Consider the following 121,896-nt stretch of genomic DNA (forward strand, 5'->3'; position numbering starts at 1 on the left):
CATCTCATCCACCCATCAGCTAGCAACACCCAGACCCCTAGAGAACTGCTCACCATATTCGGCCCGTCGAGCTGAGCCAGCCTCTCCCGCCCGGTCCAAAGAACTCACGACAACGGAGTTCGGTTATCTGCTCCGCCCTACCCGACCGCAGGCCCGAGCTGGACAACTACTTAACGTTAATCCTCAATTTAGCCTTGCGGTTCGGCAACAACGGGTTCTATAGCTACCACGTCCTGTTTGCTTCCGAGGCCGCCGGACGTGCAACAGTACAACCAGGGCACACATTGGGAACCCTCGACCCAGAATTATATTGTCGAGTTTTTGCATCCCGCTTCCCTTAACTCCTCATGCTTCCTCTCTACAACTCAGAAGTCCCACCTCCCACCACAGCCCGCCCCGCCCCCTACCTCAAACCAGCCTCCCGCCGATACAGACCGGAGAGGAAGACCCATCCTCTACCAGGGCGGAAAGACGGTCTGCAACAATTTCAACGACCTGGGATCAGCTGTCGATTCCTCCACACCTGCTCCTTCTGCGGCCGGGCCCACACAAAATCAACCTGCCCCCATAACCCTCTAAAACACAAGCTCTGTAAGTACCTCGGGACACCGATTAACATCCCGTCCTAGCCTCCGCACTGGAGGGACACCCAGACCCCCAGTTCACGAGTTATCTTTTACAAGGTCTCACTCACGGTTTCCACCCAGGCGTATCTGCAGTACCACAGTCTTCCTTTACGTGCAAAAACCTGCAGTCAGCCACCGAGCCCGACATAGTTGCCAAACTCTTAGCCCAGGAAGTTAAAAACTCATTCATGATCGGCCCACTCACCAGCCCACCTTTCCCCATAGTTAGAATAAGCCCCATCGGAATAGCTACCAGGAAATATTCGGGCAAAAAGAGGCTAATTATAGACCTCTCAGCACCTCGCGGCTCCTCAACCCCAAGCATCAACAGCCTCATCCCCAGCGCAGACTACTCCATGCAGTACACAACAATTGGCCATGCCACGTCCCTCATCCGCCTCGCAGGCCGAGCCTGGCTGTCCAAAGCTGACATCACCAGCGCTTTTAAAATAATGCCCATCCACCCGGATTACTGGCACCTCTTGGCGTCTCCTGGAGCAGCACTACTTTGCCGACGCCTGACCTTCGGTGCAAAAGCAGCCCCAAAATCTTTGACTGCTTATCCGAGGCACTCTGTTGGGTCCTAGCGAATGTCCATAAACTATCCACCTCTTGGACGACTTCCTCACCGTCACACCACCTTCCTCCCCGGCTACGGCCTCCATGCCCTGACCTCCTTGTTCCAGGAACTCGGCGCCCCTTTCTGCAGAAAACCGCAGGTCCCAGCACGTCACTGGAATTCTCGGCATCACCCTCGACTCGGTCCTATTCCTCTACCCCTCGAGAAAATCAACCGCATTTCTAATTATCTCCAATTTCCTCCTGACATGGCGCCAACTCCTCTCACTGTTACGCCACCATAATTATGCCATTCGCATCATTCCCCAAGGTTGTTCCTTCTTGTCCCACCTTCTCTCAGTCGCCGCTCTGAAAACCTCCAGACACACGTCACGCTCGACAACGCATGCCAAACAGAGCTAAAATTATGGCACCAGTTCCTCTCCTCTTGGAATGGAATCTCCTTCTTCTATGATGACCACATTACAAAACCGGAAGACATCCAGCTCTACACAGACGCAGCACCCTCAATAGGCTTGGCGCTCTTCGCAACAAATGGTTTTCAGCCGATTGGCGGTGGAATTGCGTCCTCGTCCTGACTCCTCCGCGATCTCAGAATTATATCCCATCGCGCAGCCATTCTTTGGGGGCATGAATGGTCCAAAAAGACCATCGCTTATAAACCGACAACAGCGCAGTAATCGACATAATCAACAAAGGACGGTCGCGCTGCCTAGCCATTATGCAGGTCATGCGCAGACTAACCCTAGTTTCAGCGCCGCCTCAGTTTATCATCTGAGCCGCCCACATCCCAGTTCGCAAAAACATCATCGCCGATTCACTCTCCCGTTTCTCATTTCAGAAATTCAAACGATTAGCACCAGCCTCGGAACCCCAGCTGACTCCGGTCCCACCGTTTTCAGCCACCATCTTCTTCTGACCCCACAACTACAACACCTGATCTCCGCCTCCCAAGATGCCATCATCACTAGCGTGAACACTGTCTTCTCACAGGATGGCACAGCTTTAAAGCTTTTCACGCCTTTGCCGGCTTGCCATTCCCATCACTCGGCGTCCTCACCCTCACAAACTTTCGCATACGCCCACTCCCGCACCATCAGGTCAGCGACCATAAAAGTCTACCTAAGCGGAATCAATTTCCTCACCAAACTGTCCACAGGGGCGCCTGTCCGCCACAAACCACTCGCACATAGCCATGCTCCTTAAAGGCCTCGCAACACCGAACCTATCTCTGCGCCTAAACGCCTGCCCTCACTCCAGACCTCCTCACTCGCTGCATCCAGACACTCCGTTCAGGCTACCTGTCTCCATTCACGGACAAAACGCTAGAATCCATGTTCCTGCTAGCGTTTTTGATTTCTTCGTTGCTCTTTACCACTCCGACCTCGGTCCACCACCCGCGCCACCATTTCCATCCATCCTCCCGACACCATCACATATCTCCTCAAACGCAGCAAGACTAACCAGCACGGTCCACCTCAGCGCGTCTACCTCTTCCGCCAAGAATCGTTCCTGAGTCAAATGCAGCGTGCAGGCCATCTGCGACTACCTAAACTCAAGATCAACGAGCCCAACCCAAGACCCCTGTTTATCACCGAGACAGGGAAGGGGCCCACGGTCCTGGTTCCTCCACCACTTCGTCCTAGCCAGATCCGGCATACCCCCGCGTATACTCGTGCCACTCTTTCCGCATCGGCGCCGCCTCCGCTGCCGCAGCGGAATACCCGACCACGTCATAAAGATGGTGGTCCTCCTCCGCATATCTCTCCTACATTCGCTCCAACCTGAACGCCATCAGGAACGCTCACCGGTGCTTGTCTACCTGAAGCTACCTTTTGGGATTCAGCCTTCGGCTTCAAGAGGAGACAACCCCACCCACGAGTCTCCACTCCGCAGCTACCGGGACACCGGCAACCCGCCGTCTCACCCCGCCGACCTTCTCTCTCTCACACCCACCTAACCCCTCTACCTCCCTTACCTCTTACCCCTCGACCGTCATCCCGTTCCACTCGACCCCATCCCTACATCCCTCATCTCTACATCCCTTTTTCCTTTTTCTCTCTTTCGCAATAAACCGATCAAACTCATATCGCTATCAGCGTGGTCATTGTTAGTGAACTCCAAATTGTGCAAGAACTATTTCGGGAAGAAGCAGGCAGCTGGTATGCTGTCTGTAATGGAGTGGCCAGCACAGTCACCAGATCTCAACCCCATTGAGCTGTTGTGGGAGCAGCTTGACCGTATGGTCTGCAAGAAGTGCCCATCAAGCCAATCCAACTTGTGGCAGGTGCTTCAGGAAGCGTGGGGTGAAATTTCAACAGATTACCTCAACAAATTAACAGCTAGAATGCCAAAGGTCTGCAATGCTGTAATTGCTGCAAAAGGAGCATTCTTTGACGAAAGCAAAGTTTGAAGAAAAAAATTAATACTTCAAATACAAATCATTATTTCTAACCTTGTCAATGTCTTGACTATATTTTCTATACATTTTGCAACTCATTTGATAAATAAAAGTGTGAATTTTCATGGAAAACACGAAATTGTCTGGGTGATCCCAAACTTTTGAACGGTAGTGTATATATATAAACACCCAATCTCACAGGAATGCATCCAGTAGAAAACTATAATTGAGGTCCTTCCTTCTCTCCCTGGTCAGTGTGGGACTCATAAACACGACAGCAGCCCGCAGTCAGCACATGTTGTTTTCTGCTATTAGACGATGCTGTAAAAGGGCGAATAAAATGGGGGATGAAAGTTTAATAATTAATTTCCCCCAAAAGAGGTCTTTGTAATGTACTTCTGAGGCAGAGCTTTAGATTTCAAGCTGTATCCAGTGGAAGTGAAACACCGAGATCTGGTGCATTAACGAAAAATAACATTTATTACAATGATTTAAACACAGTGGGGATGAAAGCAAACAATACTGCTGACTTATGCTTATGTCACCAGTCAAAGTTATTAATGGGAGTTATATGACACTCGGCAGAACTGTGTTTGTGTGTGTGTGTGTGTGTCCCACCTAATGAGGTCCGAACAATTTGAGAGTTTTGCAGCAGCTGTCACACACCGTGGCGTATCCCCAATGGCATGTTCCAGCATCCATCTCCTCTAAACCAAGCCCAACTGTATTCTGTCGGCTGAGTTTTGTTCAAAGGGCAGATAAAAGAGGAAGATAAAGAGGAGGAGGAGGAGGAGGAGGAGGAGGAGGAGGGTTGCTGTGGCTCGGAGCTACAGCTCTGTATTGGCTGTTTGAATGAGAGGGGTTGGGTCTTTCTCCATCTCTCTCACCACCTCCACCGAGAGCCAGAGAGTGAGCAGCACTCGAAGGCAGCTCACACACACACACACACACACACACACACACACACACAGACACACACACACACACACGCAGCATGTCAGGACATGGGACGGACCGGGACTCGAGGTGCACACACATACCTTCCAGGACAGTGAGGAACCAGCAGGATGAAGACGGCGGCAGAGAGTGAAGACATCAGACAGGCTGAGGGGTTGGTGATGAAGACGGAGAGACAGACGAAGATGTGTGACTGAGCTGCAGTGTCCCCACCTGTCAAAGAAGTTTGAAGGAGTGCTGCTCTCATGGCGGGACCGGCCGCACAGGAGCCCTTGAAGGTGATGTTTACTGTCCTCAAGTACACTCTGCATCTATTTGACATGCAGCACGTCACATGGTATTACTGTCTGTCGGGGGGATTTTAGTGCATGTTTTCCATAACATTCATCATTCATTGATAGATTTGGATGAAGCGCTGAATTCATTCTGTGTTTTTCAATTACCCAGTAAAACACATACGCGTAAAATAAAAACAGTTTAGGGCAGTTTCATTAACAATTCATTTTTAAATTGTTTATTTTAATATAATCAATTTAGTAGTCTGTAAAAAGTAAGGTGATCGATTTGTCACAATCTAACAAAGCCCAAGAGGCCGTAGTTAAATTCCTCATAGAAATTCGATTTGCAATTATATAAACCAGAGAAAAGAAGAAAAAAGCAGCGAGAAGCTGGAAACCGCTACGTTTTGCCATGTTGCTTCGTAATTATTATGGATGAGTATATTGATTATCTAAATCATTGCAAATTCATCTTCGCTTAATTCAGTCTATGAAATGTCAGAAAATAGGGCACAAAATAAACAAGTTCCCAGTGCATAAGGGGAGGTCTTACAATTGCTTGTTTTGTCCAACAATCGTATACAAAACTAAATTAATTAAATGTGCACTGATATAAAATGAAAAAGAAGTGAATCGCTACATTTGAGACTCTGGAAGCAGCTAATATTTGGCATTTTTTGCTTTTTAAATGAAAATAATCAATGTACTTACAACAAAATAACTTTCTATCATCCAAATAATTGAAAGAGGTATTCATCGTGTCAACTCTAAACCCAGTGATGTATTATTTTGACTGTTCTTCGTGTGTTGTGTTTAAAAAAAGGGGGTATTGTATCTCACTGCACTCAACTAAGTTGGCTGACCTGTATGTTTTCCTTCCGTATCATGAGTTTGTATTTCCATGTACACATGCACAAGTCAAGCGTGGTCCTTGACTCTGCTAAATGTGATGAAGAGCTCGGTGGTCTCAGTGGACAGCAGGTGGGGTGTGAGGTGTATCCGGCCTGCACCAGTCTTTCAGCCTCATTGCTTTGCGGCAGACTGTGTTGGGAAATCAAGTTGACACAACACCCTCCGACCCCCCATCTTCTTTTCTCCCTGACGTGATGCTGTGGTTTTTATTTATTCATGAAAAAACATACAAATTGTTAGCTGGGTGTCATATTTTAGAAACTACTGCTTATGCTGCCAAACTAATGAGTGGTATACAATTCATTCGATTGATTGAACGCGCCCGAAGAGAAAATGTAATGTGACGTGATGAACAAAACCGATGCAGGCATTCGACAAGGCATTTGAAACGGTGAAAAGCTGTTGGAAGCAAAACAGAAGTGCCGAACTGCACTTTTAAAACAGTGGGAATGCAGACTCCTCGGGCAAAAGGGCTGCTGCTTCATAACCACTGACCCCAACTGGCTGTCACTCAACCCTTATTACAACCAGTACTGTCACACTAATATAGACTTTAATATTGCTGGTCGAAAAATAAGACACTGAGCGTACCCATGACGGCCCAGAGGTCATAAAATCCCCTCCAGCTGGGGATTGGCTTCAACAACCAAGCAGACAGTATACAGAAAAGCATAAAGCAACGTCTGCAGTAGGCTATTCCTTATAGTTGGGCTTCAGTGCGTATCTATTAGCCTTTGCACTTCACTTGTCCTCTTCCTCCCGGTGGAATAAAGTAGGATTTTGTGAAGCTAAGGATGTTTAGCTCCACAGCTTCGAATGTCTCGGCTGCCAAGTTGTCAAATCAAGAGTTTCTACCGTCGGGAGAAAACGGATAGTTGTTGTCGTACCAATCGTAAATCCAAACCTCTAATCAATGATATTGAATGACAACATTAACATTTATTGGCTGATCCTTTCCCAAAAGCTAACTGTCGTTACCCGGCAGTTACAATATCGGAAGTGTTCTGCAGTGCTGCAAATCATCCTGTTGTCGGTGTGTCAAACTTCTCTTCCAGACCCAGCAGAAGTGCATCACCATCTTTGCCCTCATCTGCTGCTTCGCCGTGCTGGTGGTGCTAATCTTCTCGTCGGTGGACATTTGGGGGGACGAGGAGGATAGCATTACAGAGGAGAACTGTAGCAGAGACTGCAGGTAAGTTGCTGTGCAAGTGTGACGTGAAAGAAAAAAAAGGTTGCGAAACATCTATGAACTATAACACTGATTCATTATTAAAGTATCTAGAACTCATTATCTACTACATTATACTGAACTCGGAGTAATTTATGAACAACTTTGATTCATAAATTATCAGGTTGTTTCTCATCTCCTTGGTATAACATCTTAGGATTGTGTGTAGGCTACCTCATTGTACCAAGGTGTTGTTACCTAAAGCATATAAAGCCATATTTTTACACAATGTATTCATTTGTCAAAACCTACATTTCCCAAAATACAATTTAAAAATCTAAAATTTGGTCGGAGGTTCTCATGTGTTATGCTAGTAGCAGCTTTTGAGGCCTTAAGATGAGAGGAGTGGGCTACAGAGGTCTACCCTGTCTAACTCCACACCCCCAGATTGAGTTTATTGTACAACTTGTAGTCCTTCAGCTTGACACTGACTCAAGTGACATCACGTATGAGCGAATATATCAAATGTCATGCAGTACCCTCTGGATACATACTACTTTTGGATCACATGTAGTCGTCCTCCGAAAGATTTGTAAGCAGACTTTGACTTTGTAAAATGGTTGAGTTCCAATTAAAGACTCAAGAAGTGTGTTAATTTCAGCATCGTGCTTGTGGAGAATATTCCGGATGACCTCATTCTTCCCCTGGAGGGTGGACCCCACCTCGCTCTCTCTGTTGGCTTTCATACATTGTTGGACGAGGCAAAGCACTCGGTCGAGGTGGTGTCACCTGTCTGGGCCTTAAACCCCTGGGACCTTGAAACAACGCCAAGCGCTGCCAAACAGGTACAAAGTCATGGCACACAGTCTAAATATGCCCCGCTGCATTCATGCAGAGCATGAACCACCTGGGTGTTGTTGTAACGGGTAAGGCAATTATTTTCCAGTAGCTATCAATGAGGTTATTAGTCCTTCCGAGATCTAAGTATCGACCCTTTTCTAGGCACTGCTCAACAATAGTAATACAGAACATCCCCCTCCTCCTCCTCAGGGTCAGCTGTTGTTCCAGAGACTGCTCGGCCTGAAATCTCGTGGGGTAAAGCTGAAGATTGCCAGCAGTCTGATTAACTCTGCCGAACTGAAGACCTTGGCAGCCCATAGTGAGTGGCTGTCATATTTTCATTTTACAAAAAACTATTTGATATGCCACAGTAACCCTGCGGAATGAAGATGTATAGCTTCTGACAACTCACCTGAGAACCTTTTTCTTTAAGAAAAAGAACATTTATAGTCAGATGTAGGCTCATTAACACACCTGAGCCACATCCAGCACCTCCACAGCGAGGGTCATACAACCTTCAACAACGAAGGTCAAAAATACATGAATGTGTTGATGTACCTGGCTGATTTCAGACAATCCAAGTCCAACTGGCACATTTCCACCGTTCTCTCCACCTCATTTTTTCTCTACGACTATCTCCGTCTCACGTTGTCCAGATGCAGAGGTCCATTTTGTTAATATGACAGCGTTCACCAGAGGAGGACTACATTCCTCATTCTGGATCGTGGATCGGAGACACATTTACATCGGCAGCGCTGACATGGACTGGAGGTCACTCTCCAAGGTAACAACACGAGTAAAGTCAGACCCGAGGATAAATGAGCTGCTGCAGTTTTCCGTGCTCTCGGAACTGCAGTTCTTTTCTGGCCTCGAAATGGCAAGAGCTAATTTTGGGTCTCTCAGAAATACATGCTGAACAAACTTAATTAAATGATAACATTTGCACTCCTCAGGGACTTAAAACATAGTCGGGATTAGTTCCACTCTCCAACCTGTACTTTTATTAATGCAATTACTCCAGCCTCTTAATGGGCGTCGGGGATAATTCAAGATTGATGTCCGAGGCGGGCTAGAAAAACAAATAGCGTTTCACTTTGCATTTAGTATGTAATTCACTATAATACAATAGAGGAGGAGGAACCAAGGAGCATTAGAATTCTACTACTTAAAGCGATTACCTGGCACTTTTCATTCTCCGGCGTTGGCTTGAGGTAGAACTACAGTTCGGTGTAATTAACTGAGGAGCCAGAGGGAAGGAAGAGACATATATAAATTATGACATACACACACACACCTACAAAGGATACAATGGAATGTAAGAAGAGAGACAAAAATACATGTACTATACATTGTAGTAGAATAGATTGATGGCGCTGTGCGCTCCCTTCTGGGTCACTCACCAGGAAAGAATAAACACAAAAAATTAGGAGAGATTATATATGTACAACTCTAGTTAGCTGTGTGTAGCCATGTTTTGGTACAGATTGAAAAACATTGATTGAATAGATTGCAATTAAAGTGTGTACATACAACCACTCTGCCCAGAGGAAGAATCCTATCGGTTTTCGTGACCCCCTAACCTTTCAGGTTTCTGGTTTTGAGTCAAATATCTCGACAACCATTAGATGGATTCTCATAAAATGTTGAACACACAATAATGTCTTAATTAACTTCACCTCTCCTTTTCTCCTTGCAAATAACGCCCAGCTAGAATGTATAATATTTACCATGTTCACCATATATGATAAATATCATACCTGGAAAAATTTTAGCGTGTTAGCATCATCATTGTGAGTATGTTGGTGTGCTTATGTTAGCATTCAGCAGCACTGTGTTGAGCCAAAAAACGTTGATTCTACTATTTTAACAGAATAAATTATACTATTAGATACCAGAGTGTTGCTATTATCACTCTAAAATCAGTATCACTTTGCCTTTTATCCTAACTCTTATTCCGTTGTCACGTTACGTTAGCATACGTCTATCCAATGAACACACATACACATAGACTGCAACTTTTTTCTGCTGCATCATCTTTGTCCGTGTGCTTCTTCCTGACACCCCACAGAGGAAAGAACTCGGGGTGGTGGTGTACAACTGCAGCTGTCTGGCTCTGGACCTCCACCGGGTCTTTTCATTTTACTGGCAGCTCCACGAGAGGGACTACATCCCCTCCATCTGGTCCAAGAGAGTCACGGCGCTGTATGGGAGGCACGACGCCTTGGAGCTGCAACTCAACGCCTCAGAGGCCGCTGCCTATGTGTCTGTGAGGAACCACTTAATGTCGTGCATCCCCATTTACTGCATGTTAACGCAGGAAGTGATTCATAAACCACATGGTTGTGTCTGTAAGAGATTATTGAATCGTTTCATATTCCTCTTTCGAGGCCCCAATTTCCTGGTTCTGGACTAGATGGTGAATGCCGTTATAAAAATTTCACAACCAACTAATAACAGACTCATGCAGCGGGGTGATTAATCATGTTAATATCACGCGGAGGAGCATCTTGAGTCTGAATATCCCAGTACCTCAGACTAATTTGACAATAATGAATCTTGTTGCCCTCAAAGCGACAAGACGCCTCTCAGTGGCATTTAAGACATTTATCATCCGAGAGGAACTAATGGAGCCGTGCTGTCAGAAGCTGCTGGCAACTCCAACATGCTCTTGTTTCATTACATTTCATTTAGCGACTTAAATGTTACATTCGTACACCGTAGACGCAGCTACAGAAAACAATTCAGGGTTAAGTGTCTTGCTCAAGGACACATCGACTAGGGCGGGGATTGAACCGCCAATCCCTTGATTGGAAGATAGACTGCTAACCATTGAACCAGAGTATTGCGCCTGTGTGCCTTATTGTTGTTGTTGTTGTTGTTGTTGTTTTTCTTGCCCTTTACTTAAATCCGTGGGACATTTTGGAAAATGATTTCCCTTAATTGCGTTGACATTTTGTGTAACACTGCTCAGTGGGGTATACATTAATTTGTTGAATTGGGACAAACTTAATATCAAAAGTCATCCTAGTCATTATTGTCCACCCCCAAGGGGGAAATGTTTTTATCCACTGTACTCATCAGAGCGCTGTAGAAACAACAGCAGCAAACAGTCTCGAGGAAGTTCTTTGGTTTTCATCATTTTTATGACATTGTGGGTCCAAACCTGTCTGAGTGATGACGTACGCTGTCCGCAGACCTCTCCCGAACTCTTCTGCGCTAAAGATCGCACCAGAGATGTAGACGCCATCGCCGAAGTCATCCAGAGTGCAAAGACATTCGTCTTCATCTCCGTGACGGACTACCTCCCTCTGTTGATCAGGAGTTACAGAGGAACGTCGGTCACGAGGTATATTAGAGCTATTTCTAGGAGCTTTGAAAAATCGAGGCATTGTTTCATGTGACAGATATACGTTATGTATAAACTGTGGTGTCTTGAGAGGTCGGGATCGGATTGTGAGGCGTGGGTGAACAAATCCAACCCTGTATCACAAAAAATACGTTCCCCCAGACCTAAAATACAATTTGCAGTTACGTTTGACTGAAACGTATTTCTCTCCAGATTACGTTTGTATTTGACGTATTATAATTACAAATACGTCTCTGATCAACGTATCTTTGCCGTTTGTTATCTCTCTTTTCTACAATGCTGTTATGAATTGGAAAAAGCGTCCTCTAGTCTTATTTATTATTATTGTATACACTACCGTTCAAAAGTTTGGGATCACTTAGAAATGTCCTTATTTTTCAAAGAAAAGCATTGTTTTTTTCAATGAAGATAACATTAAATCAATCAGAAATACACTCTATACATTGTTAATGTGGTAAATGACTATTCTAGGTGGAAACGTCTGGTTTCTAATGAAATATCTCCATAGGTGTATAGAGGCCCATTTCCATCAACTATCACTCCAGTGTTCTAATGGTACATTGTGTTTGCTAATCGCCTTAGAAGACTAATGGATGATTAGAAAACCCTTGAAAACCCTTGTGCAATTATGTTAGCACAGCTGAAAACTGTTTTGCTGATGAGAGAAGCTATAAAACTAGCCTTCCTTTGAGCTAGTTGATTATCTGGAGCATCATATATGTGGTTTCGATAAGACTCTCAAAATGGCCATAAAAAAAGAACTTTCATGTGAAACTCGCCAGTCTATTCTTGTTCTTAGAAATGAAGGCTATTCCATGCGAGAAATTGCAAAGAAACTGAAAATTTCCTACAGCGGTGTGTACTCCTCCCTTCAGAGAACAGCACAAACGGGCTCTAACCAGAGCAGAAAGAGAAGTGGGAGGCCCCGGTGCACAACTCAGCAAGAAGACAAGTACATTAGAGTCTCTAGTTTGAGAAATAGACGCCTCACAGGTCCTCAACTGGCAGCTTCTTTAAATGGTACCCGCAAAACGCCAGTGTCAACGTCGACAGTGAAGAGGCGACTCCGGGATGCTGGCCTTCTAGGCAGAGTGGCAAAGAAAAAGCCATATCTGAGACTGGCCAATAAAAAGAAAAGATTGGTATGGGCAAAAGAACACAGGCATTGGACAGAGGAAGATTGGAAAAGGTGTTATGGACAGATGAATCCAAGTTTGAGGTGTTTGGATCACACAGAAGAACATTTGTGAGACGCAGAACAGGTGAAAAGATGTTGGAAGAGTGCCTGACACCATCTGTCAAGCATGGTGGAGGTCATGTGATGGTCTGGGGCTGCTTTGGTGCTGGTAAAGTGGGAGATTTGTACCAGGTAAAAGGGATTTTAAATAAGGAAGGCTATCACTCCATTTTGCAACGCCATGCCATACCCTGTGGGAAGCGCTTGATTGGAGCCAATTTCCTCCTCCAACAGGACAATGACCCAAAGCACACCTCCACATTGTGCAAGAACTATTTAGGGAAGAAGCAGGCAGCTGGTATGCTGTCTGTAATGGAGTGGCCAGCACAGTCACCAGATCTCAACCCCATTGAGCTGTTGTGGGAGCAGCTTGACCGTATGGTCCGCAAGAAGTGCCCATCAAGCCAATCCAACTTGTGGCAGGTGCTTCAGGAAGCGTGGGGTGACATTTCAACAGATTACCTCAACAAATTAACAGCTAGAATGCCAAAGGTCTGCAATGCTGTAATTGCTGCAAAAGGAGCATTCTTTGACGAAAGCAAAGTTTGAAGAAAAAAATTAATACTTAACTCAGAGCTATCGGTCCAAAACTCTAGGGCAGGGCTATTCAACTTCAGTAGCAAGTGGGCCGAATAAGAAAATCACGGGGGGTGTGAGGGCCGCACAGAATATTGATCAAATCAGCACCCGATGCTCACCTGTGCGAGAAGGATTGTTGACGGGGGGGGGGGGGGGTGCTCGTGAGAGTCGCGCGCGAGCCGAGAAGGATTGTTAACGGGGGGGGGGGGGGGGGTGCTAGTGAGAGTCGCGCGGGCCAGAGTTAAACTCAAGCGGGCCGCTAGTTGAATAGGCCTGCTCTAGGGTATTCATATTCAGATGCCCCTCTTTGAATCTGAAAAGATTCCAGATCTTTAAGTTGATTGAAAGTATGAAAAATTAACTAAAAGACTGGTTTTAAGGATCGTACAAGGGTTATTGGCACGGTGACAATTTTCTCTTGTGAAAGTTTTGGAGGGGATTTCCCCCCATGACCTCAAAGTCTTATATTTAGGTAAATATAATATATTAAATATAAAGCAGTAGGGTTATATCTGAGAGACAATTGGGAGGTCAAGGGTCAGTTTGCAGAGTATGCGTGTGTGTGCATGTGTATATGTGTGTGTGTGTGTGTGTGTGTGTGTGTGTGTGTGTGTGTGTGTGCGTGTGTGTCATTCTGCCTGTGTTTGTATGTATGTGAGTGTCTGTGTGAGTGTGTCTGAGTGTGTGTCTGTGTGTGAGAGTGTCTGTCTGTGTGTGTGTGCGTGTGTAAGAGTGTGCGTATGAGAGTGTGTGTCTGTGTGTGAGTATGTGTGTGTCTCTGCCTGTGTGTGTGTACGTATGTGAGTGTCTATGTGTTTCTGTCAGTGTGTGTGTGTGTGTGTGTGAAACGATGTATTAGTTTGCATGCATATCAGTGGAAGTTGAAGGGTAAATCATGTTTTATTAACAATTCCCAAATTATTTCCCAGATTTTTCCGGGTACCTGCTCTTTTTGTTTGATGAGAAGTAAACACGCCTGTAAATAACCCCATGAAGGGTTTATTGTTTTGAGTTGTTTGACTGTTTAGCATTTTCCTTATTGATTTTGATGTATGCCTTTTATATTGTATTGTTTGAATAAATATAGACGTTTTATACTACTTCCGCTTAACAGACAAATTGGACTTTTATTTTGAAAGGTTAAAAGGAAGTGCACTTTGTTTTAGGTTAAAATGAGAACTTTATGGTATAGATTACGGACAGATGCGCATTTTATAACAAGTTTAATAGTTGATTTGACCCGTATGGGACTAACTCTGTTAAGGTGGTGATAATGTACGAGTTTTAATTAATGTATTGTCACCTAAAGAAAGAAAATAAAGGAGCGTCACCATCAGTAAGTCTTCACGCCAATGCATATGATCCATTACAACGCTTATTGCTGTCATAATATGCAGGCGAAACAACATATAACATAATAATAAATAAGACTAGAGGACGCTTTTTCCAATTCCTAACAGCATTGTAGAAAAGAGAGACAACAAACGGCAAAGATACGTTGATCAGAGACGTATTTGTAATTGTAATACGTCAAATACAAACATAATCTGGAGAGAAATACGTTTGTCAAACGGAACTGCAAATTGCATTTTAGTTTAGGGGGAACGTAATTTTTTTGATACAGGGTTGAACAAATCAGGACGACAAGCAGTGGTTTCCAACTCAAAATGTAGTGTTTAGAAAAAGATGAACTTAACTCCGGCAGGAAAGCCGCGACACAAAACAAACATAAGTATTCTTCAGTTTTCTTCTACATTGTCTTCGACATCACATAAAACACTCTTTTTCATCTCCTTTGTTCTCCCTCATGCTCCTTCAGGGTAATCAGCTAAATCTCTTTCAGCTGGGCAGCAGCCTTGGCGCCGCCTGCCCTGCTGACTATGGGAATTGGAGTTCATTACCCAGCGGCCATGATGGGTTGTAGTCTCTGCTACAACCACTTGGAGGGGATGTGTCTCCCATTGATGACGCTTCCTCTCATGACATCACAAAACTGTATTTTTGTGGGTCTTGGGATGCAAAATTGAAAATTGTCATCATTCAGTATCTTAAGCTTGAGAAACAAACCACGTGTATCATTGGCCTTTAGATTGTGAATCAGTGTCTAATTCGATAGGTACTGGTCACCCATTGACGAGATGATCAGAGAGGCCGTGGTGCTTAAAGGAGTCAGAGTTCGCCTGCTGATCAGCTTCTGGAAGAAGACTCACCCGCTCACCTTCAACTTTGTCGCCTCCCTCAAGTCGCTCTGCATGCAGCTGCACAACTGTTCGCTGGAGGTGGTGCGTGACATAGTTCCTTCGAATGTCTTTCATGAAGACTGTCGTTTTAGTATCTGGACCTTGTCTTGATTCTTTATGCTCTTGTGTCACATTTAGAATAGTGTAGTATATCTTAGCACACTAGTTGCGATTAATACTTTTTTTTTGCAGAAGTGTTTTCATCACAAGGAGCAAGAGGATGATATTCAACATGGACTCAACCACAACAAATACATGGTGACCGACAATGCCTTCTATATCGGTAGGCAAGGTGCAATATGTTTGCAATCAATTTATTTGGCATTTAAATTATTTTCCTGTGGATTTTATGTGCATCTATATTGTTGGAGCTATTTATTTGATATTAGTTTATGTATTTTCATTTTTTTTATTTTACAAATTAACAAGATAGGATTTTAAGGATACAATACAGAGGGAAAGAAGAAAGAAAAGGGTGAAGAACAACAAAAAACAGACCTAAAAATAATTAGAAAAACCACACCATATTCAGTTATTTTATTGACAATTAGTTTAGTTTAATCATTCAGGTTGTTTGCTTATTTAAGATAGATGTTTTGATATTTTAGAATAGCTTTTTATTGTGATAGTTTTTAGTTAAGTTCAATTTGATTTATGTTTGTTTTGGATTTATTGGACAAATGGCCACTACATACATGTTTTTAAGATATTTAAAGTGCTATTTTACCAGCATTCTCTTTCTGTACTTATAAGATTGCATCAAACCAGAAAGTTATTGGATTTTCTTTTCATAATGGAAAAAGCACAGTAGTGTTATTGTGTGAGATAATACGCAGACACAATATCTACGGTTTGCTGTTTCCTCCTCAGGTAACCATGACTGGGTCGGCAGTGACTTTGCCATCAACACTGGCGTCGGGCTGGTGGTGAAGATGAAAAATAGTCTTCAAGACCGAGGAGTCCTGGAACACTTCAAGGCTGCTTTTGAGAGGGACTGGAGGTCACGCTACGCCAAGAGTCTTCAAGGACACAAAGATTCACAGGGAAAACACAGAAACATGCATCGAGGGGAAATTAATTTGCAGACCAAGGAGGAAAATGACCTTTTATCTTTATAAGCACAGAGTGTCTTTCTATATCCTTAGATTTTACAACACATATATGAGAATGTGACGTATACTGCTATACTTGACATTATTTTTCTGCCATTTTTAATATATTCAGTTGCAAACAACAAAGAATGTTTAAGGTAATAATTTGAGTCACTACAATTAAAAGTTACAGTCATAGTATCTTAACTTCTTCATAAAATGTTGACTGTTATACGAGCATGTTTATGCTGCATGAATATTGAAAACAATATTCAAATTCAATCTATATACTGTACAATCACAGGCAATATGCTGATTATAAAATCAATATGCTATATCCGTAGACATATCCCATCAAAGGCACCAAAACATATCAGAAAAAAATCATATTTATTTGTATTTTACAATTTGTATTATTGTTATTTTTGCATAGCATTTATGACTTTAATGCTATAAATGAATAGCACACAAGCTGAAGTTTCACTGATGCGACGACTGTTTACCATCACATTGAAAATGATATATATATATTATAAAATGTACCATTTTCCTAATTGTTCTTGTGTTTATTTTTCCCATCACAACCAGGTCAGGTACTTCTTAACAGATAATAATAAAACTTTCATTGAAGTGTTTTATGTTTTAGAGAATGTAATCAGCATCGACTTATAAAGTGCTGCCCAACTATTATTCATATTTTCCACTCAAAAGTCACAAACAAACTGCAGTTATATTCCAGTGTGCCTCTTGCAAATGGAGAATGAAGTGTATATATGAAACACATAATCAGTTATATAATTATTATATTATATATAATTTTATAATAAATGCATGTATGCAGGCAATCATTTCTACAGTAATGAGGTCAGTGTATATTATATAATCTCAAATTGCACCCATCACACACTTTGTATATTGCATTGTTACAAAACTAGAGTAATGTGTTGGGGAAACAGAGCATTTAATAAGCCCAGTGATGAACTCGGTGCGACTGCATGGACCCACTGTGGCCGCTAGGGGGCAGAAAAACACTAAAACAAGATGACTGACTAAATACTTTACCCTTCATGGCGTGTTGACCTTCACAGAATTACCATCAGTCAAAGTTCAGTATTGTAATCTTCACATTACATGGAATAATAAGAGTTAATGTTCTGTCAAATAGCAGTGCGAACTATGTCAATACAAGTAAACAATATCCTGTTTATCTGTCTGTTGACTGAGGGAAAACATCAGGCTTTTTAATGCATTTAGAAAATTGGAATAACTTGTGTCGAGGACATTTTTAAAATGTTGCCTTACGGGTATGAAACCCTTTGTTTTTGCAAAAAGGACAGCTATTTTTTAATAACATTTAAATAACACATTTAACTTTATATTGTTGTCGTTTTTTGTCGTTTTGTTTAACTGACACTGTTTCTGTTTTTTTAAATATTAAAACCAGCCATCTGTATGATGCAATGCGGTTCAACAACACCACAAATTACATCCGAACACACCACTAAACATTTTAAAGGTATGGCTGTATTGCTGGACTGATGTATTAGAACATTAACACTTGTATATATTACTATTTAGCTCAAGGAATTCTGTTAAAAAAGAAAAAAGAAATTAAAGTTTATTCTTTCTTTCCTTTTTTTTACATTATTGTAAAAAAAAACACAAAAAACAGTTCCTCGATGGGAGATTTAAAGTTGTTCCAGTTTTAAACACAAGGTGGCGCCGCAGCTGCTTCAGTTTAGCCTGATGAGTTTTGGGAGTTCTGTATTCAGGTGAAGAACTTCTGTTTCGGATAAAGTACCCTCTGTTCATGGTTTATTATTGTTATTGTGCCGAAGAAAATCATGAATTAACTTCAATTACGAAACTTTGATTACGTTTATTATTCATAGTTGTTTGAAATATATCTATATACATTTAAAACTTGGTAATTAAATACTTGTTTAAAAAAAATCATCTTCTGAAGTTTTAGTAAAAGCTGGTAGGCTATAGGAACAACTAAACATCATCTCAGCTGCTTTAGTGGTCGCGTGAAAGAGGCTGATAACGGGACGGGGGGGAGGGGGGGGGGGGGTTGCCATGTTGACAGATTATCTGCAAAGATATTTCCGATATCTCTAATAGCTCTAGTGGCGATGTCTCGACTGCAGCTTTTGAAATGTGGGCATTTGCATCTCTTTTAGTTGTCAGCGTGGAGAAAAAAATAATAATAATAGTTTGAATCATGAAATAGTTTGCTGAACTCTTTCTGTGTGACGCGCAGGGGAAGCTGGGAGGAAGAGGAGGGGTGAGAGGAGGAGAGGAGGGGGGGGGGGGGTGTTAACGGCAGATGCCTTTGCAGCAGAGGACCAAGGAGGATGTTACCGAGCGCATGCGGCGGCGGTGGTGGTGATGTTGCGGGACGGAATGCGGATGGGATATTTGAACACCGTTAAACTGCTGGAGAAAAAACCCGCAGTGCCGAGAGGAGGACATTCCCGACTGACGTCAGTTTCAAAAGGAGGTGGACCGGAACCCATGTTGGATGAAGAACATGTAACCTCGGCGCTGGCCTGCCGCCCTGATTGACAGTTCGGGATGCTCGGTTGACATTGATCACCTGATCACCCCCCACCCCACCCCCCACCCGCACGAGCCCGGTCGCGATGGAAAGTGGAGTTGTTCTGCCCTGTGTTGAGTTCATGCTCAGCCCGCTGGTCACGTGGGTAAGTATTACAGAATTGGCTCTGCTTGTACTGCCATAACTCTGTGATGTCAACCTGTCATCCCTCTCTTTGGCTGGTTCAGGTGAGGACATTCGTGCCACACGATGGGGGCATGCACCTCGACCTCTCCGTCTTACTGGATGGAGTCTTTCTGAACGATATCATGACACAGATGTAAGTCACGCCACATCTTTCGTTGTTGAACATGCACATGTTTAATTTGTCACGCAGGTGTCCAGATGGTTATTTAGATTAGGAGCCTGTCTTTTGAAGCTGTTGACTGTCATGGGCTTAAATGATGATGATAAAGTATATTGTTCAAATACTAGAAATCATCCTGGTTTAGCCGTATTAAGTCTTTCTTTTTTCAGAATTAGGTATAGCATCTCCCCTTGTCCCATCTATAGTAGCTACTGGTACAGTATCAAGCCTCTGCTGACGTCCAGCCACCAACAGTACTGGCTTTGTCACTCTGCAGTAATAAAAGGGTCTCTTTGTAGTCTGCAGCGGTCTTTAAATGCAACTTCCTCATTATTTTACAGGTTATGTTTCTCAAAAGAATGTAAGAATTCGCATAAAAGTTACAGACACCTATGAAATAGACACAAAAAAAGGACCAGATTTGGCAAAACATGAGGAAATACATAGATTGTCTACCCTATTTAAGAGATTATGATGCCGGTGCCTTATGTTCTGAGGGATTTAACCTCCTCTTAACTGATGGTCCTCTGGCAGTTTAGATGACCCTTCAGACATTGATGGTTCAACTAAAATTAAGTTGCAAAGATAAGGTTAAAAAACCTGATGAGCCAATGCACTTGTGGATAATGCTGTCCAGCCACCCTGAGTCTCCAGTGTGCATTCATCCCACTCATCTCCCAGGGTCACAATAACCAGCTCTGAATGCAAAAAACTATGCTGCATCGATGGGGAGGGTAGGAGGCGGGGTAATCTCCTGGATTGGGAGACCCTGTGGGATTAGGAACCTTGTTGCTGGTGTTCCGTGGGACTGGGACACAGATGGGAAGGGAAGGGAGGAGTCACAGAAACGGGGGGAAAACAGCACAGAGATGATGAAAGGCATAATAAAAAACACGTGATGTACTGGGCAGCGAGGCAGCACCCCTATGTCATCTATGATGTCTTTCTATTTGTCAGTCTGTCTCAGAATCAGAATCAGAATCAGAATCAGAAACAGGTTTATTGCCAAAGAATGTTTTCACAAACAAACGAGGAACTTTTTTTGGCGGAAGGTGCAAGAATCGCGCACCAAGACACCGAGGCGCCGTCCGCGGCGCCATCTAGGAAAGGGTGGATGAAAGATGACAGCATAACATGAGGGAAGAGGCGAGAAAAAGAAAAAGCCACCCCCCGACTATGCCCCTAGAGGGGTACAGTGTGGGAGCAGGAGAAACAAAAAACACCATTGCACATAAGCACATACATCTTAGACATGACTTGCAACGAGTAGGAAGGGGGGGAGGGGAGGTAATCCAAAAACTGGGCGATAGCCCCGCCATTGGGGGCAGAAGGTAACCAGCACCGACAAGCAGCCAGCCCGGTCCTTCGCCGCCCATTGTTGTGTAATACACATTGCAGTCCATCTCTTTGCGGGTAACAAGGTGAGGTATATCCTCTTAAACTGACAGCATTTCTTGTTTAAATATTTTTTTATTGATTTTGCAAACAAGTCCAGGAATGAAGAGTAATCCCAATACAAATATTTCAAATTCAATGAAAGACCACGGTCACAGTAACTTAAAGTACATTTAAATATAGTAGGAATTAAGACGTGAAAACATGCAATGACAGCATTTTAGGTTTAATGCATGGCAGTTCAACCCCGGGCTACATCAGGCCCGATCCGACGGCCCAAGAATCCAGCTGGAGCGTTTCCTTTGGGTGTAAAATCGGATGCCAGCCCATTTGGCTCAAGCGGTCCGGTTCCTTGGCTGAAAGGAACGACGTCACTGTTGCTAAAGTTAGGAATGAATAGAGACCTCACACATGTTTTCATGGCGATTCCTGAGCCAAGACTTTTACCAGCTTCCTCTGCCTCCATTCCACTGACAACTGTGAGTTTTTTGTTGTTCTTGCAAATAGCACAAATATCCAAAATAAAATGCCTTTGTCTTATGTCGTGCCTTCAGAAATCCCTCGGCTACACCTCCGGGGGCAAAGAAAGCGAGCAAGAACCCAAGTCAGAGGATCCAGAACCTGAATGTACTCGTCCAACAAATAAAGATGTATTATCTGGTGAGTGTTGGGACGTTCCCTCCCATCGTTTCTCATCCATATTTTATATAATGTATCCAAACAGGCCGCTAAGCTTTCCCTGTCTCTCTCTCTCTCTCTCTCGACATGGGATTATAATATCTGAACATCGGATTTTTCCAACTCAACGTCTCAATTTTCTATCGTCCTCATTTCACTGAGGATGGGACGCTTCAGATTAGCGCCGCAAAAGAATAACGAATATAGTCGTAGTGGCCATTTGTCCAAGTAACTCAAATAAAACTATACATCAAATTGCCACGTTGTAAATCAAATTGCCATTTTGTCTACTAACAGATAGTAACAGTGCACATGTTTTACAATAACTTTCCACTAACATATTTTAGGCCGGTCCGAAAAGGGACATTCAGGAAAAAAACTATAATTTCAACTGATAAAGGCGTAATAAAAATACATCACTGGAAAAATTCGATTACATCTAAGAATGACGTTATTCTAGTTACATTACATCCAAAGCAACTGACAATCATGTTACATTAACAAACCGTAGACACAGCTGCAGGGAGCAATTCCGGGTTAAGTGTCTTGCTCAAGGACACATCGACTAGGGCGGGGATTGAACTGCCAACCTGCTGATTGAAAGACGGACCTGGTCACCACTGACACACAGTCAATTACAATAACCCCCTAGTCACATGTGACTTTCCTCGCATATTGCATAATCAATTAATAGTTTCCTTTACGGTGTCATTTTTCCTCATTAGGAGTTAATAACAGACACTACTACACTGCTCTCACATCAGATACTGTGCACACGTGCATCAATGCAAGCCACTTGTCGGCTGATGCGAGGCCGTACCAAACAACTAGCCAATCAGAGCGCTCCTCCGTCTGTTGGCTGTGTTTCTAAACATGTATTCAAGCAGCTGCTATGTGCTGCACATACATATACGTCCCCGTCCATTCAAGTGCGTTGTCTAGGCCGCAACAAGTCTTGTATTTTGAGTTTGTCCTGAAATGTGCTCATCTTCCTGTTTTTCCCTCGAGCCTCATCCCTCGCTTTTTCTCTTTTTTCCCCAGGATAATCTGAGGCAATTAATTATGATTCCTTTGCCAAATGTGTTGCTGCTTGGCAGGACTCCGTACAGCGGTATGCTCTTTTATTTCTCACTATATGCTCTTTTGTTTCCGTGGTTTGAAGCCTGATTAGTATGTTTGCTCAGACTTAATAAGCACTGCATCGTTTTCCAATCACTCACCTAAAATAAGGACATAATGTAGATCAGTGCTAATTTGGCCAAACTAAAACTCATGAGAGAAAAAAAAGTCTATTTGACAAAAGAATACATCCGTAGAGCTTGAGAAAAACAATTTTACAGTTCCATCCAATTAAACTAAAGTGACCTACTGACAATAATGTCATTGTTAAATACATTTAGACATTTTAAACAATGCAAAATGTGTAATAATCTTTGTTTGTAACGATACAGTTTCTGATAAAGTTTGAATTAAATGTCATTCTATGAGTCTGATAAGCTCACTGCTTAGCGATGGTTAGGCGTTGACCCAAATTCACCAGCCAGCAGTTTATTCCACTTTAATCAATACCAGCAACACTCAGTACTTCAATCTAATAAGTCATATTTCAGATAATAAGCTTTTCTTCTTCTTAACAGAACAAAGTCTGGAGGAAATGAAGAAGCTTTTGCTTCTTCTGTTGGGCTGTGCAGTTCAGGTAAAACCCGACTATCTGGTCATTTCCTGGAACAGACAGACTGCATGAGACGTGGAGATCTAAGAGTGTTTCCTTTTTTTATTTTCAGTGTGAGAAAAGGGAGGAGTACATCGAGAGGATCCAGACACTTGACTTTGACACGAAAGCCGCCATCGCCGCACATATTCAGGAGGTATACGACTTTTTGATGAGATAACGACGCTATATTGTTCAGGAAATCAGTGTTTTTGTAGTAGCAAAGATATGATTGTTAGTTGCATAAATTATGACAAATACGGTCTATATAAAATTGTCAGAATTCGAAAAATGATTTATTCGGAAGTGAAAGACAAAACTGCTGATGTCACTTTTTTTTTTTACTGCATTTGGAGGAGCCTGGTTCCAATGTGAATTATTTCTTATAATATAACTGTCTTTCCATGTCGACCAGGTGACCCACAGTCAGGAGAACGTGCTGGATCTGCAGTGGTTGGAGTCCAGCGAAGTGCACGCGGAGGAGCTGGAGGTCGTGGCGAGGAACATGGCCGCGCACCTCCGACATGTGCTGGACCAGAGGGACACTCATCAAGAGGTATATATATATGTATATATATATATATACATATACAGGACTGTCTCAGAAAATTAGAATATTGTGATAAAGTTCTTTATTTTCTGTAATGCAATTAAAAAAACAAAAATGTCATGCATTCTGGATTCATTACAAATCAACTGAAATATTGCAAGCCTTTTATTCTTTTAATATTGCTGATTATGGCTTACAGCTTAAGAAAACTCAAATATCCTATCTCTAAATATTAGAATATCATGAAAAAGTATACTAGTAGGGTATTAAACAAATCACTTGAATTCTAATTAACTCAAACACCTGCAAGGGTTTCCTGAGCCTTGAAAACACTCAGCTTGGTTCAGTAAACTAAATCACAAGTATGGGAAGACTGCTGATCTGACTGCTGTCAGAGGACCATCATTGACACCCTCCATCAGGAGGTAAGACACAAAGAAGTTTCTCAAAGAGCAAGCTGTTCACAGAGTGCAGTTTCAAAGCACATCCACAAAAGTCTGTTGGAAGGGAAATGTGGCAGGAAACGCTGCACAACCAAGAGATGACCAGCCTTAACAGCATTGTGAAGAAGAGTCGCTTCCAGAATTTGGGGAGCTTCAAAGACAGTGGACTGAAGCTGGAGTCCAGGTATCAAAGCCACTGTTCACAGCAAATGGGCTACAATAGCCGATTCCCATGGTCAAGCCACTTCTGAACTCAAGACAACGGAAGAAGCGTCTGACTTGGGCTATGGAAAAGAAGCACTGGACAGTTGCAGAGTGGTCCAAAGTCCTCTTTTCAGACGAAAGCAAGTGTTGTATTTCATTTGGAAGTCAAGGCGCCAGAGTCTGGAGAAAGGCTGGAGGCGCAAAATCCAAGTTGCTTGAAATCCAGTGTGAAGTTCCCACAGTCAGTGATGGTTTGGGAGCCATGTCAGCTGCTGGTGTTGGTCCACTGTGTTTCATCAAGTCCAGAGTAAATGCAGCTGTGTACCAAGAGATTTTAGAGCACTACATGCTTCCGTCTGCTGAAAAGCTCTATGGAGATGAGGATTTCATTTTCCAGCATGATCTGGCACCTGCCCACAGTGCCAAAACCACCAGTAACTGGTGTACTGACCATGGCATTACTGTCCTCGATTGGCCTGCCAATTCCCTGACCTGAACCCCATAGAGAATTTGTGGTATTATGAAGAAGCTGAAAGACACCAGACCCAACAATGCAAATGAGCTAAAGGCCGCTATTGAAGCATCCTGGGCATCCATAAACCCTCAGCAATGCCACAGGCTGATTGCCTCCATGCCACGCTGCATTGATGCAGTAATCCGTGCAAAAGGATTCCCAACCAAGTACTGAGTGCATTAATGGACATTTCCAAATGTTTGATTTTGTTTTGCTGTTATAAATCTTTTTTTTTACTTGGTCTGAGGAAATATTCTAATTTTATGAGATAGGATTTTAGAGTTTTCTTAAGCTGTAAGCCATAATCAGCAATATTAAAAGAATAAAAGGCTTGCAATATTTCAGTTGATTTGTAATGAATCCAGAATGCATGACATTTTTGTTTTTTTAATTGCATTACAGAAAATAAATTACTTTATCACAATATTCTAATTTTCTGAGACAGTCCTGTATATATACATATACGTTTATATATAAATGTATATATTTAAATATATGTATTTATATATACATATATACGTATATATATATATATACGTATATATACATATATATATAAATATATAAACGGATATATATACATATATATATATAAATATGTATATACATTTATATATATAGGTATATACAGGACTGTCTCAGAAAATTAGAATATTGTGATAAAGTTCTTTATTTTCTGTACACCATTACATCTATTGCAAGTCAAGTGTCCTTGAGGGCACTGAACCCCAGTTGCTTCTCCTCAGCTTTCTTCCTTTTTTCTGCTCCTAAAATATTTGAGAGGGTTAATGCAGAGAACTAATTTCCTTTGGGGGTAATAAAAGTATATGTGTCATATAACTTGTAAACAAATAAATTTAAATCAAAATAGAATAAATAAACTGAATTGAATGAATTTAATGAATCCAGAGAATGCATGACATTTTGTTTTTTTTCCAATTGCAGAAAAATAAAGAACTTCATCACAATATTCTAATTTTCTGAGACAGTCCTGTATATGAATGTATATATTTAAATATATGTATTTATATATAATATATATATATATATAGGCGCTTCACGGCCCACTGCTCCTTGTAACTAAGGATGGAGTTCGTCTGAACTAATTATATTCCCCTTTAATATTATTAATATTTAATATATAAACGGATATATATATATATAAATATGTATATATATACATTTATATATATAGGTATATATACATATATATATATATATACATATATATAAATATATATATATATGGTTCAGTTCTTCTCTGAGTGCACAGACTTTAACAGGTACATTCTGAAATAAGTCAAATATTGCAGGGTTTGTATGGTCATGAAAAACCTGGAAAAGTCATGGCATTTTAAATCAGAAAGGTTTTGTAAAAGTCAGCAAAATGTGTTAAATTCACATATTTATTTACGCTGAGTTTAAAATAATTCATGTTATTAAAATAAAGACGATCAAAATATCATATGTGAATGCTTCTTAACTGAAAGGTGTGGTGGCCATAGCAACAGCAGCTCAGGGATAATCCACTATCATGTATCACCGAGAGTTCACAAAATGTTTGGTCGTGGAAATTTGGTTTTAAAGTCATGGAAAAGTTCTGGAAATCCATTGGTCAACATGTGCATGAACCCTGATATTAATCTGTGTCCTGTCCTTTCTGCAGACCATTGCAGAGCTGATGCAGGAGAAGGAAGGAGGGGTCAGCCTGCTCAATAGCCCCTCCAGCCCGCAGTCTGGCTGCTACTCTCCCAGCATGCAGCAGCAGACAGGTGCTCAACAACACCTGGCCGTGGAGCTGGCTGACTCTAAGGCCAAGATCAGACGACTGAGACAAGAACTGTGAGTACCAAACACTTCAAACTTCATTCACTAAAATCTCAAACACAAAAATGCTGTCGTTAAACAAGAAAGCCAATAGCAAAAAAAAGTGGGGAAAAAACAAAATATGAAAAATCATCGTGCAGCAAACACAAGGAAAACAGCTCCTCCCATGAGTTTCACGTCAGGATGGATGTCCCCGGGGGAACTGCCAATAGAGAGTGAATGTGAGAGGCAGAGAGAACAGATACTACAGGATGAGAGACGCCTCCGGGAGGTTGGCCCACATTACAGGTTCCATGGCTGTGCACCACCACTGACCCACATGGGCTCAGCATTTCAGCGAATACTGCATGTGCTTACACACACACACACACACACACACACGCTAGCCCTGATCTCAGGCCCATCGTTGCTCTCCTTCCCATTGACTCGGCTGTATTGTCCTCTCTCGTCGAGGCTCGGGTGGACTTCCTGCTGCCTTTGAGCAAACACAATATCACTTAAAGCGTTGTGTTGGCGATGGCCTGAGACGGTTCTTTCACGTACATAATAATATATATATCTGAAGCTGCATCGGTTTCTCTACAACGTGTGAGAAATACAAAATGTTGACGGGGCTTAAGAAGCTTCATGTTAAAGCTTTATTTTGTTGAGTGTGGTTTACAAGCCAGTAGCAGCAAACAACAGAGATAGACAGTTAGACGATACAAATACTTGAGGATAAAAAATGTAAAGAGACAAATACACAAGAGGAATTTAAAAAAAATTGTAAACGTTAAAAAGTAATATAAATGGGTTGTTTATCTGTTTGTATATGTCAACAAAAAGATGAAAAACAATGGAAATATCAGTTAAAGAACTTGTTTAATGTTTTATGTACCTGTCAATTTTTCCAAAGAAAAAAATACATGAAAAAAAAAGAAGTTAAATAGGATAGATGTGTGTGTTTTCATAGTGTAATTGTGTAAAGTTTCAAGTGTCTCAGTAATATTGTTACATTTTAGCAACTTTATATGGCAGGAAGTAGTTCGCTCTAACCTTTTTCCGCACTGCCCATCTGACCCCACCAGAGAGGAGAAGAGTGAGCAGATGCTGGACTGCAGACACGAGCTGGAGAACATGGAGGCGGAGCTTAAGAGGATCCAGCAGGAGGTTTGTGGTTAGAATAATAGACTGCAGCTCCTTCTGACGGTGGCTCACAGTAACCTCCTGGCCACCGAGGATTATACAGATTATTGCACACCGTACTTCGCTGCAGAGCGGTGCTTAATGACAGCAAATTTAAACCTCTGAACTCAGAGATACAAACAAAGCTTATATGGATTTGTCTGAACGAGCAGATTTCATTTGTATTGTCTGTTTTGACCGTGTGCAGCATGGTTCATGTATGTTTCCAACATGTTGATGTTTGCAGCTATTTTAGTCTTAGTATTTTCATGAACATGCTAGTTTTAGTCTCATTTTAGTTATTTTATCCTTCAAATGTTTTAGTTTTGTTCTATAGCTTTAGTCAACATCCACTCAAAATGTTTTTTATTGCTTAAAAAAAGCGATTTCTTTGAGTTTTTGATTTAGTTCCATCCAAGTTAGCATGGTTCATATGTATCAAACATGTTGATATTTGCAGCTATTTTAGTCTCAGTATTTTGATGTAAATGCTTATTACAGGGCTCGTACGGTCATGGAAAACCTGGAAAAGTCATGGAATTTAAAAATGATTATTTCCAGGAAGAAAAAAATGAAATCACAAAAATTTTGGAAAAGTCATGGAATTTAAAAATGGTTATTTCCAGAACTGGAAAAAGTCTTTTAAAAAAATGAAATCCCAAAAGTTTTGGAAAAGTCATGGACATTTTTTATATTCATATGTTCATTTACACCGTTTGATTAAAAGAATAAACATTTAGAAAAATATTTATTCTTTTAATCAAACTATTGTTTGTCTGTCATTTAAGGTGTTCTCATGCATACACCGAGATTTCACACCATGTTTGGTCATGGAAATTTGTTTTAAAGTCATGGAAAGTTCCTGGAAAAATCCTAGAAATCCATTGGTCAACATGTGTATGAACCCTGTTTTCAGTTTGAGTCTCATTTTAGTTATCTTTATCCTTCATATGTTTTAGTTTTGGTCTATATAGCTTTAGTCAACATCCACTCAAAAATGTGTTTGTCGCTTAAAAAAAGCGATTTCTTTGAGATTTTTATTTATTTCCAGCCATGTGTCAAATGTCCCTTTCACATTAAACATTTCAGTGAATCTAGTCCAGCCAAAACAACAAATGTGTCATTTTTTGTTAAAATAATTTCACATAACATTTTATTGTGACATTATCTGATGAAAAGCAGACTGAATTGAATACTGCTTCGTCGGTATGGCCATTTCAACCAATAATACTATTAAAACCAATAGTAATAAACTGACAACGACTTGTGCTGAGAGACACATGAAGACTTACAAATGAGAAAGAAGGATGCAGAGCGTCATAACCTTTCGCTATAACCCATGCTTCTGTCTGAACCATCACCAGAACTCCCAGCTGCTCGTAGACGCCCGCGCAGCTCGCGCCTACCGGGACGAGCTGGACGCCCTGAGAGAGAGAGCCGTGAAGGCGGACAAGCTGGAGAGTGAAGTGGGACGCTACAGGGAAAAACTGCACAAGATGGACGTCTACAAGGCCAAAGTGGAGGTTGTGATAGTCTTATAAAATGCTTTACCAGTTCATTTGTGATACTATATATTGTTTAGGGCTGTCAGCGTTAACGCGTTAATCTATGCGATTAATTTGTCCGCGTTAACGCACTAAAATATTTTAACGCAATTAACGCAAATTTTTTTTTTTTTTTTTTTTTTAAACCGCGGCAGTACGGTTTGACACTGTTTCCGTTTTTAAAACAATTATTTCTCCGCGAAAATAAGGAGCAGAAATCAGTTTAACTCGTGGATGAATCAGTCGGGTTTCCTCCTGCTCCTCCTTCCTCCCGTCTCCCCCTCTGATACACAGAGGAACAGAGGGCGACGTGTCGGGGGACACGGCGCGGAAAGAACTCGTCACACGAAACCTTCAACGTGATTTGTCAATCCGTTTGTCTGTCAACATTTTGCGAAAAAAACAACCAATGAACACTCAGTAAATCACAAAGGACCTCCCACCTCACAGGTTAGGCTCATTTAGCAGCCTGTCAGTCAGAGAACCAGAGAACACGGCGCGAGGACAATGAGCCTCATTTCAGAGCTGAGATTGTTCTGGAATGTTTGATGTATAACACGTGGGGGTGTGTCACATGCAAAAGACTTTAAACGAATTTAATTTATTTTGTAAAATGTATCAAATGCCCCCAGCCTCCAGAGGGTTAACGTGACATATGTGAATGTCAGTCAGTTACCAAGGCCACTGGTTCTGCTGCTGTTCAATGTTAAAGATGACAGGACCAATGGGGTCTCAATATACTTCTTTTTTTTACTAATCTGATGTTTCACTGAAGAAACAATTTATCATCCACGATATTAAATACCTCGCTGGCACTGTATATGTAGGAGCCTCTTTGAAAACACAGCTCTGTGTGAAGTTTTGTCTTTAAAAAGAAGGAAAACACTTTTAAGCGATTAATCGCGATTAATTAATCGCAATTTCAAAATGTGCGATTAATTAGTTAATTTTTTTGAATCGATTGACAGCCCTAATATTTTTTTATATGCTTGCACCCTCAGGGAATCACTGAATCCTGCAGCGATAAAATATTCATTCATCTTTTGGTGTGCTTCAGGAGCTAAAGGAGGACAACAGGGTTCTACAGGAGACTAAAGATGTGCTGGAGGATCAGTTGGCAGGCGGGAGGGCGCGCTCCGATAAAATCCACCAGCTGGAGAAGCACAGTCTGCTGCTGAAGGCCCGGGTCCATGACCTGGAGCAGGTCAGACCAGTGATGGTGGCAGTATTATTCAAAACCATCTAGAAATCAACATTGGATAACCCAAAAGTCCTCTTTTAGATCGTCCAATCAGTTCTCACGCTGCTGCTGATGCTTTGTCTCCCCACTTCAGGAGAGGGAGGCAGATCAGAGGCGCACCGAGGAGCTGCAGGAGGAGAACCTGGCTCTGTGTTTGGCTCAGAGGAGGAGCATGGAGGAGTCCCAGCACCTGGGCTGGGAGTTAGAGCAGCTCACCAAGACCACCGAGAAGTCTCAGGGTAAGAGCTGCTGATCCAGTAAGATGACGTAATGGGATGACTGCGTGTCCATCTTTCAATCCAGACCCGATCTGTCAATCAGGGGGTTGGCGGTTCAATCCCCGCCCTAGTCGATGTGTCCTTGAGCAAGACACTTAACCTTGAATTGTTCCCTGTAGCTTTGTCTACGGTGTATGAATGTAACATGATTCTAAGTCGCTTTGGAAAAAAGCGTCAGCTAACTGAAATGTAATGTAATAGGGAAATTAATAGAGGGTTTTGATTGGAATAGTAGGGAAGGGTAAGTAAGGAAATGCATATGTGAAATATGTATGTATATTCATCCATGTAAACATGCATCCATGAGCGCTTTATTAGAACTTCTTATCTCAGGGACATTTTTTTATTTTTTATTTCAGGGTCAGAAAAACCATATGGATGCATATTTGATGTTTCTACAAGCAGTTTGTATAGTGGATTATAAACCCATTGTTTCACCAAACAACATTTGTTATTCTTGGGAGTTTTTCCTGATCCGATGTGAGGTCCTGAGAGAGGGATGTCGTATGTGTACAGATTGTAAAGCCCTCCGAGACAAATTCGTAATTTGTGATATTGGGCTGAATTGAATTGAGTTGATTTACAGATTAATGACGCCTGTTCACAACTCTTTCATTCCATCTGTCTCAAGTCCACATCTCCTAATTTCCTAATTGGCCGCCATGTGTTTGTGTAAAGGCCAGCAGACTCTGAGCGAGGAGGTTAGCGAGAGGACCTGCAGTCGGATGCTGAAGCTGGAAAAGGAGAACCAGAGTCTCTTAAGGACCATCGAGGAACTGAGAGCCGTCTCGATGAACAAAAACACGCAGCCCAAACATGTCTGCCAGGTGGTCTGCAGCACCAACAATGGTACCTCATCCACAGATGAACCCGCGGGATTGCAAACTGATGTATTCCCACACTGTGCAGAGACACAGCAGATGCAGAACGGACATTCGAACTGTGATCAGCTATTCCATGCAGCAGATCTGGAGCGAGTCCAGAGTGAGATCCTCCTCACGGATAATCCAGACCTTCTTGTTCAGGAGAAAGGTCAGCTGGAGGATGCACACCAAGGAGACCATTTCAAAGAAATGGTGTCTGATCTGGAGGTCTTAGAAAACCATCACAATAGGCTCCATTGTGTTGTTGGCTCACGCGATCACTCCCCTGCCTCGAAGGGCAGTAGTCCCTGCCATGACAGCATCTTAACAGGTCTGCCAACGCGTTCCTCCTGTGCCAAAAAGCACACACAACGACTGGAGGCCAAGTGCAGGGCACTGGACACGGTAAACCAGCATCTACAGACTTCCCTCGATAACACAGGTAGGTTCTGTTGATCCAAAAAACACAAATCTACGTAAAAAAGATTCAGTCACGAAAGCGTACGACCCTCCCTCCATCTCTTTAGACAGGAACGGGTTCATATTTTCAGGGGTTCCGGTATAGCCAGCAGACATCTGGATAACAGAAGCCAAGGCTTCGTCTTCTGCACGCCTATTGGCAACTTGAGACGCGACGTGGACTTGTGAGAGATGTTATTGGCTAATCGCTGTAGACAGTGGCACAGTGGAAGATCAGGTTGTCATCAAATCAGAGAATTGAGGGTTTGATCCCCAGCTCCGCTAGTCCATGTTCCAGTTGTGATAGGCTGGGAATGAATGAATAGTATGTAATGTAAACCGCTTTGAGTGGTCTTAGGACTAGAAAAGTGCAACACAAATAATTGCATTTCTACTTCCTGTCAGCGACTTCCTAAACAAACATTGCAATAGGAGCTACAAAGGGGGCAAATTTGTACTAAAGGTCGATTTACATATATCTGCATATGAATATAAAGCTAAGGTAGTTAGGTAGCTAGCTAGCTAGGTAGGTATGCACGTAGGTAGGTAGGTTGGTAGGTTGGTAGGTAGGCAGGTAGACAGGTAGCTAGCTAGCGAGCCAGTTAGGTAGGTAAGTCGGTCGGTCGGTAGAAAGGTAGTTAGGTAGGACAGAAGGAAGAAAGGTAGGAAGGAAACAAGGAAGGTAGGAAGTTTACTTGTCGCTGGGTTGGGCTACAACAAAAACAGTAAAACGACTCAGCCTCCCTCCATCTCTTTAGACAGGAAGGTTCAGCGCCTGGAGGCAGAGGTTCAGGAGCTGGAGGCAGAAAACCAAAGTCTGCAGGCCACTTTAGAGCAACTTCAGATTTCTGCACGGCGACAGGAGCAACTGGAAACGGATAAGCAAAGCCTGGAGCAGGAAACCACAGTCCTGGAGAGGGAGAAGCGGCAGCTAGAGAAAGAGAATCGACGGCTCCGCCAGAAGGTAGGCAGGCTTGTGTTTTTGAAAGGGTGTCAGTTGCTTACCCAAGGTAGGGTCATGTTTGAAAGACTTTTCTACCTTTCTCTGTTTAGGCTGAAATCCAGGAAGCCAATTTAGACAGCAGCAGTGTTTTTATGGCCAGCCTGGAAAGGGAGATGCGTTTCCTCGTCAAGGAGGTGGAAGGGTTAAGGGAGACTGCTGAGAGGGTCAACGGCCTGGAGAGAGACAACAGAGAACTGACCAAGCAGGCTGCTATTGATCAGAAGACCCTGGCCATGCTCAGAGAGGTGAGGGGAGGAGCTCTGGGCTGTCTAGTTCATGCTGACAGAGTAAATAATCTACCCAGACAAACCCTGAAGTTTCACTGAAAATATGTGCATGTGTTTCACAGATTTACAGGATCCACAATTCTCCAAAAGTCCAACTACAAACAATTATTTAAAAAATGTATAGTTAAAAATACTGTAATATATATATATATATATATATATAATTTTATTTTGCATTCGTTATAGTAATGTAGCCATTATTCTATTGTATGTCCTTATATGAAGGACTGAACCCATTCCCCAGATCAAGTGCAGTGGTCTGCTGGTTCAATTACAATTAATTGATCAGGGCTTTAGATTTACATTAAATAGTAGAGAAATAATTCCTTAAAAAATAAGTATTTAGTTATGTGGATTGGAAATGAAGCAATTTTTTATCACAAATTAAACTTTTTTCACTTAATCTTGATTGTCGTTTCGATTTAAACTTCACTTACATTCTTCCTACCACTAGAACTAATCCCAATGATTTACAAACATACTTTAAAAAGTATTTAATGTGTAAAAAAAAGTGTTGTGAAATCCACATCTACTGTCCATCTTTAGGAGCTGGTGAGCGAGAAGCTGAAGACGCAGCAGAGATACAACGAACTGGAGACGCTGGCCCACGAGTTGGAGATGAGGGTTCTGAACCAGGAGAGTGCCGAGCAGGCTGAACAGGAAACACTAGACAACAGGTGCTTGGAGTTACCACCCAGAACCTTTTGAAGTGAACAAATTTCCCCTGGGGGATTAATAAAGTATATATCTATCTATCTATCTATATGATAAGAAATAAGGAGAGTTATATTGCCATAGTTGGGACTAAATTTCTTCGCTTCTCTTTGCAGCAGGTTCAAGATGCTGGAGTCCGAATTAGAGTCGTCTCTGAAAAGATCTCTTCAGATTAAAGAGGACAAGATGGCAGCTTTAGAGGCCCGTCTACAGGAATCCTCCAGCCTGAACCAGCAGCTGCGCCAAGAGCTCAAGACCGTGAGTCGTGTTATACGATTTCCATTTTTTGGAGGCTTGTTTGTGCCACATGTTGGGGGGGAAAAACTCCCTCCGAAGGATTACATTGTATTTTTGCGACACAGATTAATTTGACCTTTGACCCCACAGGTGAAGCTGAGCTATGAGGCCTTGCAACAGAGGCAGGAGGAAGAGTGGACGGCGTTGAGTTCCACTCCTCCCAGGGACACCGGCCGGGCAATGAGCGAATGGCTGCGTGAAAGCCAGGAGGCCACCAAGGAACTGCTGAAGCTCAAAGACCGCCTCATTGAAGTGGAGAGGAATGTAAGGGCTTACATTATCTATACCAGAGGTACTCAACAGGCGGCCCGCGATTGTGGCCCCCGACATGCCTGTTTTTTAATTTTTTATTTAATACATTTTTATTAATCCCCAAGGGGAAATTAGTTCTCTGCATTTAACCCATCCTTAGTTATTAAGGAGCAGTGGGCTGCGGTGAAGCGCCCGGGAAGCAACTGGGGGTTCAGTGCCTTGCTCAAGGACACTTCGACTTGCAACTAATGGGGAGAGCGGGGATCGAACCGACAACCTAGCACTGAGCTACAGCCGCCCCAAAATAAATGCATAATAATTATATTTAGCCAACCAAAATCGTGTGAAAATTATTGTAGTGCGCCTTTAATTTAAGTTCCCGCCTTTTTATCGCGCCAGCTCATCTGTTAAAATATTTTGCACCTTAATTAATGATGGCGACAAAGAAAAGGAAAGTGGATGACGAAAACAGGGTTTTCAACTCTGCATGGAAAAGTGAATTTGCTTTTGCGGAGATACACGGGAAACCAATGTGTCTCCTCTGTCAAAAAACAATCTCTGTCTCAAAGCGAGCGAATTTACAACGCCATCACGAACAGCTTCACCCGGAGTTTAAAGATGCCTATCCACCTGGCAGCGACCTGAGGAGAAACAAAATACAAACGTTGCTCAGTGGGTTTCAAGCCCAGCAATCCATGTTCCGCAGCGACAACGTTACAGAGGCCTCGCTCAACATCGCCTGGAATATTGCGAAAGCCAAGAAGCCAGCTACAGAGGGAGAATTTCTTAAAAATACATTTGCGGACTGTGCGGAATCACTGTTTTCAGAATTTAACAACAAGGACGACATCATCAGACAAATCTCAAAGCTGCAGTTGTCTGATTCTACCGTGACCAGGAGAGTGGAAGTCATTTCAGACGATCTTTTATCAAAGTTGCTAAAAGACATTGAAAGTGCCGAGTACTTTAGTCTAGCATTCGATGAATCCACCGACCGCACAGACATCGCGCAGCTTATAGTCTGGGTGCGCTTTCTCAAAGGGGACACATTTGCCGAGGAAATGCTGGCTTTGCTACCGCTAACAGGGCAAATACGGGGAGAGGATATGTATTCTGCAATGATGAGCTTTTTTCACGGACCAGGCAAAAACATCAACTTAAAAAAGCTGGTTTCTCTGACTACTGATGGGGCTCCTTCCATGGTAGGAAAGGAGAAAGGATTAATTGCTTTGCTCAGAAAAGATCCTGAAACGCCGGACTTCTTCTCATATCACTGCATTTTGCATCAAGAGCAATTGTGCAGCAAGCTGAGAGGTGGAGAGCTCAAAGTGACAATGGACTTTGTGACACGAACAGTCCATTTTATTCTTGCACACGCATTGAAACACAGACAGTTCCGTTCCTCGGTCCAAGAGTTTGAAAGTGCATACACTGACTTGGCGATGCATGCGGAGGTCAGGTGGCTTAGTCGCGGAAAGGTCCTCGATCGCTTCATGGAGCTGCTACCAGCTGTGCGCATATTTTTGGAAGAGAGGGGCCGACGTGATTTACTGGCACCCCTGGAAGATGACACATTCATGCACAACACCGCTTTTCTGACTGATATAATGCGTCACTTGAATTCACTCAATCTTAAGCTTCAAGGAAAACAAAAGGTTCTGCCGATGATGATGAATGATGTGGCTGCATTTGAAACCAAACTGAGCCTGTTTGCGCAGCAGCTTGAGGTAGGAAATTTCACACACTTTCCTGTTCTACAGGCCCAAGTGTCACAACCAGGTTCATTTTCACCCACATCTTACTGCGCCTACCTCATGGAATTGAAAGAGGAGTTTTCCTCCCGGTTCGCGGACGTTAAATCCTTGGAACCCGTGCTGGCATTCACAGAGAATCCCTTTGCTTGTGACGTACAGGCTACTTCAGTCTCAGTCACATCTGGGCAATTTGGAGTCGAAAGGGCTGCGTTTGAGGAACAACTCATAGAGCTGCAGCACAACAACATCCTCAAAGAAAGACACAAGGAGGAGAGTATTGACACATTCTGGATATCCTGTGTTCTGAGGAACACATACCCTGCATTAATCCTGTGTGCTCAGAAAATCCTGACCTGCTTTGGATCTACTTATGTGTGAAAGCTCCTTCTCTGCCATGGGAATAATAAAATCAAAGCAGCGTTCCCGTCTAACTGACAGACATTTGGCAGACTATCTCAGAGCAGCTACAACTGAGCAACAACCGGATCTGAAAGGACTTGTGAAAAGAATGCACACTCAGAGCTCTCACTAGGAATAAGTAAACAGTTGTTTGTTATATTGTTATTGTTATTAATATTTGTGAAATGCAGACTCAGAGCTCTCAATAGGAAAAGTAGCAATTGCAAACTTTATCAATGTCATCAATGCAAAGCTATTCACTCCAGTGTTAATAAAACATCAGCTTGACCAACACTTGTCATCCTTGGAAAAGCAGTCGCTACACTACATTTGTTACCGAAATTGAGAATATTTGTTAAATATTCCATGATGCTTTGGAATGCATTAAAAATGACTAGCAAGACAGCATATTAAACAGCAGTAGTAAATACAGTGAATAAAATGGTACAAATATATGTTAATAATAATGTGTGGCCCTTTGCACCTGTTGTGGTTTAAATGTGGCCCTCTTGGCCTTCGAAGTTGAGTACCCCTGATCTATACGCTGAACAATTTATAAAATAATACTATTGGTTATCATGGAAAAACCTGGAAAAGTCATGGACATTTGAAATGGTTATTCCCAGGCCTGGAAAAGTCCTGGAGGGAGAAAAAAAATCGGCAACGTTTTTGAAAAGTCATGTAAATGTGTTATATTCATATGTGCATTTACGCTGAGTTTTAAATAATGAATCTGCTTTTAAAAGAATGACGCTCAATATACAGGACGCCATACGCTCTTTTATACTCGCACATTTTCCGCGCTGCAAGTGAACGCACCTTAACTGAAAAGACATACCGGTAAATGTTTATTCTTGTAATCAAACTATTGTCTCTCATTCATTTGTGTCATTTAAGGTGATATACTGTATGCTTTTGGAATTCTCATTGTTAGTTTAAATACGACATTTTCTCAATTTTTCATGTACGAGATTTCTCAAAACGTTTGATCATGGAGATTTTTATTTATTTTATTTAAATCCATTAATCAACATGTGTATGAACCCTGTAAACCACACAAGTGCATACTTTTGATGTTCATGTTCGCTTTCACTAGACCAAACGATGTGCTGAAGGCATGTCACATTTGACAATAACCTCCTCTCTCCTCTCTAGAACGCGACCCTTGAGGCCGAGCGCCAGGCGATGCAGGCCCAGCTGAGGCAGCTGGGGAGTCAGTCTGCCAGCCAGCAGGCTCAGATCCTCGCCCTGCAGCGGCAGGCTGCCTCGCTGCAGGAGAACAACACCGCCCTGCAGACACACAACGCCAACCTGCAGGTTATACAACAATTATCTGTGGATACACATAACGGCCACATATACACTACCGCTTAAAACTTTTGGGTCACCTAGAAATTACCTTATTTTTTAAAGTAAAGTACTTTCAATGAAGATAACATTAAATTAATCAGAAATACAGTCTATACATTGTTAATGTGGTAAATGACTATTCTAGGTGGAAATGTCTGGTTTTTAATGAAATATCTACATAGGTGTGTGGAGGCCCGTCTCCAGTGTTCTTATGGTACATTGTGTTATCGCCTTAGAAGACTAACGGAGGGTTATAAAACCCTTGAAAACCCTTTTTAAATTAGCACAGCTGAAAACAGTTATGCTGGTTAGAGAAGCTGTAAAACTAGCCTTCCTTTGAGCTTGACGTTTGAAGAACAAAATTAATATTTCAAATAAAAATCATTATTTCTAACCTTGTCAATGTCTTGACTATATTTTCTATTCATTTTGCAAATCACTTGATAAATAAAAGTGTGAGTTTCCATGTAAAACACAAAATTGTCTGGTGACCCTAAACTTTTGAACGGTAGTGTAAGGATATCCACGCCTCTGCAACAGTCCGCAAAAAGCATGGAATGTGACATTAACTCCTCATCCCATCTTCTTCTTTTTTATTTCCAGGTGGAAAAATCCACTCTGAACTCTCAGAGCGCTTCCCTCATGGCCCAGATGGCCCAGAATGCTGGCAGCAGCAGTCGGGGAGAGCGGACAACGACAGAGCGAAGAGCTGCGAAGAGCTGCGGGGGGTTCAGGAGCAGCTGCTAAGAGACCACGAGCGTCTGGCAGCGCTGCACGAACGCCAAGCCATGGAGGACGAGGCCCTGATGGGCAAGCACGGCTGTTTGAAGAAAGCCCATCGCACGCTGGAGTTGGAGTATCGCACGCTGCAGGACAGGTCAGGGGGGAAAGGCACCGTCATCATGCCATGTAATACAAGAGCCCTGCCTATTCTTGCAGGGTTCGTACGGTCATGGAAAACCTGGAAAAGTCATGGAATTTATAAATGTTTACTTCCCGGTCTGGAAAAGTCCTGGGGGGGGAAAAATCCTCAAAGTTTTGGAAAAGTCAGCATTTTATATTCATATGTGCATTTAAGCTTAGTTTTAAATAATTAATGTGCTATTAAAATACATTTTTCGTAATTTTTCGCACTGCAAGTGAACGCACCTTAACTGAAAAGACGTGGATGTTTTTTTCTTTTCATCAAACTATTGTCTCCTATTCATTTGTGTCATTTCAGGTATACATTTTCTCACTTTTTCATGTATACATCAAGATTTCACTAAATGTTTGCTCATGGAAATGTGGTTTAAAGTCCTGGAAATCCATTGGTCAAAGTGTATGAACCCTGTCTTGTATGTGTGTGTTCATGCATGTCCATATGTGTGTGTATTGGTGGTGCCTTCAGGTACAATAGCCTGTTGCAGCAGCGGACCAAGCTAGAGGACCTGGAGAAAGCTCTGAAGGAGGAGCAAGTAAGGATGTCTCTGGAGAAAGAGCAACACAGGACCACGGCTGCAGAGTGTTGCAGACTCCGGGACGAGAAGGACTGGTGAGGAGGCGATTACACGCATACGTCAGGGTTCGTACGGTCATGGAAAACCTGGAAAAATCATGGAATTTTAAAAATTGCTATTTCTAGGCCTGGAAAAGTCCTGAAAAAAAATTCAAAAAGTTTTGGAAAAGTCATGTAAATGTGTTATATTCATATGTAAATGTAAACGGTATATACTGTATGCTTTGGAATGCTCATTGTTAGTTTAAGTACTTCCTTTTTTTACTTTTTCATGTATACACCGAGATTTCACAAAATCTTTCGTCATGGAAATCCTTTGGTCAACATGTGTATGAACCCTGGTACACACACCCACAAGAACACACACTGATGCACATCCAGATGAATGAATGGATGAGGGCTTACACAAGGAGCTATACCACTGTACATCTTCTTCTTTCTTAAGGCTAAACCAGACATACCGTCATCTTCTCAATGACAACGAGTTGCTGATGGCGGATCACAAGCAGCTCAAGAGCCAGCTGAACGAGGCCAAGCTGGAGCAGACCTGGCTGGAGGCTGACTTCTCCAAACTCAAGAAGGAGTTTCAGCAGCTGGACATCACCTCGACAAAGCTCACCAACCAGTGTGAGGTATTGACGTAGCATTGCTTATTAAACTAGAACGGGCACTCGGTAGAGCGCATACCTTCGCATATCACAAGATTGGGCATTGAATTATGAACATGTTGGCATTAGTTGCATGCCAATTGGATAGAAATTGACCGTGCTATGGTAAAAAGAAGATTTTGACCTTTTCATGACCTTGACCTTTGACCCGATCGATCCCAAAATCGAATCAAATGGTCCCCGGATAATAACCAATCATCCCACCAAATTGAATGCGATTCAATAAGATTTTGACCTTTTCATGACCTTGACCCTGACCTTTGACCCGATCGATCCCAAAATCTGATCAAATGGTCCCCGGATAATAACCAATCATCCCACTAAATTTCATGCGATTCGGTTTAATACTTTTTGAATTATGCGAGTAACACGCATACAAATAAATAAATACACGGCGATCAAAACATAACCTTCCGCATTTTCAATGCGAAGGTAATAATATAACTATACCTTGTAATTACCTCTCAACCTCAGCACACTCCGGACCAACGCTCTTGATCGTCAGGGCTTCGTAAGGCTCAACAGACCGTGTGTGTTTTACATTGTTTTCGTACATATGCACGTATGGCTGCCGGTCTGTGTGTCGTGCAGCTGCTGAGCCAGTTGAAGGGGAACCTGGAGGAGGAGAGTCGTCACCTGCTCAGCCAGATCGAGACCCTGATGCTGCAGAACCGAACCCTGCTGGAGCAGACCATGGAGAGCAAGGACCTGTTTCACGTGGAAGAGCGGCAGTACATGTGAGCGAATGGGGATACCGTGATGAGATAATGTAGCTTCACAGTAATAAATGATAAACTAGCTTTATATGTGCCTTTTATTCCTATTCAGTGACAAGCTTAATGATTTGAGGAGACAGAAAGAGAAGCTGGAGGAAAAAATAATGGACCAGTATAAGTTTTATGAGCCGTCGCCTCCACGTAGGTAAGTTGCCGGCAACAGTGATAATACATTGAGCTCCATAGTTTTGTGTTTTTCCATGTGATGATTGTTTTGTTTCTTTATGTCTTTGACAAATAAAGGAAACTAAATGTGTAGCTGCTAAAGAGCTAGTTGCTAACTTTTCCTGTCTTTTGATTGGCCCTGGGCAAATACAGTAGTGTGGCTTTATCGTAGCTTTCACAGAAAACAGTTGCAGCACAAAACGCTGCAGAGTGAATTAAAACAGTGAAAACTAGAATGGGCACTCGGTAGAGCGCATACCTTTGCATATCACAAGATTGGGCCTTGAATTATAGATAGATAGATAGATAGATATATACTTTATTAATCCCCAAGGGGAAATTTGTCGAGTCAGTAGCAGCAACACACAAGAATAAAAAAACAAAACACAAATAGGTTTAGGTGATCTGGATCTGGCAAGACTGTTTGTTGTAGAGCTCATAGCCAGCAGGAATGTTCTCTTGTATCTGTATCTCCTTGCGGACGTGAGGAGAGGAGAGAAAGGAGAATCCCTGTAGGAGAGGCAGTGAGAGTGGTGGTCCGGTCCTGGACATGGACACCAGTCTTCACAACGACTTCCCTCACACCTCCTCTCCACCAGTCTCCCCAGCGCAGAGTGGATGATGGAGCCTGCCAGTTTAGCAAGCAGACGGTTGGTGGCGTCACTGGCCCGGCTGCTCCCCCCAGCAGAGAATGGCAAGTGCAGCACCACAACCACACTGACTGGTAGAATAATCCAGCACCTGCTGCACACGCTGAAAGGATCGAAGCTTCTCAGGAAAGACTCATCTCATCCCCCTTCTGTACACAGCGTTGATGTTGGCCTTCTGCGAATCGGGATGTCGATGGCGTACAGGTACTCCTCCACAGTCCACCACCATCCGTCCACCCCAGGACACTCAGAGGTGTAGGATGTCTCTCCTGATCTCCACCACCATCTCTGGTCTTGGCACAGGCCATTCGGTGTGCCATATGGTTCTATTCGCCCACTTCCTCACCACTCTCACCTCTCCTCCAGCCTCCCCCCCCCGCTCCACCACACCTGCAGAATCATCAGAGTACTTCTGCGAGAGAATTGACTTGCCACTGCTCTGGTGTCACTGTAAGGGTGAGGGAGACAGAACAAAGTGAAGAGTGACAGATTGTGGTCTGATTCACAACATCACACGGCACCAGGACCACCACCACCATTCGCACACACTGAGTTCTGGTGGCTGGTCAGTGAGGATGGCAGTCATCCAGAGAAGATGGTGGACGCCTCGAGACACTGCAGTTACCAGCTCAGCAGCAGCTCAAGGTGGAAGTGGAAGTACATAGATAGATAGATATATACTTTATTAAATCCCAAGGGGGGTTTTTTGTCAGTAGCAGCAACACAACACACAAGAATAAAAAACAAAAATAAGAAATATATAAGGATTTGGGTGATCTGGCAAGGAGCGTAGAGCCTCATTGCCGGCAGGAATCAGTGACAGGAATGTTCTCCTGTATCCTGTGGAGAGGCAGCGGAGGGAGGAGGCTGTTGGGAGTCTCACTCTGAGGAGAGGGGAGGTGGTGGAGGGTGGTCGGTCATGACAATCACCACCCAGCTTCTCCCTTCTACTCCTCTCCTCCTCCTCATGTGGGTTAGCAGCCAGCCTGATGGAGCCAGCCTTCTAACCAGCCTTCCCTTTGGTGGCTGGTGTCACGGGCTGGTGTGCCGAGCTCCAGCACAGGCCACAACAGACACACTGACCAGCAGCACACTGGACCAAACCGACTGAATCTTGCACTCCTTGCTGCAGCTACTGGGCCTTTCTTCGAAGCTTTCTCAGCGTTGGGGCTTGTGGCTACACAGCGTTTCGGCGTTTCCAGTTCAATTTTGTGTCGATGGGCATGCCCCACTACTCCTCACCACTCCTCCATGTCCACGCCAGAGATCCACTCTCAGGTGGAAGAGCACGCCTTCCTCCTCTTGTCTTAAGCATGTCTCATCTCTGGTGGTTGGCAGCCATCCACGGTTCTCATCATCCACTCTTGTCAAGTCACTCCCCTCTCCCACCATCTCCTGTACTCCTCCTCCCCTACCATCCGACCAGCATTTGCAGAGATCATACTTCTGTAGTACTGCAAGTGGCATGACTGTGTTGTACTGAAGTCACTGGTGTACAGGGTGAGGGAGGAGGAGACACTGACCACCCCCCCAGGCTCCAACATCACATTCGACCGTTCTCCCAGCACCCGGCGTGAGGACCTGACAAGGTCTGCCTGTGAGGTAGTGCAGAGTCCAGGAGATAGTGGGCCAGCGGCCACACCGGCCACCCTGCAGCTGGCAGTGGCTGGATGGTGTGGATGGGATGGTGAAGTCAAATGCACCTCGAAGACTTAAGTTGACATTGGCATTAGTTGCATGCCAATTGGACAAAATGTATCATGCTATGGTAAAAAAGTTTGACCTTTCCATGACCTTGACCTTGACCTTTGACCCGATTGATCCCAAAATCTAATCAAATGGTCCCCGGATAATAACCAATCATCCCACCAAATTTCATGCGATTCGGTTCAATACTTTTTGACCTGTTCATGACCTTTGACCTTTGACCCGATCGATCCCAAAATCTAATCAACTGGTCCCCGGATAATAAACAATCATCCCACCAAATTTCATGCGATTCGGTTCAATACTTTTTGAGTTATGTGAAAGATTTTGACCTGTTCATGACCTTTGACCTTTGACCCGATCGATCCCAAAATCTCATCAATTGGTCCCCGGATAATAAACAATCATCCCACCAAATTTCATGCGATTCGGTTCAATACTTTTTGAGTTTTGCGAATAACACGCATACAAATAAATAAATAAATACACGGCGATCAAAACATAACCTTCCGGCATTTTCAATGCGAAGGTAATAATGAGCTGCAAGATGCTTAAATTCTCTGTAAAGTTTGTCAGAATATTAATAACAGCAGCATCAAGTATGCAATTTTTTCAAATCTGTATATCAATTCCTAATTTAGTTCACCTTTGCGTGATTGATTTCTTCTTGTAAATCTGCCCGTCCACAGGCGTGGGAACTGGATCACTCTGAAACTGAAGAAGTTGATTAAATCCAACAGCCGTGAGCACGGACCGCCCCCCGACCGCCCGCCGACGCCCACGCACGGCGCCGGCGCCGAGCCGCGCCTCTCCTGCGCCGACAACCGCTCCTTCGTCAGCTCGGATGGCTCTGGAGGCTCCGCCTCCACCTTGGCAGGTGATGCCGTCTCACCCCAACGTAGCAGCAGTGAGTGCACGACCTTTCTTGAATTCACCACGTTATTTCCCATCGGCTCGGCAAGGACCATCAAAGTTCCAAAGTCCCGCCTTCACTGCTTCGGCCATGAAAGTGAGATCAGAGGCAGGGCACCGGAGGTCACTCAGGAGCGTCTTCATGTGGCAGCAGAGGACAGAGCCGATAGCCACGGCAGTTACATATACATGAAGTATTTGTAGAACAGAAAAGATCCCAAAATCTGATAAAACTTCCTCCTACACCAAAACAAATTATTTAAATATATGGATTTTATAGGGAAAAGTGTGTAATGAATACATAAAGAATGCAAAGTGTTTAAAGATAAGCGTGTGTGTGTGTGTCCCCAATATGTCTTCTCCATGTCTTAATGTGTTTCTCCACTCCTGTCTTGTCTTCCCTTCTTCCCTCTCTCCTCCTCCCTGCCGTCCCTTTTTCTCTGCTTGCATCTATTCCTTTGTCTACCTCCCATGTGTCCGCACTTTGCTGTTAAATAGCCACCAAAATGTTTCCCCGTATAAGGAACAGGCTGAAGGACAGAGACAAAGTCAAGTCCCTCTTCCGGCGTTCCACGTGTAAGAAAGTCACCGTGACTGTAGCCTTTCATTTAGCTCACTCGATAACACTACCTGTATCCAGGCTGTATCCTTTTCTCTCTTACGTAACCTCCGAGTGAGTAGGAGTCATCATTTTCAGTAAAGATATTTCCATTTTTCCAAGCATTTGCACTCATATGTTAGTAATGTGTCCATCCATCCATGCCAACCTTTATTTCAAGTAATGAAACTACATTCTTTAAGCATTCGCAGCCGTCATGTTAGCAGCGCTGCTATATTTGAAGACAATCTGAGGATGATTTACCAGAGGTCAAATAAATGGTGCATTGCAGGCGGACACTGGTGCTGCATGAGCTGTGCCCAATATCAGGAGCTGGGATTAACCATATGAGACCACATGTCTAGATGGCTGTGTGTGGTCCGTGGAGAAAGCAGCGAAATCCCTCCCTCGTGTTTTCCACTTGCATCGAACAGAAATACATCCTAATCTCCATCAACCCGTTCACATCCCCCCTCACCCACTTTCCACTTCTTCCACTCCTCGGTCCGACAACGCAGCCTCGGACAGCTCGGCGTACCCCTCCGCCCCGTTCAAGGAGGAGCGGCGGGCAGACGGCTCCGCACAGCTGGAAGCGTTAGAGGCGGATGTTGAGGAGGACGGGAAGAACACATTGTCCTCATCCCGTTCCACATCCATGTTATCCATCCTCCACCTTAATCTTCCCACCACTCCACCATCTGGCCACGTCGGCATCACTACCACTGACACCGCCGACACTGATCCAGATGTTTCTGAGCTCTGGGTGACAGGTAGAGAGAGGTCTTCACGAGCCACCGTTTTTGTTTGATGTCATCATCCTTATAGTTAGACGCTAGAATAAAGTGTAGAGGAAAGGAGAGGAAAGTCAGTGCTCTTTTTTTGCTTTTTTTTCCCCCGAAATGAAAGTGCAGAAATGTGTCGCTTCACGTATAACCGTGCAGTGATTTCTCATGTTATGCCCCACAGACAAGAATTCAAACGACTGTGCCGTGCCGTCTGGATTTGAGGACAGCGACGCGCTCCAGAATCATGGTAAAGCCCATTTGGATATACATGTTGAGAGGATTCATCAAGCATACAGATGTATTACCAGCTCTGGAATTAGAGCAACTCCATCAAATTGCAATCATGACCTTGTTTCATATTAATCTCTATCCCGGTGACATGAGAGTGCATCAACTCTTATAGAAAGACTTGACTCTGCTGCCCCCTGCTGGTCATTAAGAATATGTCGATACAGCTGACTCATTTTCACGATAGAAGTGAACATGTGTGTCCATATTGTAGCTCTCTAAATAATAATTATATATATATATATATATATATTTAGATAATTTTAAAAAATTAAAATATTTTTTAAATGCTGTATTTCCATGTATATATAATAAAATACATGGAAATACGGCATAACAAACAAAATATTACAATATAAATAAATATAATATATATATATTCTTTATTATATAAATATGTATATATATATATATAATTATTTAAAGAGATACAATATGGACACATGTTCACTTCTATCGTGAAAATGAGTCAGCTGTATCGACATATTCTTAATGACCAGCAGGGGGCAGCAGAGTCAAGTCTTTCTATAAGAGTTGATGCACTCTCATGTCATTTATATAAAAGTGAGATATTCTGGTACATGAGAACTCAAATGGCACAGATGCATGATTCCAAAGATATAATCATAATAATAAGTGTTTTTTACGCTTCCGTCAGTCTGCCCCAGGGCAGCTGTGGCTACTGATGTAGCTTACCACCACCCCGGTATGACTGTGTGTGTGTATGACTACTAGACTCTGGACTGTAAAGCGACTTCGGGTGTCTTGAGAAGCGCTATATAAAATAAATGATTATTATTATTATTATCTTCATTAAATCAAACCAGTAACATATAGGCTGATATTTACACATCTGGAGTATTCTCACAGGTGTTGCATATTATAACACTAAAATTACTCAAATAGCCCTTGTGGTAGAGGAGATACATCCTTTTTTAGTTTGGGTATGTTTTTTTGAGCAGAGCTCCCCCCCCCCCAAAAAAAGGCCGGGGTTTAAGAAGTTAAAAAAAAAAAAAAAAACATAATTTTGTCTTTCTTTTTTCCAGGGCTGAATGGCGTCCAGAGTCGAGCCCAAAGCGAGAGCAGCGGTGAGTTCAGCATGAGCCTGGAAAACGAGCCGTGGTCCAACGGCAGCAGCCCGGTGCAGCATCCCCCATCACGCCGCTCCTCCTCCTCCTTCCAGCCCCCCTGCGACACCTCCACACCCCAACACACGCTGAAGCACCACCGGGAAAAAGCTTCCACTCTGCCCGCCGCCAACAGCCTGCAGCATCCGGTTGTCCAGTCTCTACCCAAGCAGAGACCCCCAGTGCTCTCTCACGACTTCTGGCTCGCGAGGGGCACGAAGAGCATCCGCAGGGGGTCCAGAGGGAAAGTGGCTCGTCGCTTGTCGGATGGAGCGGGCGCATTAAAAATGAACCCCGGGGTCAACGGGGTGACCTCTAAAGCTGAAACTAGCCGGGCCTTAGTGTGTTCGCCCATCGCAGTGCTGTACGTTCAGGGTCAGTCGTCCTCGATGTCCGGCTGCCTCAACTGCTTCTCCACCCCTCTGGGGAAACAGGGCCGACGGAAAGGGCCCGGGTCGCCCACGAGTCTCCCCCGGGCCAGCAGTGTCATTTCCACTGCAGAGGGGTCGTCCCGACGCGCCAGTGTAATCGGGGAGTGCAGGGTGCCGGTCAAGACCGACTCGCTCTCGGTTCAGGTCTCCGATACGGATCCGTCGAGTCAGCCTGAGCCCGAGACGATCGACAGTGAGCCCGAGCCTCCTGTCAAACCTCCCAGAGACCCAGCAGCTGTTGTTGTTGCTCCCACAGACGACCCCATCAGGTCTCCAGTGGAGGAGTCACTTTTTTTTGACTCCTCTTTCACTTTCAACTCTGTCTTCTCCAACACCATTTTCAGTGATTCTGCGGTCACGACCGTGGCCAGTATGGATGCCCTTGAAAACAACCAGAGCGTCCTCGGTCTGAATCCATCTCTGGTGCACGATGGTCCACTCGAGAGTGAGGAGGTCACTCCTGACACGCCACAAACACTCACCGTGGTTAATGAGCAGAGTCAGAACGCAGAACATGCACCTGGGTTGATGGAGGAGAAGGACAAGACGCTCGCCATGCAATGAAAGCAGCTGCCCACGTCATTGAATATTGTCTAATTTAATAAAGTTGGTAGATGCAACAAGGCCATCACATCAAAAGAGACTGTAATATAATATGTTTGCATTTTATTCCACTAAATACCTGCAGTATACCATGATCCTAAAAAGTGTTTTAAGTTCCTTTTGGTTCAGATTGTTTTCCCCATTGTTTCTCAGCATATTCAGATATCTGAGGAATAGTTGTATTAACTTTCCATTGTGATTGTCTCTTTCATATAACTTTGCCCTCATTTGTCCATTTTACATAGATTGGTGTTAGGCCTGTTTAATTGACCACATTGTCTCTTGTTCTGTGACATTTGTGTTTGCCAAAATATGTTGTTAATTCCTGCTGTTGCTGTTGTATTTATTTCCTGTACCTCAGACATTTTTTTTTTAATGATTGTTACATGTTGATCGCTTAGTCTGTGAGATTTAAATGTGAGCCTTAGGGAAGTGTGAAACTGTAAATCTTGTAAATTAGAATGTGTACCTGAATGCTATTTTACCTGAAATAAAGAGACCCATAAAAGATGTACTTCAGTTTGTGCACATTTAAGACATCCACAATAATTAGCCTATATTAAAATAGACAAGCACGTTAGGCTTATTAGTAGCCGAACCTATTTCAAAAATATATATACTTAAATGTATTTAAAATAGACTGGAACTTTTAACAGTGCAAATATACTCTCAAAGAAATGTACTTTCTGCAAATATATAAAAAGTCTACTAAAGTCACGCTTTCACCTATTTTAAAAATGCTACTTTAATCCCACTTTAAAATATTTTTAATATACTTAGCATATTTATTTATTTTATTTATTTTATTTATGTTATTTATGTTATTTATTCATTTATTTATTTTATTTATTTTATTTATTTTATTTATTTTATTTATTTTATTTATTTTATTTATTTTATTTATTTTATTTATTTTATTTATTTTATTTATTTTATTTTATTTATTTTATTTATTTAATGTATTTTATTTATTTTATTCATTTATTTATGTTATTTATTTACTTATTTATTTATTTATCTATTTATTTAGTTATTCATTTAGTTATTTATAGCAATGTTTAAAAACGTAAACACTAGACTACGTAAGGGGAAACAAACAATGACGAGTACATTCTACTTATTTATTGTGTATTTACGTAACGTTATATTGATCTTAACCCAAACAGCGCACCGGAGGAGACCGTGTGCCCGTCCAACGTTCCCATTGGCTGTCATTCCGGTGACGCGGCGCAATGCGGAAGTGGACCATTTTCCAGCCGAAAACAAAAACATTGGTGGGTGGCGTTTGAGTTATTCAATCTGGACCGCCGTTAGCCCAGAGATACTGGAGTTGTTCCACAAACTCTACCGCCTAGCTCGACAGTCGTCCCCGGTTGTTGGAACCATGCTGAACGCCGCCGCCGCGGAGAGGAACAAGGAACCCATCCTCGCGGTGCTCCGGGAGAGCGTGAACACCGGGAGATCCCTGCAGGCTCTGGAGATCTCCTCCGGTACCGGGCAGCACGTCACGCACTTCGCTCAGGCCCTGCGCAACATTGTGTGGCAGCCCTCAGAGTTTGACCGACAGTCTCTTGCCAGGTAAACACAGTGTGTGTGTGTGTGTGTGTGTGTGTGTGTGTGTGTGTGTGTGTGTGTGTGTGTGTGTGTGTGTGTGTGTGTGTGTGTGTGTGTGTGTGTGTGTGTGTGTGTGTGTGTGTGTGTGTGTGTGTGTGCGTGTATTAGTAACAATGCACATTGTAGCTGTCTGTAAACAATGAATAAACTCTGTTCATAACGGTATTGGTTAGTTTCTGCGGAGCAAACTTGCATCACGGCTCTGATCATTGATCTCTGTAGTTAATGTCGTACTACTGATGCATAACTGGTGTTTGTATTTCCACTAATGTCTCGTGTTGCTCTTCTCAGCATCGAGGCGTACAGAGCCCACTACCAGCAGCACAACGTGAGGCCCGCCATCCACCTGGACGCCTCCCTGCCCTATGAGTACTGGGGGGGCATTCAGCCCGAGAGCCTCGATCTGCTCGTCAACATCAATATGATCCACATTTCTCCAATGGCGTGCACTGAGGTAGGACTATTTTTGCATTGTTCTTATATGTTGTTCTCTATATCTGCCCCCTCCCTCTGGAACTCTCTCCCCAAATTCATCCGAGAGTCTGCACCGATCTTTACATTGTGAAAAGCCGCCTGTTCAGAACTGCTTTTAATGTGACTGTGTGATCTATATGTTCTTATTTTTTTCACTTGTTTTATTGAAATGTTTTTAATTTTTTTATTGCATAGACTTTAGGATGTTTTCATGATGTAATGTAGAGTGTCTTTGAGTACCTTGAAAAGTGCTATATAAATGTAATTTATTATTATTATTATTATTAACATGTAATTGGTTTCATCAAACCCAATTGGGTTAGATAAAACCAATACCATGTTAATAATAATAATAATAATAATAATAAAGGATCTTGCCCAAAACTAGATTACTGGCAACACGGGAAACTTTTCTGGGGACCCCTGAAGGCCCCAGATTATATGTGTGGTCATATGTGGCGATAAATTGCACATTTGTTTTTGTCATTCTGTATGGACCACAAAAGCACAATATATACTGAAACTTTAAAACATAACCTGCATTATTTCCTAACGTTGAGGCTCTGTGTAGCAGTGGAGCCTCGTAGATGGAATCAGTTTTAAGGCCTTCGTTATTTGCGAGTAGTTCAAATCGTGCAATTAGCACATTTATATTTTAAGGATGTAATAAATCAACGCACCACAAAACTAGTTGCGTGTATTATTATTATATATATATATATATAATAATATAATATTAGGGAGCTAACATTAAGCAGTATATATATATACTGCTTAATGTTAGCTCCCTAATTTTGCCCTCCTCGTGGGTCAAGCCCTGATCCTACACAAACATGGTTGTGGTTTAAATCTCTACCAGGGAACCACTGTGGCAGTTAAAGGTAAACCATAAAATGGTATTTCTGTAGCGAAGGCAGAAGTCATCACACTTTCTCAGTCATATCCATTACAGAGAAAGATCTTAATCTTAAATTTGACCCTGTTAAGCTGCAGCAGCAAAACCTTGAATAATTGATTGCGTGTTTTACTGCTTATGAATTCAACTTGTAATTTGCAAGTGCACAAATAAACAGCACGTGTCTTCTTTAAAAAATGAGATATTCTGGCCAGTGTTTTGCAGTGATCTATTGGTCCCGGTGTTCATTTTCCATAAAGCTGAAATACTCCCAGTATATATAGGAGCCTTTGGACTCATAACTACTCAGATATTATATAGCGATGCCTTTTTACAGGCCTCCGGTCTTTCAGTCTATAAAAGAGACCCGGAACAAAAAGGGCTCGAGTCGTAATCCCTCCTCTTATCCCCCACCGCCATGTCATGTGATGCTTATGTTTCTTCTTCTAGGGTTTATTCAAAGGGGCGGGGACCGTGCTGAAGGCACAAGGCCTTCTATTGACATATGGGGTGAGTAGCAAAAAAAGCATGTTGTTATAAACATGCACTCGCCACACGCATGATATGTTATTATCAAACGTAAACATATGTAAATAAATGTTACATAACATCCTTTTGTTGTTGTGCTTAGCCCTATGCGATGAACGGTCAGATCACCCCTCAAAGTAATGTCGACTTTGACTACAGCCTGCGGCAGAGGTAAAGTGTTTTCTAGTCTTTGTGTTGCTCACGGACGTTAATTCTTTTATGTGGAGATGTGAAAGGAATTGAGTGGTTTTCTTGTCATAAAGACGGGCGGCCTTGGATTTCACTTTGACATGCAGTAGCAACAGCATTGTGTAGATAATCATGGAAGTTTAGGTGTTTGTGTCATCACTAAAATCAATAACACTAATGTGATTGTGGGATATACACCATAAGTTTATCTTTTTCTTTTTATCCTGCAGGAACTCCAAGTGGGGACTCAGGGATATCGCCCTCCTCAGTTCCACAGCACAAAGTTATGGATTATTCCTGGAGAAAATGGCAAGTAAACGCCTCATGTAATCGTCCAGTTCAATGTGTTCCCCTTAAAATGTTAAAAGGTAAACAATGCAGTCTGTACAGTGTTTTCTTTTATATTTTGTATGTTTTCTTTGTTATTATAGTGTTATTTCTAAACTGTTGACTAGGAGAGCCCTGCACTAGATGTCCAATGTTTATTGTTTTATGTACACTACCGTTCAAAAGTTTGGGGTCATCCAGACAATTTCGTGTCTTCCATGAAAACTCACTTTTATTTATCAAATGAATTGAAAATTGAATAGAAAATATAGTCAAGACATTGACAAGGTTAGAAATAATGATTAATATATCAGATGTAACTGATGTGGAACGGGCATGGAAGAAGTCGGCTCAGATGGTGGATTTTCCCAGCACTTAGTTATTCTGCAGAAGACAACAGAACACACACATTTGACTTCTGATCTGTCTCTGCACTTCCACTTCCCTCAGCAATAAAAAATCATTGTCCATGGAAGACAGGACCACATTAAATCTAAATAATAACAATTCTCATCAAAAACCATGACATGTAACATACAAGGGGAAAACAGAGACCCCTAATGGACAAAATAAATAACTACATGAGCTAGAGTCATTTCAGCAGAAACAGCGAAAATTCTAACTGAACAAAAGGGAAACACATACCTGCAGAAGACAACAGAACACACACATTTGCCTTCTGATCTGTCTCTGCACTTCCACTTCCTAGACACGCAAAACAACACAATTTACACAAGGAAAATATACGTCGGGGCGACCGGATGTAGCTAAACAAACGGTGCCAAAGTGGCTCAATGAGACCGCCACCAAACGTATATTTTGACGGTCTAAATGACACGACAGCTGGACGCCGGGATCGTATTAGCATTCCATTACTGTATGTAACATAAACGGTTAATTTTTATTAAAGAATATAGCCAAAATAGTGCGAAATCGTTTTTCACTGAACTCACCCTCGGCAATATAAAGCCATTGTGATGGAAAGACGGACTCAGGAGCAGGAAGTGCAACAGATGGAAAGCAATTTCCGCAGGAAACAGATTTTTAAAAATAACGCTAAATAAAAATAGCTCATTAAAATAAAATTCACAAACACTCAATAATATCGTAGAACAACAAACAAAAATAAAATACATTGAAAACAAGAAATGACAGAGTGCATTTCTAACTGTTTGACAGAGTAGACCCACTATATGTAAAGAAAAGTAGCCTCCTCTCTTTATAGTCAAACTTCTCAAGAACTGGTTAAAGTCAATCATGTCTTTAACCAGCCTGTTTCCATTATTCTGGAGGGAATGTGTCTGTTTTTCAGAACTTCTTCGTTGTGTTTTCGATGCCAGTTCGGTCTGCAAACAGGGTTAGCTTCATGCTGTTAGCGAGTTAGCTTCAGGCTGTTAGCGAGTTAGCTCCATGCTCTTAGCTAGATAACTGCGGCAAGATTCGTGCTTTACACTTGTCTGAAGCTCTGTAGATCCCTCACCCCGTTGTAGTCCAGAGAGTTTCAGTCCCAGGACTTTGGAATAACAGACAGGGGAAACAAAAAACGAATTACTCATGGAGCATCCAGCTAACCAGCTCCGGTTAGCATATCGGCTTAAGGAGAATCTCCAGGTGTACGTCCTCCCGCGGTCAGCGCTTTGCTGCAGAATTTTTAAATCCGGATGTTCGGGTCCCAACTCTTTCAGCCTCTTCTTGTCAATATCTGACCGTCGATTGAAAGGTGTTTGGTGTAGAGATACCACAGAGTTTTCAGTCGCCGACGCCATGCTAACAACAAGCTTCTGCTAGCTATGTTGCTCGCGTACCTCCGTGGAGCTCTGGGCAGCAGGGTTGCCAGGTCTGTGTGATAAAACCAGCCCAATATCAGAACTCAAAATATGCCCGTGCCAAACCATATACACTGCTTTTAAAGTCCAACAGCATTGCTATCATTGCCAAATGTATTGTAATATCTACAAAGTAACAACATATGTTTAGTATGCCAGCATTAAAAGCAGTTTTCCCTAAACAGTTATTTCACCTAGGTCCTAAAAGTAGCCCGATTCCGCAGGAAAACCGCGGACCTGGCAACACTGCTCTCTGGGCTGAGGGAACATACGGGTCTCTGATCTGCCGAATAGTCCAATCACGTGGCCATGGCGCACATTTTTGCGACCCAAGATTCACGTTTCATCCGCCAATGTGAAGCCGGTCATTGCCGAAACGACTGAAATGTTGTATCGATGCCGTACACACACGTTAGACCAGCGCCTCGAAAAAGGGGAGGGGCTTCTCTCCGTGATAATGGCAATATATTATATTTTTTCACATTAACTTAAGTGGTTGTTGACAGGCTGACGGTCTCCCACACACATTTAGCGCGTCAACACGGTATATTTACTATTTAAATGATTTGGCATATAATGTTTTTTGACAGGATTTTTTTTTTTTTTTTTTTTTTCATCTCAATGTTAAGAGTGGCGGCGCCCTAGCGCCCCCTATGGACGAACCGCCACTGATGTGTGTGTGTGTTTAGGTATATATATGTATATGTGTGTGTATGTGTATATGTATCTACATGTGTATATGTGTATGTGTATGTATCTATATATATATATATGTATATATACATATATATATATATATGTATATCGTTCTCTGAAATAAGTTTTTTTCGTGAAATCATAGGTTAGGGCACTTATAAGCTCGATAGCTTCAGCCTTGACCCTTTCGGTCAGCCACGTTCTTCTTTTGTTGAATTTTGATTTTTGTATATTTTGCTGATCGAAATAAATAAATAAATATACACTTTTATTAATCCCCAAGGGGAAATTAGTTCTCTGCATTTAACCCATCCTTAGTTATTAAGGAGCAGTGGGCTGCAGTGATGCACCCGGGAAGCAACTGGGGGTTCAGTGCCTTGCTCAAGGACACTTCGACTTGCAAAATAAACCAAACTAAACTAAATGTGTCTGGACTGTTGGTCTAGACCACAGGTGTCAAACACAAGGCCCACGGGCCAAATGTGGCCCGCCACGTCATTTTATGTGGCTCCCGACGGCTTGAAAGAGACATGATCGCCTTTTCTTAAAGAAATTGAAGAAAAATATCCTGTACTTTTATTTTGAAGGTTTCAAATCAAATGGATTTATGTTATAATATTAGAGACATCTTCTTACGTACCATAGTTCTACACTCAAATAAACAATAATCAAATGCAAAGAGATTTATTTAACAATATGCTCGGGAGTAGTTTATACATTTATGTTTCAGTTACACTGGCCCTTTAAGAGGCGGCCATGATGCTGATGAGGCCCACGGTGGACAGGAGTTTGACACCCCTGGTCTAGACACAAATGGCAAATAAAAAAATGAAAACCTTGAAAGTCGATGTTAATGTCGGCCTCTCGATGTATTATTTCAAATCTTTTCTCTTCTAGGTGGACATGCCTGCGAACAACAAGTGTCTCCTGTTCAGGAAGGAGAGTTTGGTGTGAAGCATCCCGTGGTTCCTTCAGGACGGTCACGGCGCCTTAACTTACACTTGAAGCTCAGATACATTGCCACATTTTACAGACGTTTTTATGAATTGTTTTTTCCCCCGTATTCTGAAACACATTGACAGAGATGAAGTTGTTGTTGATCCAAACTGAAATACCGTAACCCATCATGTATTCTTCTGTATTGCACACGAGTAAAAAAAGACTCACTGATATGTTGTCTTCGTGCTATATTTGCCTCGACGCAGCCAACTATACTCTTTTATTTATTTTCTTCCTCATTCAGTTTGCATTCAAACTAAAGTTAGAAGAAGTGCTTTGCAAAGGGAGATATTTAAGAAGCAATGTGCTGCACATTAGATCTTTAAATCATACAAAACAACATGTAAACAAAAGTAAACCTCTATAAAACACCTATGTAAATGACTAGTATAAAGAGCCCAATATAAAATAAACATAATACAATAGAACAGAAAGAAACACAATATAGAGGTTATGGAGGTGTCTATTCCTTTGGTGGCACAAACTAGGCATTTTGTGTGGCTACTATCTTATTATTATTATTATTACTGAATAATAAGCATACTGAATACATGTCAAAAGAAAGAATATCTAAACGTAAACATATATATATATATACACATATGTAGACATATATATATATAGATAAATATATCTATATATATATAACATTTCAGCATTGATACTAATGGACTCACACCTGGAATGTCGTACAATGATAATGAATATAAATTGTACACGCATATTGTATCATATAAGGGTTTTTAAGGTCATGGAAAACCTGGAAAAGTCTTGGAATTTAAAAAAGTGGTTATTTCCAGGCCTGGAAAAGTAATCCCAAAAAGTAATCCCAAAAGTTTTGGAAAAGTCCTGGAAATATGTTATATTCATATGTTCATTTTACACATAATGGTTTTTTCATGAAAATTTGGTTTAAAGTCCTGGAAAAGTCCTGGAAATCCATTGGTCATCAACACGTGTATGAGCCCTGTCATATCTTCATTAACATATAACATTTGTGTCAGTTCATTTAAAGAGTTATTAAATATCAGCTTGCCGTTCTAGCGGTCATCTTCGGTGCTAACGGTAGAGGTGACCGCAGACCCCACGTGTGCTGACCGGTCCGAGTCTACAACGCCTCGCAGGTCTTTTTATTCACGACCTCTCGTAGCTTCTTGAGTCTGCGTTCAGTTATGGCTCTGACGTAGCCGTCTGATTGGATGATGGCAACGCCATCCTGCACTACACCCATAACCAGCAACGGGTTCTCCTCCATGGTGATGTTGGGGCACGGGCAGCTCCAGTCTATCTTGGCGATAGTCACCTCCAGGTGTTTGGTATTGAAGAGAGTCAACCCCATCTTTTCATCTCTCAGGACCTCTTCCAGGCTGAAGCGTGCTAACCCCGAGTCCAGATCCTCCACCAGCTCCGTCAGCCGCCCCACAATAGCAAAATCACTCCGGCATAAGCTTGGCACCATCTTCCCCTTCACCCGACAGGTCTTACACGGTTTCCTTTTGGGCTGCGGGCAGTTGGCTTCGCACTCCTTCTTGGTGCCGAAGCTGTTGGCGTTCCCATGGCAGCCACCGTAGACGTAGGCCTGGCACTGTTTCAAGAGGGAATTCCAGGCCCAACGAGGCTCCCAGGATTTGCACGGGCCCTGGACGGCAGGCAGGGAGCAGACGCCCATCCCTTCTCTCTGACAGGAGGCCTTGCACTCCTCGTACGTCTCAAACCGGTTGCGGCTGTCGTCGCATCCGCCGTTGCCGAAGGCCAAGCAGGAGCCCAGCTTGCCGTCGTAGTACCAGTCCACGTGGCGCTCGCCGCTGCACGCTCTCAGGTCCACTTCGTGCAGGCAGTCCGCCGGCGAGAACGGCCTTCCCATGGGCATCTCGGGATCTTCGGAGAAATCGTCGTTGGCCCGCCGAACGACCGACAGCGGGTACTCGGCGCGAAGGACGCCCGCGGAATTCCGCGCGACGCACGTGTAGATGCCCGTATCCCACACCTGGGCGTTGTAGATGACCAGCTGACCGATGTTGGTGATGACCACGTTGCCGTACATCTGGTCGGGCCTCATGACCAGGCGCTCGCGCCGCTCGCTCTGTTTCTCCCACGTCACTACGGGTCTGGGCGCTCCGATGACGTCGCAGTGGAAGCTGACCGTGCCGCCGACGTACACGGACTGGTGGTGAGGGTTGGAGAACAGCGTGGGGGGCCGGGGGGCCTCGTGGGAGGATGTCGGAGTGGGTTTGGTCGTCGTGTCCTGAGGCAGCGGGCTGGTGCGGGGCCCGGCGAGGTAAAAGCGGCAGGCGACCACGGTTAAGGTCACCCCGCGGACGCAGGCCTCGGCGTCCATGTAGCAGCGGTTGAAGTAGGTGAGGCCGTCCGAGGCGCAGGTGAAGTTGGGCTCTTTCTCGCAGCGGTCCCGGCACTTGCAGATGGGCTGTCCGTCCCAGATGTCGCAGGTGGCTCCCTGCTGGGTGCAGAGGAAGCCCTCGCAGGTGGCGTTGGAGGCGGGGCCATCGGTTCCTTCTCCTCCACCCTGCCCATCTGGCTGGGCTGGGGTGCCGTCAGAGAAACGTGCAGCCACACAGCTGTTGAGACCACACACGTTGGTGCAGCATTTCTCAAAGTCAGCACAGTCCTGCACACACACACACACAGAGAGACACACACACACACACACACACACACACACACACACACACACACACACACACACACACACACACACACACACACACACACACACACACACACACACACACACACACACACACACACACACACACACACACAGAAACAGCATTCGTGAAAGCAGATTTAAATGAACAAAACGGCAAATTAACTGATGATTATGAGTGAACCGATCATGCATAAATAACCACCACCTCGTCCACGTTGCATTCTCTCTCGCAGGTGCTCTGCGCGTCAACCCAGAGATTAGAATTCAGCTTGTTGGGACAAAATCCTTCGTGTTCAGCTGCGGATCCGGTCACACTTGCGCACGAAGAAAGTTCAGGTAACGTGCAAAGCAGGAGCGTCAACAAACACGCACGTATCCAGCCTGTTAGTAGTTTATTTGGCGCATTACTCCAACGCGTATCCTTCAGGCATGCATCCTCCAAAAGTTGGACAGGGATTTTATACATTATTGCTTTTTTGCATGAGTCGCCAAACGGGTAAATCCATTCCTCCTTGAGGTGTTCAAACGTGAAACACGTCTGTTGTTGTCGATGTGCAAACGCGGTGGTCCGTTTTTCACGTAAACATCGCGGCAATTAGTTTGCGGTGCGCAGAGTGGAGAGTTGTAGTATTTCCAAAGATCAAGACGCATGGAGGACATCTACTGAACAACAAGAAATATCCACATGGAAAACGCGTGTAGAAAGCAGTTTTTTGGGGGGGGTTGCATGAAAAATGAGTCTTGATAACCCAAAACTCGTGCAACAATGCGCATTCAGGGTCGATTTCTCCCGTAACCGCAACAAAATATATAAGCGAACCAAACTGCACAAGGAGAGAGAAAGACGCAACAATCAGCCTTTCAGAGTGTGAATGGAGGTGGAAAGGGCAGCCCCCTCTGACCGCCCCCATGGTCCCTCCAGTGTCTGAATTCTGAAACTCTTATGAAGCAGCGCCATGCGCTCAGCAACTGGACAAACATTGTTAAAACATCAAAGAAGGAGAGAAGGAAGGGGGAAAAAGGTGCATGGGCCGTGGTGGCAAGCTGTCCCAACAACAACCCGCGCGCACGCCAAAGAAAAAGAAAAAAAACATGTCGTTTGCGTCCTTTCTTGTCTAGACGTCGTCGGTCAATTTAGCGCCGGCGCATTCATTCACACGCAGCTCAGAGATGCCGCGGTCAGGTGGGAAGGCGTTAAAGCGCGTCACGTGTTCAATATAGTGACCACCTCCCCCCCCCCCCCCCTGTTATGCCTTCCGAGGCGATGAGAAGCAGCAGCCCGCATCTTTTCATTCAGTGACCCCGTGACCTTTCGGGGTGACTTTTGACCGCCGCTGTATTCATGCGCTGCAGTTTATCCAAAAAATTGACCAATACCGAGAGAGCGGCTAATCAATTCAGCTCACAGCACCCCCCACCACGGATTTATTGCACTTGAGCACCGGCGGGGACACACTGGACAAAGGGTACCTAAAAAAAAAAATCCCACAATGATAAATGAAAAAATAATTTCAGCAACAGCATATATATATATACACACATATATATATACGCACATATATTTGTATATATATATACACACACAAATATGTATATACATACATACAAACATATATACACACAAGTTTATGAAAAACACCAAGCAAAGTTGTAGCTTTACCCTTTATTTGGTTGGGTGTCAGTGACAATTATAAATTGAACATGTATCCAAACAGTTAGAAACACAGCTCAACAATAATTATCAAACGTTTACATATATAGTGCTTTAAAAATGTTCTTTCTCAGTACTGGTGTCAGTACACATCAAACTGGTGGAAAACGTGCCCTCGGTGACCCTATATGACACGCATATAGACATGTAACTGGGAATGTTGAGGTGGAAATACAGCACGTTAATCAGAGGTGGAAAGAAAATGGAGGATTTATATTACATTTAAAATATTTAGGTAAATTATTAAAAGGAGACAATATTATTTTAAAATCCAATACTTCCGACACCCTTTCAGAAGTCTTCAAGTTCATCTGACGTTACATTGTTCTCGACCATTCGACCCCAAAGCACACAAATGGAACACAGGGTTAGAAAATAAGACGCATATTAAAAATATCACATGTACTCTGCAACCTTCCACCTCCGATTCTTACAGTTCCACATTATGGCCACGGCAAAATAGCAGATTAATCTAGTTTTACATTCATAAATACGTTGGGTACAAATAAAAAAGTTTCCAAAAAGCAATCAAATACAAAATATTCCTCACCAATGTTTTTGACCGAGATCCGACTCGCAGCAACTTTTGAAGGCGTAATGCACATCGTGTGAGTTTCTAGAAGCTGCCCCCCCCCCCCCAGCACTCAGCTCAATTGTGCTGGAGTTTCCCATATCAAGTAGTGTGAGGCAAAGAATGGTTTTAAAAAGGTGTTTTAATTTGTCTAAAATCCAGTCCGTCTGGAAAACTAGCCCTGCAATTCTCATGATATTCAATTTAAGTTTTTTTTTTGTTTTAAAGTAACCAATCCGAGTTTTAAATAAGCAGCTGAGCACCGTTGACGTTGCAACCGGAATTTTCCAAGGCAGCCAAGAGCGTAAGACACACATACGTCGTACACCAAAGCAGATCTCCCCAAAAACAAAGCAAGCATACAAACAAAAGCTCCTTTCTTAGATCAACCACCAACGACGAGCACACGCCGCTTATTCACAACTTTAAATACAATAAACAATCCTTTTCCAAAGTGAAAGCTGGCCAATGTGCCGCGTTTGTAGTGTTAACATATGAGCGACAATCCTCGATCGGTCCACGGAGAAAAAAAAGGCGCTCCAGCGTTTCCCAAAAGGTCAACGCGAGTTCACAGATGAATCCGTATCTGGCGAAGACTGCCGGTGGCTCGCCGTGACCTTCTCTGGCCCTTTTGTGACCTCTTGGAGCAGCGACGCGTTCGACGCCGGCCCCTACGGCGGCAACCGTCGGTCCTCTCGCCGTCGCTACGAGATCTTACAGTTCCCCTTGGACGACGAAGACGAGTTCTTCGAAGGAGTCTGCGGAGGCCTGAAGGACTTGGAGCGTTTCAGACTGTTGGCTTTGCTTTCGGGGCCGCTGCAGCCGCCGCCGCCGCCCACCGCCGCCGCGCTGTTGGCCACTGAGTAGGAGCGTCCGTGCATCATGACCGCGTTCATGCCGTTGGCCATGGAGAAGGACTTGAGGTGCGACTTGATGGCCACGGGGAGGGGCAACTTGTCAATGAGGTGCACTGGAGTGCAGGAGACGATGGAGCGGCAGCACAGATCTTGGAGGCTGAAGACTGAGGCACAAGAACAGATGACAGGGTTCTTACACATTTTGACCAATGGATTTCCAGGACTTTTCCAGGACTTTAAACCAAATTTCCATGACCAAACTGAAATCTCGGTATAAACATGAAAACTGTAGAAAATGTTGCGTATTGAGAGCTATCGCCGGCTCATATTTTGAGCGTCTTTCTTTAAAAAATATTAATTTCAAACTCGGTGTAAATGAACATGTGATGATAACATATTTCCATGACTTTTCCAAAACTTTTCTGATTTAAGTTTTTTCCATGACTTTTCCAGGCCTGGAAATGACCATTTTAAAATTCCATGACTTTTCCAGGTTTTCCATGACCGTACGACCCCTGAAATGAAATATGAATGTGGATGTCGTGTCAAGATACCACAGAAAGGTTAAACTGCAGGCGTGAGACATCCACAATGCTATTTGAACATGCCAAAAACATGTATGTGAAACCCCGTGTCTCCAGTGAGCTCTGATACTTGCACCAGACGGCTGTTTTTCAGTTTTTCTGTATACAATAAACAGAGAATGTCCCTAAACCATAAATCATAAATAACTAAAATCCTACTTGCTGAAAACAAACAGTTTCATGACAACTACTGACGCTTTATTCTGAAAGTCTTTCAATGCCATTTGATGTCTTGGATTTCTACAACAGATGATGATAATTCAATCAGCGGCAGTTCGCTCCACAGCTGACGACGAGCGGCAGAAGTAAAGTGTTATATGAAGCAATCGTTAAACGTTTAAAGAGTTCTCTCACATTTCATTTATGTTCACCATCTGTTCACTATCTGCCCATCAGGTTTTTATTTTTATAGGTGATAACTTGTGTGGGAAGTGGCATATGCCTCATTGTTGTACTTGCGTAACAGTAAAATAAAAAAATTAAAATTAAGACCATTAGTCACTAATACGTAACAGACCATGCATTAAATTAACTGCTTTAACAAAGAAATAGTACCAATAAAAAATGTAGACAGTTGCTTTGAGTTTGACAAATGCAACTCTGAAATATTGTTTAATAGTTTGTTAAAATATAAATATAAAAATAAATAAATATAAAATTTGTTAAAATATTGTTTAATTAGTATTTAGTTTTGTGTTTTATAATTATTTTTATTAATGCTCTGATGTGCACCGCTGCTGTGATTTTTGAAATTTCCCCACTGTGGGACGAATAAAGGTATATATCATATCATAATAGTGCTACTATACCCACTCCACTGGGGTGATGGGAGGTAACTATTTCAAAAATATAAACAAAACAAAATTAAACTTTCTGCAAGATTTTCGAGAACCCTTTTTCTACCACGGACAAAATAATATATACGTTCCCAATCTGCCGGAAAACGGACGCAAAAAAAACCGTAGCAACGCTCACCTCTGTTGGGCCTCCAGAATTTCTCCATCCCGTGCCTCATCAACACGATGCGGGAGAGTTCTGTGAACGACTCGATGACGTTGAAGTTGCACAGCGGACTGACCTCGAAGAAAGTCATTCTGTTCTTTTCGGCGTACGCCCTCGCCTGCTCCGTTGGCACCAGCCGCTTGAAAGCCAGGTGAAGACGATTCCCCACCAGAATCCTGGGTACGCCCGGGGCGTGCTGATGGAAAACAAACGTGGGAATGAAAATTGCTTTTCGGGTGAAGTCAATTCTGTATGCGGGATTTCTTGACTAATATGTATTGATTTCTCTCAGGGATGAAAGGATAGAGCATTTCCACGCCCCCTCCTATATCTCTATAAGCAAGAAAATGTGCCGACGGGAGTTACCTCGTCAATTTCCCGCATCCAGCGGTCGATGCCATCAAACGACCAGCCGTTAGTTATGTCATACACAAGCAGGATGCCCTGTGGAATAAAAGCCGCACATTGTTGACACGGTTCTTACACATTTTGACCAATGGATTTCCAGGACTTTAAACCAAATTTCCACGGCCAAACTGAAATCTCGGTATGAACAAGAACAATTTAGAAAATGTTGTGCGTTTTGCGCGTCTTTCTTTAAAAAGACATATTAATTACTTCAAACTCGCCGTAAATGAACATGTGAATATAACAAAATTTCCATGACTTTTCCAAATACTTTTATGATTTAAGTTTTTTCCATGACTTTTCCAGGCCTGGAAATGACCATTTTAAAATTCCATGACCGTACGGACCATGTGTTGATACACATACAGAGTGGCATGAAATGGGGGGAAAAACACATAAATTGCTGTGTAGTTGTCACCTGTGCTCCGCGAGAGTAAGACCGGAAGATGGTGCAGAATCTGCCCTGCCCCGATGTGTCCCTGTGGAAGAAACCGACCAGCATGTACGGTGAGTTCCCCTCCTACGCTGTGGCTTTCACCATTACGTCACTTTTAACTTGATACTTCTTTGTGAAAACACCCACCATAACTCCAGTTTCACTCTTTTCCCGTCCAGCAGAATTGTGGTGGTCTTGTAATCGATCCCTGAGATAACACACAAAGTTAGTTAACGTTTGATCTCTCCACATACTAGCATCTTTCTTGTTCTTGTACATATTACCACCTCCTGTTTAGTTTTAACTTTTATATTGTTTCTTTCTTATTACCTTCGCATTGAAAATGCGGAAGGTTATGTTTTGATCGCCGTGTATTTATTTATTTATTTGTATGCGTGTTACTCGCATAACTCAAAAAGTATTAAACCGAATCGCATGAAATTTGGTGGGATGATTGGTTATTATCCGGGGACCATTTGATTAGATTGTGGGATCGATCGGGTCAAAGGTCAAGGTCATGAAAAGGTCAAAATCTTCTTTTTACCATAGCGCGGTCAATTTTTATCCAATTGGCATGCAACTAATGCCAAAATGTTCATAATTCAATGCCCAATCTTGTGATATGCGAAGGTATGCGCTCTACCGAGTGCCCGTTCTAGTTATAGTGTTGTTTCTAAACTGTTGACTCGGAGAGCCCTGCACTAGATTTCCAATGAGTCTGGACTGTTGGCACAAATGGCAAATAAAACCGTATATCTTAAATCTCCAGGCTTTTTAAATTAAATTCTGGACAAAAGCAGAGACAGTTTACTCACCGCTGCTGTAGGGATAGGGAGACTCTACGGATCCGTCTTGCAAACTGTCCAAGATTTCTCGTTTTCCAACGTCGCTGTCTCCCACCAAAAGAAATTTCAGCAGATAATCGTAGCTCTTGACTGGACTGCTCTGTGTGCCCGTCATCCCACGCATCTGATCCGGTTCACAGAGATCTGTGTGAGCTCGACAGACGTCCACTATTCGGGGGGTAAAGGGACAACACAGCCAAAAAAAGGTCCTCGAGACTGGTAGCTCGAGCTAGGCGTCCGCCGTTGACGTTGACGAGAGCTAAGCAGCTAACTACCCGGGACCGATGATTTAACTTCGTCAACTCTGTTGCTGGTGAAGTCAGAGAACATACATCCTAGTTAGTCAGGATTATATCATATAAACTTGTCAATGTGCGTCACTCGGACTGGATGCTCAGCCCAGACGCGACACGCTGTTTACATTAATAACCAAAACAACCATAGCTAGCCGTTAGCTGGCTCGTTAGCTAGCACAAACGAGTAACAACAGATTCTAGAGTAAACCGAGAATACGAAGTAAAAACAAGTCGGGGACGTCAAGTCACACTTTAAACTACAATATAGCAAATTAACTACGGTTGTGTTCACTTTGTTTACGAAGAAGAAAAGCCAAGGAGGGATACTGAGCTTACGAGCACAACGTCGAGAGCCAAGTGGACTGCGTTGGCATTTCCTGGTTTGACGTCATCAGCTACGTCATATCCGGGTAGGATTTATCAAATAACCCAAACAGGGTATTTACATTTTTTTACAATTTTTGTTTTAATGATCTCTTGATTTTGGATCACATTGAAACTCTTAACCTTTTTGATGTTTAGTTGTAATAGTTTAAATAAGCCTTCAGTTTTATTGGGTAGTAGCTGGAGTTAAAATGAATATGATGCATGCTGGGATGTATTTTTCTGTAGTTTTGTTCTGCTTATCAATTCAGAGGTGAAGCGAGGTAAGGCCCGTTTATGCATACAATTAATACATACAAATAATAGCACGAGTAAATATAGTTACTAACTTTTAAAAAAGTGGTATATGTAAACTCAGTATTTATTAAATGTGCTTTAAAAACATTCTTTCAATGCTAATTTAGAGCATACATTTTTAAATATACCAAAATGTTGAAAACAAAGTATAAATAAGTACATTTAAGCAATTACACCGTAATGATGAGCAAGTACAACAAGTATATTCTCAGGAATGCATCACTTGTATATTTAAACTGCTAATAGTTCAGGTAGAGGGATCAATTATTTAACTGCTTTTTTATGGTTATGTTTTATTTCAACAGCTTCTAGCATATGATCTCCACCGATTTCACAACGTTGACCCTCGGAAGAAATTCTTGGCTGCTGACACTTTCAGTTTAGAGGAACCCTCCGCATGGGAGGGCATAAATACTTCCTGGAGTACTGTACACAGGATTACTCAAATAAATGTGAATACAAATAAATACATTCCTTTTTTTATTTATTCTGAAGTTTCTACTGCAAATATTCACAAGTAAAGGCATTATTCACTTTGTTCCTACCAGTGACGAGATAACAAAATATAATTAAACATTAACACTTAAGGCTGTACTGATTTGAACGAATGGAGCTGTTAATCTAGATAATCATGTATCAGCATGTGTGCGTTTCTTAGCATTTCCTGGAAATGCATCACAGCATTTTTGTACATACAGTTGTGGACCACAAGGGGATGGAAGAGATTCACGGTCTTTGCACAAGTATATTCAGCAGGAAGTTCAATAACACTCTGTCTTAAAGGGTTCCCAATAAGAACATGGTGCAGTAATCTTTTCTTGAGGCTTCTCTCCACGAAGGCCAGTAAGTCTCGTAGCCTGCTCGCCACGAGGTGTGGTTTCCAATGCGATGGATCTTTGGTCAGAAGCAGATGCATTAGTGCAGCTTTGAAGTGAAAATCCTTGAGAGCGCTGCTTCCCGACAACGCCGTCTGTCTCTTGTGAAGGAAAAGTACAATTTCAAGAGTTTGTCTGTGGCACGAGTTTACAGGCAGACGGTTAGCGATGCGCTCCAACAAACTATCTTCATAGTAGGTCATGGAGAGTGTCCAGGAGGTATCCAGGTTGTTTGGGGAGCAATGATTAATGAAGAAATAAAGGGCCTCAGTGTTGCCTTTAACCACGGGATTCACACTGAAGCTAATCTTCTTCCCCGATCGGAATCGAACCGTCAGAGCACCCGGGGCGCTAACGTAGCGAATGTTGAGCTCAAACTCGTACTTGTGCGAAATCTGTTCCCACGCTTGTTTGACCGTGCTCTGAAACCATTTGGTCACCATCGATTTTGAAAGGAAGGGGGAGTTCCTGGTGCAAAGAAGGACGTCGCGGACATCGGTCGTTTTCTTCTCGACGCTCTCAGTCTCGCTATGCAGCAAACACACCATGTCGTCCGAATTACGAGACTGGCAGTGGCAGCCATTTTGGATTTTCTCATTTTCCACCAGTTTGATTTGACCGCAGACTTGCATATCTGGCAGCAGGTCACTCGCCGGACCGTTCCACAGCTGACACTGGAAGCTATATGGATAAGGTGGGGTAAACGGGACGATGATATCGCACACATCCACTATCTGAAAGTCCTCGATTACCATACCTCCATTGCTATCACAGACGGTCCTCATGGCTGCGAACAGATCCTTCGTGAACCCCTCCAAGAACTCCTTCCACTTCTTATCGGATGAGACGTCTACACATTTAGAATGAAATCGCCGCAGAGTGTCGTTGTCTGGTAGCGGCACTTCAGCCGTGGTGCAGGTCACCGGGAAGGCCGCCGCGGTATCTTCTCGTTTGGTTCCGGATTGTTTCCCGAGGTATTTCCTAAAGAAGCGGACGATCGAAATGACGGAGAGAGCGTTCCACATGTACCAGAGGTAATCGCCTTCCCGGTCAGGGACGTCCTGTGAAGTTTCATCTTCTGAGGTCATGTGATGGTGTGACTGAGGCGATTCTCGTTCTTCGGGGCTGAACACCTCCTTCTCCTCAGACTTTTCTCGCGGCCCTTGTGGTCTGATTGGGTCTGTGCACGAGCCGTCAGTCTGGATGTCTCCTCCCTCGTGGAGCTCTACGTCTCCATTTGGCTCACGGTCGATTCGTAAAGCCTTCAGATCAGTCTCAGGTTCACTTTTGGAGTTTTGAGGCCAACTTGAATCTGAATCTTCTATCAAACGTCCTTTTTCTAAAGAGTGGCGATCAACAGCTTCCTTCTCTAAATCTTGATGGATGACCGTCACGCCTTTTAAGACGGACACTGTGTCTTTTTTAGGAACATGTTCAGCACACTGAATGCTTCTTATCACATCACGAGGCCCTCTTTTGTCAGTGTGTGTCATTTCCTCCATTTTGTGGTCCAGCCTCTCTTCGTACTTTTTGATGCCCTCTGCGATGACCTCGTCCCATTCCTCAACCCCGGGCTCGTCCCTCGGACACGTGAGGAGGCCCACGGCTACCACGAGCACTCGCAGCAGAGTGTCTTGCATCATCAAAACCGTCTGTGAATAAGTCAGACAGCATAAAGAATCGTCAAATATTTGGAAAAATGCACGTTCTTCAAAATATATAAGAAAAGGGAGAAAGAAAATAATTAATAGATAGAATAGAAGTCCTTGCAAATATGTGAAATATATGAGAAACGATCCTGCAGGCAAATCTTCATAGTGATGCGAAGCAAGAAGGAACAAAGCTACTTCCTCGATGGCCTGGAAGCATCCTCTTCACTCGTAATCTGCGATCACATCGTATATCAAACACCGTTTATTACCGCACTTCACATTTAAGGAGAAGGTCGAGAATACGCACCGAAAAGAAGTGATTAATTATATCGGCTTTGCGATGTTCCGGTGATGCGTGGATTGGTACGAAGGAGGAAGCAAAGACTAACTTCGAAGATCTCTTCCTATTTTGGACATCGCTGTAGGTGTTCTTCGTGACTTGTTTCCTGCCCGTCTGCTGTGACATCTTCCTGTGCAACAAACAGAAGATAACAGACGGACTTCCTGCATACGTTGAACTGCATGTTCAGAATAGTAGGAAGTAAACCATTTACTCCTACTGAATGACTCAAGAGTTTACAAATGCTCTCTTCTTTTCTCATGAGGACCAACCATGAGGCTCTCACTATTGTTAAAATAAAAAAACAATGTGTGGGGAATGGTTTGCCTTTATGAATAGTAGAGTAAGCCCTTTGCTTTTATCCTATTGTGGGCCTCTATAACTGGTTTGTCGAGCTCGGCCTCTTTCAAGTTTGCCTTGATTTACCCGAGATATATTTGATTTATTTGGTTCTGACGAAACAAGTGGAAACAGATTCAACCTTCACCTTCGTCGACAACAACCACATTTTGCAGCCGAAGCCACTCAGATTTGAATGGATTGAGTCCATTTTTGCATATCTGGATCAACAGCATGCCAGAGTTTAAAGTGACTTGAATTAACACAACCATGCACACTACAGTCATATGAAGAGAAAGAGAATAACATATATGTTTTTAAATGTGATGAATTGTAGCTGGAAGTGTGTTTGCGAGAACTGTAACGGGTTTACTTTTGATTAAAGTGTGCGTTGAATGAGAATCTGTTGTTACATCACACTGAACACCTGTGGAGGGAGGGGCATGCTGACGGGCAATGTGGTGGCTTTGAACGTCCACACAGAGGATCTGAGAAACACCTTCCAGTCAGTCAGCGCTATATGTGTCTAATAATTATATTTTAAAAAGTGCAAGTTACTTACCACGGACTATATTGTTGCTGCGTGATATTTGTTCCTCTACTTTTGTTCATCCAGCATAAAGAAAACAGGTGAGTGTGTGTTTGTATCTTTCTTTCTGAGCTATGGGAATGATTTATGCCCGACTTTTATATTTAAGCATTTTAAACTGATGAAACCCGATAAAAGATGATTTAGAAGAACAGTCACAGTTCACTATAAGCATGTGAGGTTCTGGTAACACTTTCTAAAATGTCACTATTTATAAAGGGGTTATAACAGCTCTATAAATGTATTTAAATAATATATTAAGGCTTTATAGCAATACTTCCTTATTAAGAACAGATTTTGGGTTGCCGGGTTTGGAGAAGTCTGTCAGCTGAGCATCTCCATCACATTTATTTAAGAACTTATTGTGAACAATCTTGGATTATTATTGTTAGCCCCTTTTTTAATGAGTTATGAACACATATACATGATGAGTTACTAACGCTTACTGTCGGATTATTAAAAAGGGAGAGCCTTTGGCCCTTCGCTGGTGAAATATCAACATTCATAATTGCAGGCTTTGTTGCTGTTAATGTTATATATTGTACACAATTAATTAATAATAAATAAAGCCATTCATTGGAATTAAAAATACAAGAGGATACGAGGGGTAGGGTTAGGGTTAAACCTTCATCCAATATAATGGGAACAATGGTGAATGATGTGTCCCATAATGCAACAAAAATAAATCTGCATGTTTTTGGCATTTCTTTGGACTGATTGATTTCAAACTTCCTCCTGCAGTTTCTGTCACCGATATAAATTACACCCGAACCAAAGACCCACCACATCTCCCACCATGGATAAGTTCCGTATGATGTTCCAGTTCCTCCAATCCAACCAGGAGTCCTTTATGAGTGGGATCTGTGGCATCATGGCCCTGGCCAGCGCTCAGATGTACTCTGTCTTTGAGTTCAGCTGCCCCTGTATGCCAGAATACAACTACACCTATGGGATCGGACTGCTCACCATTCCACCCATATGGTTCTTCCTGTTAGGTTTTGTGTTGAACAATAATGTGTCGGTGCTCACGGAGGAATGGAAAAGACCCACGGGGAGACGCAGCAAGGACCCGACCATCCTGCGCTACATGTTTTGCTCCATCACACAGAGATCTCTCATAGCGCCTGCCGTGTGGGTGTCAGTCACCCTCATGGATGGGAAGAGCTTCCTCTGCGCCTTCAGCATCGACCTGGATATCGATAAGTTTGGGAATTACAGTCTGCTGACGGGGATGTCGGAGATGGAGAAGCTCAGAACGCTGGCGAGGATTCCTTGCAAAGACCTCTTTCAGCATCAGGAAGTGAGATTGGCAGCGACACGATACATCAAGTGTATCTCACAGGTAGACTTCTGCTTTTTTTCGCAATTTGATTGTGTTTTAACTTTAACCAAACGTCATTTAAATGGCACATTTGAATAATGTAGGAGGGATTCTGGAAAGAATGCGAGGAATACATCTGAATCTGATTTGACTGTTTTTTTAAAGATGTGAATAATAACAAGGACATTTAATGTAAAGTAAATCTGTTGTCATCAACTATAGGTCTTTTTCACAGAAAGACATTTTGACATATCAGTGTAAGAGAAGCACAGTTATAAATAATACAATTCATGGCGGTTAAATACCATTGCTCTGCTTCAGTTTCAGGGTTCTGGTGTTTACTGGGAAGCTTGACCTGAAAAGAGTGATCAATAATGTTAATCGTACATTTATGTGGCTTTATGACAAGTAAAAATAAGTGCTGTGAAAAAAGGTCCATTGAAGACACTGGTCACGTCCTCAGAATTGATCTTTAATGAAACCTGTGGATTTCACAATATAAACTTTCTTTTATTAATCCTTGTGGTTTTTAGTATTTGGGGAGTCTCTGACTGTAATGGCATTTGTAGGGTAAATCATATATATATATATATATATATATATATATTTTAAACATATGATAGTCATAGACCAATCGGTCACAATAAATAGACGGTGTCGACACTTTCAGCAGACAGTTTTCGAACTTCATCGCAGGAAATGATGACCAAGCAAATTACATTTTGCTTGCTTTATTCCATAAAAACTGAAGTTAACTTGAATCTCCCCCTACCCTGAATCTAGCCTTTCATATTCGCTTATTAGAGGGAAAGATAAGCCTCTAAATGTAATATTCATTATGTCAATCCATCCAAAAAACACCCACACTGTTGTTTAGGTCTGATCAGCCCAGGGGCATTTATGCAGACTTAAAAGTAATACATCTCTGAAAAGTCTATTGATATTCAGATTTTGTCAATGAGCAATGAGGAAGCTCCTGGATATGCTTCTTTCTCTTTTTTTTCATCAGACACTGGACTTCAAAAATCTTCATTATCTGCAAAAACACCAACACAACACAATACCAGCCAGATTCTCAACTCTGATTTCTATATTTTCTTTGTGTATAATGTTTTAGTGCTAAAAAATAATGCAGATTTTGCCTCACTAACACATGTAATAATGTCGATATTCCGTACAGGCATGTGGATGGGTGTTTCTGCTCATGATGACCTTCACGGCCTTCATGATCCGAGCCATTCGCCCGTGCTTTACCCAAGCCGCCTTCCTCAAGACCAAGTACTGGTCCCATTACATCGAAATCGAGCGCAAGATGTTCGACGACACCTGCAAGGCTCACGCCAAGAGCTTCGCCAGGGTCTGCATCCAGCAGTACTTTGAGAACATCAGCGGGGAGATCAGCAGCTTCCACAATCATCGCTCCGGCAGGGACGACAGCGACGACGAAGAGGAGGATAAGAGAAGCGACGAAGACAAGCTCATGGGTATCAGGGCCCAGGATGATATGAATAAGGTGTTATGGAACTGGCACTCCTCTAAACCAGCTCTGGCTCTGAGAAAGGACCAAGTGGACATTGAAGCCAACGGCAAACTGAACGGAGAGGCGAATGGATGCGTGAATGGACAGACCAAGGTGGTGGAGAAGAGGGAATGGGCGGTGTATTACAGTAAGGTGTGACCGGGTCAAAGGGGACAGAGAAAAAGTCGACATTGGCTCTTCATTACATTTCAGACAGCTGTCTTGTTTCAGGAATCGTTTTATTTCTATTAGATAGTATTAGTAATTTATCAACGTTGGCTTAAAAAATAAATAATTGTATGTATACGATTTTTCCTTCAATGTCGGGAACATATCAATTAATATAAATTGAATTCAATGCAATATATAGTTTGACTAAGGGTATAATGCTTTAGTATTATGGTCAACCTATTTCTGGCTAACTAACATAATTGTGGGTGGAGCCATAAACCGGTTTGTTGTTGTTTTTGTTTCCGATTTTATTTACAAGTCCTAAATGACTGAACACCATCTGCCATTGCTCTCTGCGAGAAAGAGTACACGGCCACATCTGACGCCTGCAAAGTGGAGGCTGCAGAAGGAGTTCTCCTGTTTAGCAAACAGCATAATGATAGCACACTGTACTGTTTTCAATGATTAATAACACTCGTGAATGTTTGTGTTGCGCTCGGGGTCACCGTAAATATCGCCACGCGGCAAAGTCGTAACGTGGATAATAATTAGCAAAGATCCACGGACGTCTGTCGCCCCGGCGGCTTCTTGCTTTAAAAGAGAAATTATGTAACTTTTGATGGAAGAAATAACAAATAATGTTTTTTGCCTTGCAAATTAAAGAATTCCAAAATGATTTAATGATTGTTGTTGTTGTTGTTGCTGCTGCGACTGCTTTGCTTGGTCAGGTGTGACCTGTAGCTTATAGAAGCTTCTCTAGGAAATATTAGTGGATATTAAGTAGCTAGATATTGCTATATATAAGTGACAATACTGAGTCGTTGCCACAGTGGCAGTTGATTTAATGTCACATTAATACGCTTTAATAAACATTTTGATATAACTCCATGCAGCAGCCTGTTGAAAGAGACATATTTTCCATTTAAAAAATGTGTATTGTTAATGTATGTTGCATGTGTGATCTTTGACCTTTGACTTTATTTCCAATCAGGCAAACCTCTGATTGATGCAAAAACAAAAGGCTGGAGTAGCCAAAACTATTTCCATGTCACTAAAAAAACAAGGCCGACATTTGCATCTCTCTTGCTCCCTCGTTTCGTCAGTCGCTCCCCCGGCAACACTCGGAGGAATTGTGTACTTCACAGCAACAACACACGCCTTCCTGTCTTCAGGAAGCTCTTGATACCATCCTGCTTCACCAGATTTCACAAGATGGTCAACCACCATCCTTCGATGACAACACAGCCCTGTAGCTACACACACACACACACACATCTCATGAGTCAGAAACCTGTAAACATCTAGCAGAAACATGCATCTGTGCGGTCGATCCAGCTGTTCCTGTGTTCAGCCTTAACGTCATTGAAACCCCTCTCCCTCCCCTCCTGGGGATTGGTGAGGCGCAGCACTCCCCTTGACCGTCTCGCAGCTCGCCCAGTGGCCCAGCAGCTGGTCTCTCTCTCTCTCTCTCTCTCTCTCTCTCTCTCTCTCTCTCTCTCTCTCTCTCTCTCTCTCTCTCTCTCTCTCTCTCTCTCTCTCTCTCTCTCTCTCTCTCTCTCTCTCTCTCTCTCTGTGTGTTTTTTTCCTCTCTCTTTGTGTCTTGCTTTTCTGCTTTGTTCCCTCTCTCGACAGGTGTCTCCTTCCCTTCTCCGTCGGCCCTTATTCTTCGAGTGACACGGCGTTCAAATATAGTTCAAACAAAGCAAACATGAATACTAATCGGCCGTAGATCTAAAAAAATATATATATATACAATCTGTGTGTGCAAAGGAAGGAGACGGCGAATGAGGTTGCGTCGTCTCTTCGTTCGGTGACCTCCACACCACAAAAACATGGCTTTGTTTTGGTCGTCAGGACGTCGGCCACGCGCCTGCTACTGGCGGGAGGCCTCCCTCGACTTTGCTGCACACGTCTCTCTTCTCTCCCTCTCGCATATGCACATGCACAGGGGTGTGTGCGCATACAGACACGCGCACGCACACACACACACACACACACATCAGCATGGCTTGCATGGCTGGTGATTCGTCAGTGTCAGGCTCATTCTGCCTTCCTTCCTGCCTACAGATTGGAGGACTGAGGTAGCGAGGGAGGGCTGAGGGAGAGGAGAGTTGCGAGGCAAAACGGCCGGTCACATGAGCAGAGATCTGTTTACAAACCCGAGGCAGAGCAGGAGCAGGAACAGGAGCAGCAGGAGCAGGAACAGGAGCCGCATCAGGAGCGAGGGGAGGAAGGGAACGGCAAATTGCATGTTCCTGTTTCCTCGGAGCACCGTTTCGGATTGAAAGAGGAAAGAGGGGAAGCCTGGCCTGACAACGCCAGCTGGAGGTGGAAGAGTCTGAATATGACACACACAAACACACAGCACCTTTGTTGTTTTTTTCTCAATTGAAGGAGCAGATGGTTAGAGGGAGACTAGGATCCCCCCTTTACGCGCACACGCACAAGCACACACTCAGACACACACACACACACACACACACACACACACACTAACTGACACACAAAACCCACAGCGCCAATCCCAGAGTCTAGAGGACTGTTGTGGACTGCATGGAGCTGCCGTCACTTTGTTTGGGCTTTGAGGGAAGCGGCACATCCTTGCCTTCTGTACCGAGGAGGAATACCCGCTGCAAGATCAGAGGACTGGAGGAGGAGGAGACAATAGAGGAGTGGGGGATGAGACTTGTGAAAATCCTCTGTTAAAAAAAAAAAAAGCAGCTTTAGGAGGAAGACAAAGCCCACCAGATTAACGCCAGATAATTACCTGCGTTGGACGAGGACTGTCAAGATGAACGACGGATGTCATTGAATTTTTGTGAGGGGACAACACTGCAGACGCAAAGTATCCAGGCCCATTCCTGCTGGAAATGTAAGTATTTCCTGTTACCAAGCAGCCTGTGTTGTTTATGACATTGTGATTGAGTGTGATTCAGTTTTTCCACAATAACAACTCCTGAATAACACATGGTACGTGGCATCTGAATAACAATCAGTTATTGTCAACAAGATTTCTTTGTTTCTTCTTCTTCTTCTTCTTCTTCTTCTTCTTCTCTCTCCTGTGATGACATCATTCTCACTGGAATCCAGGAGCACATGAGGTCTTCGTGGTCCATATCCCAGTCCCAAATCTCCCAATCCTTACACGGAGTGGTTAATCCAGATTTGGGAAAGCTGGGCAGCACAGACTGCTGAGCCAAACAAAACCTCCACCTCCCAAGGATTTGTGGAATCTGAGCAGATCTGAAAATCTTGACGCTTGTTTTTTCTTGAGGAGCGGACACAAGCCGACAAAAGAAAAAGAGAGACTCGATCCAGATTCAGTGTCCCCGAAGCTTCGGACCACCGGCGTTGTCTCCTCCCGGCAGAGCCTGGATGTACCGCTGCCGCTCTGGGAGTTAAATTTCATGCAACCATCTCGATGGTGTAACGGTAAGTGAGTAGATTTCGACGCCATCTGTCAAATAAATACACAAGAGGTGGTGGCACGTGCGCTTTCTTGTATCTCATAAACTTAGCTACTCAGTTGCTGGTTTATGGGCGACCCCGTAGTGGGAGTACTTTGAGAATTGGTAAATTACTGAGAGTGGAGTGAATAATAATTCAAGGTCATGTTTGTTTGGCAGCCATGACAACTGAAACTGAAGATAGTGTATTCTCTAACTATACTGCATTCTTGTTGTGTTGCATTTGACTGATTCTGCAGTGCATCCATTGCCTGCTTCATAATTGTGTCTCTCATTATGTTACCCGAGGTCAACCCTACACTAAACCCACTCCCCCCCTCGAAATCCCCCAACCATGTCAAATTACCCAACCCACACCCCCCACAGAGTGCAAGCTGTATCCATTCATTCACTCTAAAGAGAGACACATGGACATTTAGAGGCTGGCAAAGAACATCCTCGCCGCAAATTAATAGGCACACGTGTGGCATGTGGAAGTGGGGCTTCCTCCGCGATTGTTTAACCAAATTATTCAAGTCCCATGAGTTCAATCTGTTTAATATACACCACCCCCTGCCACCTGCAGCACACACAATTCAGACAGGCACTAGACATCCCTACCCTTCCATCCCCCCCGTGTGCACACACACACACACACACACACACACACACACACACACACACACACACACACACACACACACACCTCTATAGTCTGTGGAACAGATGGTGTTGAAGCGGAAGTGGTGTCTCTCTTCCATGTTTGTCATGTTCACAGCCAATTAACGCGCAGCCCTGTGATTCCCTCAGTTGCCACCTCAGTGCCAGTGACAGCTCCCTGCAGAACAAACAACAACAATATTATGTCAAACTACAAATATATGATACAACTCTCGCTTGTGTGGCATATCTGTACCATCTGGACACATTGCCCTGTTGGGGTTTTAACCATAATCCTGTTGAGATGAAAAATGCAATTTTGAGGCTGTAAACAAAGAAATCAAAATGTGTTTGCGGTTAACTGTCCTGAAAAGTCCCACAGAGTTGACACTTCCTGTCAGACATATATAAACATATGTTAAGTATGTTGATCTATATCTGAAAACTCCTCTGTGTGGTGTCTGTGTGGTTTTGGGTTCCCAGCGCTCTGAACACTACCGCAGCATGACGTCTGACGTCTATCACCTGCCGCTCAATGTCTACGTCATTGTGCTGGGCATCGGCCTCTTCGTCTTCATGCTCAGCCTCATCTTCTGCTGCTACCTGTTCAGGTAAGTAGGGGAGGTTTGGGGAGAGGGAGGAGGCGGGGGGGAAAAAGAGTGTGCAAAAAAGACACTTGACATGACAGCAAGAGGTTAATCCTGTGAGAGAGCGTTGGTAGTTTGATTAAACTTTGCAACACATTGTGGTTATAATTCATGAAAAACTAGCTCGGTGATGAGATCTTAATTAATATGTGATGATAGCAGCAATACTGGTGCAAATCTATGTAGCGCTGCCCTGCACAGCTGCTAACGTTGCTACATACGGTCTATAGCCTACTTGTTTAGAGATAAAAAAAACATATCAATCTATTACAGTTGCAGGGCTAATCAATACAATTATGAATAAGTAATATCAGGCTATAGGCAGCTATTTTTTTGTAAAAGGCCTTAAAACTTAAAGTTATAAAGTTAGCAACAGACTAGCAGATTAAGCTAGCTAGACCGTATAAACTGCTACAAGGACAGTGGCCTACACAGGGCTCTCAAGTTTTGAAGACAGGCAAGCGTGAGATTTCCATCAGCACCCGATACAGCTGACCGTTGCGCGCGCCGGCATCGAGCCGAAAAGAGTTGTTGACGGGGGGTGCTAGCGACTATTTTTTTGCTCCATCCCAATGCGCGCAGAACGGCGTCGGAGCTCTGCAGCGGAACAATCGATCGGCGTATTGAGCATCCCTGCATTCAAGCATTAAATAGCGGAGAGGTTTTTTCAGCGTGAGGAATTCGATGTGTGGCGGGAGTGCGTGAGATAAGACCGAAATGCGTGAGTCTCACGCTCAATGCGTGAGACTTGAGAGCCCTGCCTACATATTGGACTAAAATGAAAACTGAATGGATGTGACGAGTTCATGGGACTAAATACAGATTTTGATGAATAACACGGATGACTGAATCAGTGGTTCATAATGTTGTTTTTGTACGCGACACATTAACACAGGGCTCTCAAGTGTCACGCATTGAGCGTGAGACTCACGCATTTCGGTCTTAAGTCACGCACTCCCGCCACACATCGTATTTCTCACGCTGAAAAAAACTCTCGGCTATTTAATGTTTTAATGTGCCGCAGCGCAAACATGAGCTGGCCGCGCTGCCCTCACCGTGGAGGAATCAAGCGCTCCCCTGGAGTTCTGCTGTGAGGTGCCACTTATCAGCCAATCAAAAAAAAGAAATGGGCTACACAATAGCCAATCAGAAAAACAACCGTATCTGTTGTATCTGGGTAAGATTTAATCCAGCAACCAATGAAAATAAAGCATCCTGGAATTGCGCGCGACTGACTGATATCCGAAAATTTCGTTCTGTGGGGGGGGGGGGGGGGCTGATGGAAATGTCACTCTTGCCTGTCTTCACAACTTGAGAGCCTTGTTAACATGTAATGATATCTCCCCGTGAGTGATCGTGACCGTCCTGCTGTTCAGTTTGAATAAAGTTTGAATAAAGCTTCATTTGAATAAACCTGAGACCCGACACAATAATTTAAAAAAACAAAGAATTCAGGGTTTTTAGTTATTATTGTCTACCAGGGGTTTCATCTTGCTCATACTCCTAAGAGTCGTCTCACGGGGGCCTTTTGGGGGGCCTCGGCCCCCAGGTTGGGAACCACTGACTCAAGTTCCATTTGTTACGACGGTCTCTTCTACCGTACAGATGTTGTTCTCCCTCTCTGCCTCACTCAGGTTGAAACAACAAGGAACAAGGGAGCAGTTCAGCTACAATGAGGTGCGTATAATCACTGCAGTCCATCTCACTACGGTGGGGACATGTAACACCGGCTTCTGAGGCACATTATAAATAGCTTAGGCCTACTAATATAGTATTTCACTCTGTTATTGTCCACTGTGGAACCTAACGCAGCTATTTATACTTGACCTTGACGTAAGCCATGTCCTTAGCTGCCCTCTCAGCTGCTCATCCAGCTGCAGTGAGAACACGCCTGTCACAACCAGCAGGTAGCAGCAATGTAGCGCGGTGACAGTTAGTGTCCACAGCTTTGGGGAAGGTGAAACTCCAGCTGCAGCTGTTTTTATTATTCATGATGATTTTTTATATTTCTTCTTAAACTACACGAGCAATAAAAAAAGTACACAGCACTCTTGTCACGTTAGGACGTTGGGACGTTGAACCAAGATCACATGTTTGTTTGGCACCATAGATTTTCTGCCAGCAGAGCTGTGCGTTAACACGTCAATCACATGACAATATTTCTCTTCCCCTTTTTTGCCAACTGTAGGTGGTGCTGAAGGGAACAAGCAAGAAACTGAGCCTCCTAGGAGTAAGTCCTTCTTGCTGCAAAACGCCTCGAAGCATTTTTTGTGTTGCACATATGATGACCTGCATCACGCGTGTGCAGCTGTGCACATGTCACGACCACACTGCGTCTGTGGCAGCTCAGATGTGATTAAAACATGCTGCACACACTCCAAGGAGATGGCCTGAAAATACCTTGCATCTCAAATGCAGCCATTTAAAATATATATGAATATGAATATATATATATATATATTGTAGCTGCTGTCAGAGTGCCTGCTCGGCTCCCTTCTTGTAGAAGAATGAGGACTCCAGGAATAACTGCACTCATTCAAAATGCATAACAAAAAGATCTCCTCTTTTGTGATTTCTAAAAATATTTTTTTCTTTTCTTTTCAAGACAATGGCCCTCGGGAAAAAGTTGTTATGGCACTGTTTTAAGAACTAGATTATGCTTTAAATCTAGGTCAGACTTAATGTATTACTCAAATGTATCTAATTCAATTCAGTTTATTTTGTATAGCCCAATATCACAAATTAGCCTCAGAGGGCTTTACAGTCTGTACACATACGACATCCCTGACCTTTGACCTCACAAAAAAATAAAGAAAATAATCTCAAGAAATAGAAGAAAAAAAATTCAAAGGGAAAAAAGAGAAGAAACCATTGCATGTGACACAGTGAATGTAAATAGAGATGGAGGGATACATCTTTTTTTTTTATATGATCACAAACACTAACCCTACATATTTTGTGTTTGTTTGTTCTTGCAGCAAACCTGTGCGGTGTGTCTGGAAGAATTCAGGAGCAGAGATGAACTGGGCGTGTGTCCGTGCTCCCACGCATTTCACAAGAAGTGAGTGTTTACAAAACTGGAAATAAGATGCAGATCGATGGCAGTCCAATAAGTGTGAAGCTAGTTACGGTGACACTGGAATAGAGGAAACAACGAGCCTCACGGGGACGACAGGACTCGAGAAGTTTCTGCATTTCAGATCTACAACATTTACACCTCGGATTATATTGACTAAACAAACAAGACATCTTATATTACTTGATCTTTCTCACCTTTGGACTACGTCAGACTAACCGGTTGGCTTTCCGTTAGCACTTGAGAGCATCAATAGTCTCATATAGGCAAAGAAAGACAATACAGATTCATCCAAAAAATGACTATAAATGCTATTCTGTTATGCTGGATTGGAAGAAGCTGCATTTTTGATTCTTCTTTGAAAAAAAATCATCTTTGAAAATTTGTTTTACTAATATTTTCCATAAAACCATATTTGTACAAGTGACTGCAAAGGAAATGTTTACAGATCTTTATTGCAGAAAATATGCATTCATCAATGAGGGGTTAACTGCTTTCTTTTTTCGTATTTTTAAAAAGACTTCAAAGTGCACTTTAAAAAATATATCCTTATCCCATGGTAATCTGAAAACAGGACCGCAATTTAACCCCAAAAAGCCACCAGACTCCATAATCGCATGTCGGACTAACCCACCACGATGGCTTCCTCTTAGTCCATAGGGGCGGCTTTAGCTCAGTGGGGTAAGAGGGCCGTCCTGCAACCGCAGGGTTGTGGGTTCGATCCCCGCTCTCCCCATTAGTTGCAAGTCGAAGTGTCCTTGAGCAAGGCACTGAACCCCCAGTTGCTTCCCGGGCGCTTCACCGCAGCCCACTGCTCCTTAATAACTAAGGATGGGTTAAATGCAGAGAACTAATTTCCCCTTGGGGATTAATAAAAGTGTATATTCTATATGGGATTGTCGCGTAGAGATGCTCCTCTTGAAACTAGAGTACGGTGTTATTGTTTGGTAACTAACGTGTAACTGAATCTGTCCCGCCAGGTGCCTCCTGAAGTGGCTGGAGATCCGCAGCGTGTGTCCCATGTGTAACAAACCCATCCTCCGGCTCCACACAGGGAGTACCGAGGGGCCGCTGGATGCGGAGGAGGTGTGAGGGGGAGCCGGGAGAGAGCCGAAACCGGACTCCCCTTCCAGAAAGAAAAAAAAACACACATTAAAATACACGAGGGATGATGGACAGCGGTCAACCTGAAAGACATCTCACAAGAAATGTTGATAGTGATCCGAAGCGGCTGCCCCGCTGCCGCTGGCCTTTGAGCAAGATGCCTTCCTGGGAATTGGATATCGACGGCACCAAAATGATCTGATCAGATCGGTTAAGGCAGTGGGGTGGAATGGATGAATAGGATCTTTTCCTAAAAAAAAAAAAATGTAAAAAATGCTCCTAGTTCTACTTCCATCTTGCACTGGTCACCAAAAAAAAAACACGGCCGCCCAACGGAGCGCCGGATATCACGACAGACCATCGAGTAGGACATCAGGATCAGAATGGATACCTCTAATATCTCAGGGGTGTTACCAATACAGCCAGCACAAACCATCTCAGCCCCGCCCCCCTCCCCCTCTGCCATAACCCTGTGCCACACATGCATCTTCAATACTGCCAACGTATGAGATGCTCCAGCAGCCGGAGGCTGAAACCAAGACCAGCGGGATTACGACCACGAGTTACGTAGACACTATCGTTACCGATTGTGTCCCACGATGCCCTTTCCTTAAAAAAAAAAAAAAAAAAAGAGAGACTGATAGAAAACTAGTCTTGCCTGTATGTAAACATGTCCCTCTATATATATTGTTATTTTGTATTTGTTGCTTTTAAATAAAACGTCACGTAATGTATTGTAATGGCGTTGGATTTATTGAACGGCGATAGCCGGATTAATAGAAAATATTCCCACAAGTGTTTTGAATGACAATGCAGTAAATTCATAGTTATGACACAAGTTATTCTCTTTATAGCGCTCTCTCGTGCAACATTCACTAGAAGGAAATGTCAAATACCAGTTTTCTTTGAACATTTACAGATGTTTGTCCCAACCCCTCTAAACAAATGTTTGACTTCGGTCCATAACAATTTAAAAAAAAACATAAAAGCTTAAGTACAAGCTAGGAAGTTGATTATTTTGAGGAGGAGCCTGTATGAGCACCTGGAGCCACAAGCTCATTTGTGAACAGGTGTGAGGCTCAGACCTCGGCAAACCGCAGTCCACACACACACACAGCGTGGTGTGTATTATTGTGTGCATTCGGTGGTTAGTTGGCGGCCTCTGTGCCTTTAGCTTCCACAAACTCCATGGCCTTCTCCTTGACGGCCTGGATGCTCTCTGGCGTGCCGTGCTTCTTCTCGTACTCCAAAGAGCGCTTGAAGAAGAACTTGATCTTCTTCACTGAAACGCTCAGGTGGATCACCCGATCAAACAGCGCCCTGCGGGAGACACCAAGAAGCGCTCTTTATGTCTGATCATAAAACTTTATGCAGTTAAGACTCAGTTTTTGTCATGCAAAGCATTACGGCTCATTAGTTTAAGTCCAGTTCCCATATATTAAAATACACGATAGAAGGAATGCAACTAAATGTGTTAAAAGCGACGGCAAAGTAAGGGGCGCGGCTCACCTGACTTCCTTCTGCGACCCACGTTTGACCATGAGGTCGATGAAGACGGACCACAGGTCCGTGCGTTTGGGGTAGCTCGTCAGGACTTTGTCAAACATGGTGCGACCTTTCTCCGAGTCGCCATAACGGAACTCCAGCTGAGCGAACTTGGCGATCACGTCCACGCCTGAGAGGAGGCACGACAAAACGGAAAGGTTCAAAACCTGTGGAGATATGCAGCTGGGACGGGGGAGCAGAATCCACACACACACACACACACACACACACACACACACACACACACACACACACACACACACACACACACACACACACACACACACACACACACACACACACACACACACACACACACACACACACACACACACACACACACACACACACACACACACACACACACACACACACACACACACACATTCTGTTAGACTAGAGTTTGGTTCAAGGTATGGGGCAAACCATCTTACTTTCTTTGGAGGGCAGACTCGTCAGCGCCCTCTGCAGGAGAACGCTGGCGTCGTCACTCTGGCCCTGCTGCAGCAGGAAGGTCCCGTAGCTCAGCCACACGGCCTTCTTCTGACGGAACCGCTTCACCATGGTCTTGTACAGGCCCTCCGCCTCCTGGACGACCGCGACATAGAAAGAGAGACACGAGGATGTTGGCGTCTCCATAGCACGGCGTTTCAGCATCGGTCTCGACGAACGCTCCCCCCGGTGGATCGTACCTTGGCCTTGTCGGACTTTGCGTAGATGTCCGCCAGCTGCTGGTACACGAGCACGGGCTCGCAGAACTGCAGCGCTCGCTCAAACACTTTCTTCAGGCTCTCCTCGGTGCCGTACATGTTCTCCAGGTTAAGCAGGGCCACCCACACGTTCAGCTTCTCCTGCTCCTCCCTGGACGAACACAAAAATAAAGTTAAAACCGGGCCTCAACACGGATGTGGACACACTGCTTTACCGCCTCACCCCAGCAGATACAATCACTATTCTTAAAAGGCAGGGTTCTTACACATTTTGACCAATGGATTTCCAGGACTTTTCCATGACTTTAAAACAAATTTCCATTACCAAACTAAAATCTCGGTATAAACATAAAAAATATAGAACATTATGCGGATTGATAGCGTACGCCGGCTTATATTTTGAGTGTCTTTCTTTAAAAAACATATTAATTATTTCAAACTCGGCGTAAATGAACATGAGATTATAACAAATTTCCATGACTTTTCCCAAACTTTTATGATTTAAGTTTTTTCCATGACTTTTCCAGGCCTGGAAATGACCATTTTACAATTCCATGACTTTTCCAGGTTTTCCATGACCGTACGAACCCTGAAAGGGCTGAAAGCATCCGGTCCAATCAAACACCATGTCAAAAATAAAATGTATTTTCTCAATGACAAACAGTTGATCTAGAAGTCAAATCACCTAAAGGAGATGGTTTTCAGGGCCCGCTCGGCCACGGCGCGGGCCTGCTCGATCTGGGTGGCCTGCAGATGGTGAGCCATGTACTGGAGCCAGAGCAGGGAGCTGTCGGGGGAGGCGAGGAGCAGGCGCTCGAAGGCGCCGCCATCTTGGGGCCGCAGGCTCGGATCCATGAGCTCCGTCTCCCGCTGCACCAGGGCCTTCTCCGCCGCCTTCTGCTCCTGCTGGAGCTCGTGACGAGACCTCTTCTGGGGCTGGCGGGAGGCGAAAGACGGGGAGGACGGACGATGAGTTTGATGGCGGAATGTGTTTCGATGCAGAGAAAGGAGAGATGTTTCGAAATTACAAAAGACGCCGAGAGATAATCTTTAAGCTGATTGACAGAGAGTTGAATTTCTCGTTGTTGTGTATTATATTCAGTCAATCAAGACAATATTATTCTATATAATATTCAAAACAGAAAGACTGAAAAGGTATTGGTAGAAGCAAAAATGCTTATATATTCCTATCCTAAATTATTATAATCAAATAAATCAGAGAATTATTATAAAATAAAGAAAAATAATAAATAAGATAAAAAATGAAATATTTTTATTTTATGTTTTTACATACATTCCTTTAATAAACCTAAGACTATACATGCGTGTATATCTTGTGGTCGGCTCACCTGGCTGCTCCCGTCTTGGTCCTCTTCGTCACTGGAGTCGGCATCCTGCGCCGCAGAGGCCGGCTTCAGGGAGCTCAGTTGCACGTCCCAAGAGAAACCTGAAGCCACCTGCAGCCTGGATGGACCCGATGAGCTGGGAGCCGCCCGCTGACGAAGAGGAGGAGGAGGACATTTATCTTAAGGTTCTAAATAATAATATTACTCGACCAACTCTATGGAGATGTGTATGAATGTGAAAAACAGCAGTGCAATCGCTTACTTTTAAAGAACCAGATTTGGGTTCTTCTTTATCCTTCTTCTCCTCCTGCTCTCTTAAGTACACTTCCACTCCGCTGTCTGCGTCATCGGTCTTTGCTTTCTTTGTTGTCTTCTTCTTTTTTGAAACCTGGGACTGAGACATGGAACCACAGTAAAGACGACCATCAAAGATTAAACTAGAATGGGCACTCGGTAGAGCGCATACCTTCGCATATCACAAGATTGGGAATTGAATTATGAAAATTTGGCATTAGTTGCATGCCAATTGGATATAAATTGACCGTGCTTTGGGAAAAATAAGATTTTGACCTTTTCATGACCTTGACCTTGACCCTTGACCCGATCAATCCCAAAATCTAATCAAATGGTCCCCAGATAATAACCAATCATCCCACCAAATTTCATGCGATTCGGTTTAATACTTTTTGAGTTATGCGAGGAACACGCATACAAATAAATAAATAAATACACGGCGATCAAAACATAACCTTGCGCATTTTCAATGCGAAGCTAATAAACTGCAACACACACACATAGAAGGGAATCGGTGACCATTAAGAATTTCTCAGATTTGAATACGGTCAGATTTAAGGATAATGAATGATAACTGAAGATGCCGTTGATCCATGTGAATGGAGTTAACCTCGGCGTGGCGGTCGCCCTCTGTTACCTGCTCACTCTCGGACGCCGCACGCTTCTTCTTCTTCTTGGAGTCGTATTCCTTCTTCTCCTCGCCGGTGAAACACAGCGGCAGACCGAGAGACTCCGGGAGGACGTCTGGCTTCCCGGTGTCCTGCGGGAGCAGAGAGAGGTGGACCAGCTTCTCCTTTTCGTCAATACTGAGAACAAGAATAGAAAAGGAGGTGAAGACGTGATGACGGCATTGATTGTCACCTAAAAGCTGCACTGGGCAAAGATGTGGAGAGACACTCCATCAGCATCACGGTGCTAGATTCTTCCCATTGGTCCAAAATTAATTTCCCCATCCATTAAATTTAGTAATGTTTGTTGTGATGACTCATCCTTTTTGACCTTATATATTTTTTAAATATTATATTTTCACAATGCAAGAGAACATGCAAAAGCATACTGAGCACACTATATTTAACATTACAGAAAAAGAAAAGAAAAATACACAAGTAGATTAATTAATTAAATTAATAAAGTAAATGGATAATTCCCACTCAAAGAGAAAAATTCAATACAATTCAATAAATAAAAAGTTGGTGCATCGGATGACACAAGCACAGAGATACCACAATGACACAGTGCCCAATTCAGAGCTCAGAATATTTAGAGTCCTCTGGTTTTGCTTTTATATTTTGAAACGCTCTGTGACTACAGAAACAAACCCGGGGCTTCATTTGTACCTGTGGATCTTGGCCGTGAGCAGCGTATTGCGAGTCAGGTGCTCCGAGAAGATCGCGTGGTTCTTGACAAAGTACTTGGAGGAGAGCTGGAGTTGAGCTCTTCCCGTGATGCTCGATGACAACCTGGAAGAAAAACATGAAATGAAGACATACATAACTGAACCTGGAACGACATTTTCTACAAATATATGAAGCAAATTTGTCCTTTTAGAAGTATGTATGCTTCTATGGAGTTTAAATATGAATGCAATATCTAATGCCAAAGAAAGTTGAAGCTAAAGTTCAGTGCTGGGTAACTTACCGGATGAAGATCCCGTGCTTCCCCGCAGACTTGATGTAGCCTCTGATGAGCTGGCCGGCCTTCAGGTCGTCTATAGACATAACTTCTGGGTCCTTCGCTGGCTTGGACTGCTGGGGGTTCAGCCTTGAGGAACAAAAGTTACGGTCAACCAGATGTATTTCATGAGAAGTTGACACCCAAAAATGTACAAACCCAAGGGGAACTCGCTCTTACCTCGATGGCCGCAGAGACAACTGCCACTTGCCATCGTCATTGCCAAGGATGAAACACCTGAAAAAAAAAAAAGAGGCAAAAATAAACTCAACTTCAAAATAATCTAAATGGTATTACAAGTATGATAGTTGTACCGAGATACATGTTGTATGGTAGCTGCTGGCATAGTGAAACAACAGCAGCACAACCATCACAAAAAGCCTCGAATGAGTTAAACAGCTTATTCTGTTTGACCTGAACTACAGTCAACAAGTTAAATAACTTAGTTACAGTTTGTAATTGAGGTCAATGTTCACCACACATTAGAAAGGTCGCTGACCTCAACAGCTGATCCTTGCTGTACGCGGCCAGTGGGCTCGGCTTGTAGGCGTCCGCCAGCTCGGTGATGGCGACTGTTCCCATGTTGCCAGAGGGAAGTTTGACCAGGAGGCCGTATGGAGGGAGAATTTTAGCCACCGTCCCCAAAGTCACGCCGCCTTTCTCCAGCTTGTGAGCACCTTGAAAACAAAAAAGAAATACAAAAATCGGATCAAATTGCCGTCTGTGTATTTCGATGAACAATCTAAAACAACGTTGACTACAGACCTGTGAGCGACAGCATGAGACGTTGAGGTTTGGACTTCACTTCGATCACTTTGGCGACGACCACTTGGCCGAGCTCGAACAGCCTCTCCGGGTGGCTTGCGTTCTGAAAACAAGCAGAATTTAGAGAAATAATGTAGGTTCATCTCATCTTTTCTCATTTTCTCTCACGTTTTAACGATAACCTTCGAGGGATATACATGTGAAATGCTATAAACTTACTTTTAGATCGGTGATCATGTCCAGCAGCTCGACTGTCCCGGTGACAGCCGGGCCGATGGTGACATTCAAAGTCTTCTTCTTCGGAATAAACTGGAGGCAGAAGCATGAACACACAGTGTTGCTCCATTGAAGTCGTTTTGGATTTGTAAACTTATGATACAAAAAGTGCCTTGTGGAAACTGAGAAGTAAAACAAGCTACGGCAAGTTTCCCAAACTTACCTTTGATACAAAGCATGTAATTTCTTCCCCGACCGTATAGGCTTCTAGTTTCTCTTTTGCTGGAACTGGTGGAACTAAATCTTGACTCTGATCCAATTTTCTGGAGAGAATAATAATACAAAAATTAAAAATAAATAACAAATGGACCAACCACAAAAAGGTGTTGCAGTGGGGTGATAGAAGATTAAAAATTAAATTAAATACACATCCTGACATACATTTAGAACAACCCTCATATTGCCACAGGATCATCTCATTGTTATTAGCATTACTAATCTGCATGATATTTTATAAAACAGTGTCAGGATGACCATTTTAAAATTCCATGACTTTTCCAGGTTTTCCATGACCGTACGAACCCTGAAAGGGCTGAAAGCATCCGGTCCAATCAAACACCATGTCAAAAATAAAATGTATTTTCTCAATGACAAACAGTTGATCTAGAAGTCAAATCACCTAAAGGAGATGGTTTTCAGGGCCCGCTCGGCCACGGCGCGGGCCTGCTCGATCTGGGTGGCCTGCAGATGGTGAGCCATGTACTGGAGCCAGAGCAGGGAGCTGTCGGGGGAGGCGAGGAGCAGGCGCTCGAAGGCGCCGCCATCTTGGGGCCGCAGGCTCGGATCCATGAGCTCCGTCTCCCGCTGCACCAGGGCCTTCTCCACCGCCTTCTGCTCCTGCTGGAGCTCGTGACGAGACCTCTTCTGGGGCTGGCGGGAGGCGAAAGACGGGGAGGACGGACGATGAGTTTGATGGCGGAATGTGTTTCGATGCAGAGAAAGGAGAGATGTTTCGAAATTACAAAAGACGCCGAGAGATAATCTTTAAACTGATTGACAGAGAGTCGAATTTCTCGTTGTTGTGTATTATATTCAGTCAATCAAGACAATATTATTCTATATAATATTCAAAACAGAAAGACTGAAAAGGTATTGGTAGAAGCAAAAATGCTTATATATTCCTATCCTAAATTATTATAATCAAATAAATCAGAAAATTATTATAAAATAAAGAAAAATAATAAATAAGATAAAAAATGAAATATTTTTATTTTATGTTTTTACATAAAATAAAATAAATATACACTTTTATTAATCCCTAAGGGGAAATTAGTTCTCTGCATTTAACCCATCCTTAGTTATTAAGGAGCAGTGGGCTGCAGTGATGCGCCCGGGAAGCAACTGGGGGTTCAGTGCCTTGCTCAAGGACACTTCGACTTGCAACTAATGGGGAGAGCGGGGATCGAACCCACAACCTTGCGGTTGCAGGACGGCCCTCTTACCCCACTGAGCTACAGCCGCCCCACAAACATACATTCCTTTAATAAACCTAAGACTATACATGCGTGTATATCTTGTGGTCGGCTCACCTGGCTGCTCCCGTCTTGGTCCTCTTCGTCACTGGAGTCGGCATCCTGCGCCGCAGAGGCCGGCTTCAGGGAGCTCAGTTGCACGTCCCAAGAGAAACCTGAAGCCACCTGCAGCCTGGATGGACCCGATGAGCTGGGAGCCGCCCGCTGATGAAGAGGAGGAGGAGGACATTTATCTTAAGGTTCTAAATAATAATATTACTCGACCAACTCTATGGAGATGTGTATGAATGTGAAAAACAGCAGTGCAATCGCTTACTTTTAAAGAACCAGATTTGGGTTCTTCTTTATCCTTCTTCTCCTCCTGCTCTCTTAAGTACACTTCCACTCCGCTGTCTGCGTCATCGGTCTTTGCTTTCTTTGTTGTCTTCTTCTTTTTTGAAACCTGGGACTGAGACATGGAACCACAGTAAAGACGACCATCAAAGATTAAACTAGAATGGGCACTCGGTAGAGTGCATACCTTCGCATATCACAAGATTGGGCATTGAATTATGAACATTTTGGAATTAGTTGCATGCCAATTGGATAAAAATTGACCGTGCTATGGGAAAAAGAAGATTTTGACCTTTTCATGACCTTGACCTTTGACCCAATCGATCCCAAAATCTAATCAAATGGTCCCCGGATAATAACCAATCATCCCACCAAAGTTCATGCGATTCGGTTTAATACTTTTTATACAAAGAAAGAAATAAATACACGGCGATCAAAACATAACCTTCCGCATTTTCAATGCGAAGCTAATAAACTGCAACACACACACATAGAAGGGAATCGGTGACCATTAAGCATTTAGCAGATTTTAATACGGTCAGATTTAAGGATAATGAATGATAACTGAAGATGCCGTTGATCCATGTGAATGGAGTTAACCTCGGCGTGGTGGTCGCCCTCTGTTACCTGCTCACTCTCGGACGCCGCTCGCTTCTTCTTCTTCTTGGAGTCGTATTCCTTCTTCTCCTCGCCGGTGAAACACAGCGGCAGACCGAGAGACTCAGGGAGGACGTCTGGCTTCCCGGTGTCCTGCGGGAGCAGAGAGAGGTGGACCAGCTTCTCCTTTTCGTCAATACTGAGGACAAGAATAGAAAAGGAGGTGAAGACGTGACGACGGCATTGACTGTCACCTAAAAGCTGCACTGGGCAAAGATGTGGAGAGACACTCCATCAGCATCACGGTGCTAGATTCTTCCCATTGGTCCAAAATTAATTTCCCCATCCATTAAATTGGATTTAGTAATGTTTGTTGTGATGACTCATCCCTTTTGATCTTATATATTTTTTTAATATTATATTTTCACAATGCAAGAGAACATGCAAAAGTATACAGAGAACACTATATTTAACATTACATTAAAAAGAAAAGAAAAATACAAAAGTAGATTAATTTATTAAATAAATAAAGTAATTGAATAATTCCCACCCTCAAAGAGAAAAATTCAATAAAATAAAATAAATAAATAAAAAGTTGCTGCATCGGATGACACAAGCACAGAGATACCACAATGACACAGTTCCCAATTCAGAGCTCAGAATATTTAGAGTCCTCTGGTTTTGCTTTTTTATTTTGAAACGCTCTGTGACTACAGAAACAAACCCGGGGCTTCATTTGTACCTGTGGATCTTGGCCGTGAGCAGCGTATTGCGAGTCAGGTGCTCCGAGAAGATCGCGTGGTTCTTGACAAAGTACTTGGAGGAGAGCTGGAGTTGAGCTCTTGCCGTGATGCTCGATGACAACCTGGAAGAAAAACATGAAATGAAGACATACATAACTGAACCTGGAACGACATTTTCTACAAAGATATGAAGCACATCTGTCCTTTTAGAATTCTGTATGTTTCTATGGAGTTTAAATATGAATGCAATATCTAATGCCTAAGAAAGTTGAAGCTAAAGTTCAGTGCCAGTTACCGGATGAAGATCCCGTACTCCCCCACAGACTTGATGTAGCCTCTGATGAGCTGGCCGGCCTTCAGGTCGTCTATAGACATAACTTCTGGGTCCTTCGCTGGCTTGGACTGCTGGGGGTTCAGCCTTGAGGAACAAAAGTTACGGTCAACCAGATGTATTTCATGAGAAGTTGACACCCAAAAATGTACAAACCCAAGGGGAACTCGCTCTTACCTCGATGGACGCAGAGACAACTGCCATTTGCCATCGTTATTGCCAAGGATGAAACATCTGAAGAAGAAAAAAAGAGGCAAAAATAAACTCAACTTCAAAATAATCTCAATGGTATTACAAGTATGATAGTGGTACCGAGATACATGTTGTATGGTAGCTGCTGGCATAGTGAAACAACAGCAGCACAACCATCACAAAAAGCCTCGAATGAGTTAAACAGCTTATTCTGTTTGACCTGAACTACAGTCAACAAGTTAAATAACTTAGTTACAGTTTGTAAGTGAGGTGAATGTGCACCACACATTAGAAAGGTCGCTGACCTCAACAGCTGATACTTGCTGTACGCGGCCAGTGGGCTCGGCTTGTAGGCGTCCGCCAGCTCGGTGATGGCGACTGTTCCCATGTTGCCATAGGGAAGTTTGACCAGGAGGCCGTATGGAAGGAGAATTTTAGCCACCGTCCCCAAAGTCACGCCGCCGTTCTCCAGCTTGTGATCACCTTGAAAACAAAAAGGAAATACAGAAATCGGATCAAATTGCCGTCTGTGTATTTCGATGAACAATCTAAAACAACGTTGACTACAGACCTGTGAGCGACAGCATGAGACGTTGAGGTTTGGACTTCACTTCGATCACTTTGGCGACGACCACTTGGCCGAGCTTGAACAGCCTCTCCGGGTGGCTTGCGTTCTGAAAACAAGCAGAATTTAGAGAAATAATGTAGGTTCATCTAATCTTTTCTCATTTTCTCTCACGTTTTAACGATAGCCTTCGAGGGATATACATGTGAAATGCTATAAACTTACTTTTAGATCGGTGATCATGTCCAGCAGCTCGACTGTCCCGGTGACAGCCGGGTCGATGGTGACGTTCAAAGTCTTCTTCTTCGGAATAAACTGGAGGCAGAAGCATGAACACACAGTGTTGCTCCATTGAAGTCGTTTTGGATTTATAAACTTCTGATAAAAAAGTGCCTTGTGGAAACTGAGAAGTAAAGCAAGCTACGGCAAAGTTTCCCAAACTTACCTTTGATACAAAGCATGTAATTTCTTCCCCGACCGTATAGGCTTCTAGTTTCTCTTTTGCTGGAACTGGTGGAACTAAATCTGGACTCTGATCCAATTTGCTGGGGAGAAAAATAATTACAAAATTCATAAGAAATGGACCAACCACAAAAAGGTGTTGCAGCGGGGTGATAGCAGATTAAAAATGTAATTAAATACACATCCTGACATACATTTAGAACAGCCCTCATATTGCCACAGGTTCATCTCATTGTTATTAGCATTACTAATCTGCATGATATTTTATAAAACCGTGTCAGTATAACTGGTTTGACACTAATAATGCTGTAAATGTACTAATTTGCTTCATGGTTAAAAAGATATTCAGGTACCTGTGCAGTATATCATTATTATATAACAATACTAAACACAATTACCTCGGTATGAGTGTGAGCTCAGGGATGGTGTATGTAAATCTGGCATGGGAGAAGGGCAAGTATCTGAAACATAAGAAATGGGAGATTAAATTCAAGTTAAATACAACTTAAAAAATAATACATCGGAAATCATCACATTCCACTTTACACTGTTATAGTGTCCGTTGAATCAAGAACGGAATTAAAACAAAACGGGTGACAAAAGAAGGAACATGCCATTAGAAATGCGTCCTCCAACACGTTACCTGCGGCCGGAGGCCTCGCGCCCTCCGATGACCCTGGCGGTGACCGCGCTGCCCTTTTTGACCGTGGACGTGGGGAAGGAGCCCTGACGCACGTCGGCAAGCTCCAGCAGCTCAGAAACGTGCACGTTGCCCGTGGCGCCGTCCTCCAGAGTGACCTGGATGGAGGTGGGCTTCACCGACCGCACGACACCGCGCACCGTATCCCCAAAGCGGTGACCCTTCTGGTTTTCCGAGGTCGGGCGCGTCGTGCGCTTCCACGACACGAGGGCGAGCCCCTGCAGCTCCTGGCAGCTGGGCTCGATGACCTCCACGGCCAAAATCATCCCCGCCTTCAGCCGGTCGGACTCGGACAGCGACGTCTCGTTGAGGTGGCCGGTGGTCTGGATCACGGTGAGCTGCGCCGTGTCGCCCAGAGAGATGACGGAGAAGTCTTTGTCGATGTGCTGCATGGTCGCCGTGTGCTTTGATCCTTCGGCCAGCTGTCAAGAGATGAGATGAAAACCAACATCGCAACAGAACAATAGCAATAACTACTAAATATTATTAGAATCCGAGTGCTCTAATATATATAATATATCGAGTACATTAGTGTGAAATATCCGGAGGCGTTGAGGAATGTGTGTTCAGTCCAACTTTCTTTTGGAAAGAATACTCACGGATTTCTTCTTGGCCACCAGCTTGGGTCGGATGGACACGTGGACACAGGCGGACAGGACGTCGACGTGGAGGACGACGGCCGTAACCTTCTGACCCGGGGTCATATTAACGCCTGGAAACAATTACAATTACATCCAGCAGCTTTCACAAAGGGATTTAGCAAAAAGACATTTTAAAAAAATCAAACATAATATACTGAAGATAACAGTTCAGCAGATGAGAGACGAGTCCCATCCGCAAGGGCCGGGACCCGCTGGTCTCATGCAGGTGAGAAGACAATCATCTGCTTCACAGGGTTTTAATGACTTTACTCCACAGGGGGTAAAAGATGCTTTTGAGTTCTGTGAGGATCCAGTGTTTTTGGAGTTTGACCCTCTGCATCCACTCGACTATATTGGTGATCAACAATGCAGCTGCATCATCGACCACATTATTCAGCTTGATGCAATCAAACCATAACAACTCTGATTCCAGCCTGTTGCTGTTACGCATTGCAAGAAGCAAACATGTGAAGGCAAAGACTATTATCACAAAGGAACAGGAAAGACCCCCAGCTTCCAGTGTTTGGGCCTTCCAGAGAGACCAGAGCACAGCGCCTTAACCCTCCTGTTACCTTTAGGGTCAATTTGACCCCATTCAATGTTTAACGTCGGTGTTCTTTGGAGTCAATTTGACCCCAGGCTGTTTTTCACTGTGTCAAACATATAAGAAATATCAACTCTTTTTTAATATATTGAAAGGGCTATTTCGGTAGTCAACAAACAAACATGAAGTACCTCACACTTAAACTTGGGAAGCAACATTAATTCTAATAATTTTCTGGAGGTTTTAATTGCTGGGGTCAAATTGACCCCGAGGGTAAAATATGTTAGTAAATGTGAAGGTAACAGGAGGGTTAAAGGAAAGGGGGACTAGACGTGGGGAGGAACAAGATTTAAAATACATTTCTGCTTAAATACACACCCGTGGCATGGTGCTTGTTTCCCATAATGGTGGCACCGGCCAAATCGTCAGACTTGAAGGTGGCGCCGCTGTCGTTCACAGCGTCTACGGTCAACTTCAGCTTCTGACCGACGGTCAGAGCGGCGAGCTGCTGGCGAGGATCGCTGTTCTCTGAGAGCGACGACGGAGGCAACGGGACGTTAGACACCGCAGACAAACTTAAAACATGAAGATATAAAAGACCGATGAGCTCATACCTCTTGTAGCTAACATTTCATTCACAGCTTTTCGTTCCTTCAGGCCATTAATGAGCCTCGTCTGGGCGTCGCCCTCTGGAGATATGACCTCGGAGATCTTCAGCGTGAGCAGGAAACGCCGTTTCTCCACGTCCAGGTTGCTCACTTTGGCGAACACCGTCTGGCCCAGCTGGAAGGCGCATTTTGGATCGATGAGGAACTTGTCCGTCATGGCCTAGAAAGAGGCAAAAGCGGGGGAAGAATTTTAGCGGGGGGAAAATGGATAAAAAGGCGTGGAGTTAAAGTAAACGTAAAGCCGTTTTACTTACAGCCGTGGGGGCAAGACCAACGAGGCCGTATGGAAACTCCACAAACACGCCATACGGCATGATGTTCTTGATCCAGCCAATCAGCTGCATTCCAACCGTGACTTCAGAGAAGTCCTTGGCAACCACTCCCTCCTCCAGCGACCATCTCACCGTTGGTTTCTTGGTGATGTTCTTTAACAGAACAACTCAGGAAAACGACCACAACAACAACAATTTCCCTGCTTTTCATGAGTAGGAAATGTATTTCCCGATGGGCGGTAAAATAATGAATACTGTGCAGAATCAATCAATCATAGCAGGTTGAGGTTATCTCCTCAGACTTTTTTCCTTTTTAGAAAGGATACGATGCTCCGTTTGTTCTTGCCGTAGCAGACGAGGTTTGAGATGTTGTCTCCCTCCTGCAAACTCTCCCACAGCAGAGGGCAGTTGGACAGGTGGTCAGAAAGGTGCATTGTGGGTAGTATGGCAAAGACCTCATCGGGGAGGATGGCCACCTCCAGACCGTTGATGGACTTTTTCAGCACTTTAGCATCCAGCCGCTACATCGCACAAATACACACGTTGAGGTAAAAATCATAATGAATTGAGATGAAAGAAAAATAAAAAGCAAAAAAACTGGAGACACTTACCGATCCCACCTCACAGTCCAACTGGGCGACGGCAGCTTCTTGTGTGTCTCCCTCCACCACGGCCTTAAATGACAGCACCAGCTTCGCGTTGTCTGGGTCAGACTGAAGAACTTTAGCCTTCACCACCTGGACAATCAACAGAAAACAAACAACTTATGAGATGCCGAATTCTTCACAGTCTCGTTGATAAAAAGGTTCCCAAACATCTGGAATAGAGAAAAGAAAAGAAAAAAGGCACGATCCTCTGTGTCCATGCTCATCGATCTCCTCACCTGGCCCACGTAGAAGATCTCCTCGGGGTTGATGATTGGCTCAGAGCTGAGCTGGTTGGTGGGCACCAAACCTTTGACGTTGTTGTAGAAACGCACAATGCAGCCAAAGTCTTTGATGCAGACGATGAAGCCGTGGGACACGCGGCCAGGACGGGCGTCGTTAAAGCTGAGGAACAATGGCAAGGTGCTTTCAAGCAGAGCCTTCTTCCTGGTCAGGTAGAGCTTCTTGTTCTGTGCATCTACTGACAACACCTGTAGGAGCGTATTCACACAACATGTCAAAGATGAGCTGTGTTCTCGTGGTTATCTCAGAGGCGTTTAAACAAAATATGGACTCACCCGACACTTGATCTTCATGCCCTCCACGTACTTCTTCTCGGGGTTCTTGAGGAGGATGTCAGACAGGTGCGTCCGGGGCACCATGCCTTTGATATGGTCAGTCAGGTGCACGATCATGCCGTGATCAATCAGGAATGACACGGTTCCCTGAGAAGGGAGACACGTGGAAGACAGAAACAGTGTCAAAGATAATAGACACTAGGACTAGGCAGGAAAACTATATTAAAAATGACAACATTATTGGAGAGGGTATTTAACTGTATATTTTTATTATTATTTATATATATATATTTAAAATATATTAGGGCTGTGAAACGATTACAATTTTTAATCGGGTTAATCACAGGTTTTTGTGGATTAATCATGATTAATCACATATTACCGATATTCTCGGTATATTTTGTGAGAACATAGAGATTTATGACAAAAGACGGATATATACATTTATACATTCTTCTATACAATGGTGCTGCAACTCAGCAGTTATTTAGCAGTTTTCTTCCATATAGAACATTAATACATCTTCATCCTAAACAGAATGTTTAACCCTCCTGTTACCTTTCGGGTCAATTTGACCCCATTCAATGTTTAATGTCGGTGTTCTTTGGGGTCAATTTGACCCCAGGCTGTTTTTCACTGTGTCAAACATATAAGAAATATCAACTTTTTTATTTATTTAAAGGGCTATTTAGGTAGTCAACAAACAAACATAAAGTACCTCACACTTAAACTTGGGAAGCAATATTAATTCTAATAATTTTCTGGAGGTTTTAATTGCTGGGGTCAAATTGACCCCGAGGGTAAAATATGTGAGTAAATGTAAAGGTAACAGGAGGGTTAAACAGAACATTTTTCTCTTGTTTGTCAACCATGAACTCCACCATGATACAATCTAAAGGCCTCTAGTCTTCCTCTAGCAGCTGCTGAGGCAAACTGACTGTGTGGGTTTTCTTCATGAACTGGGCCGTGATGAAAGGGACGGCGGGGACACCGCTGCAAAGCTGAAACCTCACCGGCCCGGACACGGACAGGTGGACAGATTGATAAGTGACATTTTTTTTGCTCGGTCCCGATGCGCGCGCACGGAGCTCTGCGGCGCGAGACGGAGATCGATAAGTGTTAACGCAACGCGAAGAGACAGAAATGACATGCTGCTGTGGAGATACGATCAACAACAGACGTTTAGTTTAATAAAAGAACAAAGACGTGCTATAGAGAACATGTCAGGGGCGGGCCAATCTTTTTAATGTCATGCGATCTACCAACACTACGCCGCGATCGACTGGCAGGTCGCGATCGACGTGTTGAGACCCTGATCTACAGGAAGTAAAAGTCGTAACAAGGTTTCCGTAGGTGAACCTGCGGAAGGATCATTACCGATGAACAGACCGTCTGCATGAGAGCGGACAGAGTTCAGATTGAAGTGGTGTATTGGAAGCTCATTTTGCAAGTGACTTTTTTTTCGTCCCGACGACCAACAACAGACGGATTGGAAGCTCATTCTGCGCATGCGTTAAATGCGGTAAAAAAAAAAACTAGTTAAACCTGTAATTGAATTAACGCGTTATTTTTCACAGCACTAAAATATATATATAAAAAAAATATAAATTCATATACATATAAATAAATAAATAATAAATACAAATATATATAAATAAATAAATTAGATTTTTATATATATATATATAAAAAAATACATACATATTAAAAATAAAAAAATAAAAATATATATATAATATATATTGATGTGAATGTACCCCTTTAATTAATGAGCTTTTGAGGTTCCTTGTCTTTAAGCTAAGCTAACTGACGGCTGGCTATATTTTCATATTTCACAAATGGAAACAAAAGTGGTATTTCAAACCCAAATCTAACTGTGCAAGAAAGCAACTAAAAGTGTGTCTCAAAGTGTCAAACGAGTGCTTTGATGGCGATGCTTTATTCTTACCTCTACGACCTGACCGGCCTCAAGATCGTGATATCTGAAAAAACGCCTGCCAATCACACTCCTGAAATCAAGAGAGAAGACGATGGTCAATACATCACATTGGAAGAGTAGAAGCTATTGCTACTGTGGAACAACACGCATGAATGGAGGTGCAACATACTTCCGCAGACTAACGAAATGCATTTGCTCCATGGCGCTGAAGTCCAGGATCCTGACAGTGTGCTCACTCATCGCCAGTATTCTGTTCTCATTCGGTAGCGTATTGGACTCCTTCAGGTGGTTCCTCTGTCAAAACACTTGAGTTATTACCGTAATGCCAAGTCAGCAGAATATTCAGACAGCATTTATTCTTCCTAATAGTCAAAACAGGCTTTAATATTCAAAACATCACTGGGACTCACATGTACAAAGGCCACCGTTGCGTCCGGCATCTCCACCATGCCTCCAGACCTGTTGTGCATGGCGGTTATCTTGCAGTCCTTCACCACCTCTCCGATGCGTTCGCCTCCAGCAGGAGTGTGGTCAATCGTCGTCCCGGGGTGAACGAGGAAGCTGCGCAGGCTGAGGCCCACCAGACGGGTGGACGGGTCCACGTACAGCACACAGGCTCGCACCTGGGTGGATTCATGCAAAACAACAGTTAGCCGACCAAGTTCATTGAGGAAAACGCACTGTGATCCGTTCGCTGGTAACATTTAACGCCTTCATTACCTTCGCATTGAAAATGCCGGAAGGTTATGTTTTGATCGCCGTGTATTTATTTATTTATTTGTATGCGTGTTATTCGCAAAACTCAAAAAGTATTGAACCGAATCGCATGAAATTTGGTGGGATGATTGTTTATTATCCGGGGACCAGTTGATTAGATTTTGGGATCGATCGGGTCAAAGGTCAAGGTCAAAGGTCATGAACAGGTCAAAATCTTTCGCAGAACTCAAAAAGTATTGAACCGAATCGCATGAAATTTGGTGGGATGATTGTTTATTATCCGGGGACCAGTTGATTAGATTTTGGGATCGATCGGGTCAAAGGTCATGAACAGGTCAAATCTTCTTGAATCACATGGAATTTGGTGGGATGATTGGTTATTATCCGGGGACCATTTGATTAGATTTTGGGATCAATCGGGTCAAAGGTCAAGGTCAAGGAAAGGTCAAAATCTTTTTTTTACCATAGCACGATACATTTTTGTCCAATTGGCATGCAACTAATGCCAAAATGTTCATAAGTCAATGCCCAAGCTTGTGATATGCGAAGGTATGCGCTCTACCGAGTGCCCATTCTAGTTTAGGAATGTTTTGATGAGGTGAAATTGACCAGACCAGATTGAAGAGCCGAGAACATGGATGGATCAGTTTTTACCTGAGATCCCTCAGTGTAGTTGGAGGTCTGATCTGGCTCCATGTGGAGAAAGTCCACCTGGCCAGTGAAGGAGGACAGGAAGTCCAGGATCAGACCATGTTTGGTCACCTGCAACAACAACAACAACATGTAGACGTTAGTCAAATGAAAAATGGCGGCCACTGAAGTTGTGATTGTGATTCTGACTCTTGGAGCGAATATACACTACCGTTCAAAAGTTTGGGGTCACCCAGACAATTTCATGTCTTCCATGAAAAATCACACTTTTATTCATCAAATGAATATAAAATATAGTCAAGACATTGACAAGGTTAGAAATAATGATTAATATTTGAAGTATTAATTTTGTTCTTCAAACTTCAAGCTCAAAGGAAGGCCAGTTGTATAGCTTATATCACCAGCATAACTGTTTTCAGCTGTGCTAACATAATTGCACAAGGGTTTTCTAATCAGACATTAGTCTTCTAAGGCGATTAGCAAACACAATGTACCATTAGAACACTGGAGTGATAGTTGATGGAAATGGGCCTCTATACACCTCTGGAGATATTTCATTAGAAACCCGACGTTTCCACTTAGAATAGTCATTTACCACATTAACAATGTATAGTGTGTATTTTTGATTAATGTTATCTTTATTGAAAAAACAGTGCTTTTCTTTGAAAAATAAAGACATTTCTAAGTGACCCCAAACTTTTGAACGGTAGTGTATACAAAGGTGACAGTAGATGGTAGTTCTACTATCCCAGCCTTCATGCAGTAGAACCCAAACAGTCATTGTTTTAACACCTACAGTATATGATGGAGAAAGAAATTTGAAATAAGTTCCAATATATTTATTGAACCCATGACCTACTAACTGGGTTTCTTGAAAAGGTAAACTTGTTTATATATATATATATATATTATTATTTTAATTTTAAATGTTTTCTTTGTTTATTAAATCCTAATTTAAAATTTTGATTGGATTCACATGCTCTTCCTATTTTCCTGAGTAGATACATATATACGTTTTTCAGACTTTAATGTGTTGATGAGCTTTCAGTAGTTTGATGAAACAACATAGAAGCTACAAAGAAGACGTGTTGTAGTCAATTGAATTTTTCATATCAGGAACTATTTTTTTCTGAACCTACATGAATGCAGCACCAACACTTTATCTCAGTATGTTAATTAATGAGAGTGAAACATACTGTAATGCATTCCGGCACTGAAACTTTTAGTAAAATGGAGAACCGGACCGTATCGGCCTACTTTCAGCCCTGACAGAAGATCATTCAGTGGATGAAACAAAACAACTCTAGGCAGCCACTTATCCTCTTAACCTTCGAGAGACGTTACCAAAATAAGAGGCGTGTCTCTACCTTTTTGATGGTAGCTTTGACGAGAAGGCCAGGCATCAGGTTGGTGAGGTTCCAGCCCTGCTCCGATTCAGCACAGGCCTGGGCGGGCGTGCTGACAGAAAGGCGGGCCAGACGCCCTTCGTTCTTTACGTCTTCCACTTTAGAAATCAAATACTGACCCACTTTCAGCGCTGGAGACACGAGAACACACAAAAGCTTGTGACATGTATTCTTACTTCTTTTAAATCGGTTACTTTTGGACTGTAATGCTGAAAACTGGGAAACAACTGCGTTACTACTACTCTGCATCTCAAAAGATGCCACCGATTTGAGATTATTTCAACAGTAAATGTCAAATTAAATGCCGAGTCATACCGTCTGCGTTGTTGTGTTGGTCTTTCACTGCTTTCTTTGGCAGGAAGGCTTTGGTTCCACTGAGGCCAATGTCAACTATGTAGCCATGATCCTCCACACTCTCCACACACCCACTCAAGACCTGAGTTGTCACACAATGACATTACGATAAATTGTTGAATTTAAATTGTTTTACCAAATACGTAGCTGAAGATCACTGGTGACTCACCATGCCAGCTTTCATAGAGCCGGAGGCGATCGCCTTGTTGACCAGCTTTGGATTGATTGACAGCTTGATGCTAAGGGAGCCACTTTTGGCGATATTCAACGTGGCAATCACACACCGCAACACCATGCCAGGGAAGAAGAGATCTTGTAGTGAGCAGAACTCCTGTGAAGTAAAAACACAAGATACATTTTTTTTTTAAATTACAAGACATCCTGGCACACGAGTAAACTCTCAGACATAAAAAAGGTTGATATATAACCCTTAGTCGAATGTAAGTTACTATCTGATTTGACCTCTGCATCAGCTGACTCCAGCTGCTCGCTCAGCAGCTTGGTGTAGGAGTCACAGATGTGCATGATGCTGAGGAAGCCTTGCATGCCACAGGGCAGGCCGACTGTCACCTCAAAGTCAGTTACATCCTTCACACAGCCAAGCATCAGGATGCCCTCCTTCAAATTCTGGGAATGCAGAAAAAGCACACAATATTAAACTTCAATACTGAACTTAATATGCTTTTGATTCCCAGTTGTCCAACACTAAAAATCATTTTACCTACTTATCACATTTTGACAAATTATAAAACACCCGCCGGCTCTCGACATATGCATTACCTTAATGTGGAGGATTTCCACACATTTGGCCGGTGCATTCAGCGTCAGACCGTCTCCTTTACCCGTCTTCAACTTCTTGAGATTCTTGTTGGCATCTTTGCTCACCCCTTTTCTTTTCTTGGTCTCGGCTTTTTCGTTTGACTGCTAGAGAAAAGCAAACAATCTTTCACTATGGAGGTCATTTTACACAAGTACAACAATTAAAAATCCATACTTAAATACAGAGTGCGTGTGAAAGGAAAGTGATAAGAGGGCACAACCTCTGATGAGAAAGAAACTACTTCAACATTAGCAACGCACTGATTTGAGGAACACATTGCCTGTTATTGTGTTATAATCCTCATCATTTAAACTGTTACCCAGTTCCATGGAGGCTTTTGCAACACCCTGGGATTTGTCCTGACAAAGTGAAGCATGTTTTACAGGGGTACAGATATAAAGATAGAACAGATTAGTATCATACCTGGAATAAGTTGTCCACTTCTGTCCGATGCACCACTATTTTGCTGTCGATGGGCTTCGTTGCCTTCCCTCCTCGAGGGAAGTCTTCTTCCACTGACGCCATGTTGGATGTTCTTTTAATTTCTAAATAAAATCAAAGACAGTTTCCCCGTTTTAAAACCGTTAACCTGAGCTGATGATACACAACGTGAGGTAATAAGTAGTCACGGATAAATGGACCCAGTTTGTGCTTCTCATGCAACTCAATCATCCTTTTTTTTTTTTACATTACTAATGAAATAGATGCATAACAATGATAGCATCATGGGAGACACACAGCAGCTTGATGCATTCAACACATGTAAACATATTAACTAATTAGTTAAAAATATATAACCAAGTCCTCTAGAATCGGATTCAATACCGCTGTATATAAAAACGTTGTTACAACTCAAGACCCACGAGACAACATTAGCTACCTTTATCGTATTTGAGCACTATGGCTAAACATAAAGCGTGTTTTCCAGCACAAAAGGCCTATCAGATAGAGAGTTAAACTCGACTTCGATCTATACTTATATCAAACGGTTCTTTCCGTGTTTATCATGAAACGTGTCCTTACATTAAATCTCCGGCAAAACTCACATGTTGTTCAGCAACACGCTATGATCCCAACCCGGAAGAAAAACTAGAGTGGGCGTTCTTCTGTCTCCAATCAGAGAACAGAAAAAGTGATTGACTTCACTCTTAGCCAATCAGTGGCCGTTTGAGACGCTAATATTGAGTGACATTATTTTGGACCAATACGGGCACACTTCCGGATTGCGAGCGGAGGCGGGATTTCCTACCAAATCGAGCATCGCGGCCTCTGCTGAAGGACACTTCACTCGTTCTGGTTGTACAGGGGTCGAGAGCTAACGGTAAGTCACAGCATATTTAGACATAAACGACACCTTTCACGTTTGGTTCAATAACAGTGAGTAGTAATGCACCCCCGACATATTTAAAACGCCTCTGGGATAATGTAGTGTTTAATCAGCGCTCTGAAAATGCAACGAACTGACGTGAGCAGGCGAACCTAGCTAGCTTGCTTGCTAACGAGCTTTGCAGTTAGTGGTCAGTGAAAGTCAGGATTTAAAGTGAAGTCAGTCTTAATTAAACGTGGGGTTAATAAGAAAACCGGTGTGTTACGCCTGAATGTCGTATTGCGTCAAAGCATGTGTTTAGCCTGTTGACACCTGTGAGAAAGGTGTCTGTGTGGCAGGACGAAATAAAAATGCCACTCTAATATTTACTCATGTTAAGGTGCTTGAGTTTTTTTTCTCTTTTCTTCACACTGTCCTGTCGAGAGGACTCGTCTTGTTAATTGAATTCCAATGCAGTGTTGCTAATACCAATTTAAAGGTCATCCCAGTAGTTCAACTCTAAATTGCTTATTATTTCTCGGCTATAAATGTAGTTTCCCAGGGTGACTTCTTCAAATGACTTGCTTTGTGCAACCAACAAACCCCAAATCTAGAAATAATTCAAATATATTCGAGCTAAATCTAAATAATGAATTCACAGGTCTTTAAAAATTGCAACGTTTTTGGCAGTTCTTTTTCAGCTCCAGATATTTTTGTTCCACCCAAGGTTACCGTACCATCGGTAAAGATTTAACTCTCCTCTCATACTCGTATCTTCTCGTTCTAGGACCATCAACAATACATCATGGGAGGACACGACGCAGGAACGCAGCAGCAGTTCACTGGATTTGCAAAGTACTTCAATGCCTACACAATGACAGGAAGGAGGAATGTGAGTTGTGTTTAACTTAATTTTAAATCAACTGTATTTTAATGCTTTAGCTTGAAACTTGGCATGCAATTCCCATCCTTAATTGTTTTTCTTCTTCTCTGTAGTGTGTTTTGGCCACATACTCCACATTACTAGCCATTGGCCTCTTCTTCAAATTGAAGCCCAAGAAACAGGCTGTCACAGCAAAGTGATCCGTGTAAGTCTCTACATCCTATTATTTTCCAAATGCATTGTACTTTATCAAATAAATGCTCCATTGTCTTTGTACAGGTGTCCATTTTGACCACCGTTTAACAGCTGGGAGAGGAGAAAGCATCTGGACATGCCTGTAATAAAATATCAGTTTGGTTTCCGTATGTTAACAATAAAGAACATGTATGCCCAAAACATAGAAAACACATTTGTTTGTTTTATTTACAGTGTACACCAATATAAAATACTATGATACAGTAATGTCGGCCACGTGTTGAACAAAGCAGTACTCATGGCAATGATTAAAAAGGGAAAAAAAAAACAGTCTTCAATCAACAATGGCACTTATTATGGCGATGGGATATTTGCAATGGATCAGCTTGGATTTGTGTCGGACTGAGGGACAGAACCGGAGTCGGCTAACAGCACTTTTAATGTCATCGCAGCTAAATTCTCAACGGATGTGATTTTGTAGATAATACAGTTTTTGTTCTGGTCCAACTGCAACACACACCTCTTCAGTTACTTGGGGAGGATAGGGACTATAATTGCTTCTATGGATGATTTTCTCCTAGTTCAATAATGTCTCATGGATTGTAGGAACCGGCGGCCAACAGCAGGTTCCTGCGGGTGAAGTGAAGGTGTATGACGGGTGTGGATTTTGACACGTAGGTGCCCAGCAGAAGCTCCTGGGAGTTATCCTGTAGATGGACGTGTCCTGTGGCCACTGTGAAATCATCCGTCTCTAAGTCGTCAAACGCTTTCAGAGCGTCCCACAGACGCACTGTGTTGTCCATCGAGCCTGGAATGACAAGATGACGCAGTGTCAGAAGACTTTGAAAACAACGGAAAAAGACGGCAGTGGTGTAACCTTCTGTAGCTTAATCATTCTCTCAAATATGTTTTTCTTAAAGTCTCCAAATGCATTCAGTTACATAACAGTTAATACATATTCAACGCATGTCAAGTTAACCCTCCTATTACCTTTAGGGTCAATTTGACCCGATTCAATATTTAACAGCTCTAAAAAAATGATTAACATCATTTTTTTATGCTTCATATTTCATGACTTGCTAATTTATTGGGGACAACTGGGAAAACATAAAATTCACATGTTTTCACTGTCCTGTACAATTTGACACCAGGGAGTTTTTCACTGTGTAACATAAGAAATATCTACTTTTTTATTTATTTAAAGGGCTATTTAGGTAGTCAACATACAAACAAACATACCTCACACTTAAACTTGCGAAACAATATAAATTCTAATAATTTTCTCTAGGTTTTAATTGCTGGGGTCAAATTGACCCCAGGGGTAAAAGATGTTAGTAAATTTGAAGGTAACAGGAGGGTTAAAAAGATGTCGCCCACCGGAGGCGAGGATCTCTCCATCTCTGCTGAACCGGAGGGAGTAGATGGAGTCCGTGTGGCCTTTGAGCTCTCCAAACATCATCCCGTTGCCAATGTCCCACAGAAGAACTCTGCCATCGGTGGCTCCCGAAGCCAAGAACTTCCCATTGGGAGAGAAGGCCAGCGCATGGATGGGACCCTGGAAGACAAAAGTGGAAGGCTGGCTGAGTGGTGGTCTATGCAGGAGTGGATGCTGTTCGCTGTGCTGGGACTCTTTAGCATATTTAACTCTGGGGGCCGTAAAGGAAATTCTCTGAATAGCATTACTTTATTATAGCAAGCACCAGAAGTCATAGAGGTCTTGCTCACAGACTCATGGTGTAGAACAGTGGCTATCAAACATGTTTTCAGGGATGTACCTCCTGTAAAATATTAGTACCCCTGAACCAGTGGGAAAAATGTTGGTCAAAAGAAAAAGACGTAATACACAGTGCTATGCCATTAGTGTCTGATTTGATATAAAATATATAAAAATCAGTTTCTAAACTTACACATACTTTTTAAAGGATTTTTTAAAATGAATAATAATTTTAAATATTTAAAAGAAATCTCATGTACCCCCAGTCGAGAACCACTGACAGTACATTTTATGTCAAATTGGCTAGCTACATTTAATTTATTGGTATCAACTTGGTTTTGATGTTGTATATGAATCACGTCACAATATTTGCTAATGCAGGAGTCGAACTAGACTAAATCATTCCCATATATGCTAACTAAATGACATTTTTTTAGATGCTTAATTTCATTACTTTAGACGAGCAATTAGGCGTTCATGATTATGGCCCTACGGCAGTAAGAGAAGCCACAGGTGTGGGGGCTCTGCTCTGGACACTCGTCTGACCTTGTGACCGGTGAAGATGCGCACGCAGTTTCCATTCAGGACGTCCCAGAGTCGGATGGTGCGGTCGGAAGAACCCGTGGCCACGTAGTTGGAGTTGGGGTGGAAGCGGGTGCAAGTGATATCAGCGAGGTGGCCAGAAAACATCCTCAGAGGCTGGTAGTGGTCCGTTGCCCAGAGACTGTTGGAGAAAGCACAATGGTAAGCAATGGTGGGCGGCTGTGTACCCACACTGTGTCTTTCTCTGTTTTAATGAAGAATATGTGGGGGGGGGAAACGGTTTCTTACCGGGCAACTCTGTCATGTCCCCCGGAGATGAAATAGTACCCGTGTGGGGAGAAGTGCGTGTCCCACACCGGGTAGTTGTGACCTTTGTAGCCCACCAGACAGGTAAACGTTTGGAGACTCCACAGCCTGACGGTGCCGTCTTCAGAACTCGATAGCAGGTAGTTCCTGAGTCAAAAACAGGAAGGTCAACACCAATTACAAGTTGTATTAGTCAGGGGTCTCAACCTTTTTTTAATACTCTGAAGCTAAGTGCACAGATTGAGTATCATAATGTTGTAATGTAAGCCACAGCAAATGAACAATTAAATGATTTATAAAAGCCCTGTGAACATAGTATGCTTGCCTATTGCCTAATTATTAGGCAATCTATCAGGCCCTAATAGATGTAAGAAACTGGACAGCTTTTATTCAATTGAATTTAAAAACTTGAAAAATAAGTTGTTGTTTATTCTGTGCATCCGGGGAGAGGGATCCCCCCGAAGGTTTCTTCCCCTTTTCTCCCACTGAAAGGGCTTTTTGGGGGAGGGTTGTTCCTGATCCGATGTGAGGTCCAGGACAGAGGATGTACGACATCATAGTGTAAAGCCCTCTGACGCTAATTATTGAATTCAATTCAATTCAGTTTATTTGTGTAGCCCAATTTCACAAATTACAAATTTGTCTCGGAGTGCTTTACAAATCTGTACACATAGACATCCCTGTCCCAAAACCTCACATCGGACAAGGAAAAACTCCCAAATAACCCTTCAGGGGGAAAAAAGGGAAGAAACCTTCAGGAGAGCAACAGAGGAGGATCCCTCTCCAGGATGGAAAGGTGCAATAGATGTCATGTGACCAGAAGGACAGATTAGAGTTAAAATACATTCAATGAATATGACAGAGTGTATGAATAGTTTGTAGTAGGCATATTCCACGATGGAGACCTCCACGATCCATCAGGCAGATGGCGGAAGAGAGGAGGAGTGGGCGGAGTCTCAACAGTTGTATTGAATTGAATTGTTTCCAGCAACACAAACATCAAATTACTGCCATCCACTAAGTACCTGCTTGAATACTTCAGGCCTGTTGCTCTATAAATATTGGCATCTTGTTTGACTGTAATCTGAGTTTTGAGCTGAAACAAATGAAAAGACTTGTACAAACATGCTTTTATTCCACCTATGTTGAATACGGCAGGCTTCTTTTAAATCTAAGCTTAAAGTATTATCATATTCCACCAGCTTCCTGATTTCACCTGACTCTGTTTTTGAATTCTGTTTTGGGGGTTCTGCTATTTTTAACGTGTAATGTGGTTTGTTTTATTCTTTTACTGCTGTGTTTTTATTTGTTCTTTACTTTCTATGTCAAGAAATAACTTTGTTTTGAAAAGGGCCATACAAATAAAGACTTTATTTTTATTATTATTTTACCTGTCTGGGCTGAAGCTGATGCCATACACTGGGCCACTGTGTCCATAGAGGATCTTTGACTCGCTGGCCGTCTTCTCATCCATGATCCTCTCCAGCACATCGTCCGACTCTTTGTCAATCAGATTCAAGTCTAGAGAGAGAAAGCGTGTTATAGAAAGTCACAGTAACATCAAGCTGGGTCGCCATGGTTACAGCCTTGCCCTGTACCTGCTGCAGACTTGACCTTGCGGAGCTTTTTCGGCGTGACACTCCACACCCGGACTGTGGAGTCAGCAAAGCCTCCTGCGATCAGGCTGGAGTCGTCTGTGAAGTCCACTGCAGTCAAACCCTGCGAGAATCATAATACACATTATTATTGTGTACGTTGACAATGAACTGTCTTATTATCCATCACTCGGTTATCAAAGTTGTTACCTGGTAAGCGTTGAGGAAAGAGTAGAAGCAGATGGAGGGCAGGTTATCTGGTCCCAGGCGGACCCTCTTGGTGGCCTCCTTCATGTACATGATCTTGTCCAACTTGTCTGAATCCTTCAGTTCTGGAAGAGGGATCCTGAAACAACAATGTCAACCGTCACTGACTGGTGGATCCATAACAGGGTTCATACACATCTTGACCAATGGATTTCCAGGACTATAAACCAAATTTTCACGACCAAACATTTTGTGAAATGTCGGTGTATATACGATAGTGGGTTATCCCTAAGCTGCTGTTGCTATGGCCACCGAACTTTTCAGTTAAGTTGCGTTCACTCGCAGCGCGGGAAAAAAATAATAATTGCAACGCGAGTATGAGCGCGTATGCCGGCTTATATTTTGAGCGTCTTTCTTTTAAAAACACATTAATTATTTCAAACTCTGCGGAAATGAACACGTGAATATAACACATTTCAAAGACTTTTACAAAACTTTTGTGATTACATTTCTTTCAAGGACTTTTACAGGTCTGGAAATAACCATTTTAAAATTCCAAAACCATTTCAGGTTTTCCATAATCTTACGAACCCTGCAGAAGCAATTTACGGATTAAAAAAAAAAAAAAAGGAGCTTGTGAGTCATAAACTCAATAATTACAATTATGACTATCTTCTAAAACATAGAAATGTGTAGAGTCTTGGATGTGTGCCAGTCACAACAGTATGGACCGTCTTGTCCTGTACGTGGATAGGTACTTTCCTAATTCATGCTATAATGTTGAACTGAACCGCCCTCAACACTGCAGCTTACTTCTAATGGATCGGAATGCTCTGGTAACAACATTAACTGATGGAGACATAGAGCGTTTCAATGCTAGGCAGCAGCTTGGGTCCATGTTTACTTTCTGCCATTCACATAGAGTGCGACAGGAAGTAAAGCTGGGACACATGTGGAATGTTTATGTTTACAAATGTGACTCATTTCTTTACCTAGTCTGTGACGGTGCATGAGGATCCTGCTTCTTGTTCTTGGAGCCCATGCTGTCCTTTTTGGGTTTCTTCTTCTTGGGTTTACCCTCCTCATTCTCTGCCTCCTCGTCCTCATCATCGAGAGGCAGCTCGATTTCTGGTTCCTTCAGCAGACCATAGTAAACCTGTATTAACGATAATAAAACAATGAGATCGGGAGAAGAGAATGGGCGAGACAAAGAAAACCCATCATGTTCGAGTGCCGGTGCATGAATCCAACCTTCGCCTTATTGGCCTCTCGTTTGCCCTCTCCGGCCAAGCTGCCGGACATGGCGTCAATCTGGCTCTTGCTGCGCGGCATGCCATCGAAGATGTCGATGTAGAGATGCTCCTGTATGATATTCCAGATCTGGTTGTTCTGGCGCTCCTGCAGGTGCCTCTTCAGCAGCTGGTAAGAGTCGCGGGAGATACGCAGGACAAACTTGCTGGTGCGGAAGTCCAGCAGAGTCTCGTTGCCTCTCATGTGCTCCCTCTTGGACAAGCTGGACAAAATCCGCAAGTCATCTTCGTAGTAACACTCCTGATCACCGGTGTACCTGAGATGGTGAGAAACAAAAAGGAGGAGGCGCGGTTTATCAACCGTGCAGGATTTAATGCTAAAAAACAACATCACGTTCAGTGTTTAGAGTTTGAAACTCACTTATCGAAGAACGCCTTGGCCTCGCTCTCGAAATTGTTGTACACCAGTTCCAGGTACATGTGCACAAACAGCGGGTAGAAGACTTGGGACAGCTCCGCTCGGTGACAGTCCAACACCGATTCTATGAACCTCTTCAGGCCGTTGTAGTAAACCGGGTACAGCTTTGGGTCTCCCTGCTGGCTGTAAGCCGACAGCACCACATTGACATCTGGCTGGTCCTCCCCAGAAGCTGTTGGAGAATAAGTCTCAGTGAGATGGGCACGAAGCTAAGCTTTAAAAAAAGACATATGTATATACCTTAACTGTCATTTAGGTAAATTATTTTAATATAATGGCTCTATAACACAACTTTTGAACTACGAGATGATGACGACAACTAAGCAGCTGTAGGAGAAACCTGCTAAGTCTAGGTGGAGTAATTTCTTCAGTTATTGTTGCTACTTTAAAAAGTGTCAACAACAACAACATGTTTGTGATCACCTCTGAAACTCAATGACCATAAACACAAAACACCTCATTATAATGTAACTCATACATCTTTGCAAAACATACTGTCTTTACAACAACAACACTTTAACTGTGAATCAGAGCAGTTGGAATCAGCATATTGTAGTTTTTGTATTTCTGGTCATTGAAAGTAGGATCATAGCAACTCTAGTCATACACGTGATATGTATGATTCAAAGGAGAAATACTTATTTATGATGTTAGCTTATATTTTATATATATATATACATATATTATATATTCTCAGCAAACGTTTGGATCCACGATGCAACAGCGTTCCACACAATAAAACAAGTTGTACATCGGACCTTTAGTTGGCGCCGGAGGTGCAGCGGCGGCGGATGAGGCGGTCACCCGGCTGAGAAGAGCGCTCGCATCCCCGCCTTCTGCGTCTCCGCTTCCCGCAGCAGCACCTGAACCCGCCCCGGAGGAGTCGTCCGCCTTCAGGTCTGGAGAATCCTCCGGTAATCCCGCTTCACGACGCAAAATGTCCACGGACTCGGTCAGTTTGTTCTTTCTCAGGAATTGCAGTACTGCCAGCAGCGTCTGCTGGTCCTCCGGGGCTCCCGCCGCGGATTTATTACTCCCCGCCGACGGAGCACTGGAGCCGGGGGACGCAGACGGTGGTCCTGCGTCGTTTGCATTATTATTTCCTGTGCCGTCGCTCGATGGTTCCGTTTTTATGTCTTTTTCTTCGACCGCGTCGACCAGACCACCTTGTACGGCCGCCATTTTAAAAATGAAATGCGCATGTGCGAGGTTTAAAAACGGAAAACACTCGCCGTGTAAGATCAGATCACCTGATTGGTGCTTACTGATGTGACGTCATCCCGTGTAGCGCAGATCTCCCGCCTCCCACCGGCGGCTGTCACTCAGCGGAAACTCGTCTGCTGGTGTTAAAGCAACACTATGTAACTTTTGGACCTTAAAATAACAGCTTGAAAAAAATTGTGCCGCTTCAATGACTTTTAATATGACGATTTGCGTCTCCGCTATTGCCATCGGGGGTCTGTGGGGAAATAACTCCGCTATGTAAGATTCTGGAGCCGCCCGGTATATCCGGCGGATGTACTCGACCTGCTTTCTGGCAGTGATTACGCAATGTCATAAAGTGCCACTCCACGCTCGCAGCTACAGTATAAGGGTAGCTTTTTTTTGTAGCTTTTTGGTGTTGTCAACAATATTGTGTTCGATCACTTGTACTCCACATTTGCAGTCCCCCAAAACAAAAGGAAATGACTGCACGCGCACACCCCCCCCCCCAAAAGCCGGCAAACAGCTGATCGACCAGGCAGAGACTGGCGAGACGCCGCGTTCAATCCCCGCGCTACTTCACCCTAGTCCGGTAGGTGCTGGGCCAGTTCACAGTGTTCCTGCGCAGTCTTCTATTAGTGATCCCACCCATTGGTATGAATCCAAAATAGAAAGTCGCCGGTTGCTGCCGTTCTGAGTCAGCCGTCGGTCAGCGCGCTCCAAACAAAAAAAAACTCGCGTCACCTCCCCCTCGTCACCTTTTATAACCCGTGACACGTACAAATAATAATAATAATAATAATAATATTATAATACAGGACAACACATGATCCCAACTCAATACAAGTGTATGCGAGGCTGCATCTATCGTCACTGGGTATTTACGACACTGAAATCGATACCAAAATACCTAAAAACCTGAAGGGGGCGCCAAAAGTGAAAAGTTACATAGTGTTGCTTTAATTGGAACAATATCTAAATGTATAACCCGTCAGATGATCATCAACAGGTTCATTTGAGCTCCAATAGTTCTCAAAGCTAAGATATAAATATATTTACCAAGAATAGTTGTTGCACCTTTTTTATTTTCATTATATTTAAACTCCTGTAAACTGTATGCATTTGAAGACTAATTATCATATACTAAGTGAAATAGTTCTATGTATACTTCACTTAAGGGGTGTTTTTAAAAAACTAAATAGAATATTTCATTTATAATTATGTATGTACCATTTTGAACCAGATGGTGGCACTTTGGTCCCACATAACTCCTGAGCATCCACACCAGATAACCTCCTCGGACAAATGTTGAAGAGAAACCAAGCTTAAACTAATGATAATCGTCACTGTTGCTTAATATACTGATTATTTTCTCAATTGTTTTGTTTTTCAAAAGGACAGCAAATGAAAAATGTACATCAGACGTTCCGGGACCTCTCGTGTGGTTTTGTCCAACCAATGTTCAAAAATCAAAGATATTCAAATGCCATCCATCAAGAGTAAGAAAACCAGATACTATTCACATTTAGGAAGCTGACACCAGTACATATATACACACACACATATATATATATATATGTACATTCAACATTTAGTTTTTAGAGACATATAGCTTTGCCCTAGAATCCATGCTTTTAAGACCGCTTGTGTTCATGGACTATCCCTCTGTGCTCCACAGTCTCATATCATTGTAATACAATGCACCCTTTATTTGAAATACAGTTAATAAATGTCAGTCAACGGGTGATGCAATAAAAGTGAGGAACACACAGGTTTTAAATAGCATTGTGATCTTGAAAAGCACTTCATCAAACTCAACTTTGTGTTTTGAACACTTGGATTGATTTAATTGTAGCAGTGGAGTCAGAAAACACATTACGAATAAAACTACATACAAGTATCAGCAGTACCCACTTTGCATTCTGCTGATGCTGGATTTCTGCCCACACAGAATAACACACCTTCTTCCCTCTGACTCCCTGTCAGAGATGCACTCATATCGCTGACTGTGCATTATTTGGGTCAGCGCAGTGTCTATTTTCATTTCTAGGCGACTGTCAGTCAAGAATCCGGCTTTAACCGCATTTTTTTCTATTTTCAAACAGTGCGCCGCCTTTCTCATTCAGTTCACGTCTCTTTCACAAAGTATTTTCCTCAATTTCTGTCTTAATTATAACGCCTCATGAATTTGAATGTATGTACACGTTACAAAATCTTTCTTCTAACCTGTACTGCTCAATTAATTCTCGTCGAGCTCAGATGCGCCGTGATCTCTCCGGCTCATCCACACTGGAGTGATAACTCAGCGGCAGGTTTAACGACTGCAGACCCAGGTCCATGGGTCCAGGGACAAAGGAGGAGAAGGGGTTCACAGCAGAAGCAGGAGGGCGTTGTGTAACATTGCGGCGGTGGAGCTCGGCGAGTGGGAGGGAGATGGGGGTGGGGCGGTGGGGACGTTTTAGTGGGTGTGTGGGAGACAAACGCGTTAACATCAGCAACTCGGGGCGTGGTCGTCATCAGCGCAGGTTCATTGCAACGCTGCTGATGAGGGACTGTGAGGAGGATACATGGATGACAATATATGTGGTGTAATACTAAAATCAGCAATTTGAATACGCGTGTTTGATGCTCTTTTTGTAATTCACCCTCTGCAGATATGCAGCTGACCCTGAGGACACGTGCCAGGTTAAAGGCTCATGATCTCAGATCTATAAGTGTTCCCTTCATATGATATACATGGAGCCCTTTGTGCTGGGTGATTACTGTGTCCAGCACCTGTGCCACAATAAAGAAATGAGTGTGACAAGTGCTTCTTGTATTTATCAGATATTTATTTTTAAATTATAGAAAAATGAATGGTAATTAAAGTCTCTTGCGGCCGCTTTAATGCCTCGTGCAGCTCGCCGATGTTAATATTGATTTAAAATAACTCTGATGTCAGCTGGTAATCGAGGATTTAATCGTGTTAAGTGAGAGACAACGGGCTCTTGAGGTTCTGACCCTGTAACAGCACCAATTTAGAAAATGCCAAAGAACATTTTAATGGAGCATTTCTTCATTTACTTTTAATCTATTTGATTTCTTCTAATTGTATTAAACAAGTCTAGATGTTGGTGTGTGTGTCGAGCTATATAACATGTTAAACGCTTTCTTCCCTCTCCCATAAAATGGTGACAAAAAAGCTGAATCCGAATCAGAAACATTTATTTTTTGCTTGGTGTTATATAATATAATATAATAATTTGACTTGGCGGCATGGTGTGTACATTAGACAGACAAACAAACAACAACAATCAACACAGTGCAAGAATGTAAACATTACATCTGCAATGGTATAAAATAAAAGTGCACCAACAGATAACAATGCTGTAGACCAGGTACTGTAAGCGTGTGTTAAAGTGACATGTGACATTAAATATTAAGTATAAAGACGTGTTCATTTCACTGACCTTCACCCACTTCCGTAACCTTCTGTCCTACGCTGTGTGTGTGTGTGTGTATAGTCTTATTATATTAAAAGTACTCGGCCTCATCCGTGATGATGACGAGTCTGCATATAGGCGGGAAGTTGAACAGCTGGTCCTGTGGTGCGGTCGCAACAACCTAGAGCTGAATACGCTTAAAACCGTGGAGATGACAGTGGACTTCAGGAGGAGCCCCCCAGCACTGCCCCCCCTCACCATACTCAATAACACTGTGTTGGCTGTGGAATCCTTCAGGTTTCATGGGATCCACAATCTCCCAGAACCTGAAGTGGGAACCTAATTTTTATTTATTCTTTATTTCAGACACCAAGTTCCATATAAAAATAACAGACATACAACTATAAAAAAGAGAGAAAACAAGAAGATACAACATACATAATACAGTTCATTGGAAAGTATGAAGACTTTTGTGCCAATGTCGTCTTATGTTCGAAGTAAATCGATAGCAGCTTTTTAGAGGGTTGACCAGAGCCTCTACTATACAGTTCTCAGATTTGTCCAGTCGACACATGAAACCATACATCAATTGTCTCAAGAGCGCCTCACAGGTTGGTATGTGCTTGGACACAAATAACTGACTAGCACTATGCCACCTAGGCACATGAAGCAGCAATCTAAAAGCATCATTGTAAGCTACTTTCAGTCTCTGTATACTCCTTTTCCTGTGATTAGACCACTAATGTCAACACAATCATCAAGAAGGCCCAGCAGAGGATGTACTTCCTGCGCCAGCTTAGGAAGTACAACCTGCCTCAGGAGCTGCTGATCATGTTCTACACCGCAGTTAGAGAGTCTGTTCTGTGCACTTCAATCACTGTCTGGTTTGGATCGGCCACCAAACTGGATCAGAACAGACTCCAACGGACAGTCAGGTCTCCAGAGTCAGGAAACGGGCAGGAAAGATCACCGCAGACCCCTCCCACCCCGGACACAAACTATTTAAACTCCTCCCCTCTGGTAGACGCTACAGATCACTGTTCGCCAAAACCTCCAGACACAAAAACAGTTTCTTCCCCCTCGCCGTCTCACTACTGAACAGCTAACCCACTGTAGCATATATATTTATATATTTATCCCTGTACTTCTCGCACTCTCCACTTCTTCTTGCACTACTGTTTCACAGCTACTGTACATAGCCATTCCGCCTTGTATATACTTTCTTAAGTCACTTTCTTAAACTTCTTAGACCGTTGCACTGTTTTGCACTATTTGTTTTGTACTGCACTGTTTTGGTTTGTATTGTGTTGTAATGTACACTACCGTTCAAAAGTTTGGGGTCACCCAGACAATTTCGTGTCTTCCATGAAAACTCACACTTTTATTTATCAAATGAATTGAACATTTCATTGAACATATAGTCAAGACATTGACAAGGTTAGAAATAATGATTAATATTTGAAGTATTAATTTTGTTCAACAAACTTCAAGCCTAAAGGAAGGCCAGTTATAGCTTATATCACCAGCGTAACTGTTTTCAGCTGTGCTAGCATAATTGCACAAGGGTTTTCTAATCAGACATTAGTCTTCTAAGGCGATTAGCAAACACAATGTACCATTAGAACACTGGAGTGATAGTTGATGGAAATGGGCCTCTATACACCTATGGAGATATTTCATTAGAAACCAGACGTTTCCACCTAGAATAGTCATTTACCACATTAACAATGTATAGTGTGTATTTCTGATTAATATTATCTTTATTGAAAAAACAGTGCTTTTCTTTGAAAAATAAAGACATTTCTAAGTGACCCCAAACTTTTGAACGGTAGTGTATATTTTGTGTAAGCACACTGAGAGTCACTTTACCAAGTCAAATTCCTTGTTTGTACAAACTTACTTGGCCAATAAAACCTGTTTCTGATTCTGATTCTGAAGTATGTAAAGCTGCTCACATGCTCTTCACAATAGTAATGACGTGTTCAGAGGAGAGACACACGCTCACTTCAATCCTCCTTTCACACCTCAGTGATTACTTTTTCTCAGTTTCTCTCAGTGTGTGAAGCTGGAGGACTCTCCCACCACCCTCCCATCTCTCGCTATCTCTCTACCTTTCTCTCTCTCTCTCATCCTCTCTCTCCCTCCCCCTCTCTCTCTCTACCTCTTTCTCCCTCACCTCTCTAACTCTCTCTACCGCTCTCTCTCTCTTTCTCCCTCTCCCCCCTCCCTCTCTCTCCCCCTCTCTCTACCTCTTTCTCCCTCCCCCTCTCTCTCTCACTCTATCTCTCTCCACCTCTTTCTACCTCCCCCTCTCTCTCTCTTTACCTTTTTCTCCCTCCCCCTCCCTCTCCCTCTCTCTCCCCCTCTCTCTCTCCCTCCCTCTCTCTCCCCCTCTCTCTCTCTCTGAGGAGGCATCAGGGTGTGGCCTCACCCAGCAGCGACACCTCTGTCGGAGCACAAAAGCCCTCAAAGAAAACTATTTCATGTTTCACTTAAACCCCTGAAATTGAAATGTCTGTAGAGCCACAGCATATATACCTTTTGAGAGAAATGACATTGTACATTGTGCAACCCAAACATTACAATGGCATGTCAATTGCTGCCTGTAGGCCTACTTCTTATGCTAACATTCACATAGTAGGCTACCAGTGATGCTGATACCGGTGACATGCAAGACTGATTCGAGTTGAAAGGCCTTTTCTTTGTGTTTACGTGGTGAATGCACTTCAGGGGGATACACTGTCCCCTCAAGCTGCTATGCTAATCTACCAGTACAAATATCCTCTGATGAGATCGGAGGGCAAGGTTTGTAGCAGATGTGCTAATTGTCATCGGTGGCACCTCCCCCCCCCCCCCCCCAAGTGTGAAATAAATAAGCAGCAAATTACACATTTTTAGTTGTAGTTTCACCGAGACACACGCTGTAAAACTACAACTAAAAAGGATGAACGGCGAAAAGCTTTTAAATAAGATTCACTGTGCAGCAAAGAGCGACGATGTCGTCCTGGGAGCGCAGGGCGGGGCGTCGCAGTTTCAGTCACTTTCAGTGGTTTTTATTTTAGAGCATGCACGTGTGTGTGTGCATCATTTCTCCCGCATGCGAGACATGGCGCAGTCGAGCTGCATCTAATGATTGAGATGGATTCACCATCCCCAAAAGATAACGTCTGCTTTTGGAAGGGCCCATTAGAATAATCGTATAGGGATGCTGTGTTTGTCCGTCCTCACTTCCTTATGATGGCGTTATTGTTCTCCAAGGAGGGGGAAACCCAGACACCGGAGAGCGAGCGTGTGAAGCAGACGCTCTGTGATGCTCACCTGCACATTTTAAAGGAGCTGTTGCCTTTCTCCCGCATAGCCGCTGCCCGTCTCTATGAGCACGGGGGGGGGGGGGGGGGGGAAACGGTCAGCAAATGCAACTAAAATCCCCCGCTGAGATGCAAAGGTAAATAATTCATGAGGAAGTGACTCTCAGAAGAGGTGGGAAAAATGCCTTAAGAGAAGCACAAGGGGAGGGAGAGAGTGGGGGTGGGGGAGATGAAGGGAGAAGAAGGAGGTGAGGCAGCATGGTGGATGGGATGGGTGGGGGATTGGGTCAGGGGGGGGGGCGTGGCATCGCTCAGGGGAGCAGTAACGAGGAAGAAAGGACGGTGCCTTAAACCGAGAGGATGTGCGGTTGATGGAGAGATGCTCGGATGAAAGAGAGAGGGGAGAGGCAGGTGTAAAGGAAGAGAAGTCGCGGTAAAAGGGGATATCTTGCGGTGAAGTGAGCTGAACGAGTGAAATAAAGGGGGGGGGGGGCAGGATTTCTCTTCTGGTAGTCATGAGCAACCATGAGAAATTGCGACTTCATCCCGTTTAATCACACCGGGGTGAAACAATAGAACAGAGCAGCCGTGTTTGTGATGGACTCGTTGCCAATTAAAGCCAAATTGGACTTGACGCACAGAATATTGGACCCTCGTGTGCGTTGTTCTCACTGGGGGGGATCAAACCTTTCTCCAAACTGAAACATCTTCTTTCTTTTTTTTACACTAGCACTATCATACAATTTGGAGTTAGAAATACTTGGTTTAGCTTGTATAAAAAATAAGATGGAATCCATCTTTACGTAACTCACTCAAAGCTTTCCGGTTAGCTTTTATCTGTCACTCTTTGTCTTATATAGCCGCTCCTATTTTCTTTGGCCTGTGTGTGTGTGTGTGTGTGTTTGTGTGTGTGTGTGTGTGTGTGGAGAGGCTATGTACAGAGAGTTCTTACGTTCCATGGTGCCAATGTTGAGAGCTTTTTGCCCATTCAAGTGGAATAATGGGTGTGAAGGCAGAGCTGTGGCACCAGCGCTCTCCATTTGGGGGAATGAAGTCTGCATTATTCAATACTGACCTCACTGGAGGTTCTGCATCATGCACGCAGTTGTCGGCTCCGCCGGCCTCACGGATGTGTGATGGTAGCCACATGCAAAGCAACCCCGTTCAAATCCCCCAGAAGAAATACAGTCTTTACTCTGTCAAAGTGCCCTTGAGTAAGGCATTTAATCCCCGTCTGCTCAAAGGCAACTGCTACAGTGACTGTTAATACGAGTTTGAGGGAGGAGGAAAGTCATTTTAGTCTACTATATCCAACTTTCTCAAACTAAAACCAGGAGTTTGACATTTGCTTTCTTGAGTGTTGATCTGTGACGCGTTCATGTTTGTACAATAAACATAATAAGCTCCTTTTTTTCCCGTAGCTGCAAATGGAAAAGAACTATAGATATAACTTGTTAATTGCTGAACTCTCGTAGGTGGATTATTTTTAACCTTGAGATTCTATTTCCGATCGTTGGTTAAGCTAACGGGCTTAGAGGCAGCTTCATATATATCAATCTTTTCATTTTAGCAAGAAATAAAAAAATACATTCAGACCTATTTGTATGTCAGTTTTCTTTTAAGTAATTTCCACTTCATGGTGCTGTTTCCTTTGTTTCATTATGTGTCAGTTTAACTGCCATACATATTATTGATGTCATTATTTAATACGCTTGTTTACATATTATTTGTACAATGTGTTACTTGAATATTGATTCTGTTTGTAAATTTACACTTGATAGGAACTATTTTTTCGTCCTATGTTGTGCTGGGATGCATTTAGGTGCGACCATCACCTGAAGACATGTGCAGCGGTGTAGAAGTTTAGTATATTCCGCTAAAAGATTTAAGTTAAAGACGTTTAAGTGACAACAAAGTGGTGGTTTCTCAAATATGATTGTTTTCTAAGTGGACCCATTTCCCTGTCGGTTGCGTGCAGTCAGCGAGTTCGACTACCACTCCCTAAAATAAATACACGACACCTTAGGAATAAATCCATCATAACCGAAGAACTATATTGTGTATTTTCTGGATGGCGTGATATAGTGAGTGTCTTGAAACAAAACTAAATCAAGCCAGTAGTAAACTGCAGTAACATCTAGACCATGTACATTGCTGTAGGCTCCTTAGGCCTTGGTATGCTGATGTTGTCATTTCGCTTTAATGAGCTCATATTGCATCATAGCCTGCTATCCCACTGTGGGGTCATCCCTGTGTTCCCATGGGGTGAGAGATCGGTCAGGGCTAGCTTTGCGGTTCAAAAAGAGTGCAAAAGAACGAAGGTATAGATGGGCTGCTTCAAAAGCAGTTAGAAGGTCATCTGCTTCCGAACATGTGGAGTTATTAGGACCATAATGCATTAATTCATGAAGTGACGTTGTGTTCACTTTCTGCACAGCCTCTCATCGCTCTCCTACGTGGGCCCTCCCCATGCATGTTCTGTCAGTAGATCTAACCAGACACTTGAGCGCCCCCCCCCCCCTTCCCGAGACTGCAGGTTCCACCCAACACAACGTTGTGCCCCACTGTTCTCTTCATCACGATGAATAA

General features: G+C 43.1%; 11 protein-coding genes and 1 long non-coding RNA gene across 15 annotated transcripts; 7 read left to right on the forward strand and 5 right to left on the reverse strand.

Moving 5' to 3' along the window:
- Window positions 1–4,802: 4,802 nt before the first annotated feature.
- On the forward strand, window positions 4,803–16,302 carry pld5 (phospholipase D family, member 5). Its single transcript, XM_056409583.1, has 10 exons — window positions 4,803–4,841; window positions 6,809–6,945; window positions 7,583–7,766; window positions 7,972–8,080; window positions 8,418–8,545; window positions 9,830–10,027; window positions 10,956–11,107; window positions 15,061–15,226; window positions 15,377–15,467; window positions 16,055–16,302. The coding sequence occupies exons 1-10, from the start codon at window positions 4,809–4,811 to the stop codon at window positions 16,300–16,302; spliced, it is 1,446 nt and encodes a 481-aa protein (XP_056265558.1). The 5' UTR covers window positions 4,803–4,808.
- Window positions 16,303–18,669: 2,367 nt separating this feature from the next.
- LOC130190507 (girdin-like) lies at window positions 18,670–48,829 on the forward strand. Its single transcript, XM_056409955.1, is given in 30 exon segments — window positions 18,670–18,980; window positions 19,063–19,154; window positions 21,131–21,236; window positions 22,296–22,365; window positions 22,892–22,950; window positions 23,039–23,122; window positions 23,381–23,521; window positions 26,343–26,518; window positions 27,571–27,652; window positions 29,032–29,190; window positions 30,269–30,415; window positions 30,546–30,690; window positions 31,408–32,034; window positions 32,810–33,015; window positions 33,105–33,299; window positions 33,888–34,018; window positions 34,172–34,313; window positions 34,443–34,616; window positions 37,913–38,074; window positions 38,711–38,767; window positions 38,770–38,984; window positions 39,498–39,641; window positions 40,051–40,237; window positions 40,865–41,010; window positions 41,102–41,194; window positions 44,261–44,478; window positions 44,982–45,059; window positions 45,600–45,851; window positions 46,048–46,113; window positions 47,201–48,829. Coding segments are annotated over 30 exon segments (5,490 nt in total). The 5' UTR covers window positions 18,670–18,920; the 3' UTR covers window positions 48,277–48,829.
- A 727-nt stretch (window positions 48,830–49,556) lies between these two features.
- mettl26 (methyltransferase like 26) lies at window positions 49,557–56,036 on the forward strand. The gene is made up of 6 exons (XM_056409148.1): window positions 49,557–49,893; window positions 50,221–50,383; window positions 51,749–51,808; window positions 51,930–51,997; window positions 52,246–52,324; window positions 55,762–56,036. Exons 1-6 carry the CDS (start codon window positions 49,700–49,702, stop codon window positions 55,816–55,818), a joined length of 621 nt encoding a protein of 206 aa, XP_056265123.1. The 5' UTR covers window positions 49,557–49,699; the 3' UTR covers window positions 55,819–56,036.
- A 512-nt stretch (window positions 56,037–56,548) lies between these two features.
- Window positions 56,549–59,099, reverse strand: wfikkn1 (WAP, follistatin/kazal, immunoglobulin, kunitz and netrin domain containing 1). Its single transcript, XM_056409788.1, has 2 exons — window positions 58,737–59,099; window positions 56,549–58,489 (listed from the first exon to the last, which is right to left on the reverse strand). The coding sequence occupies exons 1-2, from the start codon at window positions 58,995–58,997 to the stop codon at window positions 56,972–56,974; spliced, it is 1,779 nt and encodes a 592-aa protein (XP_056265763.1). The 5' UTR covers window positions 58,998–59,099; the 3' UTR covers window positions 56,549–56,971.
- Window positions 59,100–60,179: 1,080 nt separating this feature from the next.
- On the reverse strand, window positions 60,180–65,604 carry LOC130190509 (ras-related protein Rab-40C-like). Its single transcript, XM_056409958.1, has 7 exons — window positions 65,578–65,604; window positions 64,916–65,255; window positions 64,248–64,308; window positions 64,083–64,143; window positions 63,623–63,700; window positions 63,230–63,452; window positions 60,180–61,834 (listed from the first exon to the last, which is right to left on the reverse strand). Exons 2-7 carry the CDS (start codon window positions 65,067–65,069, stop codon window positions 61,518–61,520), a joined length of 894 nt encoding a protein of 297 aa, XP_056265933.1. The 5' UTR covers window positions 65,070–65,255; window positions 65,578–65,604; the 3' UTR covers window positions 60,180–61,517.
- Window positions 65,605–66,389: 785 nt separating this feature from the next.
- Window positions 66,390–68,830, reverse strand: LOC130190508 (inositol 1,4,5-trisphosphate receptor-interacting protein). 2 transcript variants are annotated; one of them, XM_056409956.1, is made up of 2 exons: window positions 68,757–68,830; window positions 66,390–68,682 (listed from the first exon to the last, which is right to left on the reverse strand). In XM_056409956.1, exon 2 carries the CDS (start codon window positions 68,438–68,440, stop codon window positions 66,539–66,541), a length of 1,902 nt encoding a protein of 633 aa, XP_056265931.1. In that variant the 5' UTR covers window positions 68,441–68,682; window positions 68,757–68,830; the 3' UTR covers window positions 66,390–66,538. The 2 variants fall into 2 exon arrangements, with proteins under 2 accessions (XP_056265931.1, XP_056265932.1); XM_056409957.1 differs by having other exon boundaries at window positions 66,390–68,449; window positions 68,757–68,825.
- Window positions 68,831–70,470: 1,640 nt separating this feature from the next.
- On the forward strand, window positions 70,471–75,319 carry LOC130189912 (calcium homeostasis modulator protein 1). Of its 3 annotated transcripts, none has more exons than XM_056408922.1 (3): window positions 70,471–71,059; window positions 72,219–72,605; window positions 75,188–75,319. In XM_056408922.1, the coding sequence occupies exons 1-3, from the start codon at window positions 70,514–70,516 to the stop codon at window positions 75,311–75,313; spliced, it is 1,059 nt and encodes a 352-aa protein (XP_056264897.1). In that variant the 5' UTR covers window positions 70,471–70,513; the 3' UTR covers window positions 75,314–75,319. The 3 variants fall into 3 exon arrangements, with proteins under 3 accessions (XP_056264897.1, XP_056264895.1, XP_056264896.1); XM_056408920.1 differs by having other exon boundaries at window positions 72,219–72,705; window positions 74,796–75,284; XM_056408921.1 differs by lacking the exon at window positions 75,188–75,319 and having other exon boundaries at window positions 72,219–72,879.
- Window positions 75,320–76,069: 750 nt separating this feature from the next.
- zgc:175214 (uncharacterized protein LOC557610 homolog) lies at window positions 76,070–82,401 on the forward strand. The gene is made up of 6 exons (XM_056408923.1): window positions 76,070–76,160; window positions 77,318–77,445; window positions 79,116–79,158; window positions 79,670–79,711; window positions 80,460–80,542; window positions 81,538–82,401. Exons 2-6 carry the CDS (start codon window positions 77,339–77,341, stop codon window positions 81,647–81,649), a joined length of 387 nt encoding a protein of 128 aa, XP_056264898.1. The 5' UTR covers window positions 76,070–76,160; window positions 77,318–77,338; the 3' UTR covers window positions 81,650–82,401.
- pdcd11 (programmed cell death 11) lies at window positions 82,392–103,943 on the reverse strand. Its single transcript, XM_056408919.1, has 47 exons — window positions 103,921–103,943; window positions 103,321–103,442; window positions 102,858–103,001; window positions 102,540–102,704; window positions 102,247–102,408; window positions 102,039–102,159; window positions 101,685–101,854; window positions 100,321–100,428; window positions 99,360–99,572; window positions 99,119–99,243; window positions 98,959–99,019; window positions 97,011–97,157; window positions 96,672–96,923; window positions 96,400–96,525; window positions 96,115–96,309; window positions 95,771–95,941; window positions 95,463–95,676; window positions 95,227–95,376; window positions 94,263–94,375; window positions 93,607–94,085; window positions 93,362–93,424; window positions 92,947–93,046; window positions 92,727–92,816; window positions 92,508–92,610; window positions 92,242–92,419; window positions 91,922–91,978; window positions 91,709–91,831; window positions 91,413–91,535; window positions 90,701–90,869; window positions 90,057–90,188; window positions 89,798–89,944; window positions 88,888–89,138; window positions 88,432–88,531; window positions 88,212–88,301; window positions 87,993–88,095; window positions 87,727–87,904; window positions 87,408–87,464; window positions 87,195–87,317; window positions 86,894–87,016; window positions 86,194–86,362; window positions 85,525–85,656; window positions 85,266–85,412; window positions 84,602–84,852; window positions 83,899–84,067; window positions 83,641–83,794; window positions 83,171–83,336; window positions 82,392–82,981 (listed from the first exon to the last, which is right to left on the reverse strand). Exons 2-47 carry the CDS (start codon window positions 103,420–103,422, stop codon window positions 82,810–82,812), a joined length of 6,888 nt encoding a protein of 2,295 aa, XP_056264894.1. The 5' UTR covers window positions 103,423–103,442; window positions 103,921–103,943; the 3' UTR covers window positions 82,392–82,809.
- A 194-nt stretch (window positions 103,944–104,137) lies between these two features.
- atp5md (ATP synthase membrane subunit k) lies at window positions 104,138–105,495 on the forward strand. Its single transcript, XM_056409931.1, has 4 exons — window positions 104,138–104,218; window positions 104,991–105,095; window positions 105,200–105,291; window positions 105,366–105,495. The coding sequence occupies exons 2-3, from the start codon at window positions 105,009–105,011 to the stop codon at window positions 105,284–105,286; spliced, it is 174 nt and encodes a 57-aa protein (XP_056265906.1). The 5' UTR covers window positions 104,138–104,218; window positions 104,991–105,008; the 3' UTR covers window positions 105,287–105,291; window positions 105,366–105,495.
- Window positions 105,481–113,966, reverse strand: taf5 (TAF5 RNA polymerase II, TATA box binding protein (TBP)-associated factor). The gene is made up of 11 exons (XM_056409929.1): window positions 112,133–113,966; window positions 111,318–111,546; window positions 110,898–111,213; window positions 110,639–110,802; window positions 109,650–109,785; window positions 109,443–109,563; window positions 109,236–109,365; window positions 107,827–107,991; window positions 107,542–107,719; window positions 106,659–106,836; window positions 105,481–106,089 (listed from the first exon to the last, which is right to left on the reverse strand). The coding sequence occupies exons 1-11, from the start codon at window positions 112,554–112,556 to the stop codon at window positions 105,875–105,877; spliced, it is 2,256 nt and encodes a 751-aa protein (XP_056265904.1). The 5' UTR covers window positions 112,557–113,966; the 3' UTR covers window positions 105,481–105,874.
- Window positions 112,240–115,764, forward strand: LOC130190494 (uncharacterized). Its single transcript, XR_008830980.1, has 2 exons — window positions 112,240–112,326; window positions 113,974–115,764. It is a non-coding gene; the product is annotated as an uncharacterized LOC130190494 (long non-coding RNA).
- The last annotated feature ends 6,132 nt before the right edge of the window (window positions 115,765–121,896 follow it).

This window comes from Pseudoliparis swirei, chromosome 24, assembly GCF_029220125.1.
Source record: "Pseudoliparis swirei isolate HS2019 ecotype Mariana Trench chromosome 24, NWPU_hadal_v1, whole genome shotgun sequence".
NCBI lineage: Eukaryota > Metazoa > Chordata > Actinopteri > Perciformes > Liparidae > Pseudoliparis > Pseudoliparis swirei.

Coding starts and splice junctions, on each gene's coding strand:
- zgc:175214 (XM_056408923.1), top strand. CDS start 77,339: ATGACGTCTGACGTCTATCACCTGCCGCTCAATGTCTACGTCATTGTG. Junction 79,712..80,459: donor AGAAACTGAGCCTCCTAGGA/GTAAGTCCTTCT, acceptor TTGTTCTTGCAG/CAAACCTGTGCGGTGTGTCT. Junction 80,543..81,537: donor TCCCACGCATTTCACAAGAA/GTGAGTGTTTAC, acceptor CTGTCCCGCCAG/GTGCCTCCTGAAGTGGCTGG.
- pdcd11 (XM_056408919.1), bottom strand. CDS start 103,422: ATGGCGTCAGTGGAAGAAGACTTCCCTCGAGGAGGGAAGGCAACGAAG. Junction 101,855..102,038: donor CCAACACAACAACGCAGACG/GTATGACTCGGC, acceptor TCGTGTCTCCAG/CGCTGAAAGTGGGTCAGTAT. Junction 99,573..100,320: donor ACTACACTGAGGGATCTCAG/GTAAAAACTGAT, acceptor GAATCCACCCAG/GTGCGAGCCTGTGTGCTGTA.
- LOC130190508 (XM_056409956.1), bottom strand. CDS start 68,440: ATGATGCAAGACACTCTGCTGCGAGTGCTCGTGGTAGCCGTGGGCCTC.
- pld5 (XM_056409583.1), top strand. CDS start 4,809: ATGGCGGGACCGGCCGCACAGGAGCCCTTGAAG. Junction 8,081..8,417: donor GAAGACCTTGGCAGCCCATA/GTGAGTGGCTGT, acceptor CACGTTGTCCAG/ATGCAGAGGTCCATTTTGTT. Junction 15,468..16,054: donor CGACAATGCCTTCTATATCG/GTAGGCAAGGTG, acceptor TTTCCTCCTCAG/GTAACCATGACTGGGTCGGC.
- LOC130190509 (XM_056409958.1), bottom strand. CDS start 65,069: ATGCGTGGGATGACGGGCACACAGAGCAGTCCAGTCAAGAGCTACGAT. Junction 64,309..64,915: donor TCCCTATCCCTACAGCAGCG/GTGAGTAAACTG, acceptor GTGTTATCTCAG/GGATCGATTACAAGACCACC. Junction 63,701..64,082: donor CTTACTCTCGCGGAGCACAG/GTGACAACTACA, acceptor TTTATTCCACAG/GGCATCCTGCTTGTGTATGA.
- taf5 (XM_056409929.1), bottom strand. CDS start 112,556: ATGGCGGCCGTACAAGGTGGTCTGGTCGACGCGGTCGAAGAAAAAGAC. Junction 107,992..109,235: donor ATCAGCTTCAGCCCAGACAG/GTAAAATAATAA, acceptor TTTTTGACTCAG/GAACTACCTGCTATCGAGTT. Junction 106,837..107,541: donor GCATCTTCACCGGTCACAAG/GTCAGACGAGTG, acceptor TTTGTCTTCCAG/GGTCCCATCCATGCGCTGGC.
- LOC130189912 (XM_056408920.1), top strand. CDS start 70,514: ATGGATAAGTTCCGTATGATGTTCCAGTTCCTCCAATCCAACCAGGAG. Junction 71,060..72,218: donor ACATCAAGTGTATCTCACAG/GTAGACTTCTGC, acceptor TATTCCGTACAG/GCATGTGGATGGGTGTTTCT. Junction 72,706..74,795: donor GGAATGGGCGGTGTATTACA/GTAAGGTGTGAC, acceptor TCCTGCCTACAG/ATTGGAGGACTGAGGTAGCG.
- atp5md (XM_056409931.1), top strand. CDS start 105,009: ATGGGAGGACACGACGCAGGAACGCAGCAGCAGTTCACTGGATTTGCA. Junction 105,096..105,199: donor CAATGACAGGAAGGAGGAAT/GTGAGTTGTGTT, acceptor TCTTCTCTGTAG/TGTGTTTTGGCCACATACTC.
- wfikkn1 (XM_056409788.1), bottom strand. CDS start 58,997: ATGTATAAAATCCCTGTCCAACTTTTGGAGGATGCATGCCTGAAGGAT. Junction 58,490..58,736: donor GAGAATGCAACGTGGACGAG/GTGGTGGTTATT, acceptor GTGTGTGTGCAG/GACTGTGCTGACTTTGAGAA.
- mettl26 (XM_056409148.1), top strand. CDS start 49,700: ATGCTGAACGCCGCCGCCGCGGAGAGGAACAAGGAACCCATCCTCGCG. Junction 51,809..51,929: donor GCCTTCTATTGACATATGGG/GTGAGTAGCAAA, acceptor TGTTGTGCTTAG/CCCTATGCGATGAACGGTCA. Junction 51,998..52,245: donor GACTACAGCCTGCGGCAGAG/GTAAAGTGTTTT, acceptor TTTATCCTGCAG/GAACTCCAAGTGGGGACTCA.